Raw genomic sequence first — 144,179 nt, forward strand, 5'->3', positions numbered from 1 at the left:
ATTTCACATAGAACTACACAGGCAAAATATGTGTATTCTTTTCCTCTTTGTGAGCCCGAGATCATAGGCATCCTGGAACGTAGGTGTCACTCTAAGCTGTCTGTCCCCTAGGCTGTCACATCCAACTTCAACATATTTTTTAGAAGTTGAAGGGATACATGTACATCACCCCGTCTTAGAACAAACGGCGCTTCAGCCTGACCCAGTTTAATGTCCATATGAAAATCAGTAATCTTCCAAACTGAAGCGTGAGGAAAGATTTCCCGTCTCTCCTTCCAGTCTGTCTGCCATCTGCATCCCACATCCCCACTGCTCACCTGCGTCAGACCACCTTCCATCTAGAAACATTTTCGGTGGGACACTTGGATGAGAACTAATTACAGCAGTCATGAAAATAGTCCCATGAACGTAGGCTCTGCACAACAAGGATGCTTTGACCGGAGGCCTCAGCCGTGGCCTGCAGGGTCTGTTCACGTTTTCTGCCTGGCTTCAATGCAGACGTTGTGCAGAAAATCAAGCCTGCCATTAAAGTCATAGAAGGCCCAAGAAATCCAGAAAAATAGAGTGAGAGTCATCTCCTTGGGAATATTTTTGAAAACAATCCACAAATAGGAAGAAGAGCTTTAAGAAGTTCGTTTCAGAGCAGATGATGCCCAACTGCAGGTGGCTCAGTTTTGTTATTGTTGCTCGCTAGTTGGCTTTCTGCTGCTTCTAACACGCCTCTGTTTAGAGAAGTGGCCTGAGTCGGCCCTCAGAGCAGAAAGGTGAGCTGGGCCTGGCGAGAGCCGAGCTCCTCTGCTGTGTAGTAACCCGCTGAGAAGGAAGGGATGGCCCAGGGCTTCCTCTGACTCTCTCTCCCTCCGTTATAAACTCTCTGAAGGGAAAATGGAGTAAAAAATTCTTAATTCAGTATGGTATTGTGAAAGTGAAAAATTAACTGTCTTTGGAGGGGATGGTATAGTTGAAGGGGTAGAGTACGTGCTGGGATCAATTCCCAGTACCTCAATGTAAAAAAATAATAAGAAAAATTCTTTTTTTTTAAAAAAGGAAAAGGACAAAGAAGAAAAGAGATCTCAAACAACCCAAATTTAAAAGTAAATAAAAACATTTTCTACATAGTAATCAGTTCAGTCTTTTGCTAGATTAGGAGTTTGGGATTAACAGGTACACACTACTATGAATAAAATAAATAACCAACTCCCAGGTCCTTAATAACCTAGTTCAACCTGAATCCTTTCTCTTTTTTCCCCTAAGCAACCCGTGGAAACCCCTGAAATTCTCACCTTATAAAGAATTCATTTAAAGGTGGTTTGAAAGTTACTGCTTAAAATATTTATTTGTGATTCCGTGAATATAGGTCTAGTAAGAAAGATAGACAATAAACCAGTAAGCAAAAAATATATTATGTACTGCCAAGTACTAATAATTTCCACAAAGAAACATAAAACATATTAGGAGAGAAAATGATTGAATAGGAAATATGTGCGTGCTATTTTAAATAATGTGGTCAGATAAGTCCTCTCTGAGGGTAAAATAATTTGAACAAAGTCCTGAATGAAGCAAAAGAATAAGCCACGTAGGTAACAGACAAGAAAAGCCTCCCAGGCCGGGAGAAGTGTAAGTACGAGACTTGGAGTTACAAACACAGCTGTCCTGGTGGGGACCATCTGGGCGGTGAAGATGGGCTGGAGCAGAACGGTGAGAACTGAGGCTGCAGAGACGGGTGAGGGTCCGGATCACACAGGGCCTTGGTAGGGACTCTGGATATCCTTCTGAGTACAATGGAAAATCACGAGATTATTTTGCAAAGCGGAACAACTTGATCTTATTCATAGTGTAATGAGACAGCTGTGGGTAACATATGGGGAATAAGCAATGGAAGCAGGGCAAGGTAAGCTGATGGGAAGCCAGTGGGAAGAGTGCTGCTGACCTGGAGAGAGACACCGCGGTTGGGCTGGGATGATGGCGGGAGACGGGCTGAAATGGGGACACGATTTGGCAGTAACGGTCACAGGCCTTAATGCTCGAGTTGGACACAGACACAGAGTGCTTCAGGGTGATGGGTATGTGATATCCGGGGCTGAGCCACAGCTTTTGTGCAGAGACCTGACAGGAGAATAAAGTGGGGACGTTGACGTCGGTAAGAAGAGTTGGTGGGTGTTGAATTCCCCCTAGAGCCGCGTCTCTGTTTCTCTGTAGATGAAGTCAGCAGAGTAGGGTTGGGTGTTCCTACTTCTGCAGAGAATTGCGTGTCCTCCTCATCGACAAATTCGAGAGGCCGACCTGCCCATCCAATTGCAGCATCTTGAATCTGCTTCTTTCTATGCAGGAGGAGATTTCCAACTAAGATGCCAATCAAAAATTCCCGTGTCCAGGGTTAGAGCTGTGTGAGTTTGGGATGATCTCAGAGATGCCTCCACAGAGGCTCAGTGTGCTCTCTCTCCCTCAGAGCACACAGTTCCCTTCAGTCTGCTGGGTCTCAGCAGAGAAGATATCACAAATAGCCCCTCTCAGGCCCTGGAGACCAACCTCCCACTTGGCCAAGCTCTGAAAATGAGTACGAGTTCTGGGCAAAGGGCCTTCTCCAGGGCGCCATCTTGCAGATTACATGGGGACAGTGTACAAAAGAGTGGGAGGGTTGATGGTATAAATGGATTTTAATTTTTGCTCTGAATCTGATTCTGTCCTTCCGTTTTGTTAAGGAAGTGTTCTTAGGCCAGACATGATTCTCCTTTTTTCTTTCTATTTGATCATCCAAGGGGTTTAGATAGGGTATTTGTTTTAGGGTAAGAATCTTTAAAAAAAGAAAACCCTTGCAAATAGCGTCTTGTTAGGCATTTGGACAAGACAACCAGTAAATTCTCCCAGCAGTATTGAACCCCCTTGTTCCTCCAGGGGTTCTCCAAAGTATACATGTTCCAATTCTGACCCAAAACCAATGAGACTTTTCTTTTTTTTAATCACTTCACCACGGACAAAAGATATCACTAAAGAAGGTGAGAAAAGAACAGGTCCCCATCATCCAGAGTCCCTACCAAAGAGCCCACAGAGGTAAAGAGGAGATGAAAGAGAGAAACGTTTTATTTATACACACCACAGGAGCCAACCAGAAAAGTAACTACCATGTTAAATGGTGAAAGTTAAAAGGCTTTGTTATCAACCTAACTGAATAGGGCAAAGGGAGAGGAGAGAATTGGCTTCCATGACAGGTTTTCTTCTACATCTATTGAATCTCAGGTATCTTCAGCTAAAGGGCTTTTGTATTAACCGTGGGTTCCATCTGACTTTCCATTCCTCGAACTTTGTTCTTCTTTTTCAAGATTCACTCATGTATTCTGAGCCCCTGGATTTTCCACGTGAATTTTAGATTGATTGTCAATTCCTGCAAAACACCACCTGGGATTTGGGTAGGCATACTTTGAATCCTTAGATCTATTCGTGGACTACTGTCATCTTAGTAGAATGAAGCCTTCTGTTCAATGAATATGGGATTAATCTCTGTGAATGTAGGTCTTAATTTCTCTTGACAGAATCTCTCATGTATTGTAGTCTTCAGTGTCCAAGTCTGGGACTTATTCCTCACTTCCTGTGGATGCTGATTCAGAAGATACATGACCTCCTGGAGAACCTCTACTGCCATGGAGCTGACATGGAACTGAGTCCTGAGAAGGCTTTAAATTCTTTTAAAAATAGGATTAATGTACTTTAATTACTCCATAGATGAGTAATAAATGGGTCACATTAACATAGGATTTTATTCCTTTTAGAATTAGTAGAGTAATACACAGTACGAAAAATTGAAATATTGCCTAAAAGAGAAGAGATTAGTAATTCCCACACACAGAGGTGACTGTCATGAATGATTTGGTGCTTATGTCTCAGTCTCTGTGTCTCTCAGTATGTCTCTCTCCATCTCTTTCTCTCACACACTCACAATCAGATCAATTTACATCTATACTGATTTCTCACGTATGTGGTCGTGCAGATGGGACCTTGGATGCAGACTGTGGGTCTGCATACTTCCACCCTGAGGCCTCCCTTGACATTGGGTTGAGACCAGGCACCCACTTTTCCAACTGCACAGCATTCATTCATCCACATGAACCAGAACGAGTGGACCCCATCCCCTCTCCATCAACATTAGTGTTTCTTTAATTCCAACTGTTTCAACCAGTGCTGTGATGAACACCCTTGAAAAGGCATCTTTGAATAGGTGTGTAAGGATTTTAGTGGGATGAACTGTAAGGATCAGAACTTCTGGGGAAGAGATGCATCTGTGGCCCTTTGATGCATCCTGCACCCTGTTCTCCTGAAGTGGAGCGTCCCTTCACTCTTCCCTCCAGGGGATCTGCTGGAGCCTCTGCCTGCTTACATTGTCACCAGGGCTGGTTGTCACCTGACTAAAGACCCGCCAGTGTGATGGTGACCGGTGCTGTCTCTGCAGTGTTTCCCTCTGCCTGTGTTCTCACCTGAGAGGTCAAGCATCTCTAACACACACTGGCCACCTGCATTGCCTCTCATTGGAACTGCCCATGTCTGCTCTGTTTCTGTTTAGAACACTGGGTTTCAAAAGATTTTTGGACTACAGGGATGGGAAACCTTTCTCCAACCTTGGGTTATGAGGAATGCTTTTTCCAGGTTGCGGTTTGTGTTTCAAGCAGTTTTTCTGGGCTTTTTCTAATTTTTTTGATTTGTTTGGTTTTGTTTTTGCCACAGGAAGAGCTAAGCATCTCCCTTCTGTCTTCTGGCTGTGGTGTCACAGGGGGAACAGCAGTGTCTACCCTGAGATCATGCACAGAGTTACTAAAAGGGCTTCATTTTGTACATCACATCTTTAATCCTCCTGGATATCCCCTTAAAATAATAAAAATGCTGTTTCAAGTGGAAACAAAAAAATCACCAGCCCCAGCTGAGAACATGTGGGCAGGCACAAAAAGCCAACTTTCATAAAGTTTCATTGAAAGGGAACACCCAGGAGAGGTAAAGACAAGCAGAGAGAAAGAGGACTTGGGGTTGTCAGGGGCTGGGTGAGGAGGGAGGGGAGTGCACTCTCTGGATCCATGGTTTCACTTTGAGGAAAGAAATAGTGTGAAACTAGATGGTAGTGATGGTCGCACAACAGTGTGAATGCCCCTAATGCTCCTGAATTGCACAATTTAAAAGGGGAAAAGTCTATATTTTAGTACATGAAACTCTAAAAAGAAAATTAAAGGATGCCATAAATGATGTGAAACAAACAAAGGAAACTAAAGAAAACCAAACAAAAACATCTCCAGCGGAAGGGACGTCAAGTTTGGGGGGGGGACTGACGGTGGGATATTGGAGATCATTTTGGAGAAGAAGGTGTGGGTGGGTGCAGAGGGGGCTTTGTCCCAGGTGTTGGTGATGCCTGAACTGGTTCTCCGTTGCCCAGCAGTCCAGGTGCAGATGCAGGTTCAGGAGGAGCTGCAGGAGCGGCAGGAGGGAGCTCGGGGTCTCCTGCTGGATCCAGATCGTCCTTTTTTTGGTCTCTGACATCTTCCCCTGCCCCTGCCTCCTCTGTAACTATTGGATGTGGAGAGAGTTTTAAGTCTTGTGGAAGAGCTTATGCTGTGAGAGAGGAAAAATTTATCCACCTGCCTCCTTTTCCATGTGCCTCTTGAAAGACAGAAAACTTCCCAGAGCTTTCCAGACAGCTCCCTCCCAGAAAGTGCCCACAGGATGTGTTCTGTGACTGAATTTTTCCAGACAGGTGGTCTGAGGCCATTCTTTGCTCTGGTCCCAACAGTAGCCTCTGGGGACTCCTCCCTGTGTGGCCCAGCCCTCACCCCTCCCTCACCTACACACATGCACCAGCCCTGCCTTTCTGACCTTCGGGCTCTGCTTCGGGGGCTCCTGGTCCTCCACCTGACTTGCAGCGAGTTGGGCACGGTGCTCTAGGTCAGAGCCGGGTGTGCTGAGCTACCCGTCAGCCCCGAGCAGGTCCCTGGTAGAGCCCTGGGTGATGTCTGGGTCGGAGGCTTGCCCCACTGATTTCTGGGCCATGGTGGTGGGGACTCATCATTATCCAGACCCACCTGGAGCCTGCGCTGGCCCTCAGAAGAGTGGCACACCAGCCCTTCACTTGGGGAGGGGGCGTTGGTGTCCTTATTCATCAGCTTCTGTTCAGTATGTGGTATCTGGCTCTGCAATGACAGTGACCAGCAGCTGACCGGCCTGGAAGTCTCAGAGCCCTGCCCGATCAGGAACACACCTCATTCTGTCCACTCGACCCTCTACTGCCAGATCAGACTGGGATCTTGTTCAGCTCAGACACCCGGGAGGGAAAAGACATACCCAGAGAGCATGGGCTCCACCTCGGGCAGCAGGACCCTTCCCAGGTTCTCCACATCCCAGCCAGCCAGCTTTGACCTGGGCTGTGGATGTGACCGGGCCCCCAGGCCTCTGACTTGCTCTTGCTTGAGGCAGAAACCCATCCCCAACATGACTGCTCCACCTCCACCAGCCAGGAAGGGGCCGTGGTTCTACCTGGGTGGGATCTGAATGGTGGCCCGGCCTGGGCGGGCCTGCCCTGGGCCTCCCTATGTTTCCTGTGGGTCTCTCTGGCCAAAAGGCTAGAGGCGCCTTGAGTGAGACCTGACCCAGCACTGGCAGCGTTGGTACAGCCCCTTGCTGCGGGCTTTCCGGGGGCTGCGGCCTCGGGATACTGGGATGCAGCAGAACATGCCTCTGTCTCCAACCAGGTGAGCTGAGTAGGGACTTCTCTACAGAGTGGGTGCCTGGTCGCTTCAGTTCCAAGTTCTGTTGGGCTCTATTGCCAGGGAAGTGAGGTCACTACCTGGGGTCCACTTATCCAAGCTTCCTCCTGACACAAAGCTCCCCAAGCGCCTTTCTGGGCTGCCGATCTCTCATTTCTCACTCCATGCCGTGTTCACACACAGTGACACCAACTCAGCCCCCCCATAGCCCTGGGGAGGCCTGGATGCAACCAGTGCCGCAGCTTTGAAGACACAGCTGGGTTCATACCCGGCTCTCCCCACTCAGCAGTGCTATCCCCTGGACAAGCCACGTGCGTCTCAGGGTCTCCCCAATCCCCCATCGGCACAGTGGGTATCATTCTGGCCCCTGCTTCCTAGAGAAGCCATCCTGTCTCTAGACCTAGAAACACCTACTGCTTCTGTCAACCCCAAGGGCTGGCATCACAGGGAGCTCATGCACAGACTCAGCAAAGGAAGGACCCCACAGAGGGCTGGCGGAGCGCAGAGCACATGCCACACAGGCCGGGGTCTGCCCTGGGGTCTGGAGAAAGTCACTTTCCTTGCTGCTTGCTTCCCAGCTCCCAGTCGTGAGACTGAAATTAAATACAACTCTGACATCGTCTGCTCTGGCATACAACCTCCTAGGTCATTCTGTCATGTTGACATACAGGTCCAGTGTCTCATCTCGGCCTCTGTGGTGGGCTGCCCCACAGTGGCTACCTATTTTTTGCCTTCTGTTCCCACACAATTGTGTGATCCCCAAACCCTCCCCTGGAGGGTGGATGGACTTTGGGACCAGGTTCTGACATGTAGACTGACTTGTGAAAATGTGCGTGAGTTCCACTCATTTCCAGCTCCAGTGTTTCTTCTCTCTGTCTCTGTCTATCAGTGCCTCTCTCTCTGTCTTGTCTCTCTCTCTGTTTCTCTGTCTCCCCCTGCTTCTCTGTGTTTCAGTCTGTCTGTCTCTTTTCCTGTATGTATGTGTACATATATTTATATGTATATGTGTGTATTTATGTGTGTGTGTTGTTCGGGCCCACGGCATGTCACGTCTGAAAATCCCTTGATGACATATTCATTATTTTGAATTCATGTTACTGAAGAAAAATTATCTTTGAAAATTGTGCAAGAACGTTGGTGGGATCTTCCCTAAGGATCAGCACTGCTAGGGAAGGGATGCACCTGTGGCACTTTGACGTATCCTGCACCTTGTTCTGCCGGAGAGGAGCGTCCATTTGCTCTTCCCTCCAGGGGACCTCCTGGGGCCTCTGCCTGTTCACGTTGCCACCAGGGCTGGTTATCACCGGGCTAAAGACCTACCAGTGTGATGGTGGCCAATGCTGTGTCTGCAGTCTGTCCGTCTGCCTGTGTCCTCACCTGAGAGATCAAACAACTCTAGCAGACACTGGCCACCTGCACTGCCTCTCGTTGGAACTGCCTGTGTGTGTTTTGTTTCTTTTCAGAACACTGGGCTTCAAGAGGTTTTTGGACCACAGGGATGTGAAGCTTTTCTCTGACCTTGGGTCAAGAGGAAACGTTTTTCCAGGCTGTGGTCTGTCTTTCCGTCTGTCTTTCTTGGCCTTTGTTTTCTGTTTTTGTTTGCTTTTATTTTGCCACAAGAAGAGCTAAGCATCTCCCTTCTGGCTCTGGTTTCACACTTAGGACAGCAGTGCCTACCCCGAGATTATGCCAGAGTTACTAAAAGGGCTTCACTTGGTACGTCTCATCTTTAATCCATCTGGATTTTCCTCTCAAAATACAAAAATGCTGATTCATGTGAAAACAAACAAAAATTCACCCGTCCCTACTTAAAATATGTGGGCAGACAGAAAAAAAAGCCACCTTTTATATGATTTCATTGATAGGGAACCTCCAAGATAGGTAAAGACATAGGGAGAGAAAGGGGATTAGGGCTTGACATGGGCTGGGGGAGGTAGGATGTGGGGTGCGCTTTGTATACAAGCTTTTACTTTGAGGAAGGAAATAGTCTGAAACCAGTGGTGTTGGTCTCACAGCATTGTGAATGCACTTAATGCTCCTGAAAATTGCACAATTTAACATGGGAAAAGGCTAAACTTTATTATTATAAACTTGAAACTAAAATAGAATATACTCTAATAGAAAAGAAAAAAATCTGACTCCATAGAAGATCTGTTTTTTGGCTTTAACCCTGTGCCCTCTTTTCTAGGCTTAGTCCTACTAGCTCTGCACCTTTTGTAAAACAATGTTGCCTTTAGCCTGAAATATAGAGAGCCTATTTTCAAGGCTTTGATCTTTAAGGTTATTAACACTTTTGCAGTTATATAAAGACAACAAGTTTCAGAATAGAAAATAACTTTTGTTTTGTTAGAGGGTTTACAGAGGCATTATGACCTAGTCTACGTGGACAGCTGCAGACCAAGATAATGGCAGACTAATATGTTGGAGAACCATCTTCCCCAAGTCAGACTTCAGGCTCCTTTTCTACTAAAAAGGGGAGGGGCTGTGGTTGGTTGTTGCAAACTTCTTGGTGTAGGATTTCTTTGTTCTTGGAATCCTTTGCAGCTGTCCACGTGGGTCAGATCATGGTGTTCATGTAAAACCTGCAACAAAACATACTTTTTCTATTCTGCAACTTGTTATCTTTATAGGAGTGCAAAAATGTTAATATCCTTAAAGTTCAGAGCCCTGAGAATAGGCTCTCCTGTTTATTTCAGGCTAAAGTCAACATTGTATTACAAAAGGAGCAGAGCTAGCAAGACTAAGCCTAGAAAACACGGCAGAGGGTTAAAGGAAAAGGAACAGATCCAATATGGAGTCAGATTTGTTCTTCTCTATTACAGTGACTTTTGGTGAGAGCTATGATGATGATTCCTGGGTGGGTCCTCCACTGTCCCTGGCTGGAGTTCAGGCAGGATCACTGCCAGATTCCCCATGACTTTGGACCTAATCTCCCGCAGAGAAAGTGACAATTATTGGATTAAAATTACCTGTCAAAATCCCTTCAATTGCCTGTAAACTATACCACAGCAGGGGATGTCTCATTCACCAGTCAACTGCCACTCTCCACTGATGCAAGGGAACAGCGTCGCGGCAGGATCCATGGTGGCCTGGACAGTGCACCTTCCTACTTTGCTCTCCAGCCTTGGCTTCCTAACTTTGATGCTTTAAAAGCTTCCGTCCCTCTTCCCTCTGGCCTGGTGTGAATGAACAAGATCCCTGCACCCACCTGGGCTGAGCCTAGGTCACGCACACAGCCCCATGCACACAGCCCACCATCTGCTGTCTACCCCTGGGCTCAAGTGCACCCTCTGAACTCCCCCACCCCAAAGGTCCGCGTGCCCAGTGCCTCCACCCTAGGGATCCAGATCACCATCAGGACCATCAACCACCCAAGGCCCACAGGCCAGTGGCTGGCAGCCTGGGATCACCCTGACCCATCGGGTCAGATGAGACACAGGGTGTGGGCATCAGGGAGCCAGGGCGGGAATTGGAACCGCCTTCAACCCAGCCTGCCTCGCCCTGTAGACTCAGACATTAACTATGAAGGTGCACACTAGGCTGCATCCCCCACTGGTGGCAGTAGTCATCATTACTGGAGCCCGGATTTCCCCACCCCAACCACAGGGTGAGGGGTGAGGGAGTCAGCTCAGGGTAGGGGTGCACTCAGAGTGAAGGGGATCCCACGGTGAGGGGGTATAGTTTGAGGAGTGTGGGGCCCGCTCAGAGTGGAACTGACCTGGCTGAGAGGTGAGGGGTACAGTTTCAGGATGTTGGGGGTCCTGTGGTGAGGCATGAGTGTGTAGGGGCCATAGGTTAGGACCTAGCAGGACGGAGTGTCAGGGCAAGGACTTCGGTGTGAGGAGAAGAAGCCCTGTCTTCAAGGTCTGGTGGGAAACTGGGCCTGGCCAGGGGTGGGAGGGTAGTAACAGGGAGGGGAAGGTGAGCAGGGGAAGTGGGGCTGGCGGGGTGTGTCCTGGCCCAGGGCAGTCGTGGTTCTAGTTCTGTGCCAGGACCCAGTCAGTGGCGGGGTGAAAGCTCTGGGAATGGAGACCCGGCGGGACGAGCAGGAGGGGCCCCAGCCGGCTCCTCCCGGCCCCAGTGGCCAGGTCCGGTAAAGCAGGAGACCCACCCGAGCAGTTTGCGCTGTAGGCGGGAGGAGGAGGGGCGCGCACGCGCAGGCGGACAGACGCGCGGACGCCGGAACCGCCCAGAACGCGTGGAAGCTGGCGGCAGCCGGTTGCTCCTGGACCAGCTCCTGGAGGAGGAACACAGATTGGGGTCTGGGCCGCCGCTTGCCCTCGGCTCGGCTGCCGCTGCTGGGCAGTTAAGGGGGCGCTAGTGGGGGCCGCTGCTCAGGGAGCCGGCGGGTGACGCCTGGGCTGTGCAGCTGGGAAGGCGCACAGGGAGGGGTGCGGAGGTGAGGTCCCGGCCGCGCGTCCCGCTAGGACCCTGAGGCGGGTCCCAGCCGCCGCTGTGGTTCGTGGTAACCCCGCTATTAGTAGTTCCTGAACCCCGCGTTTGTGCCGCCGCTTACACCCGGATTTAGGAGAGCAGGTACAGCCCCAGGAGGTGGGAGTGTGCTGGACGGCTCCGGAGCATCTCCAACCAGCCCTCAGACCATGGCCTGCTCCTGGGAGGCGGGTGCGGTGCGGTCGCGGGGCCTCGGATGGAATGGGGGCTGCCCCATGAGAGCCCCTGGATTTGCTCCCATCTTCCCCGCGGGCTGACCTTGGGGGCGGCCTCTAAAGCCCCAGGTTCATGGGACTCAGGTTACAGGTCAGTCTGCTCCTGGGAGGTGGGCTCGGTGCGATCAGTGTGCTGGGATGGCTGCAGCAGCAGCAGGAAATGGTTGCAAACCCCGCTCTCTCACAGGGCAGCCCCAATCACGCCATGGCATCCACCGCCAATCCCTGACAGCACAGCACCCGCCTTCCAGGAGCAGGCTGACCTGTAACCTGAGTTCCACGAAACTGGGGCAGCAGAGGCCAAGCTCAGGCCATGCGCTGGGGAGTTTGAAACAAATCCACGGGCTCCCATGGGCAGACCCCATAACCCGCCACTGCCTTCGACCACACCGCGCCCTCCTCCCAGAAGCAGGCCGACCTGCGGACCGTGCCTGGAGCAGCAGAAGCCGAGCCCTGGACAGGCCGTGGGGGAGATGGGGGCAAGTCGACCAGTTTGCCAGGTCGCTGCCCATCTCCCTGCCGCTGCCCCAGGTTCGTGGATCACTTTTTTTCAAGTCAGTGGGTTCCTGAGAGGCAGGTGCGGTGCAGTCAGGTGGCGGGGGCTGCGGGGAGGGGTGCTGCCCCAAGGGGAGCAGGTAGACTTGCTCCCATCTCTCCCAGGACCAGACCTGGGGATGGCATCCGCTGCCTCAGGTTTGCAGGACGCATGTCATGTCAGCCTGTCCCTGGGTGGAAGGCTCAGTGTACTCGGGGCAGCCTCAGTGGCTGACAAGGATTGTAGATGTGGGCTCTAGCCCACCATAACTAACTCTCCTTTCTTCTCTTGCTTCCTCAGTTGGTGGCTGTATCGGCTTTTTCATTATAGGTTATTGCTGGATAATGAACATAGGTTTCTGTGCTATATAGAAGAAACTTTATTTAAAATCTCTTTTTATATATAGTGGCTAACATTTGTAAATCTCAAACTCCCAAATTTATCCCTTCCCATCCCCTTACCCTGGTAACCTTTAGATTGTTTACTAAGTCTGCAAGACTGTTTCTGTTTTGTAGATGAGTTCACAGTGTCTTTTTCTCTCTTTTTTTAGATTACACATATGAGTGGTATCATTTAGTATTTTTCTGTTTCTGGCTGCTTTCACTTAGAATGACGATCTCTAGCTCCATCCATGTTGCTGCAAATGGTTTTGTTTTTTCCTATTCATGGTAGAGTAGTATTCCAGTGTATAAATATGCCACAACTTCTTTATCTAGTCATCTGTTGCTACATTTAGCTTGCCTCCATGTCTCGGCTATTGTATACAGTGGTGCTATGAATACTGGGGTGCAGGTATCTTTTCACATTGGAGTTCTTTCCCGTTATATACCCAGATGTGGGATCGCTGGGTCATAGGCTAAGTCTACTTTTAGTTTTTTGAGGGATGTCCATGCTTTCCATAATGACTACACCAAGCTGGATTCCCACCAGCAGTGTAAGAGGGTACCCTTCCCTCTACAGCCTCTCTAGCATTTATCATTCATGAACTTCTGAACGATGGCCATTCTGACTGGTGTGAGCTGATACTTCATTGTAGTTTTGATTTGAATTTCTCTGTTTTTTAGTGATATCGAGCATTTTTTCATGTGCATATTGGCCATTTGTGTCTTCATTGGAGAAATGCTTGTTTAGGTCTTCTGCCTAATTTTGGATTGAGTTGTTTTTTTTCTGTTATTAAGTTGTATGAGCTGTTTATATATTCTGAAAATTAAGGCTTTGTTAGTCGTATCATTTGCAAATATTTTCTCCCATTCGTAGGTTGTTGTTTCTTTTTGTTTTACTTATGGTTGCCTTTGCTGTGAAGAAATTTATGAGTTTAATTACGTCCCTTTTGTTTATTTTTTCTCTTATTTCCATTGCCTGGGTAGATTGCCCTAGGAGAACTTTGATAAGATTTATGTCAGATAATGTTTTGCCTATGTTTTCTTTTAGGAGATTTATCATGTCTTGTCCGTCTGCATCTTAAGCCTGTACTCTAGATCTGTGCTTCAGTTTTGAATTTTGAGCTTCTTGGAGAACACCTACTCTTAGCTCATATGTCAGATTCAACATGTCTAAAGCTGATTTCATAATCATTTTTCTTGCAGCATCTCCACTTATTCAGTGGTATAATCATTCTTCCGGTCTTGAATACCCTAGGCTTGGAATGGTCTTTGATTTATATTTCTCTCACCACCCTCCACATATTGTCGGCTTCTGGAACTGTATGCTTTTGGTTTCAAGCGTCTATTCTGATTGCTGATACACTGATGAAGAGCTTTCATCCCTGATACATGAGTTTTTCCTTCTGCTGAATTCTTGGATATTCTCTCCCCCCGCTTTCAGTCAACCTACAGTTTTGACGCTCCAACATCTAGAGTCAAGTAGAGACTTACCACAACCATATCTCAGCCAGGTAGTCTCGACCTTCCATCATTTTGGCCTTACCTTATGTGTTCCAATCATTATGTGACTTAGCCTCCTAGGGTAACCTGTGCCTTATTAAAAACCAGGAGTCACCAGCCTTTTCCTATCCAGTCTTCAGTTAAAACAGCTTAGAATTGCCCTGAGAACTAGTTGGAGCCCCATTCCCTTCATAGAGTCTTCCCTATTTACTCCAAATACTTCTAGCTCCTCTTTGTATTCCTGCAATGTTTATGATCGGTAGCCTGTAATCTTGGCTTTGAGTACTGACTTGGTACCATTCCCCGGTGGTTTCCAATGTGTCTCCTCACTTAGCTGGTAACTGGAGAAGACTCCCTTGTTCAGCCTCCTTTATACCCCTCACCCTGCTTAGCATCGGGCCATAGCAGGCATCCAGGCAGTGCTTATCTACTTTATTTATTCGCAGGGGTGGTGGTGTGGATTATTGCTAATAACTATTAATTCAGTGTTGCAATTAAAAAAGAAAGCCAAGAAAATCCATAAAACTTTATCTCCATGTTCAGTTTAGCTCTTTACCTCAATAGTTTTCTTAACTCTGTGTTTACATTCACATAGTGTTCAGTGCTTGTACAGTTCCCTGAGGCAAGCAGGTGAGATATCATTATGTTTGACTTTCACGTTACATTTCATATTGGATATATTTGTGCAATGACAAAACCTTCTTTTATAAGTAAACAGCCGGAATCCCAGAGAGACTAAGAGCCTAACCCAGGGTCACCTGGTTAGAGTTTGGCACAGGTCAGGATTGCGTTTCACATCTTCCAGCTGATCCTCTTCCAGTGCCTTTTCATTCCAGTGCTGGGAAATGTAGCCCCATCAGCCAAACGGCCAAGTCGCATTGCTGCCCCTTTACCTGCCAGTGATGGCAGTGCTACAAAAAATGGCAAAGGAAAGGTCAGAAATAGGAGTGATAAAAGACATGGAAGTGCTGGAAATGGATCCTCAACCTCCTCCTCCCTATTTGAGCGCCTCACAATTGTCCAACTCTGACAGTGCTGTTCATTGTTTATAACGGAGTCTTTAAAATCAGACTGATCTTTTATAGGACATGCTTTTATCCTGGTCCCTTTCCTGCTAGTAGTCACCGTCATGGGCAGAAAGTGCCTGACTGGGCTCTGTTTGTCACGTTGGTGGGAGGGAAAATGGGAGAGGGAGCGTGTTGAACTGAAGCCTAGCTATTTACAGCTCTGTTGTTCTAGGATCAGAGCAGTTCCACTCTTGCTTTCATCACCTCTCCACCTCCGAGTCCAGCCACCCACTCCTGCCTGCTTCCCCACATGCCACGTCCTGGGGGAGGACAGGGTGGTGGGCAATGCCACCTCCGCCCTCCGCTCTGGGAGGTGCAGGGGTCTGCTTTAACTTTTGAGCTGTTTTGGTAATTGGGCTTTTCCAGCTTTTCTAGACATCTCCTTTCCAGCTCTGAGAAATTGGAGATGTAACTTAACCGTACATGGACTATATTGATGTATTCAGTGGCATTAATGTGATGTTGTCTTTAAGGTGTTCTGTGACTGGATAGGAGGTTTTTAACTCACAGGATGCTTCACATCCAATTCTAAAGGCCTACAGGATGCAGGTGTAATTCAAGTTCTTACATGTCTGTAAGGCAGACATGAACATTATTTGATAATATGACCATATGTTCATAGATTACGGTTAGTCCGCCGGCTCTGTATCTAATAAAAGTTTAAATTCCAAACGCTTGAAGAAAATTTGCGGACCATGTCTTTTTGCCTGTAACTAGTTGCAAAAACTGAAATCACAGCTCTACCACAAGCCACAGTGTTTCCCAGTAGAGAAAGCCCTCTACTTTTACAACCTGTAAGTAATGCGGTGGTTCTTTGGGTGAGATGAGGGATGCCACAGTATTTTGTAGGGATAGTAGAGTGGCATGACAAGTATTCTGGGACTGGTTACAGTTGAATCTCTACTTCCTGTATCCTGGACTGATTACAGAGGCAATGTTAGTGCGATAACCAGCTTCTGAATGCAAGTGTAGCTAGGAAGACAACAGAGAAAATAGAAGGGATATAAAGTAATGGAGGGACTTCATAGCAGTACAAATGGTGACTTTGAGACCACCAGCTGCTGACGTGAACTTGGCAAGAATTTGTGAGAAGCGGTGGGTGTCATTGCAAGCAGGAGAGTCCTGCAGCTTTTGGGGTGAACAGGCAAAGGGGAGAGCAGATATGGTGGCTACCCAGGGTCTATTTGTGTCCTGAATGTGAAAATGTCTGGTCCCCTGTTCAATTTGCAGCCACAACTTCACATGACTCAGGGCATTATTTCCACCAGAAAACCATAAAAACATAAACAACCTCTGTTTCCCAAAGTGTTTGTTCTCGATCTGAGATGATTGTCCTTTGGTGGGAGGTAAGTGGGCGATGGGGCCTATTACATCACCCCCTTTCACTGGAAGTCTACCTCGCTGCTTTTCACCCGACTCCTAGAGGTGCTGTCATTCTGTTACACCTAGGCCTGTAAGACGGGCTCGACTGAATCCTCACGTGAAGAGGAATGGTTACGTGCAGTTTTAAAAAATTGCTTGGGTCATGTGGTCCTTTGTTCCCTCCATTGGAAATCACTAGTCCAGAGCAAGTAGTATGCATCTATAGAAACTATATTGTTTGTAAGATGTCTTCAGAAGTTTTGCAGTAGGTTTAAATATTTGCTTGGTGATGGCATCTTGATTGTTTGAAGGAGGCAACCCTCACTAGGGGCTTTGTGTGCTTCCTGTCTGAGAGTTCCTTTACTGGCAGTAGAGTGTTTGTAGGCAGAGTTAGAAAGTTACCTGGTCTGAGAATCTGAATTTGCCCACAGCTGGGAATTGGCAGAAGAGTCAGTTATGGAAGGAAGGCTTTAGGATTATCTGGTAACAGAGTTCTGGTATCCAAACCCTGGGAAACCTCAGCTTTTGTAGAGTATGTTCTGTAACAATAGGCTATTGGATAATTTTAACACTTGTTATGGGATGTAGAGTTGGGGAAAACCTTAAAAATGAAAGAACCTTAAAAGAGAATCTCCAAATATTTTAAAGAAGACAGTTCTCAGAATGAGAGCTTTTCTGGAAAAGACTAGTCCTTCACTTCACAGGGGAAGCAGGGAGCAGGTGTAACTGCACTTACGGTAACTTAAAAGGTAAACCTTACCCTCCCACTTGGCTGTTTCCTGGTGTACGTTCATCTTCCACATCTGTAGTTTTAGACATGATGTGTCATTTTCTGGTACTCCATTCTGCTTCTGAGTGACAGACTGACACAAAGACACATAGCAATTGAAAAATTGCGCAAAGGACTTTATTGTTAAAAATGTAGACCTGTGGCAGGGTGCTGCATTTGCAACTGACTTTCAGTACAGAGAACACTTAAAAGAATGCAATGTTATTTCTTTTTTTATTCCTTTAAGCCTTTGAATAGAAGGTTTTCTTTGCAGAGTTTCTGGAGTACATCAGAACAAGCAGGAACTAAAAATACCTTTAAGAAAGCACCAGTATAGACGTTGCTTATAGTCTGGTATGTGTATTAAAGTTAATTCTTTAAAGCAGGAAGTTGTAACACTCAATTTCTTAAGCATATATAAACATTCTTGACTCAGTGACATTCTTTGTGAGGTGAAGCTGCTTTTGCTTCCATTCTGAGCATTGAAATGCCTTCTATGATTCTTCTACCAGTCCTCAATATTTTATTTTCCCTCTGTTGTGAACTTGTTATTAAACCTGAAGCAGATATAAATATCATTAGCTTGCTACATATGTAGATATTCAGTGTTACATAGTCAGAAAGTTTGTGTACATCACACGTATCTACTTAATTCCCCCTTTTCCAACTGTGTTCCTGATGAAAGGATGGTGGGAAATGGCATTATGGGGATATGTCTTACAGTACACAGTGTTTTCCCTTTTCCCTCTACCAGATCTGGATATTCTTTCAGCTTTCGGCTTCTAGACTTACTAGCTCTTTTTCTTAAGCCAGGTGTAAATCATCCCCCTGCTCACACACACATGCGTACACACACACACACACACACACACACACACACACACATTCTGCCGTAGGGAGTAGTGTGCACCATCCCATCCTCCCACTCCAGCTCTGGACCCAACCACTGGAGGCAGTGTCTTGCACGAATTCATTTATAAGTTCCTTTTTAAAACTCGAGTGGTCGGGAAAAACTACTGATATCCACACCTAGTAGGCAGGCCCTCAAGGACAACTTCTATGGTTAATGCCAGGTTATCTTAATGTTTGAGTACCTGGGTTTCATGTCTTCCTCTACCACCTGTGTGACCCGTGATTTCCACATTTCTGTCTCCCGCTAGACTTTTTCTCTCCAACTCTGGACTCTTACAGTCTTCTGCTGATTTGACATCTTCACTTGGAACTCTGATATCTTAAAACCAACATGTGTAAAAACTGAGCTCTTGGTCCTCCTACCCCCCAAACTGGTTCTTTCTGCAGCCTCCCCCATTCAGTTAATGGAAACTTAACCCTTCCAGCTGCTTGGGTCAAAAAACGTGGGGTTATTCAGACTTTCACTGACATACCACATGAATTCTGTCAATAGATCTGGTTTAACACTGCCTTTAAAACATATCCAGAACCCAGCCACTTCTCACCATGGCTCCTGCCTCCACTGCTGCTTCCCTGCCCTGAGCCACTGTCCTCTCCTCCTGCACAGCCCTTCTCAGAGGCTTCCCTCCTTTCATCTCTGACCCGTTTCGACAATTCTCACCCGGCAGTCAAGTGAGCCTTGAAAACCTAAGTTAGATTGTGTCGTCCTTCTGCAGTGCCTCCCCATTTCACTCCGGGTAAAAGCCACAGTCCTTACAACGTCCTCCAAGGCCGTACAGGATCTGCACTGACCCTTCTCCGCAGCTCCAGCCGTGCCCCCATTCTGGAACATGCGAGGTGCACGCTGGCCTAGGTGATGGTTATTCCGTCCAAATGGGACTCCTCACATCCTAGTCCTAGTTCTAACCTCAGTCCTCAGTGTGGCCAGCTTTGGTATTTAATACAACATCACCCTCATCCCATACCCTCAACTCTCTTTACCTTGCCCTTTTTTTCATTTTTCCATGGTTCCTCTTTCCTAACATGCCACCTCCTCTGCTGCTCTGTTGTGTGAATTGTCATCGTCACCCCCCAACCCTGCTAGACTCCAGCCAAGCTCCGTGAGGACAGTACTTTTGTTTTGTTTATTGATTTATTCCAAGTGCCTAGATTAGTCCTGTGTACATATTAGGCAGTCAAAAATTATTTGCTGAATAAATTAAAAGACTATTTTAAAAATGAATCATCCTTTCAGGAACGGGTGAGGAAAGGAAGCTGCATGAATGAAAATGGTGCAGTAAATAATATTTGCCTGTTGTTCTTTGTGTGATATATATATGTGTGTGTGTGTGTGTGTGTGTGTGTGTGTTTTAGTCTTAATTTGGTATCCCAGTTTCTCAATTTAAAAGCTGTATTAAGGTGTAATTTACAGGCCATAAAATTGACACATTATAATTGTACAAGTCAACAATTTTAGCTATTTGTAGAGTTGTGCAACTGTGTCCTCAAAAAGTCCCCTTGTGTCCGTCCATACGCAGTTCACCCTGCCCTCAGTGGCACCCTGATTTTATTTGTTTTTGTTTTTTTGGCAATCACATCTCAAAAGAATAATTTACACAGCAGTACTAATATAGCTTTGCACTTTTCGAAATGACACACTTAAATATGAAATCAGCGGTCATTGCTGAATGTAGGTAGCAGTATCAGACATTGGTGAGAAGAATGGACTTGAGTGTCAGACTGGCTGCAGTCTTACCCAGCTCCAACATTTACCAAGTTACCCAAATTATTTTCTGCCTCAAGCCCTTTATCTGTTATATGGGGGTAATAATAGCAGCTTACAGAGTTGTTGTGAGGATTAAGCAAGCAGGGAAACAAAATTTAGTATAGTGGCCAGCTTATGTTATTACCTAAGAAATAGCGTTGCAGGTAGAGAGCAAAATTCAAATCAGTTTCTAAAGTATGTGTAAAATATGATCCAGTTCCTGCCTGGTTTGTAAACACGTATGCTTACTGCAGAATGTAAAAGCAGGCTACTTTCCAACAGAAAAGATCATTTCTCAGCATTTCTTTCAAAGGTAGTTGCAAAATCATTCTTACTAAATTTTCTGTGCCCATCTCTGACAGAGCTTTGACACCAGGGAGGTAATTATCTACTATTTTGTTAAAATCATGCTGACCATCAGAAAGTGTTCTCAATTATATTTTAGCCTTTATGTTGGGAAATACTGTGAGACTTCTTCTAAATTAATGGGGGGTGCATTCATTGTAGCTCTTGTAGCCTGATAAGCCTGCACTAAATTATCTTTTTTTAACTTTTAATTAAAGTAATTAATTAATTTCTTGCAGGGGGTTGGTAATTAGGTTTTTATTTATTTTATTTTTAGAAGAAGTACTGGGGATTGAACCCAGGCCCTTGTGCATGCTAAGAATATGATCTTTCACTTGAGCTATACCCTCCACCCTAAATTATCTTTAATAAGGTCTTTTTCTCTGTTTGTTGTTTTCTTTTATGTACAGATACACAAAGCAGGGTCATCAGAAGCCTCTCAATTCCAAAAATAATAATAGTGAAAAATATTTTGCAGTGACAGTGAATCCTTGGCAGATGAGGAAAGATTGTAAAGTCCTGAATGAATTCAGAAGGTATTGTTACATTAACATACATGTAACCATGGTTCTCTTACCTTTATTTTTCACTTTATAATGAAGATACTCCCCACCCGTCAAGGTTGCTTTGTTTGATATAGGGAATATCTGAAGCCTTTTCTGCAAGTTTTTTAAATAAGTAAGAGCAGGTAATTTATCAGAAGTGTGAATGGTGTAATCTGCCCTGTCTAGTATGGAAGCCACCAGCCACATGTGGCTATTGTGAATTGAGATGTTCTATAAGTGGAAAATTCATAATAGATTTTCAAGAGTTCGTACAACAAAAATAATGTAAAATATTTATTAATAAGTTTTAAAAGTGTTAATCACACTTTTGAAATGATAGTATATTGGCTATTTTGGGATAAATATAATTATTACTGGAATTAATTTCACTTGTTCCTTTTTATTTTGTAAATGGGGTTACTGGAAAATTGTGACTTGCACTATGTTTCTATTGACAGTGCTGGCTTCTAACTTATTGCAAATAATATGAAAAGAAAACTTTGATTAAAAACTTTGCAATTTAGTAGTTGATTTACATCATATTAGTTTCAGGTGTACAACACAGAGGCTCAACATTTTTATAGATTATATTCCATTTAAAGTCACCATAAAATAATGGCTATATTTCCCTGTGCTGTATGATACAGCCCTGTAACCTGTCCATTTTGTACATAGTACTTTTTACCTCTCAATCCCCTACCCCCTTCCTGCCTCCCCTCTCCTCTTTCTCCCCATTGGTAACCACCAGTCTGTTCTGTGTACCTGTGAGTCTATTTCTGTTTTATTATAGTCATTAATTTGTTTTATTTTTTAGATATACATAGAAGTTAATACATAGAATATTTGTTTTTCTTTCTCTGACTTATTTCACATAGCATAATACACTGTAGGTCCATCCATGTTATTGCAAATGGCATTATTTTATTTTTTATGGCTGAGCAGTATTCCATTGTGTGTGTGTGTTCATGTGTATATATGTGTGTGTATATATATGTATATATATACATATATATATACATATATATATATATATATATATAAAATATACCACAACTTCTTTATCAAGTCATCTGTCAGTGAACATTTGGGTTGTTTCAGTGTCTTGGCTATTATAAATAGTGCTGCTGTGAACATAGGGGTGCATGTGTCTTTTTGAATTATATTTTTCTCCAGACATATACCCATGAATGGGATTGCTGGATCACACGTAAGTCTATTTTCAGTTTTTAAGGAACCTCTATACTGTCTTCCATAGTGGCTGCACCAATTTACATTCCCTCCAACCGAGTAGGAGGGTTCCTTTTTCTCTTAAAAGGTCAAAAATTCTCTACATTTATATACTTTCCTTACAGTTTAGGATACAATTTGGCAAAAGCCAGATAGAAATTAATAGGAGTAAATACAGTATTTTTTTTAAATGTCCATGCATTATGGATAGATATGTTACTGATGAGTTGGTTCCCTTTTTTTGTAGATGCAGAAGTTTTTATAGCTTCACAGACATTTCAGTCTTGCAGAGAGAAAAATTTCTTTGCATTTTGCTGAACTTGTCCGGGTGGCTTTATCGAATTTGGTCCAGGCCTCCAGAGGTGAATACACATCCAAACCTGAACCATTTGAATGTCTGCAAGAGTTTAAGAGTCTAGAATGTCAGATCTGGACTATAACTCTGGTGAATGACATCAGTGAGTGGACTCAAGAAAACTCCATTTGAGTGCAAAACCTTTCATAATCGAAAAAAGGCTTTGAAATTGTGGCAAAGCCAGAGACTTTTATGTCACATATGGCCACAAACACATGGGGACAACCACAGGCCTTCTGGAGTGCCAAGGGAATTCCATGTGAGGAGTCCAGCACTCACAGGAATCCAGCAAGTCCCTGCCAGCCAGAGCACCTTCATTGCTACTGTGCAGTTTTGAGCAAATATCTTTTCATCAGGTTCAAATTGGTTTGTTGTTATTTTATTGCATAAAAAAATCAAACAACTTCTTGCTCCCTTGGTGAAAGTAAAAGCAAACATTTTCTGATTTCTTTTGACAGAGACAACATGAGTCTATGAATCTAACCTCATCTGTGATGGTCTGCAGCTGGGAGCAACCAGATCAGTGTCAGCCCCATTGCAGCCATTGGCTGGGAGCCTGCATGTTATCTGGAATGATATTTGAAACATGTCACACTAGCCGTGTCTTCGCTGTGGGCTGGGAGGCGAGTCAGTCAGAATCTGCATTATGGAATGTATGTTTCAGATCCAAAGCTAGGAGATCTTTTTTAATAGCCAGAGAATATAGTCATAAATATATCTATTAATGTATTTATGCAAGAACAATTTTAAAGAGTTTTTTATTACAAAAATTTACCCCCCAAAATTGAAAATGAAAGAACAGTGGAGTTAAAAATCATCTGTACCTTAAATATACATAAAGAATCTTAAAATCCTCCTAAACATTTTTTTGTTCAAATGAAGATATTTTTCCCTTCCAAAAAGGAAAATTATTATTTCACATTTTTTTTGCTTTCTCCTTTTATTATATATTCCATATCAATAAATATAATTCTTTTAAATCCCTTTTAATGGCTGTTTAACACTATATTGAACAGATATGCAAATAGTCCTAGGTTTCAGAAATTTAAAAAGTTGTCATTACAATACCACTGCAAAGAATATTTTGGTGTTTCTATTTTTAGTTATTAATTTGGACTAAAATTAACAAGTTTGCTTTTCTTCATCTAAAACATTGGTTATTTTATGAATGAACTGTAAGGATTTTAAATAACTTTTCAGTAATTTCAACAAAGAAATTATCTTTTTTTAACATTTTTTATTGATTTATAATCATTTTACAATGTTGTGTCAAATTCCAGTGTTTAGCACAATTTTTCAGTCATTCATGGTCATATACACACTCATTGTCACATTTTTTTCTCTGTGATTTATCATAACATTTTGTGTCTAGTTCCCTGTGCTATACAGTGTAATCTTGTTTATCTATTCTACAATTTTGAAATCCCAGTCTATCCCTTCCCACCCTCTACCCCCCTGGTAACCACAAGTCTGTATTCTCTGTCCATGAGTCTTTAGATTCCACATATGAGCGATCTCATATGGTATTTTTGTTTCTCTTTATGGCTTACTTCATTTAGAATGACATTCTCTATGAGCATCCATGTTGCTGCAAATGGCGTTATGTTGTTGGTTTTTATGGCTGAGTAGTATTCCATTGTATATATATACCACTTCTTCTTTATCCAGTCACCTGTTGATAGACATTTAGGCTCTTTCCATGTTTTGGCTATTGTAAATAGTGCTGCTATGAACAAAGAAATTATCTTTAAGGCAAAAATGTATGATGGTTTGCAAATCCATTTTTATTATATCTTCACTTTTACCAGTGTCATATGTGTGTGTGTTTGCACAAGTGCTTTAACTACCAGCAACGTAAGAAAAATCTGTGTATTAAAAATGTGAAAATAGTTAGCTTCCTTGTTTGTGTTTTCATTCTCCCAATATAGGTTTTGGATGACAAGCTTGTATTTGCAAAAGTACACAGCCTGTGGGAGGTGCTCTGTACATACGCTGAGATACTGCACATAAAATTGCCTCTGAAGCCCAATGATCTGAAAACCCGGTCCTCAGCCTTTGATAATTTCAGCTGTTTTATGAAAGTCCTCCAAGTGGATGAAAGTATCATCAAGCAGGAGCAAGAAATTTTCATTACCCTATTTGAGAAGAGCTGCGTGAATGACTTTTATATTCAGGATAGAGATACATTCTTCAATCCAGCCACCAGAAGCCACTATGTAAGTCTAAACCGAGTTTAGCTGCTGTCTTGTGGGTGATATAGAACCTGCTGCTGAATTATCAGTGATTTGGTTTGGTTGGTTTGGTTGGTTTGGTTTGGTTTTTAAAAGCTGCCCATAAAAAGGAAAAAAGAGAAAGAAAAGAAATATGCCTACAGATTCCCGTTAGGATAGTAAAGAGTGGCTGGTTAGTTACCCTGTGTACACCACACGCTCTCTTAGAATCTTTTCAGGTTTACTTCATCCTTTCTCAGATCAAGTATCAAGTAAGGGACAGTGTTAAAAAAAATTCGGGATAAACAGGCTTGTGAGCTCCGGGATCTGCAAGGCAGCTTTCCCTCCCCATGGTGTAAGTCAAATGGCAGAAATGAAATAAAGCACCTCATGTATCCTCCGGTGTTAACAGGAAAAGGCTAATCTTCTTGACCTTGTTTCTTCCTGGGTAAAATGAAGATAATATGTCGGGAGGCGACAAGCTCATTTACGGCAGGAATCATGTTGTCTGGTTCACTGCTGAATCCTAGGCACCAGGAAGGCTGAGTTTAACGAGTGAGTGAATGAATGAACTGTAGTTCCCCCAGAGTTACCATGTGGGGCAGTGCAGATTAGCAGCTAAGAGTATAGACTCGAGAGGGGAGGGTACAGCTCAAGTGATGGGGTGCACGCTTAGCACGCATAAGGTCCTGGGTTCAGCCCCCAACACCCCCTCTAAAATAGACAAATAACCCTAATTACCTCCCCACACCCCACCAGAATTACCGTATTATCTCCCCGCCACCAAAAAACAAAAAGAAAAGTGGCCAAGAGTGTAGAATCCGGCTGGAACACATGTGCTGGTTTCTTGCTGTCGACCTTGTAAAAGTCATTTAGCCTCTGTGTTTGTCAAGTTCCTCATCAATAAAATGTGAATAATAATAGTACCCACCTCGTAGAGTTGCTATGGGGGTTAATGAATCTGTGTCAATGTTAGAACAGCCCTGGCCAATACTAAGTACTTTGCATCTGTCAGCTCTTTTCATAATTACTGATAGATGTTATTATCAACCAAAGAAGAATTAGTTCTTTCTAAGGGAAATGCATGTTAGACCATTTCATTTATCATTTTCTGTAATTCAGGCTTTTTCCCTCTGAAATTCCATTTTCTGTCTGTGCACTAGAAAACCACAGGGCTTTGCAAATTTCATCTGTCTGGGTTCTTGTCATGATGGCAATACTGCAGAGTGTTGACATTTCTTAGGGACTCCGTCTGAGATGACAGCAACCCCTCAAATTCAGGAGCGCTTCTCTAACTGATAACATCTCGCATGAAATGAAGTTTTTAAAATGTAACAGCTTCAGACGCTTAATGATGCCATAAATGCAAGGATGTTATATCTAAGCTCTTTAAGTAAATCCTGTCATTGAAATAAAGGAAATACTATATTATAGCGCTCTATGACTTTGTTATCTTTGCTATCCACTTATCTGACTCTCTAAGACCAAAGAAAGCAAAGACTGAGATTGATCATTACTACTGTGTGGTACACGTATTTGTGGATGAAGACAATAGTGAAATGCACTGTTTAACATATTAAAATGGACACTAAACAGCTGCTTGATGCACATGCATGAACAGAACAGGGAGCTAGGGGCAGGGAGCAGTCACTGAGCTTCCTGGATCAGAGACACAGCATAGCAGTCCAGCCAAGCAGTCCACATATTTCATATTTATGTCCCAGCAAAATTAGCAGTGAGAGTCTTAAATGAACTTTGGGGACACTTGCAAACAGCTGTCATGATTACTAATGTGGGACACCAGGATTCTACAGTGTTTAGTTGGCATCTGTGCACAACCAGTTCTTTTCCACTAAAGCCTCTTGTAATTGCTGGTCCCACATCTAGGCTGAGGAATCATCTCATGTGGTGTTTGGGAGGGAGGTAAGTGGAGTCAGGACCCATGTTAAGGCTGGGTGGGTAATAATCTGGTTCTAGTACAGGAGAAAGGAAAGTAGGTCAGGTGGGAAGGAGAATGACTGGATTTAAATTTTGTTTCTTGAGTAAGCTAAATATATAACATCATGTCAAGTTTCTTTGTTGTTTATATTCCATGTGCTGTCACCGAAAATCTACTGAATTGTGGGGACAAAAAAGCCTGGGTTTTAGAATTGACCCTGCCCCTAACCAGCCAGAGTCCAGGTTCGTCTGGGTGTCCAAGGAGGAGGCTGGACCATCAGGTGTCCCTCCACTGCAGCAGTTTGGGCACTTGGGTGGCCTAGGATTTTTGCTGTGGAAGACTGTCCCGGTTGTAGGACATTAAGCATCTGCAAGGCTCTCACCAGGTACCCATGGTGGTCCCAGGACTGTAACACCCAAGCATTCCTTTCCACCCACGTTTGCAAATGACCCTCAAGGGGTTAAAATTAACCCTGGGTGAGAATTATGAAAAATTATATGGTACCTCCATCCCTCCTGGCAAGTGAGGGCCCGTTATTTACAAATGACCACGGAGTGTTAGCACCACATTTTATCAACAGAACATGTGAACAGGTTGTGACAGTGACGTCCACCTGTTTGCTTCTGCTTCCCAGTGCAACTTCAGCCTCCGTCAGAGGACCTCAGCTGCCCCAGCGAACAGGGCCTTCTGTACAGGGAATGGGCTCCTCCTCGAAGCATAGACAAGAAGCAGCCCTTAGATCTCATCAGGTGAGCTGTTGTGGAGAGCACTCCAGTGGGAAGGGCTCAGGGTTGTCCTCATGGCATCTATGTGTGACAGTCCTCCAAGAGTGTTACCAACCAGGAAGCTCACAGGAGCTCTGAGCTTTGTTGCCCCAAGTTTTTACTGCAGGCTTTATTACAAAGCCATGATTTATTGGGTCACTACCGACATGGCTAACCCAAACCCTAACTGTAAGTCAAACCTTTCCCTAGCCCAAACCATTGAGCCCCTTCCTCTCCTGGTGGTCACTCACTTGTCACAAATCTCAAAGCCCCACTCCTCTAATAACATGGTTGGTGTCTCTGGCTGGCCAGTCCCCATCCTGAGTCATCTCATGAACACAAGCCATCCAAGGTTCCACCATGAATAGCAAAGACACTCCTATCTTGGGAAATTTCAAGGCTTTAGTAGTTGCCGTCCAGGAACTGGGAGCAAAGACCTACCAAATTCTTCATTAAACAGGAGTAAATGTTAGATTTCACTTAAATTATAAAGTAAGAGAAATTCTCACTGCTTTGCTGTATCTGCTGTTCGACACCGTTTCACTACACCACGTGACTGTAATGTCACGCTCAGCATGTGTCTTCTCAGAGCACCAGTGCCGGCTGCTCCCCGGGAGCTTATGCTGTTTGGGCAAGGCTGCTGGGGGGAGGGAGGCCAAGGACAACCGAGCAAACAAAAATAATCGGGCAAATAAGGAAACAATGTCAGATTGAAATGAAGGAAATAAGACAGTGTTGAGATGGGAGACTTGGGGGGAAGTGAGTCAAGAAAGCTATCTTTGAGTAGGTTACATGTGAGCTGAGATGGTGATAAGGAGGTTGGACTTTGAGGATCTGGGAAAAGTCACCCCAGGAATAGAGGCAGCTTGTCCATTGGCCCCGAGGCACAAATGTGCTCAGCAGGTTTGAGGAGATACTGGAGCCAGCGCTGGTGAGAGTGATGAGACATGAGGTTTAGAAGGGCATCAGGAGCACGGAAAGGAGTGTAGACTCTAAGTGCAGTGAGATGCAGTCATGATAGTTTAAGCACTAAAGTAATTTTCTCTCACTCACATTTTGCAAAGATAATGTGGAGAATGAATTGCAGGGACCCAGGAAGCAGGGAGGCCGGGTAGGAGGCTCTTGGAGTGGGCCAGATGAGAGATGGTGGGAGCCAGGGAGGAATGCGTTTGGGGAGTGGAGCTGACACGATGCAGTTATGGGCTGGCTGTGGATGGTGAGGAGAAGAGGAGGGTCAAGGTAGCCCCAGGTAGGCCTGGAGCCAAGTGCCTTTTCTTTCTAATCTCAGTGTCCCATGCAGGTGCCCACCTACTTGGGCAAACCTCTTAACCTTCAAAGTGAGGGTTTTAAAACACTGAAGACTTTTTGTTTGTTTCACATTTTACGGAAAGATTCAAACATGTACAGAAGTAGAGAGAACAGCACAGCCAGCCTGCCTGTATCTTTCACCCAGCTCCAGAATTATAAACTCAGAGTCACTGTTGTTGCATCTTTCATCTCTACCTCCTCCCCTCCCCCACTACGGGATCATTTTGAAGACAATCCTACATAGCTTAACCTTTCATTAGAGAAATGACAAGGTCTCTTTCAAATACAATTGGAATATTCCTTTCTTTTTTAGGGTTACAAAATAATTCCCTGATTGTCACAAAAATACAGTTTTAAGTAGTTTTGGGGTTGAAATCAGGATCCAGACTAGGTTCAGACCTTGCAACTAGCATATCTCTCAAGTGGGTTCTAATCTATAATTTTCCTGTTTCTCATTTTCCTTGAAATTGCTGAGGGGTTTCTCTATTTCCTGTTTGGCTAATTTCATTCTCCCCTGTGGTGTTAGACTTGTTTCTCCATCCTATGTATTGGCTTTAGCTAAGTGATTTGATCCTCCCCTAAAAGCTTGATCTGATTGTGGTTCAACTTTGTGCAAGAATACTTGTTATGTGAAGTTTTGTACTCCTGTAATAAGGTACATAATGTCCAGTTGACTTTCTTTTTTGTGATGACAGCAGCCAATAATGATTGTCACCCGGGATCATTATTTCATAAGGGATTTTATTTCATGTGGTCATACTCTAATTTCCTCCCTCAATTATCAGCAGGATCACAGTCATGAAGAGGCACTTTCTCATTAACCCGGGTTATCCTGTAGAACACAGTTTTAAAAGAGGACACTTGTAAATATGTAAATATTTAAAGTTGATACATTTTTCTTTTCTTTTTAATTTTTTTTCTAATGGAGGTACTGAAGATTGAATCTAGGACCTTATGCATGCTGAGCACACACTCTGCCACTGAGTGTACCCCATCCCCCTTGAGATTCATATTTATATGATATTTTCCTTCTGTTATTTTTGTTTTATGTTATGCAGAATTTGAAGGCAGGGCAATGGGTTTGATGGTCTTTAATCATTCTTTATGGGCTTTTGGGGTTTGTGTGTGTGTTTGTGTTTGTAAAGCAAACAATTTTCCCACTATTTTAAGTATGTTTGCTAAGGAAATTATGTTGATCTTTTCCCTGCTCCTGGTCCATGTATTCCCTTGTTGCTTCCCACTGGTGGCCCCTTGAGCTCTGTGACAAGACTAGCATGTCGTTAATGCAGGTTGAAGGAGATCTGAAGAGATTTATTCAAGGAGATGAAATTCATAGACAATGTATTGGAAAGTATTGAGAAAGTTATTCGTTAAGAGAAGGTCTGGGGTTGAAGTGTTAAGTGCACAGAAATCTAAGTGCACCATGAACGACCAAGACAATTATTAACTCCAGGAAAAACAAAGTAGGGAAGAAAATGTAAGTCTAGCAGACAACTTGCTACAGCTGTGAACAGTCTGTACAGAGTCCTAAAAATGTAAAGCAAGGATACTGAGCTGATGAAAATTATAATGTAATTGTATCAAAAGGTTGGAAGAATGAAGGTTTGGGTGTGTAGATGAGATGGGGTTTGAAAGACAGCTTAATCCTCATTTTCCAAAATAGAAGTTTAAATAGGTGATACATAAAGCTGAAAAAATCAGTAGGCTGTGTTACAAGGATATTAGTCAGAGAAAGGGAGTAATTATCCCAAGAGTCAGCAGTAGGAGCTGAACATGGTTGCTTCTGGCCAGGAAATGGGGCGGTTGTTGGGAACTGCTCCTTTTTACAATTGGTATTCGAGAACTGTTTGACTCTTTATTGAATGTATGGTATAACTTTGATAAAAAGAAATCAAAGCTGAATTTTGAAAAATTGATGTTAATAATTGGGGTGTTTTTGACAGAGAGAGATAACAATCAGACAAAACTACATTTGAAGGGATCCTCATTATTTCTAGCCTTTCAGCAAGGACTAGGAGGCAGACATCTGTTTAAGGTTCAAAAAGTCTTTCTGACCTTCTTGCCGACATGTAACCTTGGGAAGTAATGAAATCCCCATCACTGTAAATATCCAGGCAGTGGCTGCCTGACCAGCTCTCTAACTGTAGCAGGGTGTGTTTACCATTGGCCAGTTGGAGCAGGCAACTTCTAAAATTCTTTCAGTTTTGAATTTGGCATTTTCAAGACGGATAGTTGATAAGAATGTATTACAAAAAGCTTAACAAGAAAGAGTCCAAGACATCTCAAACCCATTGCCAGGGTTTTCTCTGCCAGACACCATCCTGAGCCTGCCATCCGTGAGCCAGGCCACAAAGCCCAGTCACATGAGAATGAACACACTTTGTCCCTCCTATCTGATTTGGCATCGGGCTCAGCCCTTTTCCCCATGGAATGGTCCACACCCAGGTCTCTGACGATGGAGCTGGCCTCACAGCAGCCCTGTGAGTGCTGGTCCAGCCCAAGGGGGTTCCTGCGTGAAGTTTCCCAGGACTCCAGGCTGTTCTCAGAGCTGAGTCCCCCCTAGGCTAAGCCCACGGAGCTCATCTCAGCTCCAGCCTGAGCCAGAAGCCTCAGAGAGAACTCAGAGCTGAGGAAATCCACAGGTTTTACCCAGCACTGCCGAGTCAGCAGTGAGCCAGTTGAGGGAAGTATCAGCAACAGCAAGACACACCTGAGCAGCCGTCTCATTGTTCCGCCTCATCCCTAAACCCTCTGTGTCTGCCTGTCTGTGTCTGTCTCCCTTTCAAGATCAGCCTGGTACCACTTCATGCCTTGCCTCCTTTCTTCTAATTTTGCCTCCCTGGCCTGTTCCATCTACTCCAGATTAACTGAGAAACGTTGAGGAGCTTTTAAAACCTAGGAGAAACAGACGTGCTAAATACAAAAAATACAGGGCAGTACCTTCCTCAGTCACATCCATCCTGCCCTCTCCCATTCCCACAATGAGTTTTATAAATATTTTGTCAGAGAGACATTGCACTCCCAGTTGTTATCATTATCAGCCATTTCCTTATTATCTGTGGTTTACCATGCATTTGCTCCCGGGACGTTCCCGAGATAAGGCAGGAGCAGATGACTGAGCCAGTTGTTGATGTCCACTTGTGTCAAGCCTGTTAAGAATGATCTATGGCGGGATTTGTTGAATGTGCCAGACTGTCCAGTGAGTGGTGATGATCCCTTGTAACTGTTCCGGAGTTGGCCTCGTCCCCTCTTTTGCTCTGTTCTCATTTATCTCTCTTCAGCAGGTGAACCAGTGATCTGTACTTCTATGATATGTAAAATACTTCTTATTTCACGGTAGAATTTGGGGACTGCTATGGAAACGCATGTTTTAAGTGTGAATTGAGCCAGAGGTATAAACTTAAAGCCCCCTTGATTTAGAATCAGAAATTAATATGATGGAGGGAGGGAATAGCTCAGTGGTAGAGTGCATGTCTAGCATGCATGAGGTCCTGTGTTCAATCCCCAAAGCCTCCATTTAAAAAAGAAATAAATAAACATAATTATGTCCCCCCCAAAAAATAAAAAAGAAATTAACATGAGGATGAAGCTACAGAGTGATTATGTGTGTCTTCTGAAACTACCTTCTGTCTTTCTGCAGGAAATTCTACGGAGAGAAGGTCAGAATCAAATTTGCTTGGCTGGGCTATTACACTCAGATGCTCCTCCTGGCAGCATTCTTGGGGGTGACTTGCTTTCTGTATGGAAATTTTAATCAAAATAACTGTACCTGGAGATAACTTCTTTTTATTCCTTGTTACCGTGCTTACTTAACTTAGAATGACATTCTCCAGGAGCATCCATGTTGCTGCAAATGGCCCGATGTTGTTAGTTTTTATGGCCGAGTAGTATTCCATTGTATAAATATATCACTTCTTCAGCCAGTCATCCATTGATGGACATTTAGGCTGTCTCCATATCTTGGCTATTGTAAATAGTGCTGCTATGAACATTGGGGTGCAGGTGTCATTCTGAAGTAGGATTCCTTCAGGATATATGCCCAGGAGCAGGATTCCTGGGTCATATGGCAAGTGTATTCCTAGTCTTTTGAGGAATCTCCACACTGTTTTCCACAGTGGCTGCACCAAACTGCATTCCCACCAGAAGTGTGGGAGTTTCCCCTTTCTCCACAGCCACTCTAGCATTTGTCATTTGTGGATTTTTGAATGATGGCCATTCTGAATGGTTTGAGGTGATACCTCATTGTAGTTTTGATTTGCATTTCTCTGATAATTAGTGATACTGAGCATTTTTTTATGTGCCCATTGATCATTTGTATGTCTTCTTTGGAGAATTGCTTGTTTAGGTCTTCTGCCCATTTTTGGATTGGGTTATTTCGTTGTTTCTTATTAAGTCATATGAGCTGCTTATATATTCTGGAGATCAAGCCTTTGTCAGTTTCATTTGCAAAAATGTTCTCCCATTCTGTAGGTTGTCTTTTTGTTTTACTTATGGTGTCCTTTGCTGTGCAGAAGCTTGTAAGTTTCATTAGGTCCCATTTGTTTATTCTTGCTTTCATTTCTATTGCTTGGTAGACTGCTCTAGGGGAACATTTCTGAGATGTATGTCAGATATTTTGCCTGTATTTTCTTTTAGGAAGTTAATTGTATCTTGTCTTATGTTTATCTTGCTGAAGAGACTGTCTTTATTCCATTGTATATTCTTGCCTCCTTTGTCAAAGATTAGTTGACCAAAAGTTTGTGGGTTCATTTCTGGGCTCTTTATTCTGTTCCATTGGTCTATATGTCTGTTTTTGTACCAATACCATGCTGTCTTGATGACTGTAACTCTATAGTATTGTCTGAAGTCTGGGAGAGTTAGTCCTCCAGGCTCTTTCTTTTTTTCTTCAGTAATGCCCTGGAAATTTTATGTCTTTAATGGTTCCATATAAATTTTATTGTGATTTGTTCTAGTTCTATGAAATATGTCTAAGGTAATTTGATAGGGATTGCATCAAATCTGTAGATTGCCTTGGGCAGTGTGATCATTTTAACAATATTGGTTCTTCCAATCCAAGAGCATGGGATACCTTTCCATTTTTTAAAGTCTTCTTTAATTTCCTTCACCAATGGTTAATAGTTTTCTGTGTATAATTTTCTCACCTCTGTGGTTAGATTTATTCCTAGATATTTTTTTACTTCGGGTGCTATTTTAAAAGGGATTGTTTCTTTATTTTCTTTTTCTGTTGATTCATCATTAGTGTAAAGAAATGCAACTGATTTTTGAACATTAATCTTGTAACCTGCTACATTGCTAAATTCTTTGATCAGCTCTAGTAGTTTTTGTGTGGACCTTTTAGGGTTTTCTATATATAGTGTCTTATCATCTGCGTATAGTGACACTTTTACCTCATCTATTCCAGTTTAGACCCCTTTTACTTCTCTTACTTGCCTGATTGCTGTGGCCAGGGCTACCAAGTCTATGTTGAATAGGAGTGGTGATAGTGGGCATCCTTGTCTTGTCCCAGATTTTAGTGGGAAGCTTTTGAGGTTTTCACCGTTGAGTGCTATACTGGCTGTAGGTCTGTCATATATAACTTTTATGATGTTGAGATATGTTTCCTCAATACCCACTTCGTGAGAATTTTTACCATAAATGGGTGTTGAATTTTATCAAAAGTTTTATGCATCTATTGAGATGATGATGTGGTTTTTGTCCTTTCTCTTGTTGATGTGAAGTATTACATTGATTGATTAGCATATGTTGAACCACATTTGTGTCCCTGAGATAAACCACATTTGAGCATGATCTATAATATTTTTTATGTGCTGTAGGATTCTATTTGCTAGTATTTTGGTAAGGACTTTTTGCATCTGTGTTCATTAGTGATATTGGTCTGTAATTCTCTTTTTTGGTGGTGTCTTTGCCTGGTTTTGGTATCAGGGTGATGGTGGCTTCATACAATGAGTTTGGGAATATTTCTTCTTTTCAATCTTCTGGAAGAGTTTGAGAAGTACTGGTATGATTTCTTATTTGTATGTGTGGTAGAATTCCCTGGTGAAGCTGTCTAGTCATGGACTTTAATTTTTAGGGAGGTTTTTTTATTGATAATTCGATTTCATTCCTAGTGATCGGTTTGTTCAAGTGGTCAGTTTTTTCTTGATTCAGTCTTAGTGGACTGTATGTTTCCAGAAACTTGTCCATCTCCTCTAGGTTATCCATTTTTTTTCCATGTAGTTTTTCATGATATTCTCATATGATATTCTGTATTTCTATGTTATTTGTTGTAATTTCTTCATTTTCCTATCTTATTTTGCAAATTTGTGCTCTCTCTTTTTTCTTCTTTGTGAGTTTGGCCAGAGGTTTGTCAATTTTATTTACTGTTTCAAAAAAATTGCTTTTGGTTTGATTGATTATTTTCTCTATTTTTTTAAAATCTCTATTTTATTTATTTCCTCCCTGATCTGTATTATTTCCTACTTTCTGCTGACTTTTGGGTGTTTTTGCTCTTCTGTTTCTAGTTCTTTTTACTGGTGGGTTACATTGTTTATTTCATATTATTCTTCTTTTTTCAGGAAGGCCTGTATCGCCCTAAACTTTCCTCTTCGTACAGCTTTTGCTGTGTCCCATAAGTTTTGTGTGGTTGTGTTTTCATTTTCATTTGTCTCAAGGTATTCCTTAATTTCAACTTTTTTTAACATTTTTTATTGATTTATAATCATTTTACAATATTGTGTCAAATTCCAGTGTTCAGCACAATTTTTCAATCATTCATGGACATATACACATTGTCACATTATTTTCTCTGTGATTTATCATAACATTTTGTGTATATTTCCCTGTGCTATACAGTGTAACCTTGTTTACCTATTCTACAATTTTGAAATCCCAGTCTATCCCTTCCCACCCTCTACCCCCCTGGTAATCACAAGTCTGTATTCTCTGTCCATGAGTCTATTTCTGTCCTGCATTTATGCTTTGTTTTTGTTTGTTTGAATGTTTGTGTTTTTGTTTTTAGATTCCAAATATGAGCGATCTAATATGGTATTTTTCTTTCCCTTTTTGGCTTACTCACTTAGAATGACATCCTCTAGGAGCATCCATGTTGCTGCAAATGGCATTATGTTGTCGGTTTCTATGGCTGAGTTGTATTCCATTGTACAAATATACCACATCTTCTTTATCCAGTCACCTCTTGATGGACATTTAGGCTGTTTCCATGTTTTGGCTATTGTAAATAGTGCTGCTATGAACATTGGGGTGCAGGTGTCATCCTGAAGTAGATTTCCTTCTGGGTACAAGCCCAGGTGTGGGATTCCTGGGTCATATGGCAAGTCTATTCCTAGCCTTCTGAGGAATCTCGACACTGTTTTCCACAGTGGCTGCACCAAACTGCATCTCCACCAGCAGTGTAGGAGTGTTCCCCTTTCTCCACAGCCTCTCCAGCATTTGTCATTTTTGGATTTTTGAATGACGGCCATTCTGACTGGTGTGAGGTGATACCTCATTGTAGTTTTCATTTGCATTTCTCTGATAATTAGTGATATTGAGCATTTTTTCATGTGCTTTTTGATCATTTGTATGTCTTCCTTGGAGAATTGCTTGTTTAGATCTTCTGCCCATTTTTGGATTGGGTGGTTTATTTTTTCTTATTGAGTGATATGAGCTGCTTATATATTCTGGAAATCAAGCCTTTGTCGGTTTCACTTGCAAAAATTTTCTACCATTCCCTAGGTTTTCTTCTTGTTTTATTTCTGTTTTCCTTTGCTGTGCAGAAGCTTGTAAGTTTCATTAGGTCCCATTTGTTTATTCTTGCTTCTATTTCTTCTAGGAGAAAATTTTTGAAATGTATGCCAGATAAAATTTTGCGTATGTTTTCCTCTAGGAGGTTTATTGTATCTTGTCTTCTGTTTAAGTCTTCAATCCATTTTGAGTTGATTTTTGTATATGGTGTAAGGGAGTGTTCTAGCTTCATTGTTTTACATGCTTCTGTCCAGTTTTCACAGCACCATTTGCTGAAGAGACTGTCTTTATTCCATTGTATATTCTTGCCTCCTTTGTGGAAGATGTGTTGACCAAAAGTTTGTGGGTTCATTTCTGGTCTCTCTATTCTGTTCCATTGGTCTATATGTCGGTTTTGGTACCAACACCATGCTGTCTTGATGACTGTAGCTCTATAGTATTGTCTGAAGCCTTGGAGAGTTTTTCCTCCAGCCTCTTTCTTTGTCTTCAGTAATGCTTTGGCAATTCTAGGTCTTTGATGGTTCCATATAAATTTTATTATGATTTGTTCTAGTTCTGTGAAATATGTCCTGGGTAATTGGATAGGAAGTGCATTAAATCTGTAGATTGCCTTGGGCAGTGTGATCATTTTAACAATAGTGATTCTTCCAATCCAGTAGCATGGAATATCTTTCCATTTTTTAAAGTCTTCTTTAATTTCCTTCATCAATGGTTTATAGATTTCTGTGTATAATTCTTTCACCTACTTGGTTAGATTGATTCCCAGATATTTTATTACTTTGGGTGCTATTTTAAAGAGGATTGTTTCTTTACTTTCTTTTTCTGTTGATTTATCGGTAGTGTAAATAAAGGCAACTGATTTTTGAACGTTAATTTTGTAACCTGCTACTTTGCTGAATTATTCAATCAGCTCTAGTAGCTTTGGAGTGGACCTTTAAGGGTTTTCTATATATAGTAACATGTCATCAGCATATAATGACATTTTACCTCTTCTTTTCCAATTTGGATCCCTTTTATTTCTTTCTCTTGCCTGATTGCTGTGGCTAGGACTTCCAGGACTATATTGAATAGGAGTGGTGATAGTGGTCATCCTTGTCTTGTCCCAGATTTTAGTGGGAAACTTTTGAGTTTTTCACCATTGAGAACTATGCCAGCTATAGGTTTGTCATATTTAGCTTTTATTATGTTGAGATATGTTTCCTCTATACCCACTTTGGCGAGAGTTTTTATCATAAATGGGTGTTGAATTTTATCAAATGCTTTTTCTGCATCGATTGAGATGATCATGTGGTTTTTGTCCTTTCTCTTGTTGATGTGATGTATTACATTGATTGATTTGCATATGTTGAAACAGCCTTGTGTCCCTGGGATGAACCCCACTTGGTCATGATGTATAATCTTTTTTATGTGTTTTTGGATTGTATTTGCTAAAATTTTGGTGAGGATTTTGGCGTCTATGTTCATCAGTGATATGGGCCTATAATTCTCTTTTTTTGTAGTGTCTTTGCCTGGTTTTGGTATCAGGGTGTTGGTGGCTTCATAGAATGAGTTTGGGAGTATTCCCTCCATTTCAATCGTCTGGAAGAGTTTGAGAAGGACTGGTATGAGTTCTTCTTTGTGTGTTTGGTAGAATTCCCCGGTGAAACCATCCGGTCCTGGACTTTTATTTGTAGGGAAGTTTTTAATGGCTATTTCTATTTCCTTTCTTGTGATCAGATTGTTCAAGTGTTCAGTTTCTTCTTGATTCAGTTTTGGTGGACAGTATGTTTCCAGAAACTTGTTCATCTCCTCTAGGTTATCCAGTTTGTTTCCATATAGTTTTTCATAATATTCTCATATGATATTCTGTATTTCTATTTTGTTTGTTGTAATTTCTCCATTTTCCTTTCTTATTTTGCTAATTTGTGCTCTCTCTTTTTTCTTCTTTGTGAGTTTGGCCAGAGCTGTGTCGATTTTATTTACTTTTTCAAAAAACCAGCTTTTGGTTTGGTTGATTTTTTCTATGGTCTTGTTAATCTCTATTGTATTTAATTCCTCTCTGATCTTTATAATTTCCTTCCTTCTGCTGCTTTTTGGGGCTTTTTGTTCTTCTTTTTCTAATTGATTCTGGTGGTGGGTTATCTTATTTATTTGAGATTTTTCTTCTTTTTTAATTAAGGCCTATATCGCTATAAACTTCCCTCTTAGCACTGCCTTTGCTGTGTCCCATAGGTTTTGAGTGGTTGTGCTTTCATTATCATTTGTCTCAAGGTATTTTTTAATTTCAGCTTTGATTTCCTCATTGATCCATTGTTTTTTCAATAACATATTGTTTAGTCTCCATGCTTTTCTTTTTTTGTCCTTTGTTTCTCTGTTGTTGATTTCCAGTTTCATGGCATTGTGGTCAGTAAAGATGCTTGAGATAATTTCTATCTTCTTAAATTTGTTGAGGTTTCTTTTGTGTCCAAGTACATGATCGATCCTGGAAAATGTTCCATGTGCACTTGAAAAGAATGTATATTCTATTTTTGGGGGGTGTAAAGCTCTGAAAATATCCACCAAATCTAGTTTTTCTATTGTAGTATTTAATTTCTCTGTTGCCTTGTTTATTTTCTGTCTGGAAGATCTGTGTAGTGATGTTAATGCAGTGTTAAAATCTCCAACTATGATTGTATTCCCATCAATATCCCCCTTTATCTCTGTTAGTAATTCTTGTATGTACTTAGGTGCTCCTATATTGGGTGCATATATATTAACGAGTGTAATATCTTCATCTTGTATCACTCCTTTAATCATTATAAAATGTCCTTCTTTATCTTTCTTTATGGCCTTTGTTTTAAAGTCTATTTTGTCTGAAATCAGTACTGCAACACCTGCTTTTTTGGCTTTTCCATTTGCATGGAATATCCTTTTCCATCCTTTCACTCTCAATCTTTATGTGTCCTTCTCCCTAAAGTGGGTCTCTTGTATGCATCATATTGAAGGTTGTTGCTTTATTATCCACTCTGCCACTCTATGTCTTTTGACTGGAGCATTTAGTCCATTAACATTTACAGTACTTAATGATAGATGTGTGTTTATTGCTATTTTGAACTTATCTTTGCAGTTGAATTGGTATATCCTCTTTGTTCCTTTCTTCTTCCTTTTGTGGTTTGGTAATTTTCCTTTGTATTATCATGGATTTTATTTAATTTTTGTGACTCCCTTGTAAATTTTTGACTTGTGGTTACCCTTTTTTCTAAATCTATTAACCTATACCCGTTTTTAATAAACTGATAATAACATGATCTCAAACCCATCCTACTGTTAAGAAAATTTAAAAAAGAAAGAAAAAATTCTATATTTCCCTGCCTCCCTCTCCCACTCTCAGTGATTTGTATGTCTTCTTTTATAATTTCGTGTTTTCTTTATTTGTAATTCATGAGTTATCACCTTTCCAGTTGTACGTTTCTCATTTCTGTAGCATCCTGCTGCTTTTCTATTTGGAATAGCCCTTTCAATATTTCTTTTAGCATGGGTTTAGTGTTGCTAAACTCCTGCAGCTTTTTTTTGTCTGTGAAACTCTTTATTTCTCCTTCTATCCTAAAGGATAGCCTTACTGGATAAAGTATCCTAGGCTGCATCTTTTTTTCATTCAGGGCTTTGTATATATCTTGCCACTCCCTTCTGGCCTGTAGTGTTTGTGTAGAGAAATCAGCTGAGAGCCTTATGGGGGTTCCCTTGTAGTTCACTCTTTGCTTTTCTCTTGCTGCCTTTAGAATCATTTCTTTATCCTTGGCGTTGGCCATCTTGATTATGATATGTCTTGGTGTGGGTCTATTTGAGTTCTTCCTGTTTGGGACCCTCTGAGCTTCCTGTACTTGTATATCTGATTCCTTCTTTAAGTTTGGGAAGTTTTCAGTCATGATTTCTTCAAAAACCTTTTCAATTCCCTTTGATCCTTCTTCCCCTTCTGGGACCCCTATTATGTGAAGATTGGGACGCTTTATATTATCCCATAGGTCCCTTATGCTATTATCATTATTTTTTATTTGCTTATCTTGTAGTTCTTGTGAATGGGTGCTTTCTGTTGCCCTTTCTTCTAGATCACTAATTCGTTCCTCTGCATTAACTAGTCGGCTTTGCACAGCTGTTAGATCATTCCTCATCTCTGTCAATGAGTTTTCCCATTTTGCTTGGCTCTTCTTTATAGCTTCAATTTCATTTTTGACATATTTTATTTCTCTAAGCATTATCTCTTTTAATTCCTTCAGCAATTTGATCACTCTTTTTTTGAAATCTTGATCTAGTAGGCTATCGATGTCTATTTCATTGAGCTTTCTTTCAGGGGATTCCTCTTGTTCTTTTAATTGGGAAAGGTTTCTCTGCTTCTTCGTCTTGCTCATACCTCTCTGGCACTGTGGTTTATGGAGTATCAGTTGTCTATTTTGGATCTTAAGGATTTTATCTATCTAATGCATATTTAGGAATAGAACTTAGGAAAAAAAAGAAAAAAGAAAAAACAAAAAAAGAGAAAAAAATAAGAGAGAGAAAAAAAGTTTTAAAAGAAGGGAGAAAGAGGGTTTGAAAACAATGTATAATGAATAATAGAAGAGCGAGTTGAAGCAGAGTATTAATCAGGTGGAGACGTCCTTTTAAAACCTTTAAAAAAAAAGGGGTGGGGAGATGAATATATGTGTTTGAAGCCTGTGTCTAATCAATAACAGGACATCAAAACCCAAGAGAAATAGAAATGAATTAAGAAGTAAAAATTAAGAGAGTAATTGAAAATAGAAGAGGTAAAAACAGATTAAAAAAACAAAAACAAAAACAAAAAAACAAAAAAACAAAACAAAACAAAAAAACAAAACAAAACAAAACAAAAATAGGGGGTTGTCGGTGTTCTCCTGGAGTGTGTGTGCTTTTAATGTGATGTCCTTCTGTCTTGTCCTGTTTTGGAAGCTCAGCTTGTTTTCATAGGCCCTCCGTTGGCGCCCTCTTCTGTGCTGCTCCCAGCACCTGTCGGCAAGCAGATCGCGCCTCCTCCTAACACGGGGTCAGATGCAGCTCTCCTCTGCTGCGGGCGGGCGGGTCACTGCCCCTCCGGATGCCGCAGTCAGATGTTGCAGACTGGCCAGGCAGGAGGGCGGGTCGCGCCCCTTCCCAGCACCTTGGTCGGGGTTGTGTTCCTGCCCGACAGGCGGGGGGCCGCTCTCCCCCTGCCTGCGTCGCCGGTAGCTCCGCTGCTCTGTGCGGCTGCGCGCTCTGCGCCGGCGCTCCGCCCTGGTCGCGCTCCGCCCCGTTCGGCACTCTGACATGGTCGCGCTCCGCGGGTGGGCTCAGGGAAGACCGAGGGGCAGCCTCGTCCCTGCGCCGAGCCAAGACACAGCTGCTTGTTTGTCTTTGTGGAGCAAGTTCTCTGGGGGACCAGAATGGAAGGATCCTATCTGCCCCGGGCTGTAGGCCCGTCTCAGTCTGGCCCTTGAGGCTGCTAAGCCCTTTGGTGTGGACACAGGTTTCGCCTCTGCCCCCGCCTGGGTGCTCAGCGCTGGAGAATATGGCGGCTCTGCCTGGGCCCCGCCCCTCTTCCCCTGAAAATTTCTGCGGGTTTTCAGAGATGGGGGTATGCACCCTTCCCCCGAGAGCACATCAACCTTGCTGTTTTATGGAGGGCCCAGGTTGTTCTGTCCTGTACACCTACGGCCACGGCGCCCAGCCCCTTGCAGTCCCCCGGAGCTGCCTCCGTGCAGCCGCCCCTGTCCTCCACCTGGCTTGTGCCGCCTGGCCCTGCCCGCTGCTTCCGGCCCGCGTCTCAGGCTGGGTGTCGGGGGGACGCTCTGTGCCCGTTTAACTTAGTTCTGTCAGACAAGGGCTGCTCTGTACAGATCCGAGCCTTGGAGGCTCCCCCTCCGTCCCGCTGGCCTCTCAGTTGGAGAGGGGAGACCCAGCGAGCAAGCGCCAGGCCTCCTTTGCCGCTCCCTCCCCACGGGACCCGTCCCGTGCTGCTTTGCCTTTTGTTCTTTCTTTTTTCCTTTTCTCCTACCAGATTTTTGGCGTCTTTATCTTTTGAAGAGCGCGATGATCATTTGGAGTTCCGCAGGTGCTCTGGTTGGCTGAGTGGGTCTGTACATGTGGGTCTTGGTGTATTGTGGGAGAGGGTGACTTACAAGCGTCCTTCTACTCCGCCATCTTGCCCGGAAGTCTCAATTTTGCCTTCTAAGTTTCCTTGTCAGCATTTAGTTAGCCTCTGCTGGCCCCACTGCCTCAGGCAGTTGTAATGTTAAATACTCACTGCTGATTGTTTCCCACACACACTCTGGGGACTGGCTGTTTGCACAGCATGAGTTTGAGATAGGTCAAATTGTGACAGCTCTCTGGGGGCGGATTTTTTGGGTAACTTCAAATCACTTCTGCCCCTACCTTGATTGTGAAACTGTTGCTTTTAAAGGCCACCATATAGGTGAGGATACGGGGATGGGGGTAGATCAAGATACAATGCCACAAAATTCACTATCATTATGGAAATTTAGCTGTTTTTTTTTCTCAAATAAACACCCCCCGGATTGCTGGAAGCCTTGGTTTAATTTCCAGAGACTGCAGAGGTTAATTTTGACAAATTTTGCCATTGTCATTGCTTCATAGAGCCCTAAGTTTTCCATGATTTTTACTCAGATACTCTAGAAGTGTATCCCATTTGCATTTGTTTTTAACTGAGTTACTTGTAAGACTAACTAATTCTACAGCTCCAGCCCCATTCACATAAGAGTCCATCTGCATGGCTTCTCCTACAGGAAGCAGTGTGCAACCTGTTGTCAGTTTGTTGTTTTTCTTATTAAAATGCAGGGGTTTTTAAAAATATGCTCATGAATAGCCCTTTGTCATTTTTACACGTAACAAAACTTCCACTAGACTGTGGCTATTTTTTTCCCTCTCTTTTCTTTGCTTTAATGAAGTTCTCACTTTTAAGGATTTTCAGTACAGCAATATGTGGATGCTGATCACACGGTTGAGGCATTTAACTACTGTCTAAACCTCAGTCTTTGCTCTGATTCACTGTCTAGAGCATCTGAACACATCTACTGAACCCCATATACCAATGGATGCTGACAGCCCTAATTAAAAATATGCTTTTTAAGTAAAGCAAAAAATAATAGCTTTGACACTGGAAAAGACAAATCTCAAATTTCCTAGCTGATCTTGCTTTCTGTGATCATTAGCTACATCATGTTTATAGAGCCGACAGGCATATTGAGCTACTGATTTTATTTCATCGGATTTTAGAATGCAGAACACATTTCAGGCCCACTTATAGCACCATATGTGTATCTTTAAGGATATATACATATGATGATGTCTTTATTATAAGTGCCTTATTTTATTTTAAGTTCCAAATGCTGTGAACCTCATTAAGGAAACCTTGGAACTGCAGAACTGAAATTTTTTATACCACCATCATCCCGTAGCATCTCTTTTGCACTTAGATGTTCTGTGGCAGAGTATTTTTCTGCTCCCAAGAAATGATCAATGTTGAAGGGGAAGAAAAAAACCCTCCTCTAATAAATATATTCCAAATCACACACTTATCTGAACAATGGCCACCATTATAGTCCACACCAATCCATCTACTCACACTGACTCAGAGTCCTCAACAGAGACAATCCACCACTGAAGTCAGGGTTCTCAGCACACGTCCTATCCCCTCTCCATTCCTTGTTGATTCTGACCTACTTTTGTCCAACACGTCCTGCCAGGCTCTTCGCTTCCTGACTGCAGTTTTTAATTTTTACCTTTGGGTTCCAGGCTGCGCCTAGTGATTTCCAGAGAAACACCAGACACCTGGCTCATCAGGAGGGGTGGGAAGGATTTCAGGAAGCTGTTACCCTAACTCACTTGCAGATCAGTGAGTGGCTGTTGTGAGCATTCCTTCTAGATCTCTGACATGCCGGCTGCATCCACCCCAGCAAAATAACGTAGCTCCTCCAACTACCTCTGCCTCCATTCATCTGGGTTTCTGCTTTCAGTGACACTCAGATGCTGCTGATGGTCATTATATATATATATATATATTTTTTTTTAATTGAAGTATAGTCAGTTACAATGTGTCAATATCTAATGTACAGTACAATGTTCAGTCATTCATATACACATATATATGTATGAATTCCTTTTCGTATTCTTTTTCATTAAAGGTTATTACAAGATATTAAATATAGTTCCCTGTGCTATACAGAAGAAATTTAGTTTTTTTAGCTATTTTTGTATATAGTAGTTTATATTTGCAAATCTCAATCTCTGATGGGCATTTTTAAAGCCACATCTGGAACCCTTGCTGCAGAAGAGTCTGAGGAATATATTTTCAACCTCATAGCCTTTTGGTTAGAAAGTTGGAATAAAGGCTGAGCTGGCTCACCTAACTTGTCTGCCTTTGTGAGTAAAGAGGTCTGGAGTTTCAAGGCCCAATGAAATGTCCCAGCCCTTCAGTAGCAAACTCTGAAAGCAACCAAAGTGCTCCCATCTACAAGAGCATGACTTGTCCTTAGACACTGCTGGACATAACCACCAATGCTGTCTAAGGCATCGTCTTCATCTGGTGCACACTTTCTTTAGATGTGTAATATCCTGATTAACAAGACAAGCTGGTTTGGATTCCCAAGGTCACAGGCAGCCTTCTGCCTGACTTTGGTGTATATGTGTTCATTGAAGAGTCCTCTCTCAGATCAGCTAGAGCTGCCTAGTGTGTGGTTTGCCAGAGAATGTGGGTGCAGTGCTCCCCACCAGAGTCCTACCAGTTGTTTTATTGCAGGAAGAGAGAGAGCAAAAGAGACAGAACAGGAAGTTCTTGTCCAGCCTCAAGCACAGTCACCCCCGCCCAGGGCTCTTGCTCTGGGACACAAAGAAGTCCAGGTCAGCAGCGATGTGGCCCCGGTGTACTCCAAAACATGGTTTGGTTGTACTGGGATATCTGTGTCTTTCATGGACCCTGCAAAGTTCTCGGCTTTGTGAAATGGGGAACTAAGGAACTCCTACCCATGCCTGTAGCTCCCAGGGTTTGTACCCTTATGGGTTTTGAGGATTTACTGGCAACTCATTCTCTTTCACCAGGTCATTTCTCGGTTACACGGCAGTCCTGTGACTCCCTTATCAGAACTACTCCTTAAGTTCAGGATTTAGTGAAAGGTGCCATTTTACCCTGTAAGTTCATGTTCAGGAAGGGGGAGGAAGACAGCACAGATCAGAATTGCTGTTCTGCTTTTCTTGTTGTTGTTTTCATAAGCCATCTCCTGTTGTCGAATAGACACTGAGCAAATGAATGACTGTTACACTCCCATTTGATCGATGAGGAAAATGCCACTCAGGGAGAGGAGGCAAATTTCCTGAGGTTCCAAAGACAAAAAGGGATGAGCACAGAATAAGATCTCTGCAAATTTCTTGGCTGTCATTAGCCTTTAGGTCAGTGACAGAGTGCCGTGTGTAGTAGTAAAGTTGTAGCGTGCTTTTAGAAGGGTGCAGATGTTCTTGTTTTTGTTGATACAATCACATTGTTTTGTCTGGGACTCTGAAAAAGAGAAATGGGTTAGAAAATGTTGGCTTCTCATCCTTGGTCCTTCCTCACCCTCACAGATATGGACCCTTCCATCTGTAGCAGGAATAAGACAGCCCCAGCCTTCCCGTCTCATGAGATCAGTACTCATTCATTTCATTCCTGCCCACCTGTAGGTGATAAAGCACAGCATGATTTTCATGTCCTGCTTCATTGATTCTTGTGAAATTAGGTGTTTGAAGATAGAAACTCATGAAAGGAAGATGATTTTTAATATAAAGTGCAGCAGTTTTCTTAGCAGAGAAGGAAATTGAGGATTTTCTTCATTGAAAATCAAGAGAGATTTCAAGAGCATCTGTATTTCTCATGCGTAGATTAAAATGACAAAATTTAGAGGGATTACAGAAACACAAGGAAGATACCAGAAGTGTCTTTAAAGAGCTTTTCTAAGACTGGGCATGTAAAGAGACTGTTATTTGACAGAGACCCTCTCCTCACCCATAGTCCCTCTCCTTAGGTTGGAAAGGGCCAGCGTTTCCCCTGTGTGCAGTCCTGGTGCTTCAAGTGAGTTGTGGCATAGGGCGGTGCCCATGGTGCTGCCTTCAGTTTGTCCATTCTAAGTAACCCCTGGCAGTCAAAGGGCGTGTGTTTTGCAACGGCATGAACCAGCCGCCATGCTCTCCGAGGTGTTTGCTCATCTCAGCTCATCCCGGCTCAGGTGATGGCAGAGCAGATAGTGGTGGCCAGAGGTCAGCCATGAATAGCAGGGAGCAACTGGAGTCAGCTGGGACCCAAGTGGCTAGGAGTTGCAGGTGGAATTCCCAGGACTTCCCACAGCTCATTCATTCAGCTAATAGTTCTCCAGCACCTGTGATGTGCTGGTGCTTCCGTTGTGAACAGAACCAAATCCCTGTCCTCATGAAGGTGACGTTCTAGTGGACATGAGAAATGATACACGCAGAAGCAGACCCAGGTCAGGACACATGAGTGCTGTCTACTTTGAAGTGCACAAGGTGAGATCCTTTGGGAAGGAATGTATGATACAGGAAAATGTGGGGGAGAGGATGGCCGTAGCCCAGGTCTTATTTGGGTCCCTGGGATGCACCTCGTGAAGTGTGGGTCCTTGGTTTGCACAGGAACAAATTCAAGAGAGAGCCACATTTCAGTAAATGTAGATTTATTCGGAAAGATATATACTCCGTAGACAGAGTGGGCTGTTTCAGAAGGCAAGAGAAAGGCCATGAGGCGTGGGGGTTGGGTGCTCCAGTTTAAAGTAAAAGTAGATACACACTCCACAGACAGAGTGTGGGCTGTCTCCCTCAGCAGAGAGAGCAGCCACGAGTTGTGCGGTTGTTAGTTTTTATGCGCTCAGTATCTTCATATGCTAATAAGTGGGAGGAATATTCCAACCGCTTTGGGGAAGGTGTTGGGATTCCCAGAAATTGGGCCACCACTCACCCTTTGACCTTTTATGGTCAGCCTTGAACCTGTCCTGGCACCTGTGGGAGTGCCATTAAGCATCCTGCTGTATTTCGGTGAGTGTGTATTGAAGCTCAAGATCTACTGGGAGTTGACTTTCCCACCGTCTTGTTGCTAATGGCTGTGCCATTGTTTTAATGGCTGTGCCCGGCCACCTTCCCTCCTGTCTCATGAAGGAGCTCTGGACTGATTGCACAGTTGCAGAGCAGGGGACAGAGTGGAAAGAACTTCATAAGTGGATGGTGGAAGGCAGTGTTGGCAGAAGAATTCTCAAGTCAATTACAAAGTAAGGGTTTTCTGTTTGCCGGGGGTACCTGGTGTCACATTAGGGAACTGTGAGCCTTGGGTACTTCAGTGAGTGGGTGGCTCACTGTGTATACTGTGTTGCTTCTTAGGCGGCCCGAGGACAGTTGGCTTATAGGTGACCCATTCATTCAAGCAGGGGTCTCTTTGGGGATTTTCTGCATGTGAGGCTAACATGGGTCACATGGGGGGCAGGACCGGCCAGTCAAAGCTTGGTCCACAGTCACCTAGTGCCCTCAAGGCTTTCATCCCATGGATGCGTCACCTCCCCCTGGATGGGGATAAGGGCACAAGTGGTAGGGCAGCTTCTCAGTGGTGGAGGCATTGCTCTCCAGACCCAACACTCAAGAGCATGGACCCCTGGTGTTGGCCACAGTCTTGGCTAGATCAGGCTGTTGGGTAGCTGAGCTCATGAGATGTGGGTGCCATGCTTCCATTCTCACCAAGAGCTCTACTTTTGAAGGTTCTGGTCAGACAGCCACAAATACTCCCTAGCCCATAAACAAAGAACAGTCTCTTTCACTTGGGAAAGGGCACACAGAAGGAGAACGGATCATCCCGAGAGCAGCAGAGGCCAAATCAGTCCTGCCATCAGGGGTCTGATGGACGAGCCAGCTCAGTTCCTCTTACTAGTTGTTTACTTGGAGTATCTGGGGTATTTCGGTGACCTGCAAGTGTCAGGAAATAGTACACGAGGGCTTTGTATATTTTCTGGTCTGGTGTTAACTCACCCCATTGTAGCTGTCATGCAAGGAAACAAAACTTGGTGGACAACAGGCCAGGGCCTCTGCTCTCTGGTGGAGCCAGGAGATTACGGTGTTAAGTATGACTGCGAGGGCATCATATCTATGTTGAGAGGCCAGATGGCCTTACATAACTCTCATGCTGGATGTCTAAGCTGCAGAGGGAAACTGGATTCCATCCAGCTCTCCAGCCAAGGAGGAGATCAGACTTGACCTCCCCCGCCAACTGTGAGCTCTTTGCCTCCATTCACAGCAGCATCTATAGGAAAAAGCTGGGCTGCCACCTGCATTTCCGTGTAAACATCCGAGCAGCCACAGCAATGGCCTCGTGAGGGTTGGTGTGCCCAAGGAAGCGGTGTGTGGGACGGAGGGAGTAGTGCCGGGATCAGACACCGGGCGGGCAGGCAGGTAGTGACGACATCTGTGCAGCACAGGCGCCATGGAACTGAGCCAAAGGGAGGCGGGTTTTTGAGCAGGGAGCCTGGGCAGTGCCGTGTTGTTCGTAAGAAGATCCTGGGCTCTGGATCCACGAAGACGTTGGCTTGATTCCTGACCCCAACCCTCACCTTGGGCAAGTGTTTGAAGCCTTCTGTGCCTCTGTTTCTTGGTGTCCCAATTGGGGACAATGGGAGCAATTACCTCTGAGACTCAGGAGGGACTTTATAGATGTCGTTTCATTACGCTCACAGCAGCCCACGAGCACGGTTCTAGGTCCCCCAGTTTACACGTGGCAGACGGGTAACCTTTTAATCAGTAATCACGCAGCTAAGAATGGTCATAATCAGCATTTGAATTTGATCCCTGTGTCCAGATTGTTTCTATTCTCACCCAGTATTACTGGAAAACAAGTAAACTCAGAACAAACACTGCTGGGAAGTGGGTGCTTGAAACATGTTTGTCATTGGGCAGTGCTGAGTTCACGTTCCTCACAGCCCGTCTGAGGCTCCCTACGTCTCCGACTGCCCCTAGTGGGGTCTGCAGGGCTCTGGGCAGCTTCTCCTTGATCTCTACCCCAAGGCTCTCTGCTCTCTAGAGGTTGATACTCAAACCTGACTGCTCAGTAGAGCTAATGTCTAAAAACAAAAAAAAGGTTGGGAGGGTACGGCTCAGTGGTAGAGCATGTTCTTAGCATGCAAGAGGTCCTGGGTTCAATTCCCAGTATCTCCATTAAAATAAATAAAGCTAACTACCCCCCCAAAAAAGGAAAGAAGTATTTAAAAAACAATAAACAGTACAAAGGCCCCACTCCAGGCTGGGGCGCCCTATGTTTTAAAGGCTCCCAGATGCTTCCCATGTGCAGGAGGGTGAAAGCTACCCCTCTACACCTCTTCTCGTGAGCTTGTCAACTCACACCCATTAGCCTCTTGAAACAGGAAAAGTACTTGTCTCAGCGTAGAACTTTCTCCTGATTTCTAGACTTTTATTTGCCTACTGGACATCTCTCCTGGAGCCTACAGACACCCAGCCAGAACTGAATCAGTTGTCTCCTCTCACGACTTGCTCCTCTTCCTGCCCTTCTTATTTCAGGGAATGGCACTATAATTTAGGACACTGCCAAAGCCAGAAAGCTGGCCGTCATCTTTGACCTCTTCCTGCCCTTCCATCACACCTGTGGCCAATCCGTCCACCTGCTGAAATGTTTTCTTCTCTCTCCTCCTGGCGGGGCCTCAGCAGGCCTTCACATGAATCTGCCAATAGGTCTCCCTGCCTCTATCTTGTCTCTTTCTAGATCACTTTGCATGTCCCCTCTACCTTGGAGGCACACAGAGTCCTTTGTGATGTGTAGCTGTGATCTCTCCACCTGGTTGCTTCACCTGCCTCCCACACCCTGTACTCACTTCTAGACTATTTGCAGTTCCTGGAAGAGACCTGGCTCTCTTTGGCCTCCCTCCTTTGCATGTGCAGCTCCCCAGGTAGAAATGTCCATAACATTATACCTTCACCTGATCACTTCTAGGGCATCTCAGAACTCACCACAGCGGCTCCCTCCTCTGGGACAGCCCTGACTGCAGTTCTGGCTCTCTGCCCCGAGCACCCTCTGCTGACTGTTATCCAAGCCCCCTTAACACGCCTCCTCAGCCATCATTTCACGATGAGTCCTGTGCACCTAGGAGCTCCCGGAAGCAGGGACTGTGTCTTTTGTCTCTTTATTCTCAGAGCATGGTAGAGACTCAGGTATAACGGTGGAGGGAATAGTGGTTATTCTGGAATTTCTCTAGAGTTGGGGCCTAGGGTTAACAGTCTGGTTGGAAGAAGGGCTTAGGGTATTTACCCTGAAGCCACATTTTCAATTAACATTTCATGTTGTTTTTGTCTACTATTTCAAGTTACAAGTCTTAAAACAGAATGACGATTTCTAAAAATTACTTTACTGAAGATTGAGGAAAATGGCAGTTTTCCATATTTAAGAATATTATCTTAATTTTGTGTGACTGGGGTGGTGGAAAATAGAAATGCAGGGGCTACTAAAGCATTCTCATCCCCTTCCCCACCCTCAGGTCCTTCGGACAGAAGAGACAGAGGGATGTGAGGAGAAGGCTTGGAGGGTGGACCGTGCACTGCTTTTAAATTATGACAGTTACTTCTGCTTTTATTAACTTTCTTTTTTAATGGAGGTACTGGGGCTTGAACCCAGGACCTTGTACATGCTAAGCACGTGCTCTACCACTGAGCTATACCCACTCTTCCCCCTGATATTTGTGTTTTTAGTAGGCATAATATGTTGGTAGCAGGTACTTTAGCATCAGACACAGTAACCTGCCTCTGACCATCAAGTTAATACCTTTCCCCTGAGCTAGAGAACTACATAGTCTGTTTTCACAAGTTCAATAAGTTATCTAAATTTTCTTTTTTCTTAAAAAAAGGCATTAACTCATGTTTCTCTTCAGTATCGCCTATAAATAAAATGTGGTTTTGTTAATCATTTACCAAAGTGTTAAGTGTAATAAATATTAAGTACAGATTTCTGAAGCATCAGTTATCACTGGAGATCCACATTCTGCTGTTCTCTCTCTATTCCATCACTGCAAACTCTGATGGCACTTAGTGGCCTGGGGTGCATTCTGGCATAGGGAAGTTTTTAAAGCTCCTCTGGTTATTCTAATGTGCAGCCAAGGTGAAGGAGCACTGCTTGGAATGGTGGACACAGAAGAGAAGTGTGGTCCTTCATTCATAATAACAGTAAAAATGGGGAAATGAAAAAGACTGGTATAAACGTATAAGAAAAGAGGCATTGATTTTTATCCTTTCAAAACACCAATAAAAAAATGCAAAATAAAAATTAGCTGCTATGGCATGAATGTAGAAGGAAAGACACATTGGTTTTTATAGTTGACTCCCATTTTTTCACATGTGCATTCATTATTGCGGCCTCCTTTTCATCATAGACTAGGTGCCCCTTTGCCTTGAACTAAGTCCCAGTCACTGCTCCCCCTCCCGTTTGGGATGTGCACAAAGCAGCGTGGCTCTCATCCTAAAGTCAGAGAAGGGTAGGAGAAGCAGGGAAACCTTTGTTGATGTGCCATCAGTGTTTGAGCAGTGTTTGAGCTAGGCATTTTCTATAATTGGAAATGTAAATTTATTGCTGCCACTCCTGCTGCAAAATTAAAAAAATAAAACTATACATCTTTGTATTAACATTCCAGAGCTATGAAAAGATGGTTTTTTGAGTCATCTGTATTATTGCTTCTTTCCATCAGCTGAGATAATTTAGAGCTGATGGTACTTGCAGTCAGCAGCAGCAGGACAGTAGGTTGTGAGCATGAATAACACTTGGAAAGAAAATGCTTTTACTAGGAGCATCTGAAAATGTCTCCAACTATAGATTTTATAAATTGAATCACAGATCTACAGAATGTTGGCACTGAAAAGGTCTGGAGGGAGCAGGTCAAACTCCTCTGTTTATAAATGGAAAAAAATGAAGTTCAGCTACCAATAGAAAATGACATTTGTCTTTTACAATGTAATAAGCTTCTAATAATCCCCATTATGAATAGTTCTCATTGTTTACAACTGAAGTTGGGCGTAAAAGCATATGTTGGTAAAAGACTGTACATTCAGAAATGAAAGCTGAAACTTAGACAAAATTAGATGTTCATAATGTTTTTGAGTCCTGAAAAACAAAAACTTATATTGGCAGCATACAAAAAATACTGAAGAAAAGTATTTTGGTCATTTAAACTGCCAATTTTAAATTTAAAATTGCCAACTAATAAGTTTAAATTTTCATTGGAACATGCATGTTGAAAAATTGAAGATGAAGACTCATTTCATTTTATCGTTCTTCCTTATTTAAAAAATTGTTTAATCTTTTTTTAGTTATTTAATTGAAACATTTTACTTTAATTGCGAATGCATGCTCCATTGTTTAGAGCGGCCAGCGTTGTGGTAGTGAGACCTTGGGAATGAAGTTGCCTAAATACATATTTGAACAGAGTAGCTTGCTTCCTGGTAATCTTGGACAACTTAAATTCTCTGTGCCATAGTTTCCGATAAAATAAAATAAGAGAGTTGCTTCCTCATGACTGTGGTAAGGACAGGTCGAATTAATGTTCAGAATCTACTTGAAAGACTTCCAGGCACAGAGGAAGGGCCATGTACTTAGTTACAGCTATTATTATTCTATATCTGGTTTTATAATCCAGGTAAATCTTGAGTCTTACTGATTTCATCTCTAAAAAAAAATCTAATTATAACCTCTAAAAGGGAAACTCTAAAACTTCATAGTTGAAGCTAATTAACGCATAAAATTCAAACAAGAAACACACAGCGGAGACCAGTTAACTGCAGACACCTGTGAAAGTTCCTGTCCTGCACGGACTCTAAGCTGTCACTACAGTCACTTCTGAAATCAAAGGCAAGCTAAGGAATAGAGCTTTAAAGCTTGGCCTTGTCAGGTATCCAGACGCCTAAGCTCAGACCGTGGCAGGGAAACAGTTTATTGTTCACATGTGCATTTCCAACAAATACTATTAAAATGAACACTGTATGTATTTTGTTGTGTGTTTTACATCGATAACAGAAAAGAAAAGAAAAAAAAAAAGGAAAAAAACCCCATGCAGTTACAAATAAGGAGGCTGTGTCTGAAAATTATTATTTTTTTAAATTATGTTTAGGATTTAGTGACCAGTTAAGAGAAAAATCATTTCATTGGTGTAATCCCTTGATTGACTAAACTTGTTTTTTTAATTAGGAAGAAGAGCGTGTTTCCTTTACCACCTGGGGAAAGTGGGTACCTATAACCCTTTGTGCAAGTGCTCTTTTTCTGGGTAAGAACCTGCCACAGACTTTTTGAAATCTAATGTGAAATGCTGAGAAAACTGAAAATCAAGCTGGGAACTATGTAGTCTCGTAGAGAAAACTTTTACCAGAGAACATCTGAGCCTACACAGGGCGCCACTCTGGAGGTTCCACAGTCTCTTCTGCTCACAGTGCTTCCCCCAATTCTTTTCATCTCATTTGTTAAAATCAGATCAGTGGTTTAGGATTCTCCAGGGTCTGATTAAGAGACCAGATGGAGGTATTAAAAATTCTAAAATTTTCCAATAATAACAACCAAGGTAAAATGTCTAAGAATAGCCTAACAAAAGGATAGTAGGAACTAACAACAAAAATAATAAGAACTACTGAAAGATATAAAAGATGCTTTAATCACATGATTTTAGATTAAAAGATCATATCTCCAAAATATCAGAAGTTATAAAATTGATTTGGGATTTATTGTGAATAAAATCATATTAGTAATATAATAATTAATAAGATAATGAGAGTTTTACTAGTTCAAGAATAGCCAGATTAGAAAATAGGACAGGAAGTCCAGATATGGGCCCTGATATCAATAATAATTTAATATAAGAGATGGAAGGCATGACAAATCAGGGAGATAAATAAAAGATATTCAGTAAATGGAACACTTGTTAGCTACTTGGGGGGAAAAGAAAAGATTGAAATCATACAGTGAACCATATATTGTGATAAAGTCCAGAAACATTTAAAAAAGTTACACAATTAGAAAAAAACTAGAAATAAATATGGATGAATATACAACCTCTAGATGAACAGTAAGTTTCAGAGGAAAATATATAAAGATTTCCATGCATCGGAAGCATCCTAATTTTAAACGAAACACCAGAGGATGTTATTTGTTTCCAAATCTGACAAGGGGCTAATTCCTTCAATACATAGAGAGTTCAGATCACTTCAAAGGTAACATCAAAAAATCTCAGGAGCGTAGAAGGCAGAGAAGATGAACACACATTCACAAAGGAAAAAATAGATGTCACACTCCAATGGTAATTCAGTCAGTGCACATCAAAATGAAGTAGTTTTCCACCTCTTGAGTGACACAGTTCTGTTTATGAGGATGAAGTGCCAGTGATCACCAATCCCATGCCTAGGTTACTGGATATTTTTTGTGAAGTATGGTTGATTTACAATGCTGTGTTAATTTCTGGTGTACTCCTCAAGTCTTCTTAGATAGCAGTCTGGCAGTTCATATCAAGAGTCAAAAATATTCATAGGCTTTAATCCACTCATTCAGCTTTGAAAAACTTTTAATCAGGAAGTATTTCAAAAAGTCAGGGAAATGTCAGTATGGATGCAAGTCACAGACATAGTTTTCTATGTAGATATATATAAAATCTCAGCCAAAATATTCTTCCACCCTTCACATAGTAGAATATTATGCAGCCATGAAAAAGTGTGTCCATGAGAATATTTTATGACATGTCAAAGTGTTGTGCTTATGATAGGCTTGAGAATAAAATTAATATATAAAATGATTTGTAATATACAAACAATGCACAGTTCTGAAGGAATTATGTCTATAGGTAGAAGCATTTTTCTTATTTTATTGTTTATTCATTTTCAGAGTTGGAGTCGTTTGATAGTAGGTGACAAAATCAATCTCCAATGTGTTTAAACAACAACCAAAGAATGGGGATGCATGGGATTTATTGGTTCCTGTAAATGAAAACCTCAGGTCTGAGGTCTGGCTTCAGTCAAGGAGAGATACTGTAGCCCAGATGATGTCAAGGGCTGGTTTTGTCCTGTCTTCATTCTGTGTCCAAAGATATCTCAGCATGCTGCTTCTAGGCACTCAGCATCCCAGATCACACATCCATCCAAACCAAGAGAGGTCTCTTTCGCCAGCTTCCTCTCTTGATAGAGGAAGCTTATCATTCACATGGGCACCAGCACGTATCTCCTCACATAATAGTGGCTCTTCCTGGGTTATTTGCCAATTCACAAATCATGTGCGAGGCCAATAGAATGAGGGGTATTATTTGTCTTAAACCAACTGAGATCTACCTCTGGTGCTTCAGAAAGAGTGGGTCAATCGAGCTTAAATCACAGGACTAAAAACAGAAGGCAGGTTATTTATCCTAAAGCAAATTCTGGGTCCTCTCCTAAGACTGGGGACAGATACAGGACAGCAGTTCTGTCCACTACTGAGTACTTTCAAATTTTCTTTAATGAGCAAACATTAAAGTTATGATCAGAAAAGATGATAAGTAAGAAGAAACTTGAGGAAGGAGAATGGAAAGCTTTCCTGTTTTGTAAGAAATACTGAACCCATTAAGTGCTTGGAAGAAAAATGGAAATGTGTCAAGTTTGTAAAAGTTCTGGAATGAATTAGAATTGATTTCACAGACCATGTAGGAGACAGTGCTATACAGTTAGTGTGTCTTTGGGCTCTTTGAGTATTTCAGTTCTTTCACTTAATAGATGCTTCATTTGGGGCAAATTGCATCATCTCCACATGGCTCTATTTCCTCATTTGTAAAAGAGATATAATATTACATTCCCCACAGAGTGATTGTGAGGATTTAGAAAAATAGATGTGTGCTGAAGCAATAGTAAGCATTTAAGGAATCTTAACTATTATGATTACTTAATACATAATTAAAAAATTATTATGCAGACTTTTTAAAAATGCATACTATTTAAATGGCCTATATGTGCTGTACAAGAGAGGAAGGCTTAATATACCTTCTATAATACATTTTTCTCAGCCTTAACTAATTTTCACATTTAATCACACACACACCAAAAAGTTATTCCTTCCACAAGCATGAAGCCTTAACTGTGAAGAAAAGGATGATGAAAGAGAGTAGAGGAGGAAATAAAATGCTTTCTCTACAAACTGATGGCTTAAAAACTAAGAAAAACACCTTTTTAAGACTTTGGTCACCATATTCATAGCTAATACTTAGGTAGAGTTTTTCACATGCCTGTGGTTAATGTTCTAATTGTTTTCACAATTAGTAAATCATTGACTCATCACAATAGTCCTATAAATTGCTATTATTATCCCCCCATTATATGGGTGAGGAGATTGAAGCCCCTAGAGGTTAAGAAATTTGCACAAGGCCCCACGGCTAGCATCAGAGCTGGGATCCAGATCAGGAGTTTGGCTCCAGGAGAGGCTTGTAAACACTCCCTCTGCTCTCCCCTGCAGGTGCAAGCCAGCTTCCTGCTATTACTGTAAGTAACATGATGTGGTTCACTTAGTCTTGAAATTCACATTCTTTGTAGCTTTCTCTGGGGCAGCCATCAGGAGCAGCCAGGGACACTGAGTACATGCTTCTGGACTATGACCAAGAAGGTAGATGGAAGGAAAACAGTTTAAAAATGGGATCTTTAATGTGCATTCTTCAGTGGCCAGAAAATAACCTGCCTAGTGAGGAACTGAAACCCTATCAGCCACGTGAAAATTATGCTTCCGACACCCCCGTTGCCCTTGGGTCCACACAGTCAGAACTACAACGGATCAGGGACATGAATCTTGTGCAAATGCAGGGAGTAGGAGTACCTGCCATTTTAAGATCTCAAGGAGTATGAGAAGCATGTGAAGCTTTCATCAGCAGAGACCTGCTGTCACTTCCACTATTTCCCTCAGGGCATGTCCGCAGCTTCACTGGTCCTATTCAGAATGAAGACGACAGCTAGCACCTGCTGACCCCTGAATCAGTGATAGGTTCTCCCTTGGAAGGAAGCATATCCCCTTCATTGGTTACAACTAGTTCATAACCTAAGTACTTCTATAGATGTAGAAGGGATACTTTCATTGGTTCTGCTATCACAGACTTGTCTCCAAAAGAACATGCCACCAGTTACTCCATTTTCACCCATTTAAAGATATACTTAACAGGCTTCCTTCTTTAGTGCAGTTTTAGGTTTACAGAAATAGTCACAGAAATTGGAGTTCCCATATATTCCCTATGCCCTGCACACAGCTGCTCCTGCTGTCAGCAAGTTACATTAGTGGATGCACTCATTCTTTTTGACATCCTTCATTCCTCCTCCCCTAAAGTTTAACATGCCTGATATTCACGTCTCTTGTGGCATTTACGTGCGATTTACATCACTTCTCACGTTTATGTGAGGTTTACAGCACATGCATGTTGTCTGTTTAAGCGTGGGGTGGGGGCAAGTTTTCTGTGTAAAAATACGATCATTAGTGAGTCTCATGCTGCTGGGTTTTTGGGTTGTCAGGTCCTGTTGACCATTGCTTGAGTTATTGGGATCATTGTCTATGGACTTTCAGTGTTCATTGTATTTTCTGCAAAACTTCCCAAGAACCTGAATGGAAGAGACCCAATCCAGAAGTACCTGACTGTGCAGGTGGGCCACGCCCATCACTGCTTCCCTCATCAGTTTTATCATCATCGTGACCCTGAACGCCATACATGAGAAACCGGCAATCATGATGACGGACTCTGGTAAGCTCCTCCTGCAGCTGAGGTCATTTCTACACCAGTTTTAGAACCAGGTCAAAACAGAGACTGTTTCTCTTAGGCACTTCAATTCCAGTACATTACAGTCTTTAGAAAACTTCAAGTGTAAACGTATTTTCTCTAGCCTATGTGAGAAGTGAATTAGCTCCAGCTTTGCATTAGTGAAAGGGACAAAGGAAGCATTAGAATGTCCAAGCTCTGTGTAAACAGGTCAGTGCTTAATAATAATTTCAATTACATTAGATCATGTACCCTATTGTTGAAAGTAAATAGTCTCTGTATTGCAAATAAGTGGAAGATGGTCGTGGTTCCAGTGGCACACTTGCTTGTGTGTTACAGAGAGGACAAGTAATCACAGTGTTATATGTCTTCCCCCCATGCTTTTCTTGTTAGTGTAGCTCCATTCTCATCAGCTGTGGCTTCTTTAATAAATGTTTCTTCTCTCTGGCTTGTATCCCAGCCAGCGGCTTAGCGGCCCAAGTTAAGTGCTTCCCACACGCTGCATGTGGCTGGGTGGTTCTCCCAGTGGTCTGCTCAGTGGTCATCTTCTGAAAACACTAAGACCAATTCAAATTCAGAACTAGGAGGATGACCCGTTTTATGTTCCCCAAATGCTTCTAGCAAGTTGCCCCGTGCTTTGTTTGTTTTCTTCAATAGTCCTACCTTACTGCCGTTCAGGGAGACAAGAGAATATCAATTAGCAGGATGTATAGAAGTAGCTTTCTGTCAACTTACACCTGACAGAGGACAGTTCTTGCCCATTGGATACAGTTGTGCTTATAAATTTTAAGGAACGGGTGACTTTTTTTTTTTTTTTGCCTTGTGGGATATTACGTTCATAATGGGATAAACTCTTACCACAGTGTGTACACTTGGAATTAGCATAGTAGCTATGTTAAGGAATTCAAAACAGCTTAAATGAAAACACTGTGATTTGTGTGTGTATATATATATACACATATTTGGCATGTTAACTCATGTGTCCGTGGCTTTGATTAGGATCTAAAAGCCATTCACAGTTTTACAGACTATACTTTTCTTTATTCTAACTGCAGAGTTCCCAAGGACCAGACTGACTATGAGAACAACCTAGCCATGAAGGTGTTCTTGTTCCAGTTTGTCAACTACTTCTCCTCGTGTTTCTACATCACATTCTTTAAGGGCAGATTTGTGACTTATCCAGGAGATCTGGTGTATTGGCTGTGAAAATACAGAAATGAAGACATGTGAATACAGCTTTGTGTTCTGACAGTCGAAGCTGTTTCAGATTTTCTCTTAGTTTCCCAATGAAGAGTGTCTTTACTCTCTGTTCCTTAGATTTTTTTAGGCATAAAATAATGACTTTATTTCATGTTAGAGCTATCTAAAATTTAAATGAGATTTTCTTTCTAATATTCCAGTGTCACCCAGGTGGCTGTCTCCTTGAACTGATGACACAGCTGACAATAATCATGGGAGGACAGTCAATCTGGAATAACGTACAAGAGGTGTTACTTCCTTGAGGACTAAGTCATGTGATCTTTGTGTGAGAACAGCCCACCCATCCAAGTCATTTTCCTGCATGCCCATCTCTAGAACAGGGGAGACTCTCTGCTTATTAAAGCTCTCCAGATAAGATGATCCAGCCAAAAGTGTAAACGTACCTTCTGTTTAATAATTATGCTTAAATACCTTCTTTTTTATGTTTAACTTAAATCCTCATGTGCTATAGTTTCTGCTTATTAGCCCATCACTGGGGACTGACTGATCAGAGCCCTTTGAGAGATGGCTCTTCTTGGGACCGTGAACTAAGTTTTCCCACAACTTCCTGCAACTTTCTCCTCCTTTTATACATGCATTTAAAAATCCATAACACGAATTTGTTGAGTGTCTAGTATGTGCTAGTCACTGTATTAAATGTTGTACATATATGTGTGTGTGTGTGTGTGTGTGTGTGTGTACAATTTAATCACCCAAACAATCCTTATTCTTGTCTTCCTTTTGCAAATGAAGATCCTGTGGCTTAAAGAGGGTAAATGATTTGCCCAAGCTCTCATTGCCAATAAGAGACAACTGTGGGACTCGGATGTAAGACCCTATCTCACGGAATCCATGTTCTTCTAAGAACAGAGACTCTCTTGTGGTCTTAAGGCACAATGTTACATAATGTTTTAAGAAATACTTGTCTAAAATAATAACTACAGAGGTTTTGACTTACTGTTCTCTTCCTAAAAATGAGAAAAGCAGATGTTAGCAAAGGTCACACTGTCCTTTTGTTGTTCACATAAGCCCAATCCCATATCAAAGTGGACAGTCCAGTGTTATCTGCAATTTCTGAACATTTCAAGGAGCTTACTGTATTCGCTTTCTGTTGATGTTGCAACAAGTATCCCCAAACGTCATGGTAGTAGGAAGAAAAAAGAAAAAGTCCCCACTAAACAACACAAATTTAACCTTGTAGTGTTCTTGAACGCAGAAGCCTGCTGAAGTCAAAGTATTGGCACGGCTGTTTGTGAAGGCCTCAGGGGAACCTGTGTCTTTGACTTTTCTGGCTTCCAGAGGCCACCTGTGTCTCTTGGCCTGTGACCTCTTTTCTCTCTCTCAAGGTCAGCATGGTTGTGTGCCTCTGACTCTGATCCTGTGGTCACATCTCCTCTCCTCTCTCCCCTCTTCTGCCTCCCTCTTCCTCCCATAACGACCCTGGTGATTACACTGGGCTCACCTCTATAATCCAGCTCGTCTATCTTAGAGTCAGCTGGTTAGCAACCTTAAGTGCATCTGCAAACATAGGCCCCCTTTGCCAGGGAATCTGACCTCTTCCTATGTTCTGGGGATAAGGACATTGACATATTGGGGGGGAACGTTTTTCTGCCTACCACACTAATCTTTTTAAGATAATTTCTGGCTTTGAGTTTCTGTTCTCATGAAACTGTTATTCTCTCTTCTGTCTTGCCTTCCACACCAGCATTCTGCTCCTGCCCAACCTAACTGCAGAGCTCACCCCTCTCTGTGGTGTCCCCCAAAACCACTTACACAAGCAGGTCTTACTGTTGTTTGGAGCATGGAGGAGAAACTCAAACAACTTGAATTTTGAAATAAAAAACCTCCATCATTTTAAAGTCTTCCATGTTACTATAAAAAATTTTATTTTTTTAACTTCATTTTTTAATTTTTAAACTATTTTAAACTTTGTAATTTTTTTAAACTTTACTTTTTTTCTTATCATCCTTCATTGTAGGCTCCAGAAACCTGCTCTTCTGCCCACCGCATCCAAGTTCCCTTTCATTGTTTCTCCTCCCTTTCCTAACCTTCCTTCTCTCTCCCTTATTACCAAGTTTCTGTCCATTCTGTTTATAGGGCAGTTAAATTATTTTTTCTTTCTTTCTTTCTTTTTTTCTTTCTTTCTTTCTTTCTTTCTTTCTTTCTTTCTTTCTTTCTTTCTTTCTTTCTTTCTTTCTTTCTTTCTTTCTTTCTTTCTTTCTTTCTTTCTTTCTTTCTTTCTTTCTTTCTGTTTTTGCAGAGTGAACACCTTTGGGTGTCAGTGTGTCCTGCCACATTTCTTCACAAGGGCTTCATCTTTCAGCTTCAGTGTGGATTACTGGGGTCTGTCCCTAAACAAAGGCATTTCCCTTGTCCCCCAGCTCACCACGCCCCTCAAGAAAAAGATTCTGATCTCCGCTGTGAAATGAATCTTTTTTTCCATCCTGTGCAGTAGACAACTCTTACCCTGAGCTCACATTCAGATATTTCCAGAGGAGTAAAAGTAGCTCGTGTGCAAATAATACTACTTTTCTCTGTGAAAAGAAATAGATCAGATAGAGGAAACACTTAACTCAGATTACGCAAAAGCATTTCCTGAAGGAAATAGGTTAAATATTTAACAGTAAATTTTGTTGAATCTGGTTATCAGTGAGCTACTTTTACCAATCAAGAAGGATATATTTCCTAAATTGGTACTGAGAAATTCATGTGGAATGAAACTTGCTCACATGAACTAGTTTAAAGTAAAGGATGCATTATAGTATCTGTGGTCTGTTTATACCTTCGCTTAAGTAAGCACATTGTTGTAGGTTCCAGTGAGCTGAACTTTGCCTCCATGTATTTCTACTATGGGCTAAAATATTTAGGGAATCTATTTTGAATTATGTTCCCCTTGTTTGAAAACCAGGAATGCTGAATGGTAGCCAAGTTCGAGGGTGGCTTGTGTTTTCCTCAGTGCCTCTTCTCTTTGTATAAGGTGCCAGTTTCCTTCTTAATTTTCCATGTAAAATCCTAACATACCAAAGATCTAACAATTACTCGTGCTGCACCAAAACTATACCCATCCTCAAAAATACATAGGAAGGGAAAAGAAAACTTATCAAAGTTAGCGACTATTTTCATGCTATTTAAATATGTCTAAAGGAACATAATGAAATGAATTTCACCATATCTCACCTGCCTCCACCCCCCCAATCCCATGTGGGATTCTTGAGTAGGATTCTTGGAGCAGTGATGCCGTGATCCAGGCTCCCTCTGGGGTCCCCCCAGCACTTGATCGGCACGTGGTATAAAGTAGGTCTCAGTCCGAGCCAGCTGAGTGAGTGAGTGACTCACAGGCATCGAATGCGTAACATCAGTGAATTAACAGCATTCTCTGTAGGACTCAGAGAATAAGCTGAGTGCCCTGTGGCCTTCCCAACCTCACATACTATTTTGATGTTGGGGTCATTTCTGGGAATGTTATTCTGTACTTGACAAAAGGCTAGTAAAATTCCAGGGTTAAGCAACTTGCCCTAGGGAAATTTTATGATAAAATATTAAGAAAAATAGTTAAATGTCCAAAATGACACAGCATTGTCCTTTGGTGTTTAGATAATGTATGGCTGTAATTTTCTTACTTTATATGTTTTCTACATTTTCCACCGTGTGTATGCACTACTATATAATAAGAAAAAGCAAATGTTTAAAAGAGAAAATCTCTCTTCTCCGGATATGATTTGATTAGAGGATGAGTCAGATACATTTAATAAGAGAACCTTAAATACATGTGTCCATAACTCGCTCTTGAAATTCAGGAACAGGAAACTCAGGAATGAAATAGATTAAGAGAATCAAAGATACTTGTATTCAAGATTAGCAAGTAGGAGTGTCCTCAACAGAAATGGTTATAATCTATAATTCAGGGATTATATGTGATACTGAAGGTACAAAGACAACATGAAGTAGAAAATGCCACGTGGCAAGCACTGAGTAAAGGGCAATTTACTATGATTATGCCAATATGTTTGGTCAATTCCCAAGCAAATGATTGTGTAACCCCTGTTAGAGGGAGAAAGCTTCCAGCCTTGGCTGGAGAGGGGGAAGGATTCACTGTCTGTATTTTTCAAAATGTCTACAGGTGCTTCTCCTGTGCAAATTGATATCCCTGCACGAGAACCATAACCCAACAGAAAACCCAAAAGACCGAGGACAATGATGGGTAGACGACAGCCCAAACTTTTCTGCCACAGATGAGTGGTTCCACTGAGGAAGACTGAGCAAGAGGCTCAGATTCTTAGCTAAGGACAAGCATGTCGGGACTTCTAATACGACCTAATGCCATCGATGGGGGAGGGCAGTTCAGCACAAGAAGGGAGCGCCAGGTGAGTTAACATGGAAGTTTCATCCCGAATCCAAACCGTAATGGATTTGGGTCCCGGAGGGTTAAAGCCCTGCTTCCCTGGGGCATGGACCGGATTCCACAAGAGGCTGAGACAGGAAGTATGAGGCAGAGAAAAACTCCCCCAGGAGACTCCCGTGTCTGGGTGCCAGGAAGGGTGATGGACGAGCGTGGTCTCAGCGCCACCCGCACCACAGGGGCCCGAGGGGCTGTGGAGCTGCGCGCTCCCGGCCGAACCTCAGACCTGACTGCAGCGCTCTGGGCTGCGGCCTGGGGAGCGGCTTCAGCAGCAGGCTGTCCCCGTCCTTCTCGTAGGTGCTGCAGTGACCCCCACCCCTGTGGCCACGGTGTTCCCAAGCCAAGGGTCTAAGTGACTTCAACCCTATTTACAGGTGGCCACAGCCGGTTAGCCTGTGCTGCTCAAAAGGAAGATCCCACATGGGGTTTTGATGTGTTAGGGGGGATTGTTAATACCTGGCCTGCTTTGAATCATTTCATCCAGACAGCTGCCTGGGCAGTGGAAGTTTCATCTCCCAATTTTATTTCAACTTATTTGTTGAAAGTATAGTTGGTTTACAATATTGTGTTAATTCTTGGTGTACAGCATAGTGATTCACTTATACATATATATATATATATATATATATATATATATATTCCTTGTCATATACTTTTCCACTATAGGTTATTAAGTAATTGAATGTAGTTCCCTGTGCTATACAGTAGGATCTTGTTGTTTGAAGCAAAAATTGCTAAACAAAGTAACAAAGTAAGCAGACTAAACCTAGCCATGTGTATGACAGAGTTGAGTTTATCTCAGTATTTAAATGTGGTTTTGATCTCCAGGATCACTTTATCAACTTATCATAAGTAAAGGGCCTGTGGACCACTTCTCAGAAAAATGTTTTAAAATCATGAGATTTAGAGAATAAAGAAGGAAGATAATTATACTGAAAAGCAGATATCAAAATATAGAAATGGGCATTTGTGATACAGTAATATCTGAATTATTGGAAGAACGTGTTGAATAAGAGGATCCAGTGATGGGTCTACTAACCACAACATTCTGCCACAGCAGTGAGTGTCAATCATCTTCTGAGATCTGCAACAATTGCATTTTGAATGTAAATAAAGTAAAATAACAAATAAGTCATGAAGTGTGGATTCAGATTCAGGGGTATCTCGAGTCCATATCCCCACCACTTCCCCGAGCTCCCTGCTCTTCCCCTAATGTCATTGAAAGAAATGGGGAAAGTTTGTGAAGCGAAGGGCATGTTCCATTGCAAAGAAATCTCATAGCAAACCTGGGAGCATGGCCAGTGAAAAGTTAACGCTGAGACTAGAGTCAGTGGGAAACCAAGCAGGGGCAGCTCTTTACAAGTCACATCATATCCTCAGTGTGTGTCCACGTGTGTGCATACAGACGTGTGGGCATGTATGATATATACACCTGCCTTTCGTGTGAAGCCGCCTCACTGTCCAAATTTGAAATCCATCCAGACGTGCAGTGCAGTCAGCCGGAGCTCAACCGGACGCTAAGTTGCCTGTTGTTGCTCTGTCTCTTCTGCTGAACTCCACGAGTACACCACACGCCAGCTGTTGCTTTCAGGGACAACAGCTCTGTAGGCTACAGGTCCATGCCTTGTTTCACTGCCAACTCCAATTTCCTTTCAGGACAAATTGCCATTTGAAAAAGGGGGAAGCATTCAGTTGGCCCACAAGCCTCTGAGTGAGGAAAAAACATAACCTTAGAGACAGCTCTGTGGGACAGCATCCAGGAGGGGCAGAGCACTGGGCTGAGAGTCGAGGCTGTGTTTCTTTCAAGCTCTGCACTGAATTTGAGGTGGCATGTCACTTCTTTGGCCCTTGATTTGTACAGCTTATATTAGGTTCTTGGACCTGTTCGATCCAACGTTAGAGTATCACTTTTCTGCTCGGTGACCCTCCATGGCTCCGCAATTCCTTCAGAGGGAAAAATGCCCACATCCTCACGGCAGCCTCTTAGGCTCCACCCCCAAAATCACCACTTATTTCCTATTCACTCTGGCCCACACCAGTCTCCATGCTGTGTGTCCAGTGTGAGGGACCTCCAGGCCTGTGATCACTGTTCCCTCTGCCCCTCCTCTGCCCACCCCTTTGCCTCCATCTTTGCCTTATTCAAAGGTCACTGCCCCAGCCCCACTTCTCCCTACAGACATTCCTCGCCCTCCTTTATTTTCCTCTGCAGCACTTATCACCAGCTCAAAGACCCTGTATTACTTTCTTTTACTTATTTTCTCTGACGATTTTCAGACTGGAAAGGCCATGGTGGATAATAGCAGAGAAATGGGGGGGAAAAAGACAAATTAGGGAAGGTATCTTCTAAAAGCTAAAATGCCCACCTGAAAAGGAGGTAGGAGATAAAGTAGTAGTCGTTACAATTTTGGTAAACCCAAGGTACGTGGTCAGGACTAGTTTTCACAATATTTCAGGGTACGGAGGCAGCAATAAAAAGAAATTTATCCTGAAAACAAGAAATTAAATTCTTTGGAAGATGATGTCTTCAGCTTGAAATGTCAGTAATACTTTTATGACCTTGGTCTGATAATATCCTGCCTTATAATTTGATCTGTTTGGCAGCTGGGTCATGAATCTAATGGTGCCACAGATTCAGGAGCAGAACAGACCACCCCACAATGGGAATAGGACAGCCATCTGTATCCCATGGGCAAACTGGGGTTATTTTATGAATACCCTGAAATGAGTCAGTCATCAGTGGAGATTTCTGTGCTGTCGGTTATACTAGAATATGCTTTGGGTCACAGAAGCATCGGTTACCGAGCCAAACAATGACCTAGCATACCGAAACGGAGCCCGCTTTTCTCCGTTATATGCATTTATGCAGTCAGGCTTTCAAACAGGGTGCCTGTGTGTATCTTTGTCAATATTTATGTTGCACAAAGCTGAAGATTTACTGCCAAGGAATGAAATGGAATACTCATTCAGGTACGTCTCCACCATTGATTCTCAGATCCTTCTGATCATGTCGTCTAAGGATGAACTCAGAACCGTTACTAGATGTGACTCAGCTCGGGCTGTAGCCCGTGTGGCACAGCTGTTGGCTGATATCCTTCTAAACAGAGTCATGTGAGCCTGCCAGCCTGTGCAGAAAGCCCACAAGAGCATCCTGCCTCATGGTAGCAAGGTTCACAGGGTCACCCCTTCCACAACTCACACCTGCCTTTCGCATTGTTCCTATTTCTTCTGGCCGATGGTTTCTGCCTAGTTCCTTGAGTGACCTCGTGGAAAATCACTGGCTTGAATTCAGGATGAATTTGCTGATCTGGAGTATCGGTAGAACACCGATCCCCTAAATCTCCAATGTCTTTGTCCATTTCTGTACATTTGCTTGGGCTCTGTTTCTCTTTGATTGAACTTGGTTTTGAGCTCTCGGTTGCCTTTAAATGGTTGCATCTCAAAATAGATTTCCATAGGAAACGTCATCTTTTCTATTATGCATGGCACACTTTTATCTACTAGAAGGCTGATGATGTGCACGTTTTGTATCTGAGCCCTTTCAGCTCACCAGTGCCTTGAATTAGTTTTTTTTTTTTCAAGCTTAGGAGACAGGAAAGGATTTTGGTCAATAGGATTTGCATTTATGCATGCGGGTTCATGTCTGCAAAGGCACCCCTTTGTGCTTCCTGTTTATAAGTCTACAGATTGAGGGAGTTTTCTTTCTCCTAAATTGCATTCTATATATAAAATAATAGTTTTTAAAAATATACAATATACATGGAAATGCATCTGGTTCCCTCGGTGAATGAAAGGTCATTTTGTGGCATCTTCAGTCAGCTATGCTTTGTGCCCTGGTGTCTGATTTGAGTTTCATCTTTGCTTTTGTTGTGTTTAGTGATCAGGTTCCATTAAGGGTGCAGCTGCTGTCCCTGGTGTAGAAATTATGTTCGTTTATTCTGCTTATTATCAAAAGGACTTTAAGCCAATATCTGTTATTCAAAAATGAGTCATAATTTTAAATATGTCTTACTGGGGCTATTATCAGCATTAATAATAACAACAACTTTCTGAGGGCAGCATATCATTTGGTATTTTAACACACACGAAAAAAGCCTTGGAAAAAAGTTATTGTTCTAGTTAAGTCAAATAAAGGTCATTGAAAGGAAAAGTTGTATGCTTCTGGGAGAAATTGATAGGACTTTTATAACTTTATAGTCTCATTAAAATACCAATTAAATAATTCAGCCTAACTCTACCCTACATAACAGGATGGAGTAACAGCCATTCTAGAGAGATTTTTCAGATTTATTTGTTTTCCTATTATCTAAATAATCCCTAACGAATTAGAAAATTCAATCCATTTCTGAGAGTAGGCAGTGTGTTATTCTGTATTCAACACTGGAGTGAAACTTATTTTGTGTTCTTTTTGTTCATGGGAGATAGAATTTCCAAGTGCTTTTTGAATTATTTTTGTTCCTCTAAAATAAAGTGCCTTTGGTGGTGATCTCCTGACCTCAGTTTCCTCCTACCAGTTTTCCCCATGATCATTAATGACACCCCACCTGCCTTTTTAGTTGTGCCTCTTAGCTGCTGAAGGGGAACAGCTACTGACAGATGACCCTGGAGCCCTCCACCCGTGCTTCGTTAGGCCTCGCACCCAGCCACCAACCCTAGTCTCCTTCGCCTGAAGTACCTTTCTCTGCTTTTCTGCCTGGAAGGAGTCTTGCCAAGCCTTGGCAGGAAACCCTCCACTTTTTAGAGATTTTCTGCTCTCCTCTCTAGGCATGAATTAATTGCACTTGATTCTTGTCTTGATGGTGTGTGATCGTGTCCGTGCCCATTGTGCTCCCCGGCTGGACTGATCCTGTCGGAGGCAGTAGTCAGGCTCTTCATCTTCCTGTCCATGTCTGGAGCACCTCAGCCTGGACCCTGGTTCTCATACGTGTTTAAGTGACTTGAGCTTGGAGTTTCAACACACTCACATACAAGCGTTAGGTGAGTTGGCGGTAGCATTGCCCCCAAGGCCCCCACAAGCTTCTATATGGCATATGTTTTATTCTGAATGAAATTTCTCTTTTATTTGTTTTAGTGAATTCCCCACTGTCCTTTGAGATTATTAGAGTAACCCTGAGTTATTAACCACAATAGCTCTACCCCCACCAGCAAAAGATCCTGCTGTCTGAGAACTCAGACATGGGACATAAGAGAAATAATCTATCAGTCTTAAAATCTGGAAGCCATAAGATACCGTTTTGTACTTAGAGCACCCACAGCACAAACAGCAGTCTCTCAAGAATTTGGCGATGCCTTCCCAGAGGGCGGGTGCCGTAAGTGAAATGCAGTGAGTGATGAAGTGAGAGCTCTTTGTCTCTGGTATTGCCTTTTCCACCCTTGCTGTGTTAACTTGATCTTCCCTTCATATATTATGTTCTCCATTTAATTTACTGCAGTTAATATCAGTTGTTCTTCAATATCTCCTTGCACCCGCCCCCTCCATCCACTCTCTCTCCAGTCCTATCCCACCCACACCTCTCCTGCGCACTCCAGGACCAGGCCTGTCTCCCCCACACCCTCACCTCTGCTCTGTCTGCCCACCACCTGCACTGACATTTCCATAACTCCACAGAATGAACTTTCCAAAATGGCAGCTGAGTAACTGGGGGGGATTGTATACCTCTTATGTCTTTACCGATTCATTCGTTTATCTATCCAACAAACACTGAGCACCTGCTATGCCAAACACTGTATCAACTGCTGGGGAGACCAAGACAGGTAAGACTTGGTGTCTGCACTCCCCAAGCCAGGCGAGACTTGGCGAGTAGTTGATGGGTTGCTAAGCAGGTGAACACAAATTGGACTTCCTAGAGCTGGAAATATTTGAACTGAATTTTGAAAGGTGAAAGGAAGTTCGCTCTCTAATGTGTGGTAGAGGGAGTGGACACTTCATGCTGAGAGGTAGAGACATATAAGAATACACGGCATGAAGCGGCTTGGCCAGACTGAAGAACAACAAGTAGGGTTAGAACAAAGTATCCAAGGTGGGAATATCTGGTGCACAAGGCCTGTGTCACGAGGGGTCTTGTGTGCTTAGACTTGAATGTATCCTTAAAGAAACAGGGATATATTGGAATATATGTAAGCAAGAGAATTGCATAATGTTTATGTTGAAGAATATCTGGTTATACTGGCAGCAGAATGGAAGATACTATTTTTGGGGGGAGGCCCATATTTTGGGGGGAAAGGATATTTCAGGCACCACCCCAGGTAACCCAGACAACAAGTGGCACACGCCTGCAGAGAGGCCCTGGGCAGAGGGATAGTGACATGGGCGGCAGAAATGGTGACTGCTGCAGAGGTGAGCACAGGGCAGGGGCGGCGGACCACAAAGCTGCTGAGGTGACTTTCCAGTGACCCATCTGGAGAGCGGATCTGCAGGAGAGTGTAAGGGGAGAAGCTGGTTTCGAGGAGATGGTTCTGTGTGTGGCATTTGGAGTGCGAAGAGTCCATGGGACATCTGAGGGGTGATGTCCGTTGTTAAGCTGGATTCACCAGTCAGGAGCTCAGAGGGGCTGTGGGTGAGGCCGTGGGGGTGATTCAGTCCTGCCAAGTGGAGGATTGAAGACGAGGCCCTGGGGAAAAGGGCCATGAACAAGGCAAATGGGAGAAGAGAAATCCACCAAGTAAGAAGAATAGCAGAGCAGTTGGGAGAAAACTAGTTGAGGCAACACAGAGAAGGCTGTAACCTGGCTTAAGAGGGATTTGAACACTGACTAAAAGGAGCATAGTGAGAAAGGGGGCTGTGTGGGGCCAAAAAGCAAGAGCTAAAGCCCACCTTTAATTAACAAGACTGGGGAAAAGGAGGAGGAGGACTATACTTAGGTAGCCTTTAAAAACCAGATCTGTGTGTATCTGTGTGTGTGCATATGTGCACACACAGCTTTCTGCCTGGGCTTTTTAAATTTATTCAAGTAAAACAAAAGTTAAGGGGGGAAAACCTTCCACTGAGAGGAAAGTATTTGTCCACTGCAAAAGCTACCTGGTAATCAAATAAACAGGAGCTGAAAATGCCCACTGGTTTGAAACACGCAGCCACCGGCAGTGCAACTCCTGTCTCAGTGCCGCGGTGAGGGCCGTGGGGGATGCAGGGCTCTGAGCCCTGGGGGAGTCTTCAGCGCAGGTACTTCTCCAAGAAACTGGACTTTAAAGGGAAGAAGAAAGTGTAGAAAGTATCAGAGAGCAATACAGGACCATGAGAGAGGGTTGGGCGAGGGTTAGTTTTGTTTTACAGTGGGCGTTTCTGGCCTTGCGGCGTTGCTGGGGCTTTGGTCTTTTTGGTCTTTTTCCAAAAGCTTTTTAGAAAGTTCTTCTCGCATGAAAATCTGAACAGATTTAATCATGTTGGGTTATTTCTGGTGTTTTATTTTTTAATTAACAAATTATCTGGAATTTATTTTAATGTCATAAATGAGAACACTGTACCAGGACTTCCAATGATTTAGCTAAATACTGCAGTATTTGAATCTACTGATTTGAAGTGTCAGTTATATAATATTACTAAAATCTCATAAATATCCACGTCTATTCTTGAAATGAAATCTATTTCATTCATACTCTCAGTGCACTATTTCTATACTGTTTCCATGACCATAGATTAATACCTCCTAGAGTTGGTCCTATTTTATCCTTTTCCAGAATGTCCCTAATACTACAAATTCAGACATCCCTCCTCATTATTTTATTTGTATATATGGGTATATTTCTGGAAAAACTTCAGGATCACCATTCAGATTTTTTTCTTATATCCATTTGGGGTTATTAACTAAATTTGCATTCAGATACTAAATTTATTTTGGAGAAAAATTGTTCTATGTCCCACAAACATGAGTCTGCACACTGAAGAGAATGGTGCATTCAACTGTTCATTCAATCATCATTTGTTTTTCTTTTTTTAAGTCATTTATCAGAATCATCTTAATATTTTTCATTAATTTATTTCTGAATAGTATGTGCCTTTTTTGTCATTATAAATGATATCTTTTCTGGGTTTTGAGCTGGGTTGATTGCTAATAAACTCTTAATTTCTGGCTTCTCTTGAATAAGAATTAGATCTGACAGTGTGAGGCCCTATTTCCAATATGGTGACTGTGAGCAGTGCATTTCATTAGGATGTCCACTTGCCTAATTGCCAGTGGCTGTACACACTCCACACATTTCTGCTACTTACCTGCCCCCTGTAGGCAGATGAGTTCATGTAGGGTTAGGTGGGTTATGGACACAGATACTGACATCACTGCTGCCACGCTGCTGACTCTGTGGCGTCACTAACTCTGGTTCTTGCTTTCTGACTTCCCTGAATATGACAGCTCCTTTTGGGCTGTGTACCTGCTGCATCTTTCCAGCCCTGTCGGCTTTTCTACAACATACCCCGGCCTCTCAGGTCAGAAGCAAATGTCAGCTCCTCCTACCCATGCACCCCATCCACGGTCTTGCTGTTCCTGGCCAGAGTGGTCCCTACCCCTTGACTGAGCAGTAACACTAAAGGGACTATAAATTTGCCTCTCATCCACTGTCTTAGTTACATACCTGTGCTAGTTTACTTAAAAGGTCTGCCAGCTAGGAGGGGAGGGTCTAAAAGTCTTTTAGATCTCTGGCCTTATCATTTCTAACCGCTGCCCCACCCCATGGAACAGCTTACCACAGATCTCTGCTGCCCCATCTGTAGCAATGCCCTGTAAATTACAGACAGAGAGAAAAGAACTTCTAAGCCAGCACCATAACTCTGACTTCCTGTGACCACACAGACCATAGAAATATCAAGATAAAAATTCCTGAAGAAGGATATTTTGCTTATGAAGGCACTTTAATTGCATACATTTCTGTGACTTTTAATAACTTCATAGACTCTCTGAATGTGCTGCACTCAACCTCCCAGACTCAAGGGAGCTTGCTCATTTGCCTATTTTCAGTGTATTTCTTCCAACATTCTCTATGCATAGCTTTCCCAAAAGTACATTTCTTATTTCTATTTAAATTGTTAGATACATCCAAAACAGTCTTTTTTTAAAATTTTTTTATTTTTTTCTTTTTTTTTACATTTTTTATTGATTCATAATCATTTTACAGTGTTGTGTCAAGTTCCAGTGTTCAGCACAATTTTTCAGTCATTCATGGACTTATACACACTCATTGTCACATTTTTTTCTCTGTGATTTATCATAACATTTTGTGTATATTTCCCTGTGCTATACAGTTTAATCTTGTTTATCTATTCTACAATTTTGAAATCCCAGTCTATCCCTTCCCACCCTCTACCCACCCCCCCCGGTAACCACAAGTCTGTATTCTCTGTCCATGAGTCTATTTCTGTCCTGTATTTATGCTTTGTTTTTGTTTGCTTTTGTTTTTTAGATTCCACATATGAGCGATCTCATATGGTATTTTTCTTTCTCTTTCTGGCTTACTTCACTTAGAATGACATTCTCTAGGAGCATCCATGTTGCTGCAAATGGCGTTATGTTGTCGGTTTTTATGGCTGAGTAGTATTCCATTGTATAAATATACCACATCTTCTTTATCCAGTCACCTGTTGATGGACATTTAGGTTGTTTCCATGTTTTGGCTATTGTAAATAGTGCTGCTATGAACATTGGGGTGCAGGTGTCATCCTGAAGTAGATTTCCTTCTGGGTACAAGCCCAGGAGTGGGATTCCTGGGTCATATGTTAAGTCTATTCCTAGTCATTTGAGGAATCTTCACACTGTTTTCCATAGTGGCTGCACCAAACTGCATTCCCACCAGCAGTGTAGGAGGGTTCCCCTTTCTCCACAGCCTCTCCAGCATTTGTCATTTTTGGATTTTTGAATGACGGCCATTCTGACTGGTGTGAGGTGATACCTCATTGTAGTTTTGATTTGCATTTCTCTGATAATTAGTGATATTGAGCATTTTTTCATGTGCTTTTTGATCATTTGTATGTCTTCCTTGGAGAATTGCTTGTTAAACAGTCTTCTTTTAATCCTCAATTACAAATCATCTTGCAAGATTGTATTATTTCAACACTGAGAGTGAATAATATGCTTCAAGATTCCCAAGTTTATTATCAGCAAATAACTATGGTTGGTTAAAGATTTTTAAGCATGTTATTCCTACTAAGGGTATATACGTGAAAGAAACAGGTTGTAATTAGTCTTCTTCCCAGAAATTTTATATTTGCCTTTTGTATGGATTCTTTCTCTGTTGAACATTAGTATTACCATGAATGTCTTTTCTCTTTGAGATTTAGTTCACCATTTGCCCCTCTCTCTTTACAGGAGTAAAGGAATTGATGTTGTCCTTCCATCCATCCACCACTCCATGTTGTGTGTCCATTCCTTCAACAGGTATTGAGTTTGGGTTCACCACCTGATTTGTGGCCTCTTTCCAGTGGCCCCTCTGTTGGCTCTGGAGAACAATATATTGGAAATCAGAGTGGGTACGTGGAAACTTGACGACCCAGTATAGACACATGGTGCCAGAAAAAGCCCAGGACATCGCAGCATGGCAGCCCCCCATGCAAGGAACAGCAATTCTGGCTGTGGTGGACCAATGTGGGTAAAAATGCTTCATGGGGTGAAGACCTTGAAGAGTCCAAAAATGCATTGGCGTTGCTTCCTAAGGAATCCAGTGTTGGGTATTGTTTAATATGAGAGGGAGATGCTAACATTATCATCGTTATAGACAACATAGTTGTTGCAAATGTAATTGTTATAATTTTTCATTTTTTTTAATAATTATTATTTGTGACTTGCAAGAGCTTTTACAGAGGCAGTTGTTAAGAAGCATGGCCATTATACTGTTGCTGAAGTGTTAATTCAGTAGAAGCATGGTAATAGTATTAATAAGTACTCACTCCTTTGATCCTCACATGACTATAAATGTTACCCAGCAGTGCTTGTATAATGGAGATAGAAATCTATCTGTTTAAGAGTTTGTAGAACCTAAAATAAGAGCAGTCATTCCACCGTATTTTACCATATATTCCAGACTATCAGTTTAAAGTAGGAACTACCTGATGAGGCCATATAAACCCTTTGTGCATCCCCAATCATTCATTACCTTCCTGGTCCCCTGGGGCAGAGGTTCTTCCAGAAGGTGACCCCTTCTCTCCTCCCCACCCCACTCTTGGCCTTTGCTACCCACTGTTGGTCATTAGCTAAGCATCCTCATGTCCTGCATGTGTCTGAGCTGTGAAGGAACAGAACTCAGCTGTTTACAAACTTTATTGACTATGACCAGCATGAACAGTCTCTCTCCTTCCCTGCCCACACCCCCACAGTGCAACAGGGGGCTCACAACCACAGCGATTCCATGACAGCCCATCAGGGAACTTTCTTCCCTAGAAATATTCTTACAACCAGGGCTGTTTCCTCCCTTACTTCACTGCCAGTTTCACTCCCAGGTTACAGTCCCCAACAAAAGGCTATCTCAGTTTGAATTCCTTAATCAAGTCACATTGACCCTGAGTACCTGGCATTTTCCTGTGAGCACTCATAGAAACAGAACAGGGCCTGGCAGTGGCTGTGGGCCAGGTTCCTGGGTGAGGGGACTTGTTGGGCCCTTCAGGTTCTGGAGTCTGGCCCGAGCTTAGATCCCAGCATTGCATCTCCACATCTGCATGATTTTGGGCCAGGCTTCAACAGTTCAGAGCTTCATCTTATCACCTGCAAACAAAATAAATCCCTGCTGCATATTTTAAGACTGTTATTTACCACAAAGGGTGCTTAGGGAAGTCAGTGAGTCAATGCATGGAAGTCACACAACATGGTCCTCAGGGAATGTTAGTTATCTATATTATGCACCATCGATAAAATTGGGGCTGCACAGACTTGGCCAGGTATCAAAGCTACAGGCACAAGAATTTGACAATGTGTCACTGTCTGGATCATAGTCACAATTTTACACAGTAGAACAAGCTACCTGGGACCACCCAGCTGTCAGCCCACCCGACTCCCCACCCCAAGAACCCTCAATTTATCTGATTTGCTTGCTACCCCTACTTTTTGGAGAAAGTTGGCAAATCACACACAGTCAATGTCTGCTAGGTTACGTCCATTCCCATTCACTCAAATTGCCCCATTTTCAGTATCCACTGTGCTGCAAAACATAGACTAATATTCAGAACATGACAGCAAGGCCTTTCCCGTTCCACAGTCAGAGAAGTGTGAATCTGTCATGTTTAATATGCCATATGACACTAAGCAAGGCAGGAAAACAGGCTCCTGTGCTTTAAGGAAATTTTTAGCAATGACGTTTGAAACTAAAAGTGTTTTTGTTTGACCTTCAGCTAACCAGAAAATTCAATTGACTCCTATTACCCATTACTCAGGTGTCCTGGTTTGATTGTTTTAGGCACTTTTTCCTCATCTCCCCAGCATGACTTTGCTCCAACAGCACAGATGGAGTGTCTCCAAGGCTGCTCCGTGTGCATGGGCGTGTGTATACACACATGTGCACCCACTGATCGGTGTCACTGATTCATATCCAGGAGTTGTTCTGTCTTATAAATCAAGCATTGCTTTATTATATCCTAGAAATCATTGATTGAACTATAGACCATCCTCTTGCCCACATTAGGAAGTGACATCTTCCAAGACGCAGATCCTGTGTGCTTGTATATATGTATAAGTAAGAATTAAATATGTATGTCATCCCTTCACATGTTTAATTTGTGCCTTCCCAATTGAATGTGCACAGTAAAGGCTAACTTCCCATAACAGGAGTACTTTTTGGAAGAAAGAAGAAAAGAATTAGCCACCAGGGAGAAGACAGGACATCAAGCAGGAGTTTGGTATAAAATCATTTATTCTAAAGCTGCTCTGGCTCAATAAATATGTGGAACTGACATTATTGTATCATGCCAGAGCATCTGCTATTGAAGACCGATTTTAATTTACTTTGATATAAGTGGAAAATTGTGTCGGAACAGCATGGGAAATGAAGCACACTGCATCTATGTGTACTCCTGAAGTGTGTCTCAGAGCTGCTTAGTTTTGAGGAAAAGTATCTTGTCTGGAGACAATAGAATTATTTTCATTGTTGGAATTTTTGTAGCTTCCAGAAACACATCTGCAGGTGATTCTGTAAAAGTCTAGAGTTGACTTAGATAGCAGGAAATTTTAGCCTATTGAAATCAGGAGAAGTGAAATATTTTTGCCCATCACCACCACCACCACCACCACCACCACCAGGCAAGCACGTGTACACCCAGAGAGATTTCACATCAGAGGGAATGACAAAGCTGGTTCTGTTACCGAGGCCGAACTTGTTCTGCTCGCTGCACAACAGTGATAAATAAATAAATCAGGAGACAAGGTTTTGGGGCAAGGAATAGTAACTTTATTCAGAAAGCTGGCAGAACAAGAAGATGGGGGACTAATGTCCTGGAGAATCATCTTGCCCAAGTCAGAATTCAGGCTCCTTTTAAACTAAAAAGGGGAGGGGGTGTGGTTGGCTGTGCAAACTTCTTGCTGCAGGCATTCTTTGTTCTTGCAGCCGTCCATGTGGGTCAGGCTATGGTGTCCCTGTAAACCTCCAACAAAACAAAGGTTATTCTCTATTTTGCAACTTGCCATCTCCACATAAGTGCAGAAGTGCTAACATCCTTAAAGGTCAGAGCCCCGAGAATAGGCTTTCCTGTAGGTTTTAGGCTAAAGGCAATGTTGTTTTACAAAAGGTGCAGAGCCAGCAAGATTAAGCCTGGAAAACAGGGCACAGTGCTTCAAACTGAAGGAACAGATCCAATATGGCATCAGATTTGTTCTCTATTACAGTTCTAACTAGGGAAAATTTTGCAGTAGAAAATCCCCTCAGTTGTTTTTCTTGCTTTGCCTGAGATCTTGTTTGTTGGCTTGTGGTCTCATGGTGTCTAAACCGTATGTTCAGATGAATACTATTAAAATCATATGGTGCAGAAAAGATATCTGTTCTGCTTCAAAAAATGACTGAAACATTTAGCTTTGTTTATTCCCACAAAATTTGGATTCAATCTATTCTCGACTTTCTTCTTCCTTCAAACCAGTATTTTACTGGAGGGTTTAAAGCCCAAATTAAAGAATTTTGGAGAACACCCATGTAATTCATAAGAGCTTTACATCCGAATTTAAGATCAACCAATATTTATACCTTTAATCAAGGAATACAATAAAGTTTGTTAGTCGATCATTTATGACGTTTTTAACTTTGTCCATGTAATCACTTGAGAGGCTTAGACACTTGATCTAACAAACAGGTATCATTGCTTGACTCTGTGAATGAAAGAATCCCAGTATAGTTTACTGCAAGTATATTTTATTAAAAATAATAAAGAATCCTTGCTCTCTAATAAAGCAACAGACAGAAGCACATACTGAGTGTTTAAAATAAATCAGACTACGGGTTAACTTATCTAAACAAGTCAAGATAGTATAGGGAAAAAAGTATGAACTTGAAGGAAAATACATATTGTGCAATTAATATCCTATTTTTAAGAAGCAAATGATTAAAAAAACAATTTTTAAATCATTTATTTACAAAGGAGTTATATAAAACCAACTTATTTTCATAAGGGTTACATAAATAAAAGGGCTATCTAAATCTACATTATTAAAGAATAAATTATACCAAAAAGATTTCAAAGGTTGATGGATTTCCGTGATATTTATAATTTTTGAAAATATAAATTACATATAACATATCCAAGCAGCTCTTGAATTATCCACAGTAACCTAGTCTACAGTTATATTTATGGAACATAAAAAATGTAATAGGCAAGGTACAGGCCATTGCTTTTGAACTGCCACTGGAATTCTGGAAATTCCCTTAGGTTACAAACCAAAAGCAAAGTAACAATTCTGCTTTAAAGAACTTGCTCAAAGACTTTAAGACATTCACTATATATATCCAGTAACAGGAAAGATTTAAGATTTCTGAATTTTAAAAAAAAGAAATCAATGCTGAAAATGAAATTCTCTCATGTCTGCTGACAATAGCTATAAAGACACTAAATTAATGCTCCCTTTATTGTTTTTTACAACCATAGGCAATGATTATCGATTTCACATTCTCTATGAGCTAGATGAACGAACGCCTATAAACATGCTCAATTCTGAGAGTTGAATGTGCGTGAAAGCCATCAATCAACAAGCATGTTGAGAACACAGGGTTACTTTTAAGTGGGAAACTACATTACATACAAATATATGTAGAGGTACTAGCTCTAACGCACAATAAGAGTGAAAACTGCATAAACTTTGAAACGGCACTATTAAATAAATTGAGAAACGAGAGTGTTTCTATTGCTAACTATTCCCTTTATACTACGTGAATAACGTCACTACATATGCTCAATTCTGTGAGATAAGTGTGTGTGAAAGCCGTCCTTTAACAAGCATGAAGGGAACACAAAGTTTCTTTTAAGTTGCCAACCCCACTCCATACATATATATGGGGAGGTACAAGTTCAAACTCGGATTTACACTGACAACTGCAGGAACTTCAAACCGGCACTAGGAAAAAGACTGAGAAACCAAAGTAAGTGTTTCTCCTGCAACCCGTTCCCTTTCTGCTAGATGAACGAAAGTCTCTCCACATGCTCATTTCGGAGAGACAACTGTGTGTGAAAGCGGTCCTTCACCTAGCTTGAAGGGAACACAAAGTTTCTTTTCAGTTGCCAACTCCACTCCATACATATATATGGGGAGTTACAAGCTTCAAATCGGTTTTACAGTGACAACTGTAGGAACTTCAAACCGGCACTAGGAAACAGACTGAGAAAACACAGTAAGTGTTTATTCTGCAACCCGTTCCCTGTGTGCTAGGTGAAAGAACGTGTCTCCACATGCTCAGTACTGAGAGGTAAGTGTGTGTGAAAGCCGTCCTTCAACTAGCTAGTAGAGAACACAAAGTTACTTTTCAGTTTCCAACTACACTCCATACATATACATGTGGAGGTACAAGCTCCAACTCGGTTTTACAGTGAAAACTGCATGAACCTCAAACCGGCACTAGGAAACAGACTAAGAAACCACAGTAAGTGTTCCTCCTGCAACCCGTTCCTTGTGTGCTAAATGAACGAAAGTCTCTCCACATGCTCAGTTCGGATACACAACTGAGTGTGAAAGTCTTTCTTCACCTAGCTTGAAGGGAACACAAAGTTTCTGTTCAGTTGCCAAGTCCAATCCATAAATAAATATGGGGAGGTACAAGCTCCAACTCGGTTTTACAGTGACAAATGCAGGAACTTCAAACCGGCACTAGGAAACAGACTGAGAAACCAAAGTAAGTGTTTCTCCTGCAACCCGTTCCCTTTGTGCTAGATGAACGAACGTCTCTCCACATGCTCAGTTCTGAGAGACAAATGTGTGTGAAAGCCGTCCTTCACATAGCTTGAAGGGAACACAAAGTTTCTTTTCAGTTGCCAACTCCACTCCATACATATATATGGGGAGGTATAAGCTCCAACTCGGTTTTAAAGTGAAAACGGCAGGCACTTCAAACCGGCACTAGGAAACAGACTGAGAAACCAGAGTAAGGGTTTCTCCTGCAACCCGTTCCCTTTGTGCTGGATGAACGAACGTCTCTCCACATGCTCAGTTCTGAGAGATATGTGTGTGTGAAAGCCGTCCTTCACCTAGCTTGAAGGGAACACAAAGTTTTTTTTCAGTTGCAAACCCCACTCCATACATATATATGGGGAGGTACAAGCTCCAACTCGGTTTTACAGTGAAAACGGCAGGCACTTCAAACCGGCATTAGGAAACAGACTGAGAAACCAGAGTAAGGGTTTCTCCTGCAACCCTTTCCCATTGTGCTGGATGAACGAACGTCTCTCCACATGCTCAGTTCTGAGAGATAAGTGTGTGTGAAAGCCGTCCTTCACCTAGCTTGAAGGGAACACAAAGTTTCTTTTCAGTGGCAAACTCCACTCCATACATATATATGGGGAGGTACAAGCTCCAACTCGGTTTTACAGTGACAACTGCAGGAACTTCAAACCGGCACTAGGAAACAGACTGAGAAACCACAGTAAGTGTTTCACCTGAAACCCGTTCCATTTTGTGCTGGATGAACGAACGTCTCTCCACATGCTCAGTTCTGAGAGATAAGTGTGTTTGAAAGCCGTCCTTCACCTAGCTTGAAGGGAACACAAAGTTTCTTTTCAGTGGCAAACTCCACTCCATACATATATATGGGGAGGAACAAGCTCCAACTCGGTTTTACAGTGAAAACGGCAGGCACTTCAAACCGGCACTAGGAAACAGACTGAGAAACCAGAGAAAGGGTTTCTCCTGCAACCCGTTCCCTTTGTGCTGGATGAACGAACGTCTCTCCACATGCTCAGTTCTGAGAGATAAGTGTGTGTGAAATCCTTCCTTCACCTAGCTTGAAGGGAACACAAAGTTTCTTTTCAGTTGCAAACTCCACTCCATACATATATATGGGGAGCTAGAAGCTGTAACCCGGTTTTACAGTGAAAAAGGCAGGCACTTCAAACCGGCACTAGGAAACAGACTGAGAAACCAGAGTAAGGGTTACTCCTGCAAACCGTTCCCTTTGTGCTGGATGAACGAACGTCTCTCCACATGCTCAGTTCTGAGAGATAAGTGTGTGTGAAAGCCGTCCTTCACCTAGCTTGAAGGGAACACAAAGTTTATTTTCAGTGGCAAACTCCACTCCATACATATATATGGGGAGGTACAAGCTCCAACTCGGTTTTACAGTGAAAACGGCAGGCACTTCAAACCGGCACTAGGAAACAGACTGAGAACCCAGAGTAAGGATTTCTCCTGCAACCCGTTCCCTTTGTGCTAGATGAACGAACGTCTCTCCACATGCTCAGTTCTGAGAGATAAGTGTGTGTGAAAGCCGTCCTTCACCTAGCTTGAAGGGAACACAAAGTTTCTTTTCAGTTGCCAACTTCACTCCATACATATATATGGGGAGGTACAAGCTCCAACTCTGTTTTACAGTGAAAACGGCAGGCACTTCAAACCGGCACTAGGAAACAGACTGAGAAATCAGAGTTAGGGTTTCTACTTCAACCCGTTCCCTTTGTGCTGCATGAACGAACGTCTCTCCACATGCTCAGTTCTGAGAGATAAGTGTGTGTGAATGCCGTCCTTCACATAGCTTGAAGGGAACACAAAGTTTCTTTTCAGTTGCAAACTCCACTCCATACATATATATGGGGAGGAAGAATCTGCAACTCTGTTTTACAGTGAAAACGGCAGGCACTTCAAACCGGCACTAGGAAACAGACTGAGAAACCAGAGTAAGGGTTTCTCCTGCAACCAGTTCCCTTTGTGCTGGATGAACGAACGTCTCTCCACATGCTCAGTTCTGAGAGATAAGTGTGTGTGAAAGCCGTCCTTCACCTAGCTTGAAGGGAACACAAAGTTTCTTTTCAGTTGCAAACTCCACTACATACATATATGTGGGGAGGTAGAAGCTGTAACCCGGTTTTACAGCGAAAACGGTAGGCACTTCAAACCGGCACTAGGAAACAGACTGAGAAACCAGAGTAAGGGTTTCTCCTGCAACCCGTTCCCTTTGTGCTGGATGAACGAACGTCTCTCCACATGCTCAGTTCTGAGAGATAAGTGTGTGTGAAAACCGTCTTTCACCTAGCTTGAAGGGAACACAAAGTTTCTTTTCAGTTGCAAATTCCACTCCATACATATATATGGGGAGGTACAAGCTCCAACTCGGTTTTACAGTGAAAACGGCAGGCACTTTAAACCGGCACTAGGAAAAAGACTGAGAAACCAGAGTAAAGGTTTCTCCTTCAACCCGTTCCCTTTGTGCTGGATGAACGAACGTCTCTCCACATGCTCAGTTCTGAGATATAAGTGTGTGTGAAAGCCGTCCTTCACCTAGCTTGAAGGGAACACAAAGTTTCTTTTCAGTGGCAAACTCCACTCCATACATATATATGGGGAGGTACAAGCTCCAACTCGGTTTTACAGTGAAAACGGCAGGCACTTCAAACCGGCACTAGGAAACAGACTGAGAACCCAGAGTAAGGATTTCTCCTGCAACCCGTTCCCTTTGTGCTGGATGAACGAACGTCTCTCCACATGCTCAGTTCTGAGAGATAAGTGTGTGTGAAAGCCGTCCTTCACCTAGCTTGAAGGGAACACAAAGTTTCTTTTCAGTGGCAAACTCCACTCCATACATATATATGGGGAGGTAGAAGCTGCAACTCGGTTTTACAGTAAAAACGGCAGGCACTTCAAACCGGCACTAGGAAAAAGACTGAGAAACCAGAGTAAGGGTTTCTCCTGCAACCCGTTCCCATTGTGATGGATGAACGAACGTCTCTCCACATGCTCAGTTCTGAGAGTTAAGTGTGTGTGAAAGCCGTCCTTCACCTAGCTTGAAGGGAACACAAAGTTTCTTTTCAGTTGCAAACTCCACTCCATACATAGATATGGGGAGGTACAAGCTCCAACACGGTTTTACAGTAAAAACGGTAGGCACTTCAAACCGGCACTAGGAAACAGACTGAGAAACCAGAGTAAGGGTTTCTCCTGCAACCCGTTCCCTTTGTGCTGGATGAACGAACGTCTCTCCACATGCTCAGTTCTGAGAGATAAGTGTGTGTGAAAGCCGTCCTTCACCTAGCTTGAAGGGAACACAAAGTTTCTTTTCAGTTGCAAACTCCACTCCATACATATATATGGGGAGGTAGAAGCTGTAACCCGGTTTTACAGTGAAAACGGCAGGCACTTCAAACCGGCACTAGGAAACAGACTGACAAACCAGAGTAAGGGTTTCTCCTGCAACCCGTTCCCTTTGTGCTGGATGAACGAACGTCTCTCCACATGCTCAGTTCTGAGAGATAATTGTGTGTGAAAGCCGTCTTTCACCTAGCTTGAATGGAACACAAAGTTTCTTTTCAGTTGTAAACCCCACTCCATACATATATATGGGGAGGTACAAACTCCAACACGGTTTTACAGTGAAAACGGCAGGCACTTCAAACCGGCACTAGGAAACAGACTGAGAAACCACAGTAAGGGTTTCTCCTGCAACCCGTTCCCTTTGTGCTGGATGAACGAACGTCTCTCCACATGCTCAGTTCTGAGTGACAAGTGTGTGTGAAAGCCGTCCTTCACCTAGCTTGAAGGGAACACAAAGTTTCTTTTCAGTGGCAAAATCCACTCCATAAATATATATGGGGAGGTACAAGCTCCAACTCGGTTTTACAGTGAAAACGGCAGGCACTTCAAACCGGCACTAGGAAACACACTGAGAACCCAGTGTAAGGGATTCTCCTAAAATCCGTTCCCATTGTGCTGGATGAACGAACGTCTCTCCACATGCTCAGTTCTGAGAGATAAGTGTGTTTTAAAGCCGTCCTTCACCTAGCTTGAAGGGAACACAAAGTTTCTTTTGAGTTTCCAACTCCACTCCATACATATATATGGGGAGGTACAAGCTCCAACTCGGTTTTACAGTGAAAACGGCAGGCACTTCAAATCGGCATTAGGAAACAGACTGAGAAACCAGAGTAAGGGTTTCTCCTGCAACCCGCTCCTTTTGTGCTGGATGAACGAACGTCTCTCCACATGCTCAGTTCTGAGAGATAAGTGTGTGTGAATGCCGTCCTTCACCTAGCTTGAAGGGAACACAATGTTTCTTTTCAGTTGCAAACTCCACTCCATACATAAATATGGGGAGGTACAAGCTCCAACTCGGTTTTACAGTGACAAATGCAGGCACTTCAAACCGGCACTAGGAAACAGACTGAGAAACCACAGTAAGTGTTTCTCCTGCAACCCGTTCCATTTGTGCTAGATGAACGAACTTCTCTCCACATGCTCAGTTCTGAGAGATAAATGTGTGTGAAAGCCGTCCTTCACCTAGCTTGAAGGGAACACAAAGTTTCTTTTCAGTTGCCAACTTCACTCCATACATATATATTGGGAGGTACAAGCTCCAACTCGGTTTTACAGTGAAAACGGCAGGCACTTCAAACCGGCACTAGGAAACAGACTGAGGAACCGGAGTAAGGGTTTCTCCTGCAAACCGTTCCTTTTGTGCTGGATGAACGAACGTCTCTCCACATGCTCAGATCTGAGAGATATGTGTGTGTGAAGGCAGTCCTTCACCTAGCTTGAATGGAACACAAAGTTTCAATTCAGTTGCAAACTCCACTCCATACATATATAAGGGGAGGTACTAGCTCCAACTCGGTTTTACAGTGAAAACGGCAGGCACTTCAAACCGGCACTAGGAAACAGACTGAGAACCCAGAGTAAGGGTTTCTCCTGCAACCCGTTCCCATTGTGCTGGATGAACGAACGTCTCTCCACATGCTCAGTTCTGAGAGATAAGTGTGTTTGAAAGCCGTCCTTCACCTAGCTTGAAGGGATCACAAAGTTTCTTTTCAGTGGCAAACTCCACTCCATACATATATATGGGGAGGAACAAGCTCCAACTCGTTTTACAGTGAAAACGGCAGGCACTTCAAACCGGCACTAGGAAACAGACTGAGAACCCAAAGTAAGGGTTTCTCCTGCAAGCCGTTCCCTTTGTGCTGGATGAACGAACGTCTCTCCACATGCTCAGTTCTGAGAGATAAGTGTGTGTGAAAGCCGTCCTTCACCTAGCTTGAAGGGAACACAAAGTTTCTTTTCAGTTTCCAACTCCACTCCATACATATATATGGGGAGGTACAAGCTCCAACTCGGTTTCACAGTGAAAACGGCAGGCACTTCAAACCGGCACTAGGAAACAGACTGAGAAACCAGAGTAAGGGTTTCTCCTGCAACCCGTTCCCTTTGTGCTGGATGAACGAACGTCTCTCCACATGCTCAGTTCTGAGAGATAAGTGTGTGTGAAAGCCGTCCTTCACCTAGCTTGAAGGGAACACAAAGTTTCTTTTCAGTTGCCAACTGCACTCCATACATATATATGGGGAGGTCCAAGCTCCAACTCGGTTTTACAGAGAAAACGGCAGGCACTTCAAACCGGCGTTAGGAAACAGACTGAGTAACCAGAGTAAGGGTTTCTCCTGCAACCCGTTCCTATTGTGTTGGATGAACGAACGTCTCTCCACATGCTCAGTTCTGAGAGATATGTGTGTGTGAAAGCCGTCTTTCACCTAGCTTGAAGGGAACACAAAGTTTCTTTTCAGTTGCAAACTCCACTCCATACATATATATGGGGAGGTAAAAGCTCCAACTCGGTTTTACAGTGAAAACGGCAGGCACTTCAAACCGGCACTAGGAAACAGACTGAGAAACCAGAGTAAGGGTTTCTCCTGCAACCAGTTCCCTTTGTGCTGGATGAACGAACGTCTCTCCACATGCTCAGTTCTGAGTGATAAGTGTGTGTGAAAGCCGTCCTTCATCTAGCTTGAAGGGAACACAAAGTTTCTTTTCAGTTGCAAACTCGACTCCATACATAGATATGGGGAGGTACAAGCTCCAACTCGGTTTTACAGTGAAAACGGCAGGCACTTCAAACCGGCACTAGGAAACAGACTGAGAAACCAGAGTAAGGGTTTCTGCTGCAACCCGTTCCTTTTGTGCTGGATGAACGAACGTCTCTCCACATGCTCAGTTCTGAGTGACAAGTGTGTGTGAAAGCCGTCCTTTACCTAGATTGAAGGGAACACAAAGTTTCTTTTCAGTGGCAAAATCCACTCCATACATATATACGGGTAGGAAAAAGCTCCAACTCTGTTTTACAGTGAAAACGGCAGGCACTTCAAACCGGCACTAGGAAACAGACTGAGAACCCAGAGTAAGGGTTTCTCCTGCAACCCGTTCCCTTTGTGCTGGATGAACGAAAGTCTGTCCACATGCTCAGTTCTGAGAGATAAGTGTGTGTGAAAGCCGTCCTTCACCTGGCTTGAAGGGAACACAAAGTTTCTTTTCAGTTGCAAACTCCACTCCATACATATATATGGGGAGGTACAAGCTCCAACTCGGTTTTACAGTGAAAACGGCAGGCACTTCAAACCGGCGTTAGGAAACAGACTGAGGAACCAGAGTAAGGGTTTCTCCTGCAACCCGTTCCTTTTGTGCTGGATGAACGAACGTCTCTCCACATGCTCAGTTGTGAGAGATATGTGTGTGTGAAAGCCGTCCTTCACCTAGCTTGAAGGGAACACAAAGTTTCTTTTCAGTTTCAAACTCCACTCCATACATATATATGGGGAGGTCCAAGCTCCAACTCGGTTTTACAGAGAAAACGGCAGGCACATCAAACCGACACTAGGAAACAGACTGAGGAACCAGAGTAAGGGTTTCTCCTGCAACCCGTTCCTATTGTGCTGGATGAACGAACGTCTCTCCACATGCTCAGTTCTGAGAGATAAGTGTGTTTGAAAGCCGTCCTTCACCTAGCTTGAAGGGATCACAAAGTTTCTTTTCAGTGGCAAACTCCACTCCATACATATATATGGGGAGGAACAAGCTCCAACTCGTTTTACAGTGAAAACGGCAGGCACTTCAAACCGGCACTAGGAAACAGACTGAGAACCCAAAGTAAGGGTTTCTCCTGCAAGCCGTTCCCTTTGTGCTGGATGAACGAACGTCTCTCCACATGCTCAGTTCTGAGAGATAAGTGTGTGTGAAAGCCGTCCTTCACCTAGCTTGAAGGGAACACAAAGTTTCTTTTCAGTTGCCAACTTCACTCCATACATATATATGGGGAGGTACAAGCTCCAACTCGGTTTTACAGTGAAAACGGCAGGCACTTCAAACCGGCACTAGGAAACAGACTGAGAAACCAGAGTAAGGGTTTCTACTTCAACCCGTTCCCTTTGTGCTGCATGAAAGAACGTCTCTCCACATGCTCAGTTCTGAGAGATAAGTGTGTGTGAATGCCGTCCTTCACATAGCTTGAAGGGAACACAAAGTTTCTTTTCAGTTGCAAACTCCACTCCATACATATATATGGGGAGGAAGAATCTGCAACTCTGTTTTACAGTGAAAACGGCAGGCACTTCAAACCGGCACTAGGAAACAGACTGAGAAACCAGAGTAAGGGTTTCTCCTGCAACCCGTTCCCTTTGTGCTGGATGAACGAACGTCTCTCCACATGCACAGTTCAGAGAGATAAGTGTGTGTGAAAGCCGTCCTTCAACTAGCTTGAAGGGAACACAAAGTTTATTTTCAGTGGCAAACTCCACTCCATACATATATATGGGGAGGTACAAGCTCCAATTCGGTTATACAGTGAAAACGGCAGGCACTTCAAACCGGCACTAGGAAACAGACTGAGAACCCAGAGTAAGGGTTTCTCCTGCAACCCGTTCCCTTTGTGCTGGATGAACGAACGTCTCTCCACATGCTCAGTTCTGAGAGATAAGTGTGTTTGAAAGCCGTCCTTCACCTAGCTTGAAGGGAACACAAAGTTTCTTTTCAGTGGCAAGCTCCACTCCATACATATATATGGGGAGGAACAAACTCCAACTCGGGTTTACAGTGAAAACGGCAGGCACTTCAAACCGGAACTAGGAAACAGACTGAGAACCCAGAGTAAGGGTTTCTGCTGCAACCCGTTCCCTTTGTGCTGGATGAAAGAACGTCTCTCCACATGCTCAGTTCTGAGAGATATGTGTGTTTGAAAGCCGTCCTTCACCTAGCTTGAAGGGAACACAAAGTTACTTTTCAGTGGCAAACTCCACTCCATACATATATATGGGGAGGTACAAGCTCCAACCCGGTTTTACAGTGAAAACGGCAGGCACTTCAAACCGGCACTAGGAAACAGACTGAGAAACCAGACTAAGTGTTTCTCCTGCAACCCGTTCCCTTTGTGCTGGATGAAAGAACTTCTCTCCACATGCTCAGATCTGAGAGATAAGTGTGTGTGAAAGCCGTCCTTCACCTAGCTTGAAGGGAACACAAACTTTCTTTTCAGTTGCAAACTCCACTCCATACATATATATGGGGAAGTACAAGCTCCAACTCGGTTTTACAGAGAAAACGGCAGGCAGTTCAAACCGGCACTAGGAAACAGAGTGAGAAATCAGAGTAAGAGTTTCTCCTGCAACCCGTTCCCTTTGTGCTGGATGAACGAACGTCTCTCCACATGCTCAGTTCTGAGAGATAAGTGTGTGTGAAAGCCGTCCTTCACCTAGCTTGAAGGGAACACAAAATTTCTTTACAGTGGCAAACTCCACTCCATACATATATATGGGGAGGTAGAAGCTGCAACTCGATTTTACAGTGAAAACGGCAGGCACTTCAAACCGGCACTAGGAAACAGACTGAGAAACTAGAGTAAGGGTTTCTCCTGCAACCCGTTCCCTTTGTGCTGGATGAACGAACGTCTATCCACATGCTCAGTTCTGAGAGATAAGTGTGTGTGAAAGCAGTCCTTCACGTAGCTTGAAAGGAACACAAAGTTTCTTTTCAGTTGCAAACTCCACTCCATACATATATATGGGGAGGTACAAGCTCCAACTCGGTTTTACAGTGAAAACGGCAGGCACTTCAAACCGGCACTAGGAAACAGACTGAGAAACCAGAGTAACGGTTTCTGCTGCAACCCGATCCCTTTGTGCTGGATGAACGAACGTCTCTCCACATGCTCAGTTCTGAGAGATAAGTGTGTGTGAAAGCCGTCCTTCACCGAGCTTCAAGGGATCACAAAGTTTCTTTTCAGTGGGAAACCCCACTCCATACATATATATGGGGAGCAACAAGCTCCAACTCGTTTTACAGTGAAAACGGCAGGCACTTCAAACCGGCACTAGGAAACAGACTGAGAACCCAAAGTAAGGGTTTCTCCTGCAACCCGTTCCCTTTGTGCTGGATGAACGAACGTCTCTCCACATGCTCAGTTCTGAGAGATAAGTGTGTGTGAAAGCCGTCCTTCACCTAGCTTGAAGGGAACACAAAGTTTCTTTTCAGTTTCCATCTCCACTCCATACATATATATGGGGAGGTACAATCTCCAACTCGGTTTTACAGTGAAAACGGCAGGCACTTCAAACCGGCACTAGGAAACAGACTGAGAAACCAGAGTAAGGGTTTCTCCTGCAACCCGTTCCCTTTGTGCTGGATGAACGAACGTCTCTCCACATGCTCAGTTCTGAGAGATAAGTGTGTGTGAAAGCCGTCCTTCACCTAGCTTGAAGGGAACACAAAGTTTCTTTTCAGTTGCCAACTGCACTCCATACATATATATGGGGAGGTCCAAGCTCCAACTCGGTTTTACAGAGAAAACGGCAGGCACTTCAAACCGGTGTTAGGAAACAGACTGAGTAACCAGAGTAAGGGTTTCTCCTGCAACCCGTTCCTATTGTGTTGGATGAACGAACGTCTCTCCACATGCTCAGTTCTGAGAGATATGTGTGTGTGAAAGCCGTCTTTCACCTAGCTTGAAGGGAACACAAAGTTGCTTTTCAGTTGCAAACTCCACTCCATACATATATATGGGGAGGTAAAAGCTCCAACTCGGTTTTACAGTGAAAACGGCAGGCACTTCAAACCGGCACTAGGAAACAGACTGAGAAACCAGAGTAAGGGTTTCTCCTGCAACCAGTTCCCTTTGTGCTGGATGAACGAACGTCTCTCCAAATGCTCAGTTCTGAGAGATAAGTGTGTGTGAAAGCCGTCCTTCATCTAGCTTGAAGGGAACACAAAGTTTCTTTTCAGTTGCAAACTCGACTCCATACATAGATATGGGGAGGTACAAGCTCCAACTCGGTTTTACAGTGAAAACGGCAGGCACTTCAAACCGGCACTAGGAAACAGACTGAGAAACCAGAGTAAGGGTTTCTGCTACAACCCGTTCCTTTTGTGCTGGATGAACGAACGTCTCTCCACATGCTCAGTTCTGAGTGACAAGTGTGTGTGAAAGCCGTCCTTTACCTAGCTTGAAGGGAACACAAAGTTTCTTTTCAGTGGCAAACTCCACTCCATACATATATACGGGTAGGAAAAACTCCAACTCTGTTTTACAGTGAAAACGGCAGGCACTTCAAACCGGCACTAGGAAACAGACTGAGAACCCAGAGTAAGGGTTTCTCCTGCAACCCGTTCCCTTTGTGCTGGATGAACGAAAGTCTGTCCACATGCTCAGTTCTGAGAGATAAGTGTGTGTGAAAGCCGTCCTTCACCTGGCTTGAAGGGAACACAAAGTTTCTTTTCAGTTGCAAACTCCACTCCATACATATATATGGGGAGGTACAAGCTCCAACTCGGTTTTACAGTGAAAACGGCAGGCACTTCAAACCGGCGTTAGGAAACAGACTGAGGAACCAGAGTAAGGGTTTCTCCTGCAACCCGTTCCTTTTTTGCTGGATGAACGAACGTCTCTCCACATGCTCAGTTGTGAGAGATATGTGTGTGTGAAAGCCGTCCTTCACCTAGCTTGAAGGGAACACAAAGTTTCTTTTCAGTTTCAAACTCCACTCCATACATATATATGGGGAGTTCCAAGCTCCAACTCGGTTTTACAGAGAAAACGGCAGGCACATCAAACCGACACTAGGAAACAGACTGAGGAACCAGAGTAAGGGTTTCTCCTGCAACCCGTTCCTATTGTGCTGGATGAACGAACGTCTCTCCACATGCTCAGTTCTGAGAGATAAGTGTGTGTGAAAGCCGTCCTTCACCTAGCTTGAAGGGAACACAAAGTTTCTTTTCAGTTGCAATCTCCACTCCATACATATATATGGGGATGTAAAAGCTCCAACTCGGTTTTACAGTGAAAACGGCAGGCACTTCAAACCGGCACTAGGAAACAGACTGAGAACCCTGAGTAAGGGTTTCTCCTGCAACCAGTTCCCTTTGTGCTGGATGAACGAACGTCTCTCCACATGCTCAGTTCTGAGAGATAAGTGTGTGTGAAAGCCGTCCTTCATCTAGCTTGAAGGGAACACAAAGTTTCTTTTCAGTTGCAAACTCCACTCCATACATAGATATGGGGAGGTACAATCTCCAACTCGGTTTTACAGTGAAAACGGCAGGCACTTCAAACCGGCACTAGGAAACAGACTGAGAAACCAGAGTAAGGGTTTATGCTGCAACCCGTTCCTTTTGTGCTGGATGAACGAACGTCTCTCCACATGCTCAGTTCTGAGAGATATGTGTGTGTGAAAGCCGTCCTTCACCTAGCTTGAAGGGAACACAAAGTCTCTTTTCAGTTGCAAACTCCACTCCATACATATATATGGGGAGGTAAAAGCTACAACTCGGTTTTACAGTGAAAACGGCAGGCACTTCAAACCGGCACTAGGAAACAGACTGAGAAACCAGAGTAAGGGTTTCTCCTGCAACCCGTTCCCTTTGTGCTGGATGAACGAACGTCTCTCCACATGCTCAGTTCTGAGAGATAAGTGTGTGTGAAAGCCGTCCTTCATCTAGCTTGAAGGGATCACAAAGTTTCTTTTCAGTGGCAAACTCCACTCCATACATATATATGGGGAGGAACAAGCTCCAACTCGGTTTTACAGTGAAAACGGCAGGCACGTCAAACCGGCGTTAGGAAACAGACTGAGGAACCAGAGTAAGGGTTTCTCCTGCAACCCGTTCCTTTTGTGCTGGATGAACGAACGTCTCTCCACATGCTCAGTTGTGAGAGATATGTGTGTGTGAAAGCCGTCCTTCACCTAGCTTGAAGGGAACACAAAGTTTCTTTTCAGTTGCAAACTCCACTCCATACATATATATGGGGAGGTACAAGCTCCAACTCTGTTTTACAGTGAAAACGGCAGGCACTTCAAGCCGATACTAGGAAACAGACTGAGAAACCAGAGTAAGGGTTTCTCCTGCAACCCGTTCCCTTTGTGCTGGATGAACGAACGTCTCACAACATGCTCAGTTCTGAGAGATAAGTGTGTGTGAAAGCCGTCCTTCACCTAGCTTGAAGGGAACACAAAGTTTCTTTTCAGTTGCAAACTCCACTCCATACATAGATATGGGGAGGTACAAGCTCCAACTCGGTTTTACAGTGAAAACGGCAGGCACTTAAAACCGGCACTAGGAAACAGACTGAGAAACCAGAGTAAGGGTTTCTGCTGCAACCCGTTCCTTTTGTGCTGGATGAACGAACGTCTCTCCACATGCTCAGTTCTGAGTGACAAGTGTGTGTGAAAGCCGTCCTTTACCTGGCTTGAAGGGAACACAAAGTTTCTTTTCAGTGGCAAACTCCACTCCATACATATATATGGGGAGGTACAAGCTCCAACTCGGTTTTACAGTGAAAACGGCAGGCACTTCAAACCGGCGTTATGAAACAGACTGAGGAACCAGAGTAAGGGTTTCTCCTGCAACCCGTTCCTTTTGTGCTGGATGAACGAACGTCTCTCCACATGCTCAGTTGTGAGAGATATGTGTGTGTGAAAGCCGTCCTTCACCTAGCTTGAAGGGAACACAAAGTTTCTTTTCAGTTGCAAACTCCACTCCATACATATATATGGGGAGGTCCAAGCTCCAACTCGGTTTTACAGAGAAAACGGCAGGCAATTCAAACCGGCGTTAGGAAACAAACTGAGGAACCAGAGTAAGGGCTTCTCCTGCAACCCGTTCCTATTGTGCTGGATGAACGAACGTCTCTCCACATGCTCAGTTTTGAGAGATAAGTGTGTGTGAAAGCCGTCCTTCACCTAGCTTGAAGGGAACACAAAGTTTCTTTTCAGTTGCAAACTCCACTCCATACATATATATGGGGATGTAAAAGCTCCAACTCGGTTTTACAGTGAAAACGGTAGGCACTTCAAACCGGCACTAGGAAACAGACTGAGAAACCAGAGTAAGGGTTTCTCCTGCAAACCGTTCCCTTTGTGCTGGATGAACGAACGTCTCTCCACATGCTCAGTTCTGAGAGATAAGTGTGTGTGAAAGCCGTACTTCATCTAGCTTGAAGGGAACACAAAGTCTCTTTTCAGTTGCAAACTCCACTCCATACATATATATGGGGAGGTAAAAGCTACAACTCGGTTTTACAGTGAAAACGGCAGGCACTTCAAACCGGCACTAGGAAACAGACTGAGAAACCAGAGTAAGGGTTTCTCCTGCAACCCGTTCCCTTTGTGCTGGATGAACGAACGTCTCTCCACATGCTCAGTTCTGAGAGATAAGTGTGTGTGAAAGCCGTCCTTCATCTAGCTTGAAGGGATCACAAAGTTTCTTTTCAGTGGCAAACTCCACTCCATACATATATATGGGGAGGAACAAGCTCCAACTCGGTTTTACAGTGAAAACGGCAGGCACGTCAAACCGGCGTTAGGAAACAGACTGAGGAACCAGAGTAAGGGTTTCTCCTGCAACCCGTTCCTTTTGTGCTGGATGAACGAACGTCTCTCCACATGCTCAGTTGTGAGAGATATGTGTGTGTGAAAGCCGTCCTTCACCTAGCTTGAAGGGAACACAAAGTTTCTTTTCAGTTGCAAACTCCACTCCATACATATATATGGGGAGGTACAAGCTCCAACTCTGTTTTACAGTGAAAACGGCAGGCACTTCAAGCCGATACTAGGAAACAGACTGAGAAACCAGAGTAAGGGTTTCTCCTGCAACCCGTTCCCTTTGTGCTGGATGAACGAACGTCTCACAACATGCTCAGTTCTGAGAGATAAGTGTGTGTGAAAGCCGTCCTTCACCTAGCTTGAAGGGAACACAAAGTTTCTTTTCAGTTGCAAACTCCACTCCATACATAGATATGGGGAGGTACAAGCTCCAACTCGGTTTTACAGTGAAAACGGCAGGCACTTAAAACCGGCACTAGGAAACAGACTGAGAAACCAGAGTAAGGGTTTCTGCTGCAACCCGTTCCTTTTGTGCTGGATGAACGAACGTCTCTCCACATGCTCAGTTCTGAGTGACAAGTGTGTGTGAAAGCCGTCCTTTACCTGGCTTGAAGGGAACACAAAGTTTCTTTTCAGTGGCAAACTCCACTCCATACATATATATGGGGAGGTACAAGCTCCAACTCGGTTTTACAGTGAAAACGGCAGGCACTTCAAACCGGCGTTATGAAACAGACTGAGGAACCAGAGTAAGGGTTTCTCCTGCAACCCGTTCCTTTTGTGCTGGATGAACGAACGTCTCTCCACATGCTCAGTTGTGAGAGATATGTGTGTGTGAAAGCCGTCCTTCACCTAGCTTGAAGGGAACACAAAGTTTCTTTTCAGTTGCAAACTCCACTCCATACATATATATGGGGAGGTCCAAGCTCCAACTCGGTTTTACAGAGAAAACGGCAGGCAATTCAAACCGGCGTTAGGAAACAAACTGAGGAACCAGAGTAAGGGCTTCTCCTGCAACCCGTTCCTATTGTGCTGGATGAACGAACGTCTCTCCACATGCTCAGTTTTGAGAGATAAGTGTGTGTGAAAGCCGTCCTTCACCTAGCTTGAAGGGAACACAAAGTTTCTTTTCAGTTGCAAACTCCACTCCATACATATATATGGGGATGTAAAAGCTCCAACTCGGTTTTACAGTGAAAACGGTAGGCACTTCAAACCGGCACTAGGAAACAGACTGAGAAACCAGAGTAAGGGTTTCTCCTGCAAACCGTTCCCTTTGTGCTGGATGAACGAACGTCTCTCCACATGCTCAGTTCTGAGAGATAAGTGTGTGTGAAAGCCGTACTTCATCTAGCTTGAAGGGAACACAAAGTTTCTTTTCAGTTGCAAACTCCACTCCATACATAGATACGGGGAGGTACAAGCTCCAACTCGGTTTTACAGTGAAAACGGCAGGCACTTCAAACCGGCACTAGGAAACAGACTGAGAAACCAGAGTAAGGGTTTCTGCTGCAACCCGTTCCTTTTGTGCTGGATGAACGAACGTCTCTCCACATGCTCAGTTCTGAGTGACAAGTGTGTGTGAAAGCCGTCCTTCACCTAGCTTGAAGGGAACACAAAGTTTCTTTTCAGTGGCAAACTCCACTCCATACATATATACGGGTAGGAAAAAGCTCCAACTGTGTTTTACAGTGAAAACGGCAGGCACTTCAAACCGGCACTAGGAAACAGACTGAGAACCCAGAGTAAGGGTTTCTCCTGCAACCCGTTCCCTTTGTGCTGGATGAACGAAAGTCTCTCCACATGCTCAGTTCTGAGAGATAAGTGTGTGTGAAAGCCGTCCTTCACCTGGCTTGAAGGGAACACAAAGTTTCTTTTCAGTGGCAAACTCCACTCCATACATATATATGGGGAGGTACAAGCTCCAACTCGGTTATACAGTGAAAACGGCAGGCACTTCAAACCGGCACTAGGAAACAGACTGAGAACCCAGAGTAAGGGTTTCTCCTGCAACCCGTTCCCTTTGTGCTGGATGAACGAACGTCTCTCCACATGCTCAGTTCTGAGAGATAAGTGTGTTTGAAAGCCGTCCTTCACCAAGCTTGAAGGGAACACAAAGTTTCTTTTCAGAGGCAAGCTCCACTCCATACATATATATGGGGAGGAACAAGCTCCAACTCGGGTTTACAGTGAAAACGGCAGGCACTACAAACCGGAACTAGGAAACAGACTGAGAACCCAGAGTAAGGGTTTCTGCTGCAACCCGTTCCCTTTGTGCTGGATGAAAGAACGTCTCTCCACATGCTCAGTTCTGAGAGATAAGTGTGTGTGAAAGCCGTCCTTCACCTAGCTTGAAGGGAACACAAACTTTCTTTTCAGTTGCAAACTCCACTCCATACATATATATGGGGAAGTACAAGCTCCAACTCGGTTTTACAGAGAAAACGGCAGGCAGTTCAAACCGGCACTAGGAAACAGACTGAGAAATCAGAGTAAGAGTTTCTCCTGCAACCCGTTCCCTTTGTGCTGGATGAACGAACGTCTCTCCACATGCTCAGTTCTGAGAGATATGTGTGTGTGAAAGCCGTCCTTCACCTAGCTTGAAGGGAACACAAAGTCTCTTTTCAGTTGCAAACTCCACTCCATACATATATATGGGGAGGTAAAAGCTACAACTCGGTTTTACAGTGAAAACGGCAGGCACTTCAAACCGGCACTAGGAAACAGACTGAGAAACCAGAGTAAGGGTTTCTGCTGCAACCCGTTCCCTTTGTGCTGGATGAAAGAACGTCTCTCCACATGCTCAGTTCTGAGAGATAAGTGTGTGTGAAAGCCGTCCTTCATCTAGCTTGAAGGGATCACAAAGTTTCTTTTCAGTGGCAAACTCCACTCCATACATATATATAATGGGAGGAACAAGCTCCAACTCGGTTTTACAGTGAAAACGGCAGGCACTTCAAACCGGCGTTAGGAAACAGACTGAGGAACCAGAGTAAGGGTTTCTCCTGCAACCCGTTCCTTTTGTGCTGGATGAACGAACGTCTCTCCACATGCTCAGATGTGAGAGATATGTGTGTGTGAAAGCCGTCCTTCACCTAGCTTGAAGGGAACACAAAGTTTCTTTTCAGTTGCAAACTCCACTCCATACATATATATGGGGACGTACAAGCTCCAACTCTGTTTTACAGTGAAAACGGCAGGCACTTCAAACCGATACTAGGAAACAGACTGAGAAACCAGAGTAAGGGTTTCTCCTGCAACCCGTTCCCTTTGTGCTGGATGAACGAACGTCTCTCCACATGCTCAGTTCTGAGTGACAAGTGTGTGTGAAAGCCGTCCTTTACCTGGCTTGAAGGGAACACAAAGTTTCTTTTCAGTGGCAAACTCCACTCCATACATATATATGGGGATGTACAAGCTCCAACTCGGTTTTACAGTGAAAACTGCAGGCACTTCAAACCGGCGTTATGAAACAGACTGAGGAACCAGAGTAAGGGTTTCTCCTGCAACCCGTTCCTTTTGTGCTGGATGAACGAACGTCTCTCCACATGCTCAGTTGTGAGAGATATGTGTGTGTGAAAGCCGTCCTTCACCTAGCTTGAAGGGAACACAAAGTTTCTTTTCAGTTGCAAACTCCACTCCATACATATATATGGGGAGGTCCAAGCTCCAACTCGGTTTTACAGAGAAAACGGCAGGCACTTCAAACCGGCGTTAGGAAACAAACTGAGGAACCAGAGTAAGGGCTTCTCCTGCAACCCGTTCCTATTGTGCTGGATGAACGAACGTCTCTCCACATGCTCAGTTCTGAGAGATATGTGTGTGTGAAAGCCGTCCTTCACCTAGCTTGAAGGGAACACAAAGTTTCTTTTCAGTTGCAAACTCCACTCCATACATATATATGGGGATGTAAAAGCTCCAACTCGGTTTTACAGTGAAAACGGCAGGCACTTCAAACCGGCACTAGGAAACAGACTGAGAAACCAGAGTAAGGGTTTCTCCTGCAACCCGTTCCCTTTGTGCTGGATGAACGAACGTCTCTCCACATGCTCAGTTCTGAGAGATAAGTGTGTGTGAAAGCCGTCCTTCATCTAGCTTGAAGGGAACACAAAGTTTCTTTTCAGTTGCAAACTCCACTCCATACATAGATATGGGGAGGTACAAGCTCCAACTCGGTTTTACAGTGAAAACGGCAGGCACTTCAAACCGGCACTAGGAAACAGACTGAGAAACCAGAGTAAGGGTTTCTGCTGCAACCCGTTCCTTTTGTGCTGGATGAACGAACGTCTCTCCACATGCTCAGTTCTGAGTGACAAGTGTGTGTGAAAGCCGTCCTTCACCTATCTTGAAGGGAACACAAAGTTTCTTTTCAGTGGCAAACTCCACTCCATACATATATAAGGGTAGGAAAAAGCTCCAACTGTGTTTTACAGTGAAAACGGCAGGCACTTCAAACCGGCACTAGGAAACAGACTGAGAACCCAGAGTAAGGGTTTCTCCTGCAACCCGTTCCCTTTGTGCTGGATGAACGAAAGTCTCTCCACATGCTCAGTTCTGAGAGATAAGTGTGTGTGAAAGCCATCCTTCACCTGGCTTGAAGGGAACACAAAGTTTCTTTTCAGTGGCAAACTCCACTCCATACATATATATGGGGAGGTACAAGCTCCAACTCGGTTATACAGTGAAAACGGCAGGCACTTCAATCCGGCACTAGGAAACAGACTGAGAACCCAGAGTAAGGGTTTCTCCTGCAACCCGTTCCCTTTGTGCTGGATGAACGAACGTCTCTCCACATGCTCAGTTCTGAGAGATAAGTGTGTTTGAAAGCCGTCCTTCACCAAGCTTGAAGGGAACACAAAGTTTCTTTTCAGTGGCAAGCTCCACTCCATACATATATATGGGGAGGAACAAACTCCAACTCGGGTTTACAGTGAAAACGGCAGGCACTACAAACCGGAACTTGGAAACAGACTGAGAACCCAGAGTAAGGGTTTCTGCTGCAACCCGTTCCCTTTGTGCTGGATGAAAGAACGTCTCTCCACATGCTCAGTTCTGAGAGATATGTGTGTTTGAAAGCCGTCCTTCACCTAGCTTGAAGGGAACACAAAGTTTCTTTTCAGTGGCAAACTCCATTCCATACATATATATGGGGAGGAACAAGCTCCAACTCGTTTTACAGTGAAAACGGCAGGCACTTCAAACCGGCACTAGGAAACAGACTGAGAACCCAAAGTAAGGGTTTCTCCTGCAACCCGTTCCCTTTGTGCTGGATGAACGAACGTCTCTCCACATGCTCAGTTCTGAGAGATATGTGTGTGTGAAAGCCGTCTTTCACCTAGCTTGAAGGGAACACAAAGTTTCTTTTCAGTTGCAAACTCCACTCCATACATATATATGGGGAGGTAAAAGCTCCAACTCGGTTTTACAGTGAAAACGGCAGGCACTTCAAACCGGCACTAGGAAACAGACTGAGAAACCAGAGTAAGGGTTTCTCCTGCAACCAGTTCCCTTTGTGCTGGATGAACGAACGTCTCTCCACATGCTCAGTTCTGAGAGATAAGTGTGTGTGAAAGCCGTCCTTCATCTAGCTTGAAGGGAACACAAAGTTTCTTTTCAGTTGCTAACTCCACTCCATACATAGATATGGGGAGGTACAAGCTCCAACTCGGTTTTACAGTGAAAACGGCAGGCACTTCAAACCGGCACTAGGAAACAGACTGAGAAACCAGAGTAAGGGTTTCTGCTGCAACCCGTTCCTTTTGTGCTGGATGAACGAACGTCTCTCCACATGCTCAGTTCTGAGTGACAAATGTGTGTGAAAGCCGTCCTTTACCTAGCTTGAAGGGAACACAAAGTTTCTTTTCAGTGGCAAACTCCACTCCATACATATATACGGGTAGGAAAAAGCTCCAACTCTGTTTTACAGTGAAATCGGCAGGCAATTCAAACCGGCACTAGGAAACAGACTGAGAACCCAGAGTAAGGGTTTCTCCTGCACCCCGTTCCCTTTGTGCTGGATGAACGAAAGTCTGTCCACATGCTCAGTTCTGAGAGATAAGTGTGTGTGAAAGCCGTCCTTCACCTGGCTGGAAGGGAACACAAAGTTTCTTTTCAGTTGCAAACTCCACTCCATACATATATATGGGGAGGTACAAGCTCCAACTCGGTTTTACAGTGAAAACGGCAGGCACTTCAAACCGGCGTTAGGAAACAGACTGAGGAACCAGAGTAAGGGTTTCTCCTGCAACCCGTTCCTTTTGTGCTGGATGAACGAACGTCTCTCCACATGCTCAGTTGTGAGAGATATGTGTGTGTGAAAGCCGTCCTTCACCTAGCTTGAAGGGAACACAAAGTTTCTTTTCAGTTGCAAACTCCACTCCATACATATATATGGGGAGGTCCAAGCTCCAACTCGGTTTTACAGAGAAAACGGCAGGCACTTCAAACCGACACTAGGAAACAGACTTAGGAACCAGAGTAAGGGTTTCTCCTGCAACCCGTTCCTATTGTGCTGGATGAACGAACGTCTCTCCACATGCTCAGTTCTGAGAGGTAAGTGTGTGTGAAAGCCGTCCTTCACCTAGCTTGAAGGGAACACAAAGTTTCTTTTCAGTTGCAAACTCCACTCCATACATAGATTTGGGGAGGTACAAGCTCCAACTCGGTTTTACAGTGAAAACGGCAGGCACTTCAAACCGGCACTAGGAAACAGACTGAGAATCCAGGGTAAGGGTTTCTGCTGCAGACCGTTCCCTTTGTGCTGGATGAACGAACGTCTCTCCACATGCTCAGTTCTGAGAGACAAGTGTGTGTGAAAGCCGTCCTTCACCTAGCTTGAAGGGAATACAAAGTTTCTTTTCAGTGGCAAACTTCACTCCATACATATATATGGGGAGGAACAAGCTCCAACTCTGTTTTACAGTGAAAACGGCAGGCACTTCAAACCGGCACTAGGAAACAGACTGAGAACCCAGAGTAAGGGTTTCTCCTGCAATCCGTTCCCTTTGTGCTGGATGAACGAACGTCTCTCCACATGCTCAGTTCTGAGAGATAAGTGTGTGTGAAAGCCGTCCTTCATCTAGCTTGAAGGGAACACAAAGTTTCTTTTCAGTGGAAAACTCCACTCCATACATATATATGGGGAGGTACAAGCTCCAACTCGGTTTTACAGTGAAAACGGCAGGCACTTCAAACCGGCACTAGGAAACAGACTAAGAAACCAGAGTAAGGGTTTCTCCTGCAACCCGTTCCCTTTGTGCTGGATGAACGAACGTCTCTCCACATGCTCAGTTCTGAGAGATAAGTGTGTGTGAAAGCCGCCCTTCACCTAGCTTGAAGGGAACACAAAGTTCCTTTTCAGTGGCAAACTCCACTCCATACATATATATGGGGAGCAACAAGCTGCAACTCGGTTTTACTGTGACAACTTCAGGCACTTCAAACCGGCACTAGGAAACAGACTGAGAAACCAGAGTAAGGGTTTCTCCTGCAACCAGTTCCCTTTGTGCTGGATCAACGAACTTCTCTCCACATGCTAAGTTCTGAGAGATAAATGTGTGTGAAAGCCGTCCTTCACCTAGCTTGAAGGGAACACAAAGTTTCTTTTAAGTTTCCAACTCCACCCCTTACATATATATGGGGAGGTACAAGCTCCAACTCGGTTTTACAGTGAAAACGGCAGGCACTTCAAACCGGCATTAGGAAACAGACTGAGAAACCAGAGTAAGGGTTTCTCCTGCAACCCGTTCCCTTTGTGCTGGATGAACGAACGTCTCTCCACATGCTCAGTTCTGAGAGACAAGTGTGTGTGAAAGCCGTCCTTCACCTAGCTTGAAGGGAACACAAAGTTTCTTTTCAGTTGCATACTCCACTCCATACATATATATGGGGAGGTACAAGCTCCAACTCGGTTTTACAGTGAAAACGGCAGGCACTTCAATCCGGCACTAGGAAACAGACTGAGAAACCAGAGTAAGGGTTTCTCCTGCAACTCGTTCCCTTTGTGCTGGATCAACGAACGTCTCTCCACATGCTCAGTTCTGAGAGATAAGTGTGTGTGAAAGTCGTCCTTCACCTAGCTTGAAGGGAACACAAAGTTTCTTTTCAGTTGCAAACTCCAATCCATACATATATATGGGGAGGTACAAGCTCCAACTCGGTTTTACAGTGAAAACGGCAGGCACTTCAAACCGGCACTAGGAAACAGACTGAGAAACCAGAGAAAGGGTTTCTGCTGCAACCCGTTCCCTTTGTGCTGGATGAACGAACGTCTCTCCACATGCTCAGTTCTGAGAGAGAAGTGTGTGTGAAAGCCGTCCTTCACCTAGCTTGAAGGGAACACAAAGTTTCTTTTTAGTTGCAAACTCCACTCCATACATAGATATGGGGAGGTACAAGCTCCAACTCGGTTTTACAGTGAAAACGGCAGGCACTTCAAACCGGCACTAGGAAACAGACTGAGAAACCAGAGTAACGGTTTCTCCTGCAACCCGTTCCCTTTGTGCTGGAAGAAAGAACGTCTCTCCACATGCTCAGTTCTGAGAGATATGTGTGTGTGAAAGCCGCCCTTCACCTAGCTTGAAGGGAACACAAAGTTCCTTTTCAGTGGCAAACTCCACTCCATACATATATATGGGGAGCAACAAGCTGCAACACGGTTTAACTGTGACAACTTCAGGCACTTCAAACCGGCACTAGGAAACAGACTGAGAAACCAGAGTAAGGGTTTCTCCTGCAGCCCGTTCCCTTTGTGCTGGATCAACGAACTTCTCTCCACATGCTAAGTTCTGAGAGATAAGTGTGTGTGAAAGCCGTCCTTCACCTAGCTTGAAGGGAACACAAAGTTTCTTTTAAGTTTCCAACTCCACCCCTTACATATATATGGGGAGGTACAAGCTCCAACACGGTTTTACAGTGAAAACGGCAGGCACTTCAAACCGGCATTAGGAAACAGACTGAGAAACCAGAGTAAGGGTTTCTCCTGCAACCCGTTCCCTTTGTGCTGGATGAACGAACGTCTCTCCACATGCTCAGTTCTGAGAGATAAGTGTGTGTGAAAGCCGTCCTTCACCTAGCTTGAAGGGAACACAAAGTTTCTTTTCAGTTGTAAACTCCAATCCATACATATATATGGGGAGGTACAAGCCCCAACTCGGTTTTACAGTGAAAACGGCAGGCACTTCAATCCGGCACTAGGAAACATACTGAGAAACCAGAGTAAGGGTTTCTCCTGCAACCCGTTTCCTTTCTGCTGGATCAACGAACGTCTCTCCACATGCTCAGTTCTGAGAGATAAGTGTGTGTGAAAGTCGTCCTTCACCTAGCTTGAAGGGAACACAAAGTTTCTTTTCAGTTGCAAACTCCACTCCATACATATATATGGGGAGGTACAAGCTCCAACTCGGTTTTACAGTGAAAACGGCAGGCACTTCAAACCGGCACTAGGAAACAGACTGAGAAACCAGAATAAGGGTTTCTGCTGCAACCCGTTCCCTTTGTGCTGGATGAACGAACGTCTCTCCACATGCTCAGTTCTGAGAGACAAGTGTGTGTGAAAGCTGTCCTCCACATAACTTGAAGGGAACACAAAGTTTCTTTTCAGTGGCAAACTCCACTCCATACATATATATGGGGAGGAACAAACTGCAAGTCGGTTTTACAGTGAAAATGGCAGGCACTTCAAACCGGCACTAGGAAACAGACTGAGAAACCAGAGTAAGGGTTTCCCCTGCAACCCGTTCCCTTTGTGCTGGATGAACGAACGTCTATCCACATGGTCAGTTCTGAGAGATAAGTGTGTGTGAAAGCCGTCCTTCACCTAGCTTGAAGGGAACACAAAGTTTCTTTTCAGTGGCAAACTCCACTCCATACATATATATGGGGAGGTACAATCTCCAACTCGGTTTTACAGTGAAAACGGCAGGCACTTCAAACCGGCACTAGGAAACAGACTGAGAAACCAGAGTAAGGGTTTTTGCTGCAACCCGTTCCCTTTGTGCTGGATGAACGAACGTCTCTCCACATGCTCAGTTCTGAGATATAAGTGTGTGTGAAAGCCGTCCTTCACCTAGCTTGAAGGGAACACAAAGTTTCTTTTCAGTTGTAAACTCCAATCCATACATATATATGGGGAGGTACAAGCTCCAACTCGGTTTTACAGTGAAAACGGTAGGCACTTCAAACCGGCACTAGGAAACAGACTGAGAAACCAGAGTAAGGGTTTCTGCTGCAACCCGTTCCCTTTGTGCTGGATGAATGAACGTCTCTCCACATGCTCAGTTCTGAGAGAGAAGTGTGTGTGAAAGCCGTCCTTCACCTAGCTTGAAGGGAACACAAAGTTTCTTTTCAGTTGCAAACTCCACTCCATACATAAATATGGGGAGGTACAAGCTCCAACTCGGTTTTACAGTGAAAACGGCAGGCACTTCAAACCGGCACTAGGAAACAGACTGAGAAACCAGAGTAAGGGTTTCTGCTGCAGCCCGTTCCCTTTGTGCTGGATGAACGAACGTCTCTCCACATGCTCAGTTCTGAGAGACAAGTGTGTGTGAAAGCCGTCCTTCACCTAGCTTGAAGGGAACACAAAGTTTCTTTTCAGTTGCAAACTCCACTCCATACATATATATGGGGAGGTACAAGCTCCAACTCGGTTTTACAGTGAAAACGGCAGGCACTTCAAACCGGCACTAGGAAACAGACTGAGAAACCAGAGTAAGGGTTTCTCCTGCAACCCGTTCCCTTTGTGCTGGATGAACGAACGTCTCTCCACATGCTCAGTTCTGAGAGATAAGTGTGTGTGAAAGCCGTACTTCACTTAGCTTGAAGGGAACACAAAGTTTCTTTTCAGTTGCAAACTCCACTCCATACATATATATGGGGAGGTACAAGCTCCAACTCAGTTTTACAGTGAAAACGGTAGGCAATTCAAACCGGTAATAGGAAACAGACTGAGAAACCAGAGTAAGGGTTTCACCTGCAATCCGTTCCCTTTGTGCTGGATGAACGAACGTCTCTCCACATGCTCAGTTCTGAGAGATATGTGTGTGTGAAAGCCGCCCTTCATCTAGCTTGAAGGGAACACAAAGTTCCTTTTCAGTGGCAAACTCCACTCCATACATATATATGGGGAGCAACAAGCTGCAACTCGGTTTTACTGTGACAACTTCAGGCAATTCAAACCGGCACTAGGAAACAGACTGAGAAACCAGAGTAAGGGTTTCTCCTGCAACCAGTTCCCTTTGTGCTGGATCAACGAACTTCTCTCCACATGCTAAGTTCTGAGAGATAAATGTGTGTGAAAGCCGTCCTTCACCTAGCTTGAAGGGAACACAAAGTTTCTTTTAAGTTTCCAACTCCACCCCTTACATATATATGGGGAGGTACAAGCTTCAACTCGGTTTTACAGTGAAAACGGCAGGCACTTCAAACCGGCATTAGGAAACACACTGAGAAACCAGAGTAAGGGTTTCACCTGCAACCTGTTCCCTTTGTGCTGGATGAACGAACGTCTCTCCACATGCTCAGTTCTGAGAGACAAGTGTGTGTGAAAGCCGTCCTTCACCTAGCTTGAAGGGAACACAAAGTTTCTTTTCAGTGGCAAACTCCACTCCATACATATATATGGGGGGGTACAAGCTCCAACTCGGTTTTACAGTGAAAACGGCAGGCACTTCAAACCGGCACTAGGAAACAGACTGAGAAACCAGAGTAAGGGTTTCTCCTGCAACCCGTTCCCTTTGTGCTGGATCAACGAACGTCTCTCCACATGCTCAGTTCTGAGAGATAAGTGTGTGTGAAAGTCGTCCTTCACCTAGCTTGAAGGGAACACAAAGTTTCTTTTCAGTTGCAAACTCCACTCCATACATATATATGGGGAGGTACAAGCTCCAACTCTGTTTTACAGTGAAAACGGCAGGCAATTCAAACCGGCAATAGGAAACAGACTGAGAAACCAGAGTAAGTGTTTCACCTGCAACCCGTTCCCTTTGTGCTGGAAGAACGAACGTCTCTCCACATGCTCAGTTCTGAGAGATATGTGTGTGTGAAAGCTGCCCTTCACCTAGCTTGAAGGGAACAGAAAGTTCCTTTTCAGTGGCAAACTCCACTCCATACATATATATGGGGAGCAACAAGCTGCAACTCGGTTTTACTCTGACAACTTCAGGCACTTCAAACCGGCACTAGGAAACAGACTGAGAAACCAGAGTAAGGGTTTCTCCTGCAACCAGTTCCCTTTGTGCTGGATCAACGAACTTCTCTCCACATGCTAAGTTCTGAGAGATAAGTGTGTGTGAAATCCGCCCTTCACCTAGCTTGAAGGGAACACAAAGTTTCTTTTAATTTTCCAACTCCACCCCTTACATATATATGGGGAGGTACAAGCTCCAACTCGGTTTTACAGTGAAAACGGCAGGCACTTCAAACCGGCACTAGGAAACAGACTGAAAAACCAGAGTAAGGGTTTCTCCTGCAACCCGTTCTCTTTGTGCTGGATGAACGAACGTCTCTCCACATGCTCAGTTCTGACAGATAAGTGTGTGTGAAAGCCGTCCTTCACCTAGCTTGAAGGGAACACAAAGTTTCTTTTCAGTTGCAAACTCCACTCCTTACATATATATGGGGAGGTACAAGCTCCAACTCTGTTTTACAGTGAAAACGGCAGGCAATTCAAACCGGCAATAGGAAACAGACTGAGAAACCAGAGTAAGGGTTTCACCTGCAACCCGTTCCTTTGTGCTGGATGAACGAACGTCTCTCCACATGCTCAGTTCTGAGAGATATGTGTGTGTGAAAGCCGCCCTTCACCTAGCTTGAAGGGAACACAAAGTTCCTTTTCAGTGGCAAACTCCACTCCATACATATATATGGGGAGCAACAAGCTGCAACTCGGTTTTACTGTGACAACTTCAGGCACTTCAAACCGGCACTAGGAAACAGACTGAGAAACCAGAGTAAGGGTTTCTCCTGCAACCAGTTCCCTTTGTGCTGGATGAACGAACGTCTCTCCACATGCTCAGGTCTGAGAGACAAGTGTGTGTGAAAGCCGTCCTTCACCTAGCTTGAAGGGAACACAAAGTTTCTTTTCAGTTGCAAACTCCAATCCATACATATATATGGGGAGGTACAAGCCCCAACTCGGTTTTACAGTGAAAACGGCAGGCACTTCAATCCGGCACTAGGAAACAGACTGAGAAAGCAGAGTAAGGGTTTCTCCTGCAACCCGTTCCCTTTGTGCTGGATCAACGAACGTCTCTCCACATGCTCAGTTCTGAGAGATAAGTGTGTGTGAAAGTCGTCCTTCACCTAGCTTGAAGGGAACACAAAGTTTCTTTTCAGTTGCAAACTCCAATCCATACATATATATGGGGAGGTACAAGCTCCAACTCGGTTTTACAGTGAAAACGGCAGGCACTTCAAACCGGCACTAGGAAACAGACTGAGAAACCAGAGTAAGGGTTTCTGCTGCAACCCGTTCCCTTTGTGCTGGATGAACAAACGTCTCTCCACATGCTCAGTTCTGAGAGACAAGTGTGTGTGAAAGCCGTCCTTCACCTAGCTTGAAGGGAACACAAAGTTTCTTTTCAGTGGCAAACTCCACTCCATACATATATATGGGGAGGAACAAACTGCAAGTCGGTTTTACAGTGAAAACGGCAGGCACTTCAAACCGGCACTAGGAAACAGACTGAGAAACCAGAGTAAGGGTTTCTCCTGCAACCCGTTCCCTTTGTGCTGGATGAACGAACGTCTCTCCACATGCTCAGTTCTGAGAGATAAGTGTGTGTGAAAGCCGTCCTTCACCTAGCTTGAAGGGAACACAAAGTTTCTTTTCAGTGCAAACTCCACTCCATACATATATATGGGGAGGTACAATCTCCAACTCGGTTTTACAGTGAAAACGGCAGGCACTTCAAACCGGCACTAGGAAACAGACTGAGAAACCAGAGTAAGGGTATTTGCTGCAACCCGTTCCCTTTGTGCTGGATGAACGAAAGTCTCTCCACATGCTCAGTTCTGAGAGACAAGTGTGTGTGAAAGCCGTCCTTCACCTAGCTTGAAGGGAACACAAAGTTTCTTTTCAGTGGCAAACTCCACTCCATATATATATATGGGGAGGTACAAGCTCCAACTCGGTTTTACAGTGAAAACGGCAGGCACTTCAAACCGGCACTAGGAAACAGACTGAGAAACCAGAGTAAGGGTTTTTCCTGCAACCCGTTCCCTTTGTGCTGGATGAATGAACGTCTCACCACATGCTCAGTTCTGAGAGATAAGTGTGTGTGAAAGCCGTCCTTCACCTAGCTTGAAGGGAACACAAAGTTTCTTTTCAGTTTCCAACTCCACCCCTTATATATATATGGGGAGTTAAAAGCTCCGAATCGTTTTTACAGTGAAAACGGCAGGCACTTCAAACCGGCACTAGGAAACAGACTGAGAACCCAGAGTAAGGGTTTCCCCTGCAACCCGTTCTCTTTGTGCTGGATGAACGAACGTCTCTCCACATGCTCAGTTCTGAGAGATAAGTGTGTGTGAAAGCCGTCCTTCACCTAGCTTGAAGGGAACACAAAGTTTCTTTTCAGTGGCAAACTCCACTCCATACATATATATGGGGAGGAACAAGCTCCAACTCGGTTTTACAGTGAAAACGGCAGGCACTTCAAACCGGCACTAGGAAACAGACTGAGAAACCAGAGTAAGGGTTTCTCCTGCAACCCGTTCCCTTTGTGCTGGATGAACGAACGTCTCTCCACATGCTCAATTCTGAGAGATAAGTGTGTGTGAATGCCGTCCTTCACCTAGCTTGAAGGGAACACAAAGTTTCTTTTCAGTGGCAAACTCCACTCCATACATATATATGGGGAGGTACAAGCTCCAACTCGGTTTTACAGTGAAAACGGCAGGCACTTCAAACCGGCACTAGGAAACAGACTGAGAAACCAGAGTAAGGGTTTCTCCTGCAACCCGTTCCCTTTGTGCTGGATGAACGAACGTCTCTCCACATGCTCAATTCTGAGAGATAAGTGTGTGTGAATGCCGTCCTTCACCTAGCTTGAAGGGAACACAAAGTTTCTTTTCAGTGGCAAACTCCACTCCATACATATATATGGGGAGGTACAAGCTCCAACTCGGTTTTACAGTGAAAACGGCAGGCACTTCAAACTGGCACTAGGAAACAGACTGAGAAACCAGAGTAAGGGTTTCTCCTGCAACCCGTTCCCTTTGTGCTGGATGAACGAACGTCTCTCCACATGCTCAGTTCTGAGAGATAAGTGTGTGTGAAAGCCGTCCTTCACCTAGCTTGAAGGGAACACAAAGTTTCTTTTCAGTTGCAAACTACACTCCATACATAGATATGGGGAGGTACAATTTCCAACTCGGTTTTACAGTGAAAACGGCAGGCACTTCAAACCGGCAATAGGAAACACACTGAGAAACCAGAGTAAGGGTTTCTCCTGCAACCGGTTCCCTTTATGCTGGATGAACGAACGTCTCTCCACATGCTCAGTTCTGAGAGGAAAGTGTTTGTGAAAGCCGTACTTCACCTAGCTTGAAGGGAACACAAAGTTTCTTTTCAGTGGCAAACTCCACTCCATACATATATATGGGGAGGTACAAGCTCCAACTCGGTTTTACAGTGAAAACGGCAGGCACTTCAAACCGGCACTAGGAAACATACTGAGAAACCAGAGTAAGGGTTTTTGCTGCAACCCGTTCCCTTTTTGCTGGATGAACGAACGTCTCTCCACATGCTCAGTTCTGAGATATAAGTGTGTGTGAAAGCCTTCCTTCACCTAGCTTGAAGGGAACACAAAGTTTCTTTTCAGTGGCAAACTCCACTCCATACATATATAAGGGGAGGTACCAGCTACAACTCGGTTTTACAGTGAAAACGGCAGGCATTTCAAACCGGCACTGGGAAACAGACTGAGAAACCAGAGTGAGGGTTTCTCCTGCAACCCGTTCCCTTTGTGCTGGATGAACGAACGTCTCTCCACATGCTCAGTTCTGAGAGATATGTGTGTGTGAAAGTCGTCCTTCACCTAGCTTGAAGGGAACACAAAGTTTCTTTTCAGTGGCAAACTCCAATCCATACATATATATGGGGAGGTACAAGCTCCAACTCGGTTTTACAGTGAAAACGGCAGGCACTTCAAACCGGCACTAGGAAACAGACTGAGAAACCAGAGTAAGGGTTTCTGCTGCAAACCGTTCCCTTTGTGCTGGATGAACGAACGTCTCTCCACATGCTCAGTTCTGAGAGAGAAGTGTGTGTGAAAGCCGTCCTTCACCTAGCTTGAAGGGAACACAAAGTTTCTTTTCAGTTGCAAACTCCACTCCATACATAGATATGGGGAGGTACAAGCCCCAACTTGGTTTTACAGTGAAAACGGCAGGCACTTCAAACCGGCACTAGGAAACAGACTGAGAAACCAGAGTAAGGGTTTCTCCTGCAACCCGTTCCCTTTGTGCTGGATGAAAGAACGTCTCTCCACATGCTCAGTTCTGACAGATAAGTGTGTGTGAAAGCCGTCCTTCACCTAGCTTGAAGGGAACACAAAGTTTCTTTTCAGTTGCAAACTCCACTCCATACATATATATGGGGAGGTACAAGCTCCAACTCTGTTTTACAGTGAAAACGGCAGGCAATTCAAACCGGCAATAGGAAACAGACTGAGAAACCAGAGTAAGGGTTTCACCTGCAACCCGTTCCCTTTGTGCTGGAAGAACGAACGTCTCTCCACATGCTCAGTTCTGAGAGATATGTGTGTGTGAAAGCCGCCCTTCAACTAGCTTGAAGGGAACACAAAGTTTCTTTTCAGTGGCAAACTCCACTCCATACATATATATGGGGAGCAACAAGCTGCAACTCGGTTTTACTCTGACAACTTCAGGCACTTGAAACCGGCACTAGGAAACAGACTGAGAAACCAGAGTAAGGGTTTCTCCTGCAACCAGTTCCCTTTGTGCTGGATCAACGAACTCCTCTCCACATGCTAAGTTCTGAGAGATAAGTGTGTGTGAAAGCCGTCCTTCACCTAGCTTGAAGGGAACACAAAGTTTCTTTTAAGTTTCCAACTCCACCCCTTACATATATATGGGGAGGTACAAGCTCCAACTCGGTTTTACAGTGAAAACGGCAGGCACTTCAAACCGGCACTAGGAAACAGACTGAAAAACCACAGTAAGGGTTTCTCCTGCAACCCGTTCCCTTTGTGCTGGATGAACGAACGTCTCTCCACATGCTCAGTTCTGAGAGAGAAGTGTGTGTGAAAGCCGTCCTTCACCTAGCTTGAAGGGAACACAAAGTTTCTTTTCAGTTGCAAACTCCACTCCATACATATATATGGGGAGGTACAAGCTCCAACTCTGTTTTACAGTGAAAACGGCAGGCAATTCAAACCGGCAATAGGAAACAGACTGAGAAACCAGAGTAAGGGTTTCACCTGCAACCCGTTCCTTTGTGCTGGATGAACGAACGTCTCTCCACATGCTCAGTTTTGAGAGATATGTGTGTGTGAAAGCCGCCCTTCACCTAGCTTGAAGGGAACACAAAGTTCCTTTTCAGTGGCAAACTCCACTCCATACATATATATGGGGAGCAACAAGCTGCAACTCGGTTTTACTGTGACAACTTCAGGCACTTCAAACCGGCACTAGGAAACAGACTGAGAAACCAGAGTAAGGGTTTCTCCTCCAACCAGTTCCCTTTGTGCTGGATGAACGAACGTCTCTCCACATGCTCAGGTCTGAGAGACAAGTGTGTGTGAAAGCCGTCCTTCACCTAGCTTGAAGGGAACACAAAGTTTCTTTTCAGTTGCAAACTCCAATCCATACATATATATGGGGAGGTACAAGCCCCAACTCGGTTTTACAGTGAAAACGGCAGGCACTTCAATCCGGCACTAGGAAACAGACTGAGAAAGCAGAGTAAGGGTTTCTCCTGCAACCCGTTCCCTTTGTGCTGGATCAACGAACGTCTCTCCACATGCTCAGTTCTGAGAGATAAGTGTGTGTGAATGTCGTCCTTCACCTATCTTGAAGGGAACACAAAGTTTCTTTTCAGTTGCAAACCCCAATCCATACATATATATGGGGAGGTACAAGCTCCAACACGGTTTTACAGTGAAAACGGCAGGCACTTCAAACCGGCACTAGGAAACAGACTGAGAAACCAGAGTAAGGGTTTCTGCTGCAACCCGTTCCCTTTGTGCTGGATGAACAAACGTCTCTCCACATGCTCAGTTCTGAGAGACAAGTGTGTGTGAAAGCCGTCCTTCACATAGCTTGAAGGGAACACAAAGTTTCTTTTCAGTGGCAAACTCCACTCCATACATATATATGGGGAGGAACAAACTGCAAGTCGGTTTTACAGTGAAAACGGCAGGCACTTCAAACCGGCACTAGGAAACAGACTGAGAAACCAGAGTAAGGGTTTCTCCTGCAACCCGTTCCCTTTGTGCTGGATGAACGAACGTCTCTCCACATGCTCAGTTCTGAGAGATAAGTGTGTGTGAAAGCCGTCCTTCACCTAGCTTGAAGGGAACACAAAGTTTCTTTTCAGTGCAAACTCCACTCCATACATATATATGGGGAGGTACAATCTCCAACTCGGTTTTACAGTGAAAACGGCAGGCACTTCAAACCGGCACTAGGAAACAGACTGAGAAACCAGAGTAAGGGTATTTGCTGCAACCCGTTCCCTTTGTGCTGGATGAACGAAAGTCTCTCCACATGCTCAGTTCTGAGAGACAAGTGTGTGTGAAAGCCGTCCTTCACCTAGCTTGAAGGGAACACAAAGTTTCTTTTCAGTGGCAAACTCCACTCCATATATATATATGGGGAGGTACAAGCTCCAACTCGGTTTTACAGTGAAAACGGCAGGCACTTCAAACCGGCACTAGGAAACAGACTGAGAAACCAGAGTAAGGGTTTCTCCTGCAACCCGTTCCCTTTGTGCTGGATGAATGAACGTCTCACCACATGCTCAGTTCTGAGAGATAAGTGTGTGTGAAAGCCGTCCTTCACCTAGCTTGAAGGGAACACAAAGTTTCTTTTCAGTGGCAAACTCCACTCCATACATATATATGGGGAGGTACAAGCTCCAACTCGGTTTTACTGTGAAAACGGCAGGCACTTCAAACCGGCACTAGGAAACAGACTGAGAAACCAGAGTAAGGGTTTCTCCTGCAACCCGTTCCCTTTGTGCTGGATGAACGAACGTCTCTCCACATGCTCAGTTCTGAGAGATAAGTGTGTGTGAAAGCCGTCCTTCACCTAGCTTGAAGGGAACACAAAGTTTCTTTTCAGTTGCAAACTCCACTCCATACATAGATATGGGGAGGTACAATTTCCAACTCGGTTTTACAGTGAAAACGGCAGGCACTTCAAACCGGCAATAGGAAACAGACTGAGAAACCAGAGTAAGGGTTTCTCCTGCAACCGGTTCCCTTTGTGCTGGATGAACGAACGTCTCTCCACATGCTCAGTTCTGAGAGGAAAGTGTTTGTGAAAGCCGTACTTCACCTAGCTTGAAGGGAACACAAAGTTTCTTTTCAGTGGCAAACTCCACTCCATACATATATATGGGGAGGTACAAGCTCCAACTCGGTTTTACAGTGAAAACGGCAGGCACTTCAAACCGGCACTAGGAAACATACTGAGAAACCAGAGTAAGGGTTTTTGCTGCAACCCGTTCCCTTTGTGCTGGATGAACGAACGTCTCTCCACATGCTCAGTTCTGAGATATAAGTGTGTGTGAAAGCCGTCCTTCACCTAGCTTGAAGGGAACACAAAGTTTCTTTTCAGTGGCAAACTCCACTCCATACATATATAAGGGGAGGTACAAGCTCCAACTCGGTTTTACAGTGAAAACAGCAGGCACTTCAAACCGGCACTAGGAAACAGACTGAGAAACCAGAGTGAGGGTTTCTCCTGCAACCCGTTCCCTTTGTGCTGGATGAACGAACGTCTCTCCACATGCTCAGTTCTGAGAGATAAGTGTGTGTGAAAGCCGTCCTTCACCTAGCTTGAAGGGAACACAAAGTTTCTTTTCAGTTTCCAACTCCACCCCTTACATATATATAGGGAGGTACAAGCTCCAACTCGGTTTTACAGTGAAAACGGCAGGCACTTCAAACCGGCACTAGGAAACAGACTGAGAAACCAGAGTAAGGGTTTCCCCTGCAACCCGTTCCCTTTGTGCTGGATGAACGAACGTCTCTCCACATGCTCAGTTCTGAGAGACAAGTGTGTGTGAAAGCCGTCCTTCACCTAGCTTGAAGGGAACACAAAGTTTCTTTTCAGTGGCAAAATCCACTCCATACATATATATGGGGAGGTACAAGCTCCAACTCGGTTTTACAGTGAAAACGGCAGGCACTTCAAACCGGCAATAGGAAACAGACTGATAAACCAGAGTAAGGGTTTCTCCTGCAAACAGTTCCCTTTGTGCTGAATGAACGAACGTCTCTCCACATGCTCAGTTCAGAGAGATATGTGTGTGTGAAAGCCGTCCTTCACCTAGCTTGAAGGGAACAAAAAGTTTCTTTTCAGTTTCCAACTCCACCCCTTACATATATATGGGGAGGTACAAGCTCCAACTTGGTTTTACAGTGAAAAAGGCAGGCACTTCAAACCGGCAATAGGAAACAGAATGTGAAACCAGAGTAAGGGTTTCCCTGCAAACAGTTCCCTTTGTGCTGGATGAACGAAAATCTCTCCACATGCTCAGTTCTGAGAGATAAGTGTGTGTGAAAGCCGCCCTTCACCTAGCTTGAAGGGAACACAAAGTTTCTTTTCAGTTGCAAACTCCACTCCATACATAGATATGGGGAGGTACAAGCTCCAACTCGGTTTTACAGTGAAAAAGGCAGGCACTTCAAACCGGCACTAGGAAACAGACTGAGAAACCAGAGTAAGGGTTTCTACTTCAACCCGTTCCCTTTGTGCTGCATGAACGAACGTCTCTCCACATGCTCAGTTCTGAGAGGTAAGTGTGTGTGAATGCCGTCCTTCACCTAGCTTGAAGGGAACACAAAGTTTCTTTTCAGTTGCAAACTCCACTCCATACATATATATGGGGAAGAAGAAGCTGCAACTCGGTTTTACAGTGAAAACGACAGGCACTTCAAACCGGCACTAGGAAACAGACTGAGAAACCAGAGTAAGGGTTTCTCCTTCAACCCGTTCCCTTTGTGCTGGATGAACGAACGTCTCTCCACATGCTCAGTTCTGAGAGATAAGTGTGTGTGAAAGCCGTCCTTCACATAGCTTGAAGGGAACACAAAGTTTCTTTTCAGTTGCAAACTCCACTCCATACATATATATGGGGTGGTACAAGCTCCAAATCGGTTTTACAGTGACAACTGCAGGAAATTCAAACCGGCACTAGGAAACAGACTGAGAAACCACAGTAAGTGTTTCTCCTGCAAACCGTTCCCTTTGTGCTGGAAGACCGAACGTCTCTCCACATGCTCAGTTCTGATTGATAAGTGTGTTTGAAAGCCGTCCTTCACCTAGCTTGAAGGGAACACAAAGTTTCTTTTCAGTGGCAAACTCCACTCCATACATATATATGGGGAGGTACAAGCTCCAACTCGGTTTTACAGTGAAAACGGCAGGCACTTCAAACCGGCACTAGGAAACAGACTGAGAAACCAGAGTAAGGGTTTCTCCTGCAACCCGATCCCTTTGTGTTGGATGAACGAACGTCTCTCCACATGCTCATTTCTGAGAGATAAGTGTGTGTGAAAGCCGTCCTTCAACTGGCTTGAAGGGAACACAAAGTTTATTTTAAGTGGCAAACTCTACTCCATAAATATATATGGGGAGGTACAAGCTCCAACTCGGTTTTACAGTGAAAACGGCAGGCACTTAAAACCGGCACTAGGAAACAGACTGAGAAACCAGAGTAAGGGTTTCTCCTGCAACCCGTTCCCTTTGTGCTGGATGAACGAAGGTCTCTCCACATGCTCAGTTCTGAGAGATAAGTGTGTGTGAAAGCCGTCCTTCACCTAGCTTGAAGGGAACACAAAGTTTCTTTTCAGGGGCAAACTTCACTCCATACATATATATGGGGAGGTACAAGCTCCAACTCGGTTTTACAGTGAAAACGGCAGGCACATCAAACCGGCACTAGGAAACAGACTGAGAACCCAGAGTAAGGGTTTCTCCTGCAACCCGTTCCCTTTGTGCTGGATGAACGAACGTCTCTCCACATGCTCAGTTCTGAGAGATAAGTGTGTGTGAAAGCCGTCCTTCACCTAGCTTGAAGGGAACACAAAGTTTCTTTTCAGTGGCAAACTCCACTCCATACATATATATGGGGAGGAACAAGCTCCAACTCGGTTTTACAGTGAAAACGGCAGGCACTTCAAACCGGCACTAGGAAACAGACTGAGAAACCAGAGTAAGGGTTTCTCCTGCAACCCGTTCCCTTTGTGCTGGATGAACGAACGTCTCTCCACATGCTCAGTTCAGAGAGATATGTGTGTGTGAAAGCCGTCCTTCACCTAGCTTGAAGGGAACAAAAAGTTTCTTTTCAGTTTCCAACTCCACCCCTTACATATATATGGGGAGGTACAAGCTCCAACTCGGTTTTACAGTGAAAAAGGCAGGCACTTCAAACCGGCAATAGGAAACAGAATGTGAAACCAGAGTAAGGGTTTCCCTGCAAACAGTTCCCTTTGTGCTGGATGAACGAAAATCTCTCCACATGCTCAGTTCTGAGAGATAAGTGTGTGTGAAAGCCGTCCTTCACCTAGCTTGAAGGGAACACAAAGTTACTTTTCAGTTGCAAACTCCACTCCATACATAGATATGGGGAGGTACAAGCTCCAACTCGGTTTTACAGTGAAAAATGCAGGCACTTCAAACCGGCACTAGGAAACAGACTGAGAAACCAGAGTAAGGGTTTCTACTTCAACCCGTTCCCTTTGTGCTGCATGAACGAACGTCTCTCCACATGCTCAGTTCTGAGAGGTAAGTGTGTGTGAATGCCGTCCTTCACCTAGCTTGAAGGGAACACAAAGTTTCTTTTCAGTTGCAAACTCCACTCCATACATATATATGGGGAAGAAGAAGCTGCAACTCGGTTTTACAGTGAAAACGGCAGGCACTTCAAACCGGCACTAGGAAACAGACTGAGAAACCAGAGTAAGGGTTTCTCCTGCAACCCGTTCCCTTTGTGCTGGATGAACGAACGTCTCTCCACATGCTCAGTTGTGAGAGACAAGTGTGTGTGAAAGCCGTCCTTCACCTAGCTTGAAGGGAACACGAAGTTTCTTCTCAGTGGCAAACTCCACTCCATACATATATATGGGGAGGTACAAGCCCCAACTTGGTTTTACAGTGAAAACGGCAGGCACTTCAAACCGGCACTAGGAAACAGACTGAGAAACCAGAGTAAGGGTTTCTCCTGCAACCAGTTCCCTTTGTGCTGGATCAACGAAATTCTCTCCACATGCTCAGTTCTGAGAGATAAGTGTGTGTGAAAGCCGTCCTTCACCTAGCTTGAAGGGAACACAAAGTTTCTTTTCAGTTGCAAACTCCACTCCGTACATATATATGGGGAGGTACAAGCTCCAACTCGGTTTTACAGTGAAAACGGCAGGCACTTAAAACCGGCACTAGGAAACAGACTGAGAAACCAGAGTAAGGGTTTCTCCTGCAACCCGTTCCCTTTGTGCTGGATGAACGAACGTCTCTCCACATGCTCAGTTGTGAGAGACAAGTGTGTGTGAAAGCCGTCCTTCACCTAGCTTGAAGGGAACACAAAGTTTCTTTTCAGTTGCAAACTCCACTCCATACATATATGTGGGGAGGTACAAGCTCCAACTCGGTTTTACAGTGAAAACGGCAGGCACTTCAAACCGGCACTAGGAAAAAGACTGAGAAACCAGAGTAAGGGTTTCTCCTGCAACCAGTTCCCTTTGTGCTGGATCAACGAACGTCTCTCCACATTCTCAGTTCTGAGAGATAAGTGTGTGTGAAAGCCGTCCTTCACCTAGCTTGAAGGGAACACAAAGTTTCTTTTCAGTGGCAAACTCCACTCCGTACATATATATGGGGAGGAACAAGCTCCAACTCGGTTTTACAGTGAAAACGGCAGGCACTTCAAACCGGCACTAGGAAACAGACTGAGAAACCAGAGTAAGGGTTTCTCCTGCAATCCGTTCCCTTTGTGCTGGATGAACGAACGTCTCTCCACATGCTCAGTTCTGAGAGATAAGTGTGTGTGAAAGCCGTCCTTCACCTAGCTTGAAGGGAACACAAAGTTTCTTTTCAGAGGCAAACTCCACTCCATACATATATATGGGGAGGTACAAGCTCCAACTCGGTTTTACAGTGAAAACGGCAGGCACTTCAAACCGGCACTAGGAAACAGACTGAGAAACCAGAGTAAGGGTTTCTCCTGCAACCCGTTCCCTTTGTGCTGGATGAACGAACGTCTCTCCACATGCTCAGTTCTGAGAGATAAGTGTGTGTGAATGCCGTCCTTCACCTAGCTTGAAGGGAACACAAAGTTTCTTTTCAGTTGCAAACTCCACTCCATACATATATATGGGGAGGTACAATTTCCAACTCGGTTTTACAGTGAAAACGGCAGGCACTTCAAACCGGCAATAGGAAACAGACTGAGAAACCAGAGTAAGGGTTTCTCCTGCAACCGGTTCCCTTTGTGCTGGATGAACGAACGTCTCTCCACATGCTCAGTTCTGAGAGGAAAGTGTTTGTGAAAGCCGTACTTCACCTAGCTTGAAGGGAACACAAAGTTTCTTTTCAGTGGCAAACTCCACTCCATACATATATATGGGGAGGTACAAGCTCCAACTCGGTTTTACAGTGAAAACGGCAGGCACTTCAAACCGGCACTAGGAAACATACTGAGAAACCAGAGTAAGGGTTTTTGCTGCAACCCGTTCCCTTTGTGCTGGATGAACGAACGTCTCTCCACATGCTCAGTTCTGAGATATAAGTGTGTGTGAAAGCCGTCCTTCACCTAGCTTGAAGGGAACACAAAGTTTCTTTTCAGTGGCAAACTCCACTCCATACATATATAAGGGGAGGTACAAGCTCCAACTCGGTTTTACAGTGAAAACGGCAGGCACTTCAAACCGGCACTAGGAAACAGACTGAGAAACCAGAGTGAGGGTTTCTCCTGCAACCCGTTCCCTTTGTGCTGGATGAACGAACGTCTCTCCACATGCTCAGTTCTGAGAGATAAGTGTGTGTGAAAGCCGTCCTTCACCTAGCTTGAAGGGAACACAAAGTTTCTTTTCAGTTTCCAACTCCACCCCTTACATATATATAGGGAGGTACAAGCTCCAACTCGGTTTTACAGTGAAAACGGCAGGCACTTCAAACCGGCACTAGGAAACAGACTGAGAAACCAGAGTAAGGGTTTCCCCTGCAACCCGTTCCCTTTGTGCTGGATGAACGAACGTCTCTCCACATGCTCAGTTCTGAGAGACAAGTGTGTGTGAAAGCCGTCCTTCACCTAGCTTGAAGGGAACACAAAGTTTCTTTTCAGTGGCAAAATCCACTCCATACATATATATGGGGAGGTACAAGCTCCAACGCGGTTTTACAGTGAAAACGGCAGGCACTTCAAACCGGCACTAGGAAACAGACTGAGAAACCAGAGTAAGGGTTTCTCCTGCAACCAGTTCCCTTTGTGCTGAATGAACGAACGTCTCTCCACATGCTCAGTTCAGAGAGATATGTGTGTGTGAAAGCCGTCCTTCACCTAGCTTGAAGGGAACAAAAAGTTTCTTTTCAGTTTCCAACTCCACCCCTTACATATATATGGGGAGGTACAAGCTCCAACTCGGTTTTACAGTGAAAAATGCAGGCACTTCAAACCGGCAATAGGAAACAGAATGTGAAACCAGAGTAAGGGTTTCCCTGCAAACAGTTCCCTTTGTGCTGGATGAACGAAAATCTCTCCACATGCTCAGTTCTGAGAGATAAGTGTGTGTGAAAGCCGTCCTTCACCTAGCTTGAAGGGAACACAAAGTTTCTTTTCAGTTGCAAACTCCACTCCATACATAGATATGGGGAGGTACAAGCTCCAACTCGGTTTTACAGTGAAAAACGCAGGCACTTCAAACCGGCACTAGGAAACAGACTGAGAAACCAGAGTAAGGGTTTCTACTTCAACCCGTTCCCTTTGTGCTGCATGAACGAACGTCTCTCCACATGCTCAGTTCTGAGAGGTAAGTGTGTGTGAATGCCGTCCTTCACCTAGCTTGAAGGGAACACAAAGTTTCTTTTCAGTTGCAAACTCCACTCCATACATATATATGGGGAAGAAGAAGCTGCAACTCGGTTTTACAGTGAAAACGACAGGCACTTCAAACCGGCACTAGGAAACAGACTGAGAAACCAGAGTAAGGGTTTCTCCTGCAACCCGTTCCCTTTGTGCTGGATGAACGAACGTCTCTCCACATGCTCAGTTCTGAGAGATAAGTGTGTGTGAAAGCCGTCCTTCACATAGCTTGAAGGGAACACAAAGTTTCTTTTCAGTTGCAAACTCCACTCCATACATATATATGGGGTGGTACAAGCTCCAAATCGGTTTTACAGTGACAACTGCAGGAAATTCAAACCGGCACTAGGAAACAGACTGAGAAACCACAGTAAGTGTTTCTCCTGCAAACCGTTCCCTTTGTGCTGGAAGACCGAACGTCTCTCCACATGCTCAGTTCTGATTGATAAGTGTGTTTGAAAGCCGTCCTTCACCTAGCTTGAAGGGAACACAAAGTTTCTTTTCAGTGGCAAAATCCACTCCATACATATATATGGGGAGGTACAAGCTCCAACTCGGTTTTACAGTGAAAAGGGCAGGCACTTCAAACCGGCACTAGGAAACAGACTGAGAAACCAGAGTAAGGGTTTCTCCTGCAACCCGATCCCTTTGTGTTGGATGAACGAACGTCTCTCCACATGCTCATTTCTGAGAGATAAGTGTGTGTGAAAGCCGTCCTTCAACTGGCTTGAAGGGAACACAAAGTTTATTTAAAGTGGCAAACTCTACTCCATACATATATATGGGGAGGTACAAGCTCCAACTCGGTTTTACAGTGAAAACGGCAGGCACTTAAAACCGGCACTAGGAAACAGACTGAGAAACCAGAGTAAGGGTTTCTCCTGCAACCCGTTCCCTTTGTGCTGGATGAACGAACGTCTCTCCACATGCTCAGTTCTGAGAGATAAGTGTGTGTGAAAGCCGTCCTTCACCTAGCTTGAAGGGAACACAAAGTTTCTTTTCAGTGGCAAACTTCACTCCATACATATATATGGGGAGGTACAAGCTCCAACTCGGTTTTACAGTGAAAACGGCAGGCACTTCAAACCGGCACTAGGAAACAGACTGAGAAACCAGAGTAATGGTTTTTGCTGCAACCCGTTCCCTTTGTGCTGGATGAACGAACGTCTCTCCACATGCTCAGTTCTGAGAGATAAGTGTGTGTGAAAGCCGTCCTTCACCTAGCTTGAAGGGAACACAAAGTTTCTTTTCAGAGGCAAACTCCACTCCATACATATATATGGGGAGGTACAAGCTCCAACTCGGTTTTGCAGTGAAAACGGCAGGCACTTCAAACCGGCACTAGGAAACAGACTGAGAAACCAGAGTAAGGGTTTCTCCTGCAACCCGTTCCCTTTGTGCTGGATGAACGAACGTCTCTCCACATGCTCAGTTCTGAGAGATAAGTGTGTGTGAAAGCCGTCCTTCACCTAGCTTGAAGGGAACACAAAGTTTCTTTTCAGTTGCCAACTCCACTCCATACATATATATGGGGAGGTACAAGCTCCAACTCGGTTTTACAGTGAAAACGGCAGGCACTTCAAACCGGCACTAGGAAACAGACTGAGAAACCAGAGTAAGGGTTTCTCCTGCAACCCGTTCCCTTTGTGCTGGATGAACGAACGTCTCTCCACATGCTCAGTTCTGAGAGATAAGTGTGTGTGAAAGCCGTCCTTCACCTAGCTTGAAGGGAACACAAAGTTTCTTTTCAGTGGCAAACTCCACTCCATACATATATATGGGGAGGTACAAGCTCCAACTCTGTTTTACAGTGAAAACGGCAGGCACTTCAAACCGGCACTAGGAAACAGACTGAGAAACCGGAGTAAGGGTTTCTCCTGCAACCCGTTCCCTTTGTGCTGGATGAACGAACGTCTCTCCACATGCTCAGTTGTGAGAGACAAGTGTGTGTGAAAGCCGTCCTTCACCTAGCTTGAAGGGAACACAAAGTTTCTTCTCAGTGGCAAACTCCACTCCATACATATATATGGGGAGGTACAAGCCCCAACTTGGTTTTACAGGGAAAACGGCAGGCACTTCAAACCGGCACTAGGAAACAGACTGAGAAACCAGAGTAAGGGTTTCTCCTGCAACCAGTTCCCTTTGTGCTGGATCAACGAACGTCTCTCCACATGCTCAGATCTGAGAGATAAGTGTGTGTGAAAGCCGTCCTTCACCTAGCTTGAAGGGAACACAAAGTTTCTTTTCAGTGGCAAACTCCACTCCGTACATATATATGGGGAGGAACAAGCTCCAACTCGGTTTTACAGTGAAAACGGCAGGCACTTCAAACCGGCACTAGGAAACAGACTGAGAAACCAGAGTAAGGGTTACTCCAATCCGTTCCCTTTGTGCTGGATGAAAGAACGTCTCTCCATATGCTCAGTTCTGAGAGATAAGTGTGTGTGAAAGCCGTACTTCACCTAGCTTGAAGGGAACACAAAGTTTCTTTTCAGTTGCAAACTCCACTCCATACATATATATGGGGAGGTACAAGCTCCAACTCGGTTTTACAGTGAAAACGGCAGGCACTTCAAACCGGCACTAGGAAACAGACTGAGAAACCAGAGTAAGGGTTTCTCCTGCAACCCGTTCCCTTTGTGCTGGATGAACGAACGTCTCTCCACATGCTCAGTTCTGAGAGATAAGTGTGTGTGAAAGACGTCCTTCACATAGCTTGAAGGGAACACAAAGTTTCTTTTCAGTGGCAAACTCCACTCCATACATATATATGGGAAGGAACAAACTGCAAGTCGGATTTACATTGAAAACGTCAGGCACTTCAAACCGGCACTAGGAAACAGACTGAGAAACCAGAGTAAGGGTTTCTCCTGCAACCCGTTCCCTTTGTGCTGGATGAACGAACGTCTCTCCACATGCTCAGTTCTGAGAGATAAGTGTGTGTGAAAGCCGTCCTTCACCTAGCTTGAAGGGAACACAAAGTTTCTTTTCAGTTTCCAACTCCACTCCATACATATATATGGGGAGGTACAAGCTCCAACTCGGTTTTACAGTGAAGACGGCAGGCACTTCAAACCGGCACTAGGAAACAGACTGAGAAACCAGAGTAAGGGTTTCTCCTGCAACCCGTTCCCTTTGTGCTGGATGAACGAACGTCTCTCCACATGCTCAGTTCTGAGAGATAAGTGTGTGTGAAAGCCGTCCTTCACCTAGCTTGAAGGGAACACAAAGTTTCTTTTCAGTTTCCAACTCCACCCCTTACATATATATGGGGAGGTACAAGCTCCAACTCTGTTTTACAGTGAAAACGGCAGGCACTTCAAACCGGCACTAGGAAACAGACTGAGACACCAGAGTAAGGGTTTACCCTGCAACCCGTTCCCTTTGTGCTGGATGAAAGAATGTCTCTCCACATGCTCAGTTGTGAGAGACAAGTGTGTGTGAAAGCCGTCCTTCACCTAGCTGGAAGGGAACACAAAGTTTCTTTTCAGTGGCAAACTCCACTCCATACATATATATGGGTATGTACAAGCTCCAACACGGTTTTACAGTGAAAACGGCAGGCACTTCAAGCCGGCACTAGGAAACAGACTGAGAAACCAGAGTAAGGGTTTCTCCTGCAACCAGTTCCCTTTGTGCTGGATCAACGAATGTCTCTCCACATGCTCAGTTCTGAGAGATAAGTGTGTGTGAAAGCCGTCCTTCACCTAGCTTGAAGGGAACACAAAGTTTCTTTTCAGTTGCAAACTCCACTCCGTACATATATATGGGGAGGTACAAGCTCCAACTCGGTTTTACAGTGAAAACGGCAGGCACTTAAAACCGGCACTAGGAAACAGACTGAGAAACCAGAGTAAGGGTTTCTCCTGCAACCCGTTCCCTTTGTGCTGGATGAACGAACGTCTCTCCACATGCTCAGTTGTGAGAGACAAGTGTGTGTGAAAGCCGTCCTTCACCTAGCTTGAAGGGAACACAAAGTTTCTTTTCAGTTGCAAACTCCACTCCATACATATATGTGGGGAGGTACAAGCTCCAACTCGGTTTTACAGTGAAAACGGCAGGCACTTCAAACCGGCACTAGGAAAAAGACTGAGAAACCAGAGTAAGGGTTTCTCCTGCAACCAGTTCCCTTTGTGCTGGATCAACGAACGTCTCTCCACATTCTCAGTTCTGAGAGATAAGTGTGTGTGAAAGCCGTCCTTCACCTAGCTTGAAGGGAACACAAAGTTTCTTTTCAGTGGCAATCTTCACTCCGTACATATATATGGGGAGGAACAAGCTCCAACTCGGTTTTACAGTGAAAACGGCAGGCACTTCAAACCGGCACTAGGAAACAGACTGAGAAACCAGAGTAAGGGTTTCTCCTGCAATCCGTTCCCTTTGTGCTGGATGAACGAACGTCTCTCCACATGCTCAGTTCTGAGAGATAAGTGTGTGTGAAAGCCGTCCTTCACCTAGCTTGAAGGGAACACAAAGTTTCTTTTCAGAGGCAAACTCCACTCCATACATATATATGGGGAGGTACAAGCTCCAACTCGGTTTTACAGTGAAAACGGCAGGCACTTCAAACCGGCACTAGGAAACAGACTGAGAAACCAGAGTAAGGGTTTCTCCTGCAACCCGTTCCCTTTGTGCTGGATGAACGAACGTCTCTCCACATGCTCAGTTCTGAGAGATAAGTGTGTGTGAATGCCGTCCTTCACCTAGCTTGAAGGGAACACAAAGTTTCTTTTCAGTTGCAAACTCCACTCCATACATATATATGGGGAGGTACAAGCTCCAACTCGGTTTTACAGTGAAAACGGCAGGCACTTCAAACCGGCACTAGGAAACAGACTGAGAAACCAGAGTAAGGGTTTCTCCTGCAACCCGTTCCCTTTGTGCTGGATGAACGAACGTCTCTCCACATGCTCAGTTCTGAGAGATAAGTGTGTGTGAAAGCCGTCCTTCACCTAGCTTGAAGGGAACACAAAGTTTCTTTTCAGTGGCAAACTCCACTCCATACATATATATGGGGAGGTACAAGCTCCAACTCTGTTTTAAAGTGAAAACGGCAGGCACTTCAAACCGGCACTAGGAAGCAGACTGAGAAACCAGAGTAAGGGTTTCTCCTGCAAACCGTTCCCTTTGTGCTGGATGAACGAACGTCTCTCCACATGCTCAGTTCTGAGAGATAAGTGTGTGTGAAAGCCGTCCTTCACCTAGCTTGAAGGGAACACAAAGTTTCTTTTCAGTTTCCAACTCCACCCCTTACATATATATGGGGAGGTACAAGCTCCAACTCGGTTTTACAGTGAAAACGGCAGGCACTTCAAACCGGCACTAGGAAACAGACTGAAAAACCAGAGTAAGGGTTTACCTGCAAACCGTTCCCTTTGTGCTGGATGAACGAACGTCTCTCCACATGCTCAGTTGTGAGAGACAAGTGTGTGTGAAAGCCGTCCTTCACCTAGCTTGAAGGGAACACAAAGTTTCTTTTCAGTGGCAAACTCCACTCCATACATATATATGGGGAGGTACAAGCTCCAACTCGTTTTTACAGTGAAAACGGCAGGCACTTCAAACCGGCACTAGGAAACAGACTGAGAAACCAGAGTAAGGGTTTCTCCTGCAACCAGTTCCCTTTGTGCTGGATCAACGAACGTCTCTCCACATGCTCAGTTCTGAGAGATATGTGTGTGTGAAAGCCGTCCTTCACCTAGCTTGAAGGGAACACAAAGTTTCTTTTCAGTGGCAAACTCCACTCCGTACATATATATGGGGAGGAACAAGCTCCAACTCGGTTTTACAGTGAAAACGGCAGGCACTTCAAACCGGCACTAGGAAACAGACTGAGAAACCAGAATAAGGGTTTCTCCTGCAATCAGTTCCCTTTGTGCTGAATGAAAGAACGTCTCTCCATATGCTCAGTTCTGAGAGATAAGTGTGTGTGAAAGCCGTCCTTCACCTAGCTTGAAGGGAACACAAAGTTTCTTTTCAGTTGCAAACTCCACTCCATACATATATATGGGGAGGTACAAGCTCCAACTCGGTTTTACAGTGAAAACGGCAGGCACTTCAAACCGGCACTAGGAAGCAGACTGAGAAACCAGAGTAAGGGTTTCTCCTGCAACCCGTTCCCTTTGTGCTGGATGAACGAACGTCTCTCCACATGCTCAGTTCTGAGAGATAAGTGTGTGTGAAAGCCGTCCTTCACCTAGCTTGAAGGGAACACAAAGTTTCTTTTCAGTTTCCAACTCCACCCCTTACATATATATGGGGAGGTACAAGCTCCAACTCGGTTTTACAGTGAAAACGGCAGGCACTTCAAACCGGCACTAGGAAACAGACTGAGAAACCAGAGTAAGGGTTTACCTGCAACCCTTTCCCTTTGTGCTGGATGAACGAACGTCTCTCCACATGCTCAGTTCTGAGAGATAAGTGTGTGTGAAAGCCGTCCTTCACCTAGCTTGAAGGGAACACAAAGTTTCTTTTCAGTTGCCAACTCCACTCCATACATAGATATGGGGAGGTACAAGCTCCAACTCGGTTTTACAGTGAAGACGGCAGGCACTTCAAACCGGCACTAGGAAACAGACTGAGAAACCAGAGTAAGGGTTTCTCCTGCAACCAGTTCCCTTTGTGCTGGATCAACGAACGTCTCTCCACATGTTCAGTTCTGAGAGTTAATTGTGTTTGAAAGACGTCCTTCACATAGCTTGAAGGGAACACAAAGTTTCTTTTCAGTTGCAAACTCCACTCCATACATGTATATGGGGAGGTACAAGCTCCAACTCGGTTTTACAGTGAAAACGGCAGGCACTTCAAACCGGCACTAGGAAACAGACTGAGAAACCAGAGTAAGGGTTTCTCCTGCAACCCGTTCCCTTTGTGCTGGATGAACGAACGTCTCTCCACATGCTCAGTTGTGAGAGACAAGTGTGTGTGAAAGCCGTCCTTCACCTAGCTTGAAGGGAACACAAAGTTTCTTCTCAGTGGCAAACTCCACTCCATACATATATATGGGGAGGTACAAGCCCCAACTTGGTTTTACAGTGAAAACGGCAGGCACTTCAAACCGGCACTAGGAAACAGACTGAGAAACCAGTGTAAGGGTTTCTCCTGCAACCAGTTCCCTTTGTGCTGGATCAACGAACGTCTCTCCACATGCTCAGTTCTGAGAGATAAGTGTGTGTGAAAGCCGTCCTTCACCTAGCTTGAAGGGAACACAAAGTTTCTTTTCAGTGGCAAACTCCACTCCGTACATATATATGGGGAGGAACAAGCTCCAACTCGGTTTTACAGTGAAAACGGCAGGCACTTCAAACCGGCACTAGGAAACAGACTGAGAAACCAGAGTAAGGGTTACTCCAATCCGTTCCCTTTGTGCTGGATGAAAGAACGTCTCTCCATATGCTCAGTTCTGAGAGATAAGTGTGTGTGAAAGCCGTACTTCACCTAGCTTGAAGGGAACACAAAGTTTCTTTTCAGTTGCAAACTCCACTCCATACATATATATGGGGAGGTACAAGCTCCAACTCGGTTTTACAGTGAAAACGGCAGGCACTTCAAACCGGCACTAGGAAACAGACTGAGAAACCAGAGTAAGGGTTTCTCCTGCAACCCGTTCCCTTTGTGCTGGATGAACGAACGTCTCTCCACATGCTCAGTTCTGAGAGATAAGTGTGTGTGAAAGACGTCCTTCACATAGCTTGAAGGGAACACAAAGTTTCTTTTCAGTGGCAAACTCCACTCCATACATATATATGGGAAGGAACAAACTGCAAGTCGGATTTACATTGAAAACGTCAGGCACTTCAAACCGGCACTAGGAAACAGACTGAGAAACCAGAGTAAGGGTTTCTCCTGCAACCCGTTCCCTTTGTGCTGGATGAACGAACGTCTCTCCACATGCTCAGTTCTGAGAGATAAGTGTGTGTGAAAGCCGTCCTTCACCTAGCTTGAAGGGAACACAAAGTTTCTTTTCAGTTTCCAACTCCACTCCATACATATATATGGGGAGGTACAAGCTCCAACTCGGTTTTACAGTGAAGACGGCAGGCACTTCAAACCGGCACTAGGAAACAGACTGAGAAACCAGAGTAAGGGTTTCTCCTGCAACCCGTTCCCTTTGTGCTGGATGAACGAACGTCTCTCCACATGCTCAGTTCTGAGAGATAAGTGTGTGTGAAAGCCGTCCTTCACCTAGCTTGAAGGGAACACAAAGTTTCTTTTCAGTTTCCAACTCCACCCCTTACATATATATGGGGAGGTACAAGCTCCAACTCTGTTTTACAGTGAAAACGGCAGGCACTTCAAACCGGCACTAGGAAACAGACTGAGACACCAGAGTAAGGGTTTACCCTGCAACCCGTTCCCTTTGTGCTGGATGAAAGAATGTCTCTCCACATGCTCAGTTGTGAGAGACAAGTGTGTGTGAAAGCCGTCCTTCACCTAGCTGGAAGGGAACACAAAGTTTCTTTTCAGTGGCAAACTCCACTCCATACATATATATGGGTATGTACAAGCTCCAACACGGTTTTACAGTGAAAACGGCAGGCACTTCAAGCCGGCACTAGGAAACAGACTGAGAAACCAGAGTAAGGGTTTTTCCTGCAACCAGTTCCCTTTGTGCTGGATCAACGAAAGTCTCTCCACATGCTCAGTTCTGAGAGATAAGTGTGTGTGAAAGCCGTCCTTCACCTAGCTTGAAGGGAACACAAAGTTTCTTTTCAGTTGCAAACTCCACTCCGTACATATATATGGGGAGGTACAAGCACCAACTCGGTTTTACAGTGAAAACGGCAGGCACTTAAAACCGGCACTAGGAAACAGACTGAGAAACCAGAGTAAGGGTTTCTCCTGCAAACCGTTCCCTTTGTGCTGGATGAACGAACGTCTCTCCACATGCTCAGTTGTGAGAGACAAGTGTGTGTGAAAGCCGTCCTTCACCTAGCTTGAAGGGAACACAAAGTTTCTTTTCAGTTGCAAACTCCACTCCATACATATATGTGGGGAGGTACAAGCTCCAACTCGGTTTTACAGTGAAAACGGCAGGCACTTCAAACCGGCACTAGGAAAAAGACTGAGAAACCAGAGTAAGGGTTTCTCCTGCAACCAGTTCCCTTTGTGCTGGATCAACGAACGTCTCTCCACATTCTCATTTCTGAGAGATAAGTGTGTGTGAAAGCCGTCCTTCACCTAGCTTGAAGGGAACACAAAGTTTCTTTTCAGTGGCAAACTTCACTCCGTACATATATATGGGGAGGAACAAGCTCCAACTCGGTTTTACAGTGAAAACGGCAGGCACTTCAAACCGGCACTAGGAAACAGACTGAGAAACCAGAGTAAGGGTTTCTCCTGCAATCTGTTCCCTTTGTGCTGGATGAACGAACGTCTCTCCACATGCTCAGTTCTGAGAGATAAGTGTGTGTGAATGCCGTCCTTCACCTAGCTTGAAGGGAACACAAAGTTTCTTTTCAGTTGCAAACTCCACTCCATACATATATATGGGGAGGTACAAGCTCCAACTCGGTTTTACAGTGAAAACGGCAGGCACTTCAAACCGGCACTCGGAAACAGACTGAGAAACCAGAGTAAGGGTTTCTCCTGCAACCCGTTCCCTTTGTGCTGGATGAACGAACGTCTCTCCACATGCTCAGTTCTGAGAGATAAGTGTGTGTGAAAGCCGTCCTTCACCTAGCTTGAAGGGAACACAAAGTTTCTTTTCAGTGGCAAACTCCACTCCATACATATATATGGGGAGGTACAAGCTCCAACTCTGTTTTAAAGTGAAAACGGCAGGCACTTCAAACCGGCACTAGGAAGCAGACTGAGAAACCAGAGTAAGGGTTTCTCCTGCAACCCGTTCCCTTTGTGCTGGATGAACGAACGTCTCTCCACATGCTCAGTTCTGAGAGATAAGTGTGTGTGAAAGCCGTCCTTCACCTAGCTTGAAGGGAACACAAAGTTTCTTTTCAGTTTCCAACTCCACCCCTTACATATATATGGGGAGGTACAAGCTCCAACTCGGTTTTACAGTGAAAACGGCAGGCACTTCAAACCGGCACTAGGAAACAGACTGAAAAACCAGAGTAAGGGTTTACCTGCAAACCGTTCCCTTTGTGCTGGATGAACGAACGTCTCTCCACATGCTCAGTTGTGAGAGACAAGTGTGTGTGAAAGCCGTCCTTCACCTAGCTTGAAGGGAACACAAAGTTTCTTTTCAGTGGCAAACTCCACTCCATACATATATATGGGGAGGTACAAGCTCCAACTCGTTTTTACAGTGAAAACGGCAGGCACTTCAAACCGGCACTAGGAAACAGACTGAGAAACCAGAGTAAGGGTTTCTCCTGCAACCAGTTCCCTTTGTGCTGGATCAACGAACGTCTCTCCACATGCTCAGTTCTGAGAGATAAGTGTGTGTGAAAGCCGTCCTTCACATAGCTTGAAGGGAACACAAAGTTTCTTTTCAGTGGCAAACTCCACTCCGTACATATATATGGGGAGGAACAAGCTCCAACTCGGTTTTACAGTGAAAACGGCAGGCACTTCAAACCGGCACTAGGAAACAGACTGAGAAACCAGAATAAGGGTTTCTCCTGCAATCAGTTCCCTTTGTGCTGAATGAAAGAACGTCTCTCCATATGCTCAGTTCTGAGAGATAAGTGTGTGTGAAAGCCGTCCTTCACCTAGCTTGAAGGGAACACAAAGTTTCTTTTCAGTTGCAAACTCCACTCCATACATATATATGGGGAGGTACAAGCTCCAACTCTGTTTTACAGTGAAAACGGCAGGCACTTCAAACCGGCACTAGGAAGCAGACTGAGAAACCAGAGTAAGGGTTTCTCCTGCAACCCGTTCCCTTTGTGCTGGATGAACGAACGTCTCTCCACATGCTCAGTTCTGAGAGATAAGTGTGTGTGAAAGCCGTCCTTCACCTAGCTTGAAGGGAACACAAAGTTTCTTTTCAGTTTCCAACTCCACCCCTTACATATATATGGGGAGGTACAAGCTCCAACTCGGTTTTACAGTGAAAACGGCAGGCACTTCAAACCGGCACTAGGAAACAGACTGAGAAACCAGAGTAAGGGTTTACCTGCAACCATTTCCCTTTGTGCTGGATGAACGAACGTCTCTCCACATGCTCAGTTCTGAGAGATAAGTGTGTGTGAAAGCCGTCCTTCACCTAGCTTGAAGGGAACACAAAGTTTCTTTTCAGTTGCCAACTCCACTCCATACATAGATATGGGGAGGTACAAGCTCCAACTCGGTTTTACAGTGAAGACGGCAGGCACTTCAAACCGGCACTAGGAAACAGACTGAGAAACCAGAGTAAGGGTTTCTCCTGCAACCCGTTCCCTTTGTGCTGGATCAACGAACGTCTCTCCACATGCTCAGTTCTGAGAGTTAAGTGTGTGTGAAAGACGTCCTTCACATAGCTTGAAGGGAACACAAAGTTTCTTTTCAGTTGCAAACTCCACTCCATACATGTATATGGGGAGGTACAAGCTCCAACTCGGTTTTACAGTGAAAACGGCAGGCACTTCAAACCGGCACTAGGAAACAGACTGAGAAACCAGAGTAAGGGTTTCTCCTGCAACCCGTTCCCTTTGTGCTGGATGAACGAACGTCTCTCCACATGCTCAGTTCTGAGAGATAAGTGTGTGTGAAAGCCGTCCTTCACCTAGCTTGAAGGGAACACAAAGTTTCTTTTCAGTTTCCAACTCCACCCCTTACATATATATGGGGAGTTCCAAGCTCCAACTCGGTTTTACAGTGAAAACGGCAGGCACTTCAAACCGGCACTAGGAAACAGACTGAAAAACCAGAGTAAGGGTTTACCTGCAAACCGTTCCCTTTGTGCTGGATGAAGGAACGTCTCTCCACATGCTCAGTTGTGAGAGACAAGTGTGTGTGAAAGCCGTCCTTCACCTAGCTTGAAGGGAACACAAAGTTTCTTTTCAGTGGCAAACTCCACTCCATACATATATATGGGGAGGTACAAGCTCCAACTCGTTTTTACAGTGAAAACGGCAGGCACTTCAAACCGGCACTAGGAAACAGACTGAGAAACCAGAGTAAGGGTTTCTCCTGCAACCAGTTCCCTTTGTGCTGGATCAACGAACGTCTCTCCACATGCTCAGTTCTGAGAGATATGTGTGTGTGAAAGCCGTCCTTCACCTAGCTTGAAGGGAACACAAAGTTTCTTTTCAGTGGCAAACTCCACTCCGTACATATATATGGGGAGGAACAAGCTCCAACTCGGTTTTACAGTGAAAACGGCAGGCACTTCAAACCGGCACTAGGAAACAGACTGAGAAACCAGAATAAGGGTTTCTCCTGCAATCAGTTCCCTTTGTGCTGAATGAAAGAACGTCTCTCCATATGCTCAGTTCTGAGAGATAAGTGTGTGTGAAAGCCGTCCTTCACCTAGCTTGAAGGGAACACAAAGTTTCTTTTCAGTTGCAAACTCCACTCCATACATATATATGGGGAGGTACAAGCTCCAACTCGGTTTTACAGTGAAAACGGCAGGCACTTCAAACCGGCACTAGGAAGCAGACTGAGAAACCAGAGTAAGGGTTTCTCCTGCAACCCGTTCCCTTTGTGCTGGATGAACGAACGTCTCTCCACATGCTCAGTTCTGAGAGATAAGTGTGTGTGAAAGCCGTCCTTCACCTAGCTTGAAGGGAACACAAAGTTTCTTTTCAGTTTCCAACTCCACCCCTTACATATATATGGGGAGGTACAAGCTCCAACTCGGTTTTACAGTGAAAACGGCAGGCACTTCAAACCGGCACTAGGAAACAGACTGAGAAACCAGAGTAAGGGTTTACCTGCAACCCGTTCCCTTTGTGCTGGATGAACGAACGTCTCTCCACATGCTCAGTTCTGAGAGTTAAGTGTGTGTGAAAGCCGTCCTTCACCTAGCTTGAAGGGAACACAAAGTTTCTTTTCAGTGGCAAACTCCACTCCATACATATATATGGGGAGGTACAAGCTCCAACTCGGTTTTACAGTGAAAACGGCAGGCACTTCAAACCGGCACTAGGAAACAGACTGAGAAACCAGAGTAAGGGTTTCTCCTGCAACCAGTTCCCTTTGTGCTGGATCAACGAACGTCTCTCCACATGCTCAGTTCTGAGAGATATGTGTGTGTGAAAGCCGTCCTTCACCTAGCTTGAAGGGAACACAAAGTTTCTTTTCAGTGGCAAACTCCACTCCGTACATATATATGGGGAGGAAAAAGCTCCAACTCGGTTTTACAGTGAAAACGGCAGGCACTTCAAACCGGCACTAGGAAACAGACTGAGAAACCAGAGTAAGGGTTTCTCCTGCAACCCGTTCCCTTTGTGCTGGATGAACGAACGTCTCTCCACATGCTCAGTTCTGAGAGATAAGTGTGTGTGAAAGCCGTCCTTCACCTAGCTTGAAGGGAACACAAAGTTTCTTTTCAGTTGCCAACTCCACTCCATACATAGATATGGGGAGGTACAAGCTCCAACTCGGTTTTACAGTGAAGACGGCAGGCACTTCAAACCGGCACTAGGAAACAGACTGAGAAACCAGAGTAAGGGTTTCACCTGCAACCAGTTCCCTTTGTGCTGGATCAACGAACGTCTCTCCACATGCTCAGTTCTGAGAGTTAAGTGTGTGTGAAAGACGTCCTTCACATAGCTTGAAGGGAACACAAAGTTTCTTTTCAGTTGCAAACTCCACTCCATACATGTATATGGGGAGGTACAAGCTCCAACTCGGTTTTACAGTGAAAACGGCAGGCACTTCAAACCGGCACTAGGAAACAGACTGAGAAACCAGAGTAAGGGTTTCTCCTGCAAACCGTTCCCTTTGTGCTGGATGAACGAACGTCTCTCCACATGCTCAGTTCTGAGAGATAAGTGTGTGTGAAAGCCGTCCTTCACCTAGCTTGAAGGGAACACAAAGTTTCTTTTCAGTGGCAAACTCCACTCCATACATATATATGGGGATGTACAAGCTCCAACACGGTTTTACAGTGAAAAGGGCAGGCACTTCAAACCGGCACTAGGAAACAGACTGAGAAACCAGAGTAAGGTTTTCTCCTGCAACCAGTTCCCTTTGTGCTGGATCAACGAACGTCTCTCCACATGCTCAGTTCTGAGAGATAAGTGTGTGTGAAAGCCGTCCTTCACCTAGCTTGAAGGGAACACAAAGTTTCTTTTCAGTTGCAAACTCCACTCCATACATATATATGGGGAGGTACAAGCTCCAACTCGGTTTTACAGTGAAAACGGCAGGCACTTCAAACCGGCACTAGGAAACAGAGTGAGAAACCAGAGTAAGGGTTTCTCCTGCAACCAGTTCCCTTTGTGCTGGATCAACGAACGTCTCTCCACATGCTCAGTTCTGAGAGATAAGTGTGTGTGAAAGCCGTCCTTCACCTAGCTTGAAGGGAACACAAAGTTTCTTTTCAGTGGCAAACTCCACTCCGTACATATATATGGGGAGGAACAAGATCCAACTCGGTTTTACAGTGAAAACGGCAGGCACTTCAAACCGGCACTAGGAAACAGACTGAGAAACCAGAGTAAGGGTTTCTCCTGCAATCCGTTCCCTTTGTGCTGGATGAACGAACGTCTCTTCACATGCTCAGTTCTGAGAGATAATTGTGTGTGAAAGCCGTCCTTCACCTAGCTTGAAGGGAACACAAAGTTTCTTTTCAGAGGCAAACTCCAGTCCATACATATATATGGGGAGGTACAAGCTCCAACTCGGTTTTGCAGTGAAAACGGCAGGCACTTCAAACCGGCACTAGGAAACAGACTGAGAAACCAGAGTAAGGGTTTCTCCTGCAACCCGTTCCCTTTGTGCTGGATGAACGAACGTCTCTCCACATGCTCAGTTCTGAGAGATAAGTGTGTGTGAAAGCCGTCCTTCACCTAGCTTGAAGGGAACACAAAGTTTCTTTTCAGTTGCAAACTCCACTCCATACATATATATGGGGAGGTACAAGCTCCAACTCGGTTTTACAGTGAAAACGGCAGGCACTTCAAACCGGCACTAGGAAACAGACTGAGAAACCAGAGTAAGGGTTTCTCCTGCAACCCGTTCCCTTTGTGCTGGATGAACGAACGTCTCTCCACATGCTCAGTTCTGAGAGATAAGTGTGTGTGAAAGCCGTCCTTCACCTAGCTTGAAGGGAACACAAAGTTTCTTTTCAGTGGCAAACTCCACTCCATACATATATATGGGGAGGTACAAGCTCCAACTCGGTTTTACAGTGAAAACGGCTGGCACTTCAAACCGGCACTAGGAAGCAGACTGAGAAACCAGAGTAAGGGTTTCTCCTGCAACCCGTTCCCTTTGTGCTGGATGAACGAACGTCTCTCCACATGCACAGTTCTGAGAGATAAGTGTGTGTGAAAGCCGTCCTTCACCTAGCTTGAAGGGAACACAAAGTTTCTTTTCAGTTTCCAACTCCACCCCTTACATATATATGGGGAGGTACAAGCTCCAACTCGGTTTTACAGTGAAAACGGCAGGCACTTCAAACCGGCACTAGGAAACAGACTGAGAAACCAGAGTAAGGGTTTACCCTGCAACCCGTTCCCTTTGTGCTGGATGAACGAACGTCTCTCCACATGCTCAGTTGTGAGAGAAAAGTGTGTGTGAAAGCCGTCCTTCACCTAGCTTGAAGGGAACACAAAGTTTCTTTTCAGTGGCAAACTCCACTCCATACATATATATGGGGAGGTACAAGCTCCAACTCGGTTTTACAGTGAAAACGGCAGGCACTTCAAACCGGCACTAGGAAACAGACTGAGAAACCAGAGTAAGGGTTTCTCCTGCAACCCGTTCCCTTTGTGCTGGATGAACGAACGTCTCTCCACATGCTCAGTTGTGAGAGACAAGTGTGTGTGAAAGCCGTCCTTCACCTAGCTTGAAGGGAACACAAAGTTTCTTTTCAGTTGCAAACTCCACTCCATACATATATGTGGGGAGGTACAAGCTCCAACTCGGTTTTACAGTGAAAACGGCAGGCACTTCAAACCGGCACTAGGAAAAAGACTGAGAAACCAGAGTAAGGGTTTCTCCTGCAACCAGTTCCCTTTGTGCTGGATCAACGAACGTCTCTCCACATTCTCAGTTCTGAGAGATAAGTGTGTGTGAAAGCCGTCCTTCACATAGCTTGAAGGGAACACAAAGTTTCTTTTCAGTGGCAAACTTCACTCCGTACATATATATGGGGAGGAACAAGCTCCAACTCGGTTTTACAGTGAAAACGGCAGGCACTTCAAACCGGCACTAGGAAACAGACTGAGAAACCAGAGTAAGGGTTACTCCAATCCGTTCCCTTTGTGCTGGATGAAAGAACGTCTCTCCATATGCTCAGTTCTGAGAGATAAGTGTGTGTGAAAGCCGTACTTCACCTAGCTTGAAGGGAACACAAAGTTTCTTTTCAGTTGCAAACTCCACTCCATACATATATATGGGGAGGTACAAGCTCCAACTCGGTTTTACAGTGAAAACGGCAGGCACTTCAAACCGGCACTAGGAAACAGACTGAGAAACCAGAGTAAGGGTTTCTCCTGCAACCCGTTCCCTTTGTGCTGGATGAACGAACGTCTCTCCACATGCTCAGTTCTGAGAGATAAGTGTGTGTGAAAGACGTCCTTCACATAGCTTGAAGGGAACACAAAGTTTCTTTTCAGTGGCAAACTCCACTCCATACATATATATGGGAAGGAACAAACTGCAAGTCGGATTTACATTGAAAACGTCAGGCACTTCAAACCGGCACTAGGAAACAGACTGAGAAACCAGAGTAAGGGTTTCTCCTGCAACCCGTTCCCTTTGTGCTGGATGAACGAACGTCTCTCCACATGCTCAGTTCTGAGAGATAAGTGTGTGTGAAAGCCGTCCTTCACCTAGCTTGAAGGGAACACAAAGTTTCTTTTCAGTTTCCAACTCCACTCCATACATATATATGGGGAGGTACAAGCTCCAACTCGGTTTTACAGTGAAGACGGCAGGCACTTCAAACCGGCACTAGGAAACAGACTGAGAAACCAGAGTAAGGGTTTCTCCTGCAACCCGTTCCCTTTGTGCTGGATGAACGAACGTCTCTCCACATGCTCAGTTCTGAGAGATAAGTGTGTGTGAAAGCCGTCCTTCACCTAGCTTGAAGGGAACACAAAGTTTCTTTTCAGTGGCAAACTTCACTCCATACATATATATGGGGAGGTACAAGCTCCAACTCGGTTTTACAGTGAAAACGGCAGGCACATCAAACCGGCACTAGGAAACAGACTGAGAACCCAGAGTAAGGGTTTCTCCTGCAACCCGTTCCCTTTGTGCTGGATGAACGAACGTCTCTCCACATGCTCAGTTCTGAGAGATAAGTGTGTGTGAAAGCCGTCCTTCACCTAGCTTGAAGGGAACACAAAGTTTCTTTTCAGTTTCCAACTCCACCCCTTACATATATATGGGGAGGTACAAGCTCCAACTCGGTTTTACAGTGAAAACGGCAGGCACTTCAAACCGGCACTAGGAAACAGACTGAGAAACCAGAGTAAGGGTTTACCCTGCAACCCGTTCCCTTTGTGCTGGATGAACGAACGTCTCTCCACATGCTCAGTTGTGAGAGAAAAGTGTGTGTGAAAGCCGTCCTTCACCTAGCTTGAAGGGAACACAAAGTTTCTTTTCAGTGGCAAACTCCACTCCATACATATATATGGGGAGGTACAAGCTCCAACTCGGTTTTACAGTGAAAACGGCAGGCACTTCAAACCGGCACTAGGAAACAGACTGAGAAACCAGAGTAAGGGTTTCTCCTGCAACCCGTTCCCTTTGTGCTGGATGAACGAACGTCTCCCCACATGCTCAGTTGTGAGAGACAAGTGTGTGTGAAAGCCGTCCTTCACCTAGCTTGAAGGGAACACAAAGTTTCTTTTCAGTTGCAAACTCCACTCCATACATATATGTGGGGAGGTACAAGCTCCAACTCGGTTTTACAGTGAAAACGGCAGGCACTTCAAACCGGCACTAGGAAAAAGACTGAGAAACCAGAGTAAGGGTTTCTCCTGCAACCAGTTCCCTTTGTGCTGGATCAACGAACGTCTCTCCACATTCTCAGTTCTGAGAGATAAGTGTGTGTGAAAGCCGTCCTTCACCTAGCTTGAAGGGAACACAAAGTTTCTTTTCAGTGGCAAACTTCACTCCGTACATATATATGGGGAGGAACAAGCTCCAACTCGGTTTTACAGTGAAAACGGCAGGCACTTCAAACCGGCACTAGGAAACAGACTGAGAAACCAGAGTAAGGGTTACTCCAATCCGTTCCCTTTGTGCTGGATGAAAGAACGTCTCTCCATATGCTCAGTTCTGAGAGATAAGTGTGTGTGAAAGCCGTACTTCACCTAGCTTGAAGGGAACACAAAGTTTCTTTTCAGTTGCAAACTCCACTCCATACATATATATGGGGAGGTACAAGCTCCAACTCGGTTTTACAGTGAAAACGGCAGGCACTTCAAACCGGCACTAGGAAACAGACTGAGAAACCAGAGTAAGGGTTTCTCCTGCAACCCGTTCCCTTTGTGCTGGATGAACGAACGTCTCTCCACATGCTCAGTTCTGAGAGATAAGTGTGTGTGAAAGACGTCCTTCACATAGCTTGAAGGGAACACAAAGTTTCTTTTCAGTGGCAAACTCCACTCCATACATATATATGGGAAGGAACAAACTGCAAGTCGGATTTACATTGAAAACGTCAGGCACTTCAAACCGGCACTAGGAAACAGACTGAGAAACCAGAGTAAGGGTTTCTCCTGCAACCCGTTCCCTTTGTGCTGGATGAACGAACGTCTCTCCACATGCTCAGTTCTGAGAGATAAGTGTGTGTGAAAGCCGTCCTTCACCTAGCTTGAAGGGAACACAAAGTTTCTTTTCAGTTTCCAACTCCACTCCATACATATATATGGGGAGGTACAAGCTCCAACTCGGTTTTACAGTGAAGACGGCAGGCACTTCAAACCGGCACTAGGAAACAGACTGAGAAACCAGAGTAAGGGTTTCTCCTGCAACCCTTTCCCTTTGTGCTGGATGAACGAACGTCTCTCCACATGCTCAGTTCTGAGAGATAAGTGTGTGTGAAAGCCGTCCTTCACCTAGTTTGAAGGGAACACAAAGTTTCTTTTCAGTTTCCAACTCCACCCCTTACATATATATGGGGAGGTACAAGCTCCAACTCTGTTTTACAGTGAAAACGGCAGGCACTTCAAACCGGCACTAGGAAACAGACTGAGACACCAGAGTAAGGGTTTACCCTGCAACCCGTTCCCTTTGTGCTGGATGAAAGAATGTCTCTCCACATGCTCAGTTGTGAGAGACAAGTGTGTGTGAAAGCCGTCCTTCACCTAGCTGGAAGGGAACACAAAGTTTCTTTTCAGTGGCAAACTCCACTCCATACATATATATGGGGAGGTACAAGCTCCAACACGGTTTTACAGTGAAAACGGCAGGCACTTCAAGCCGGCACTAGGAAACAGACTGAGAAACCAGAGTAAGGGTTTCTCCTGCAACCAGTTCCCTTTGTGCTGGATCAACGAAAGTCTCTCCACATGCTCAGTTCTGAGAGATAAGTGTGTGTGAAAGCCGTCCTTCACCTAGCTTGAAGGGAACACAAAGTTTCTTTTCAGTTGCAAACTCCACTCCGTACATATATATGGGGAGGTACAAGCTCCAACTCGGTTTTACAGTGAAAACGGCAGGCACTTAAAACCGGCACTAGGAAACAGACTGAGAAACCAGAGTAAGGGTTTCTCCTGCAACCCGTTCCCTTTGTGCTGGATGAACGAACGTCTCTCCACATGCTCAGTTGTGAGAGACAAGTGTGTGTGAAAGCCGTCCTTCACCTAGCTTGAAGGGAACACAAAGTTTCTTTTCAGTTGCAAACTCCACTCCATACATATATGTGGGGAGGTACAAGCTCCAACTCGGTTTTACAGTGAAAACGGCAGGCACTTCAAACCGGCACTAGGAAACAGACTGAGAAACCAGAGTAAGGGTTTCTCCTGCAATCAGTTCCCTTTGTGCTGAATGAAAGAACGTCTCTCCATATGCTCAGTTCTGAGAGATAAGTGTGTGTGAAAGCCGTCCTTCACCTAGCTTGAAGGGAACACAAAGTTTCTTTTCAGTTGCAAACTCCACTCCATACATATATATGGGGAGGTACAAGCTCCAACTCGGTTTTACAGTGAAAACGGCAGGCACTTCAAACCGGCACTAGGAAGCAGACTGAGAAACCAGAGTAAGGGTTTCTCCTGCAACCCGTTCCCTTTGTGCTGGATGAACGAACGTCTCTCCACATGCTCAGTTCTGAGAGATAAGTGTGTGTGAAAGCCGTCCTTCACCTAGCTTGAAGGGAACACAAAGTTTCTTTTCAGTTTCCAACTCCACCCCTTACATATATATGGGGAGGTACAAGCTCCAACTCGGTTTTACAGTGAAAACGGCAGGCACTTCAAACCGGCACTAGGAAACAGACTGAGAAACCAGAGTAAGGGTTTACCTGCAACCCGTTCCCTTTGTGCTGGATGAACGAACGTCTCTCCACATGCTCAGTTCTGAGAGTTAAGTGTGTGTGAAAGCCGTCCTTCACCTAGCTTGAAGGGAACACAAAGTTTCTTTTCAGTGGCAAACTCCACTCCATACATATATATGGGGAGGTACAAGCTCCAACTCGGTTTTACAGTGAAAACGGCAGGCACTTCAAACCGGCACTAGGAAACAGACTGAGAAACCAGAGTAAGGGTTTCTCCTGCAACCAGTTCCCTTTGTGCTGGATCAACGAACGTCTCTCCACATGCTCAGTTCTGAGAGATATGTGTGTGTGAAAGCCGTCCTTCACCTAGCTTGAAGGGAACACAAAGTTTCTTTTCAGTGGCAAACTCCACTCCGTACATATATATGGGGAGGAAAAAGCTCCAACTCGGTTTTACAGTGAAAACGGCAGGCACTTCAAACCGGCACTAGGAAACAGACTGAGAAACCAGAGTAAGGGTTTCTCCTGCAATCCGTTCCCTTTGTGCTGAATGAAAGAACGTCTCTCCATATGCTCAGTTCTGAGAGATAAGTGTGTGTGAAAGCCGTCCTTCACCTAGCTTGAAGGGAACACAAAGTTTCTTTTCAGTTGCAAACTCCACTCCATACATATATATGGGGAGGTACAAGCTCCAACTCGGTTTTACAGTGAAAACGGCAGGCACTTCAAACCGGCACTAGGAAACAGACTGAGAAACCAGAGTAAGGGTTTCTCCTGCAACCCGTTCCCTTTGTGCTGGATGAACAAACGTCTCTCCACATGCTCAGTTCTGAGAGATAAGTGTGTGTGAAAGCCGTCCTTCACCTAGCTTGAAGGGAACACAAAGTTTCTTTTCAGTTGCCAACTCCACTCCATACATAGATATGGGGAGGTACAAGCTCCAACTCGGTTTTACAGTGAAGACGGCAGGCACTTCAAACCGGCACTAGGAAACAGACTGAGAAACCAGAGTAAGGGTTTCTCCTGCAACCAGTTCCCTTTGTGCTGGATCAACGAACGTCTCTCCACATGCTCAGTTCTGAGAATTAAGTGTGTGTGAAAGACGTCCTTCACATAGCTTGAAGGGAACACAAAGTTTCTTTTCAGTTGCAAACTCCACTCCATACATGTATATGGGGAGGTACAAGCTCCAACTCGGTTTTACAGTGAAAACGGCAGGCACTTCAAACCGGCACTAGGAAACAGACTGAGAAACCAGAGTAAGGGTTTCTCCTGCAAACCGTTCCCTTTGTGCTGGATGAACGAACGTCTCTCCACATGCTCAGTTCTGAGAGATAAGTGTGTGTGAAAGCCGTCCTTCACCTAGCTTGAAGGGAACACAAAGTTTCTTTTCAGTGGCAAACTCCACTCCATACATATATATGGGGATGTACAAGCTCCAACACGGTTTTACAGTGAAAAGGGCAGGCACTTCAAACCGGCACTAGGAAACAGACTGAGAAACCAGAGTAAGGTTTTCTCCTGCAACCAGTTCCCTTTGTGCTGGATCAACGAACGTCTCTCCACATGCTCAGTTCTGAGAGATAAGTGTGTGTGAAAGCCGTCCTTCACCTAGCTTGAAGGGAACACAAAGTTTCTTTTCAGTTGCAAACTCCACTCCATACATATATATGGGGAGGTACAAGCTCCAACTCGGTTTTACAGTGAAAACGGCAGGCACTTCAAACCGGCACTAGGAAACAGAGTGAGAAACCAGAGTAAGGGTTTCTCCTGCAACCAGTTCCCTTTGTGCTGGATCAACGAACGTCTCTCCACATGCTCAGTTCAGAGAGATAAGTGTGTGTGAAAGCCGTCCTTCACCTAGCTTGAAGGGAACACAAAGTTTCTTTTCAGTGGCAAACTCCACTCCGTACATATATATGGGGAGGAACAAGATCCAACTCGGTTTTACAGTGAAAACGGCAGGCACTTCAAACCGGCACTAGGAAACAGACTGAGAAACCAGAGTAAGGGTTTCTCCTGTAATCCGTTCCCTTTGTGCTGGATGAACGAACGTCTCTTCACATGCTCAGTTCTGAGAGATAATTGTGTGTGAAAGCCGTCCTTCACCTAGCTTGAAGGGAACACAAAGTTTCTTTTCAGAGGCAAACTCCACTCCATACATATATATGGGGAGGTACAAGCTCCAACTCGGTTTTGCAGTGAAAACGGCAGGCACTTCAAACCGGCACTAGGAAACAGACTGAGAAACCAGAGTAAGGGTTTCTCCTGCAACCCGTTCCCTTTGTGCTGGATGAACGAACGTCTCTCCACATGCTCAGTTCTGAGAGATAAGTGTGTGTGAAAGCCGTCCTTCACCTAGCTTGAAGGGAACACAAAGTTTCTTTTCAGTTGCAAACTCCACTCCATACATATATATGGGGAGGTACAAGCTCCAACTCGGTTTTACAGTGAAAACGGCAGGCACTTCAAACCGGCACTAGGAAACAGACTGAGAAACCAGAGTAAGGGTTTCTCCTGCAACCCGTTCCCTTTGTGCTGGATGAACGAACGTCTCTCCACATGCTCAGTTCTGAGAGATAAGTGTGTGTGAAAGCCGTCCTTCACCTAGCTTGAAGGGAACACAAAGTTTCTTTTCAGTGGCAAACTCCACTCCATACATATATATGGGGAGGTACAAGCTCCAACTCGGTTTTACAGTGAAAACGGCAGGCACTTCAAACCGGCACTAGGAAGCTGACTGAGAAACCAGAGTAAGGGTTTCTCCTGCAACCCGTTCCCTTTGTGCTGGATGAACGAACGTCTCTCCACATGCACAGTTCTGAGAGATAAGTGTGTGTGAAAGCCGTCCTTCACCTAGCTTGAAGGGAACACAAAGTTTCTTTTCAGTTTCCAACTCCACCCCTTACATATATATGGGGAGGTACAAGCTCCAACTCGGTTTTACAGTGAAAACGGCAGGCACTTCAAACCGGCACTAGGAAACAGACTGAGAAACCAGAGTAAGGGTTTACCCTGCAACCCGTTACCTTTGTGCTGGATGAACGAACGTCTCTCCACATGCTCAGTTGTGAGAGAAAAGTGTGTGTGAAAGCCGTCCTTCACCTAGCTTGAAGGGAACACAAAGTTTCTTTTCAGTGGCAAACTCCACTCCATACATATATATGGGGAGGTACAAGCTCCAACTCGGTTTTACAGTGAAAACGGCAGGCACTTCAAACCGGCACTAGGAAACAGACTGAGAAACCAGAGTAAGGGTTTCTCCTGCAACCCGTTCCCTTTGTGCTGGATGAACGAACGTCTCTCCACATGCTCAGTTGTGAGAGACAAGTGTGTGTGAAAGCCGTCCTTCACCTAGCTTGAAGGGAACACAAAGTTTCTTTTCAGTTGCAAACTCCACTCCATACATATATGTGGGGAGGTACAAGCTCCAACTCGGTTTTACAGTGAAAACGGCAGGCACTTCAAACCGGCACTAGGAAAAAGACTGAGAAACCAGAGTAAGGGTTTCTCCTGCAACCAGTTCCCTTTGTGCTGGATCAACGAACGTCTCTCCACATTCTCAGTTCTGAGAGATAAGTGTGTGTGAAAGCCGTCCTTCACCTAGCTTGAAGGGAACACAAAGTTTCTTTTCAGTGGCAAACTTCACTCCGTACATATATATGGGGAGGAACAAGCTCCAACTCGGTTTTACAGTGAAAAC

The 144,179-nt window shown here is 44.2% G+C and overlaps 1 long non-coding RNA gene across 1 annotated transcript; it reads left to right on the forward strand.

Moving 5' to 3' along the window:
- The first annotated feature begins 24,125 nt into the window (after nt 1-24,125).
- Nucleotides 24,126-63,445, forward strand: LOC140694618 (uncharacterized). Its single transcript, XR_012070200.1, has 3 exons — nt 24,126-24,364; nt 26,932-27,046; nt 63,212-63,445. It is a non-coding gene; the product is annotated as an uncharacterized lncRNA (long non-coding RNA).
- The last annotated feature ends 80,734 nt before the right edge of the window (nt 63,446-144,179 follow it).

Source organism: Vicugna pacos, unplaced genomic scaffold (genome assembly GCF_048564905.1).
Source record: "Vicugna pacos unplaced genomic scaffold, VicPac4 scaffold_66, whole genome shotgun sequence".
Classification (NCBI taxonomy): domain Eukaryota; kingdom Metazoa; phylum Chordata; class Mammalia; order Artiodactyla; family Camelidae; genus Vicugna; species Vicugna pacos.